The sequence below is a fragment of the Lichenostomus cassidix genome, chromosome 1Ab, assembly GCF_008360975.1.
Source record: "Lichenostomus cassidix isolate B80296 chromosome 1Ab, HeHo_3.0, whole genome shotgun sequence".
Classification (NCBI taxonomy): domain Eukaryota; kingdom Metazoa; phylum Chordata; class Aves; order Passeriformes; family Meliphagidae; genus Lichenostomus; species Lichenostomus cassidix.
In genome coordinates this window covers 3184042-3310114 of record NC_139481.1, presented here as the reverse complement: position 1 = coordinate 3310114, position 126073 = coordinate 3184042, and the positions used below count along the sequence as shown (strand labels likewise).

Here is a 126073-nt window from a genome sequence, read left to right as displayed (position 1 = left end):
ATCTATTAATCCACTGCTTCCAGCTGCGTTTAGCATCCTGTTGGCTACTTTTACATTCTGTTATCTACTTCTTTACAACACATTGTTCCCTCCTTTGGACAAGTAAGGCATCGTTATATTCCATTCCTTTTATCAGTGCTAGGCCTGTGCAGAAGGCTGGCCACCAAGGAGCTCCTGTGCTGCTGTGTTTCAAACAACAGTAGCCACTCTAGTGCTAGTGGGCAAGTAGAACAGGATGTGGCAGGAGCAGGGGGCTCAGGAGCCTTTCTGGAGGCCACTTCCCTCTTCTGGTCCATGGAGACTAGATAACACAAAAGACAGCACAAGTGCAGAGATGGGGTCAAGAAGCGGGCATGAGCTGTTGACCAAAGGATGGAAACCACCAAAGAACCTCCAAATCCCACAACCCATTTCTAGAGAGGTCCTACAGGGAGATCTAGATTGACTGGAGAGCTTTGGCAATCATCAACTACATGGAATACAAGAAGAGCAAGTGCTGGATTCATTGCCTGGGATAGGGTAATCCTAGTTATATGTGCAATTTGGGGACTGTAAGGAGTTAAAAAGCACAGTTGCCTGTTTGAAACACTGTTAGGGCTAGAGAAGGAACTTGCCATAATATAAACACAGACAGGAGGAATTTGCTCCAGGAAGGTACTAATTCCAGGCCTGGTGGAGGTTATATCTGGTTAGCACATCCTGCTTAATGCATCTGGACAAAAATTTCTGCTGTGGCAAGCGGTGTGCAAAGAAGCAACTACTCACACACATATCTCTGGTCAAAGATCACCCCAAACTGTGGGACAGGCAGCATTTGCAACCAATAACAACCACCGAAGCCCCTCAAAACCTTGGAGGAAGCATGGGCAGAAAGAGGACAAGCCCACCCTCATTTAGCATGCAATGAGCCCAGTCTCACTTCACATGTCAATTAGGAACACATCTCCTTCGATACTCAGAACTTGGACTGTATAGAGGTGGTACCACCAGAAGAACAGCCTGGGACCCCCATCACTGAGAAGCCCAGGGTGAGGAAGGATTTTATGTCTAAAGGATTTAAAAGCGCTTAATCATTCACTAATTTAACACTTAGAAAATTATTCAATAGCGTTTACTATGAGCAAAGTAACTTAACCATAAATCTAATTGGCAATATTCATACTGTACTTGCTCTAGGATATTTAAAGCCATTTAGACACTCAAACACACAGACACAAAGCAATATGTACAAAGGTACCTGTTAAAAATTCCACCCACACCAAGGTCAGTGAAATACTCACGTGGAATGTCTTTTCATCCCTCAGCAGGCTGAGCCTTGAAGAGTGGAGTTTCAACCAGACCCCACTGTCAGCTTTCAGTCATAGTCCTCCAAGGATCAGAGTAGGAGAGCTGGCAAGCTCTGAGAGGTGTCCCACTCGGAGTGACAGGCTGGGACACACAGTCCACTGAGGTCCAGCGGAGCTCCAAGGCTCTCACTTGAGACTGCTGCTTATAGGGTTGCAAAATGCTTGGCTTCAGTCATCTGTCAGTCTTCAGGGTGATTAAGGCAAGTAATGTTCCAAGACTGTCAGGGCAAGGCTGACTGTCTCTCGTCCTTTGTTAGGCAACAAAAACTTCTGCTAAGGACAGTGCCTTCCAGCCTTAGTCATGCATGAGTTGCTGATAAGATCAGCGAAACTTCATTGCCTGAGTCATTCCTCAAGGTTTAGTCCTAATGAGAATTCCTGAGATTGTAGGGCAGCCTGAGGAGAGGAGGAAATGCATCACCAAAGGGAGCAGTGGAGGAGGAGGAGTGCTGATCTCTCCCTAGTGAGCAGGGATAGGGAATGGAATGGAATGGAATGGAATGGAATGGAATTGAGCTGTGTGAGGGGAAGTTCAGACTGGACAGTAGGAAAAGGTTCTTCACTGAGAGGATGGCCAGTCAATGGAACAAGCTTCCCAAGGAATTGCTTGTGGCTGCAAGTCTGTCTGAATTCAAGGAAGAACATCTGAACAACACCCTTTGTCATGTGGTTTGGTTTTAGAAGTCCTGTGAGGAGAAGGGAGTTTGATGATCGTTATGAGTCCTTTCCAACTTGAGATATTCTATGATTCTGTGATCTTAGGATTTTTTTTCTGCAGAGTTGAATATCCTTCTCAACATGCCAAACGGGTTTCAAGAGCCTGGGCAAATGAGGAGTAAAAACTTGTTTCTGTATTAAGACAAGCTCAAATCACGCTACATTTCTAATAACTCTTGCACACATACTCACTCACAGGCACTTCACAACTTCCCATTACAGCAGAGATGATACCAGGACTCCGCAGCAGATGCACTTGGGGTGCTTATTGTGTGTTGGTTCACTTGTTGCCCAAGGCTTTATGGTTTCTTTGCCGGTCAGTGCTTAATCTTTTGAGGATCCTTGACCTTCGTCTTCTCCAGATTCCAAGCTATCAGAGCTATTCCACGCTATCCTGTGCAAGCAGGAGCTGCTACAGTAAGGTATGACCAGCACTCTTTGAATCAAGTTATCTGCCCCCCCAGGCTGAATTCTCTCACCTTTTGTGAACATAACTGGTGTCAAATACTTCAACAGTAGAAGTTGCATAATAAAGAACTTTGCTTGCCTTATCTGATAAGATTTACCCAAATCACTCAAGCATCGGTTAAGATTACATCCCCTAATAAATATACATTAGGCAGGCAGAGACTATTGATAGACTAGTGAATTTTACTAATAAAAGAGATTACTTTTTGCCCCTCGGTGTGCTTGATTTGTGGAAATCTCCACTTGAAACCCTGCAGGAATCAGGTGTACTGAGCCCTGGTGTGTGCCATGGCTAAACTGTGGACTGGAGAGCACTCTGAAAAACTGAGGGAGTCCATGAGACATAATTACCATAAATTAATTATTGGAAGGTGGTGTCAGCATGCTCTGCTTGAAGGCTGATGCAGTCCAGCAGTTATATCCATTACACTGCATTGGGCCAAATTGCCAAGGTAACAGTGTTGGAAACACCCGGTTGAGATAGAATGTCAGGAGTAGCAGAATTAAGGCCAATTAGAAAGAATTCATATGGGGAGTGTTGGGTTTTTTGGGAGGAATCTGGGCAGAGACCAGCAGGTGTGTGCAGAGACTGAAAACACCAAATGGGTAATTAGATATAATGTGAGGTAAAAAACAAAAAACGGTGGGATCTTTTGGCACGAGGACTGGGAGTGATTATCCATGGTGGCATTCGAAAATGGAGGTACTATGGACTAAACACTTCCTGGTTTCAATTTCCTTTCTCTCTTGAGTTCACACGCAGTTCATGGCATGTCCTGACATGTGTTTCAGCTCATCTAGATGCCCAGATTCTTCTTATAATTACTCTGCATTAGGTTGATTTTTTACAAGATTGAGTCTGAAACTGCTCAGGTTATTATCTTTTGTAGTCCACACAAGGTTAATTTAATTCCTGCCAAACCCCACCAGCAGTCACAGTATTGTTCCCTGCATCTTGAAACACAAAAAAAACATTACTGATCCATTGCACCAACTTCCCATAATTTCTCAGAATAATGAAGCTCCCAGACATACTCCCACACTTGTTATCTCTGTGATCTTCACTAAAAATAGGTGGAAAGTCTGTTTTCAGTGAAAGAAACCGTGTTTCACTTGTAATGAGGATGCTGTCACGCTGGATCCAATTTTTATTAATTAGGTCCACATCATGGCCCTACTTGGATCCTTGCTGAGACCTCCTGGGGCTGTGTCAGCCCAGCTTGGGGAAGGCATCCAGTTGAGGTTCAGCTCAGGGTTTGCCCACCTTCACTTCCACCCTCCTTCCTTTTTGACAGCAGATTATCGCCTCCACACAGTTACATGTCAAACAATTCAATGTTGCAGTAATTAAAAGCCAGGGTCACTGTGAGCTGATGGTTGTCAGCAGGCCAGGATGTTCACTTTGTGAACTGAGACTGAATCCTACCCCAAACCCTGTCCTTGACTCCTTGCCAGTATTCCAAGTCCTCCCCTTGCAGTGAATAACATGGCTGTCAAAGGGATACAAGCCAGCAGAATGTTTTCAGTCGTCTCCCCATTATAACTGTGCTGCAGTTACTCATTTTTCATAATGGTGTTTCATTGATTTTATATGACAGATGACCCGTCCTATTTATAGTCACAGCAGGACCTTCACCTTTGTCCTGAAAATTGTGTTCTGTCAACAATTTCAAACACACATGTACACACATTCAAAAGGGCACCTTCACTTCTATCATTCCTACTCTTATATTTTTCTATTTTATTTTGTATCTCTGACCACTGCTGATGCAACTCAGTTATCCAGGTTAAAATATCTCGCTCTGAAGGAGTTTCTAGTGAAGTGAAGGGCATAATGAACAGCATCTTCATTGCAGAAAAGGGCTTTGAAGAACTCAATCCCCAATGCCAATCAACTTGAGTTTCTTAAAACTGTCAAGATCAGGGAAAACTGGTACTTTCAGTTCTTCCCATTCTTGTCCACTGTCTTCTGTAATGCCTCTGTAACAGCTTGATGCACCATCCATGCAGTCAGGATGGCTGGAGGTCACCCAGCACTTGAAACATTTGCTTCATCCTCAGACCTTGCAGGCTGGTCATGGTCACTAAATCCTTGAAGCAAAGGGCTCCAGCTGAATCAGCAACTTGTGGAGTCACACATTTCCAGTTTCCAGTTTATTGTTTTCTTAATGTTCATGTGTCTGTTGGGCACTGATGTTTGCTGTTTCTGACTGTATCACATGCCTCAGGCTGGCAATCTCTCTAACAGGCATATCCACCATTCTGCCATTCTGTTTCCTAATCCTGTTTCTCTGATGAGCTTTCATGTCTGATCCACAAATGGTTCCTAGACTGATTCATCCATTTATCAATCTCTTTACATGGATCCTTATTGAAATAATCTCCCCATCTCCTGACTTTCACCACATTTCGGCTCAAGCAAATATCCAGAACCATAATCCCTGCTCACAATAATCTGAATCTCAAACCACTCATCCCTTTATCATTTCATGACCTATAAAATCACTGCTGGCCCTGCATACTGGGATTATCTGCCCAGAAGTTCATCCCCATGGGTGTTCACAGCTGCACATCCAATGCTCTTAACACTGAATTTCCAACAGTCAGCCACAGTTTGCTTGTGCTGAAATGATACATTCATGCTCCAAAGCCTTCTACCCACATGGAATTCTTTCACAGTGGTTGGGCACTCTTGCTTTGGTCCTTCATTACTAAGGGCATGGAACCGTAACCTGAACAGAATCAAATTTAAACTCACACCAGTAAGATGCCATAATTAGACAGATATTAAGGAAAAGCAGTTGAAAAATAAGGTGTTGTATGCACATATTGTATTGCCATTAACATTTAAAGTGAATTTTGAAGGTTGAATATGCTAAGATTATTAAAACTCTACACCCAGATGAAACTATCAGTATACAACATATTAAAGAACATCAAGTTACATCAGAGAAAACACAAGCCGTGCTATCAGGGCATGGTATCCTGGTAGATGTAAAACCCATGGAGGCACAAATGGAAGTGCTGTCAGGACACTGTATTTTGATGGTGCAGCCTTGAAATCCAAGTGTTGCCTTTGCTGGTGCAGAGGCAGGAGTTCTGTTCTTGCACTTCAGTTCTGTACTTCTTCAAGGCTGAAATTTGCCAACAGTTCCTCTGTCTGAGCCTGGTTTGGTCTGCAAGGGGCTTTGCATTTGTTTGTTTAGCTGTAACAGCAGTTGCCTAACAATCAGATTACATATAATATTATCTGACTGGCTTGGACATTAGCTAACTTTGTGCAGTTATATGCTATATTGTTACAGAAGTTTTTAATGTAACTATGGTTAGCACAAATAGGTCATTTTTCTGTGTCTGACCTAGAATTTCCTAGAAGAGTAGGAGTGCAGGATGAGAGCAGAGGCCTTGAAAGTCCAGGAGGCACAGGATGATAGCAGAGAGCCCAGGGTCATAAACAAATCACCTCAGTTACTGGTCACTAGAGGAATGCAGCCTTGGGAGCTAGATAAAACCAGTTTTAAGGAAAAACAAAAAAAAATAGAGAGAGAGAGAAGAAAAACAAGTATCTAACATCATATGAACTAAACCACAGACAGTGAATTTCGTTATAATAAGGAATGGTGAAACAATAAAGAAAGAGGAAGATGTGGTGCATATTACAAAATACATAAAAATAAATCCAAGCACAGACCCTAGAGTGAGGAAGTTTCTCCCATCAGCATCAAATTTCTCTCCTATTTCACTGTTGACATTTGGGGCCAGAGGGGTAGGGGTGGGTTGATTGTAACACCAGAGAACAGGGATAGGTACTAGGAAGTTTCCATACAGCTGTCTTAACTGCTAATTAATGTGGCTTTTTCTGTAATAATAATATTATTTAAACTATTAATGTTGGTACAATTGTCACCAGACTGACTGCAATGCTAGCCATTCTTTTAACCCTGTTTTGACTGTTTCTGCTGGTGCTTTCAGACACATTTTGTATTTGCCCTCCTCAGTGTTCCTACCACAAACCTCTGCATCAACAGACCTAGCTGCTATACAGAAATTGGCTTTTTTTTGCTCTGTCTAAATTATCAGTCACTGTGTGTGGTTCCTACCTTTCTTGCTTTTCCAGTGAATGGGTCTAACCACTCCCTTCCACAACGAAGAGGCAGTGGTGGAAAAATCCTTTCTTGCCTTCTCACTTTGGATTCTCTGCCAACTTACATGGCAGTTAATGAAACAAAATTCACATCAGGACCATACAGATGAGGAAAGTGATTTCTACTTAACTTCATCAATCAGCTGGCTGTTTGCTCCTATTTTCACCAGCACAAGTATCAGGATGTGTGTGTCCAGGTAATCTGGCCAGGACAGTTTGTGCACAACATGCTGGACAGGACATGCCAGTGCTGAATCCTCTCTCCACTCACCAAGTTCCTCTCCATTGCTCAAAACAAACTGCTTTTGGATAACCTTTGAGAGTCAACAGTTACTGTGATCTTGGTATCTGGTTTCATTGCACGTGTGTCTCAGACAACACTGCTGGGTCATTGTTTTGCTTTTGTTTTCCTTTTCCAGTTCCATTCTGGCTTCAGGCCAGTTCCTTTATCCTCCTGTCATCTTATCTTGTGGTTTCATTTTCTTGTTCTCAGGTTATTGAATGAGACCATTCACAGGTTGCACTGTGATCCAGGTGAACTGCTGACCTTAGATAACAATAGATGCCATTATCTTAGTTCTTGTTCTGCTGTTTCTTCTCATGTTTCCACTCGTCCAAGCACATTTCCACTCTCACTTCCAGAACAACCTGAGTGTTCATGATGCAAATGGCTGCATAAGTTCCAAATAAAAAATTTGGGGTTCATTTGCAGGTTAGGATTCCAAGTTGAATATCATCAATCAGTAACATAATGTATACAAGTCAAATTGCTATTTGTATTTATTGGTATTTGTCTATTGGGTCCCCACTCATCAAAACTTTATACTATTTACACATTTTAACAAACAAAGGCATTAGCATGAATTGGTTACAACTTACACAGCTTTTTCATTATTTAGCACTCAAAACCATATTTGCTAATTTGTTTCTCTCATTTCTCATGCTAATTAGTCCACACAGCCAGTTCTTCCCTCCATTTCACTTGGGGTTCCATTTTGAGGAGGTGGTCAGTGGGTCAGTGGTCACAACTCCCCTACCAGAATTACTCTTCTTTCCCCAGTTACTGCCCAGTGCTGCTGACTTCACTGCTGGTGGCTCTCATCCAGACAGCCCATTCATCTCGGGATTGTGCTCCCTTTTCCTTAAAACAAAGGATTAGCCAAGCGTACAGGTTTCTATAAGTTTCACAATGCAGCTGCTTAATCCTAACTGCCTAGATATAGCTACTGATTAACAACAAAAAAGCCTGCAAAGTGTGGTTCAGATTGTGAGGCTAGGTAGCTTTCTCCATGGTTAGCTCACAACTTTAAGGTAGAATATTAAGGTTAAAAAAGCCCCCAAACCAACAAATTCAGGAAGACACTGGAATCCTTTATATTAAAAAAAGAAACAATAAAAGAACACAAGGACTCTTTATTTCCTTTTTGTTTTTGAATACAGGTCATCTTTAACACATTACACAAAACATTAATATTAGAGCAGCTGCATCACTTTGTTATAACCTACCACGATTCTAAAATATTTGTAATAATTTGGCAATCGTCCTTTGTTACAACCTACCACAATTCTAAAATATTTGTAATAATTTGGCAATCGTCCTTGTCAAAGATTAATCACGTAATTATCCCTCTGACCTTTTTCACTGAAACCCATTGCAAGCTCATCTCTTATCAGGGACTCTCTTGATTCCCATGGTATTCAACATACCAAAACATCAAAACTATATTTTTAAGATATTCAAATGGGCTAGGAAACCATACTACTGTGCTGCGTGCCAGAATGGCATTTCAAAAACATTCCATGCAGGTTCATTTGTATTGTGGATGGAACAGGGATGGGAGTACATCACATCTGTAAAATGTTCATAGCAGTTCTAAACGTTCACATCCACACTTCTGATTCACTCTTTCAATGATACTTGTGGAAAACTGTCAGGATTCATAATTGCTGTGATTTGCCAGCCAAATTTCTCATGGAGGATGGACGAGGATGGTTGAGAAAAACATGAGCTAAGGCATGCTTATCTTGCACCTGGCTGGAGCAAAGCTCAACAAGAGAGCCCTGTGTGTGAGGAGGCAGAGCAGTTTGTGAAATGCTGTCTCAGTGAAGCACAGAACAACAGCAGTCTCTGTAGCAGCCTCACTCCCCCTCATCCATGGAGCCTTGTTCCAGCTCTGCTCCCTTCAGGAGATAAGGATGGAAAGACTCCCTGGTGAAGGTCAGATGGCTTTGGTGCTGTCTCAGCCGCAGGAGGAGGTGCTGAAGTGTCCTGGTGCTGTTTTGTCTTTGTTCTCTGTAAGTCACATCATTCCATCTCATCAAAGGTAACCAAAGACCCTCATTGTTTCTCGTTTGCGTATTAAAATTAATATTTGCATATTTAAAACAGGCAACTCCACCAGTATCAACATGAGAAAACTGCTTTTCCCCATTCCTGCATTTGCAGGACATGATATTTCTGAACTACTAAGCTTCTAAACTACTAAACTAAACTACACTAAACTACTAAACTAAATAGTCATAAATCACCTCAATTATTAGTCACTAAAGGAATGCAGCCTTGGGAGCTAGATTGACTACATTTTTCCAAAAGCATAAAATTTATATTTGAAATCCTCCACTTTCAGAGAACAAGAATATGACCCCACTCTGCAAAAATTCATATTTTAAATCCTCTGCTTTCCGAGAACAAAATTATGACCTCACTTTGCAGCCAAGATTGTGTGCTGGCTCCTCTGTCCTCCCCAAATCAGCAACACCTCTCTGTTAATATCTGCATCTCCACCAAACTGCATTGGAGTGAAGCTGGCAACACCTGTACATAGCACTATACACTTGTATTTTGTAGATCTGGTGCATTTATCACCAGTAATCTAACAGGAATCTCTAACCTGTTGCTTGAATAAACGACCCTCTTTGTTAATCTGTGATCATGGAAATTCTTATTAAACATGACCAGACCTTGAGTACCAAATTGGTTAAAATCAGAAATTAAACTCAGCCTCACCCACCCCCCTTTTTTCTCTCTTTTACAGCTGGAATGCAAGGTAGTTATTTTCTGCCCAATTTCATACACTTATCACAAAATCTGACATAGCCCAGTTTTGTATTACTTTAAATCTCTTTCAATGTGTTATCCCTTGCCGATTTCTTCTACACCACACAAAAACAGCACCCTCAGTCCTTTCTCTTTGTGGTTATCTGGATGAGGGAAATGTTCTGCTAATGGAACTGACCTGCTCTCAGCCTTGTGCTGCATCTTAATTCCTACCAAACAGGGCTGTGACCTGGATACTGAGTCACAAGGCAAAGGGAGGACAAATGCAGACAGCAAATTAAACACATATATTTTTACAATCAGGTCTGATGAAAATTGTGATAGGAGAGAATGTGACCCTGATGAAACAATTTTTTTTTTTATTTCTAATAATCATTATTTTGTTGAATGAATGCTTGCTACAGTGAAAAGCATGAAGGGCAAGGACATGATAGGCAGGCTGACAGCTGTGAGCACCCAGAGCTCAACCTGCAGCTTGCACACTGACCCCCCTGCACTCGGTCTATTCCTCAACATTCATGCTCTTGTAACTTAACAGTACAACATTTCTGGTAATTTCTAGACACAAAGCACTGTAACTGCAATGTGGTTTTGCACAAGACCAAACTAGGAAGTAGAGAAAGCAGAGTGTGAGCAAGTCTGTGGTTGGTTAAGAGTCATAAGACTAGACATTTCTAAAATGAGGTTTATTCAATCTATGTCCAAGGAGAAGTAGCCTTTTCCCATCGTTTTTTGTGGATAGTTTTTGTAAGCAACATTTAGTTCTTTATTTTTCCTTCTTTCTCCCTCGCCACCACCAAAGAGGAAGACACTTGAAAAAACTGTTTAAGTTGCATTATTTTGTAACTATGCAGTGAACAGGAAGTTTCTCCTTATTTAAGCTAAAAGAGGTTGGGTAGTTCTGACAGATCTTGCAGATGTCTAAGTAGCCAAAAGCATATATACAAACCACTTCCCCTTTTCCTCACCTGCCCATTACCTGTGATTTGGACCCACTGCCCCTGACTCACAGCTACCCTTTGAAGGGACAAAACCAGGACACAAGATCTGCCTTACCTGCCCATTACCTGTGATTTGGACCCACTGTCACTGACTCACAGCCACCCTTTGAAGGGACAAAAACAGGACACCAGATCTGCTCCCTTACAGATCAGCAAGTCCAGCTTCAGGTGACAAAGCCCACTGATCAGACACAAACTACACTGGCTAAGAACATGAGATGTTTTCCCAAGAAAATTACTATTCTTGTTAGCATGGAAAAAGCATCTTACAATCCATACAGGCTAGTGAGCCACAAAGCAGCAGCAGTTAGTGATGCTAGGCCAAGAAACCTTCTGGCATCAGAGATGAGGTACATGTTGTCATAAATGAAATCACAGAGTTGGCTTTCCAATAAAGGGTTATGAGGTTTTTGTTATGGTTATTTGTTAATATGTTATGTCGAATTTTTAAGTGTTATGGTTAAGAGAGAAGAGGGCTGGGCAAGCAGCCAATCCATCAGAAGAAGAATTGAGTGAATAAACTCTTTCAAAATTTAAGTAGTGAGGTGATGTTTCTCACAATGTTACACCCTTGAACAGTTTGTTCCTTGGGGTTCAGCAGTTTTATTGCTCTTAGTCATCCCCCTAGTTAGTCTCTAGGTATTCTTTGAACCCTTCCTCTATTGGTTTTCCTGTTCCTTTCACTACAAATGTTACATTCACAATCCATTCAGAGTAATTGCAATAGTCTTATTACAAATCTCAGTTGGGAAGTCAAAGCAATAAACTTCTACGTGTGTTTAGCTCCTCTAAGTTCATGTAAGTTGGAATATCTTTCAAAATCCACATGAACTGTCATTGTCTCAGTGGTAAGGTAAATTGTTCTAGCAGACTAATGCTATCTCTGTATAATTGTATATTGCAACAATAAAAAAGCAGGTACTTTTGGAAAGGACTTGTCATTTTCAGATTACCCTTTTTTCACTCTTCATACCATGTGATAACTGCAATAAACTATCCATGGAAGCATCATAAATGTTATTTTCAAAATAAACTTCTGCAGTGAGACCACTCTTGTTGACCTCAAAGAACATAACTGAACTTGTTACACTCACTGCATCACTCTGAAGAACTTGTGGTTTCATATGTGGTAATCCAAAAAAACCAGAACTTCCATGAGAAATTGAAAATTTCTTAACACTAGAAGGCTAAAAGGCTCTATGTAAGAAAAACAATGTAATATATAGATAGTTAGCAGTCACAAGATCTGTAGTATTAAAAAAATTGAAGTAATTCTGAAAGTTTCAAGCTGAGCATGATAGATGAATAAAATGTAATCTGAGGTATAATAAAAGTTGTAAATAAATAAACAATTGAAAATTACTTCAGGGTGTCTAAATGCCTCTTCTTGGCTAGGAGGCTATTTAGCCAGATGTCCTTATCTGTGTATCTTACTCCATTGACAGGACAAGATTTCATCCTTTACAATGAAGCATTCCAGGCACCCTTTGTATGTGATGCATTAACTATGTCTGAGAACTGCACTCTCCCACACAGGGATGTCTGTATGGATCCTTCATCATTCTGGGGCTCTGCAGCTGAGCTGGGCTGGCTAAAGCTTCCAAAGCCCCACACAATACCTGGGTTCAAAATCATGGAAAATGAAATCCTCACTGAGGGAATCCCATCATCTCTTGTGCCTGGAGAACCAAGCCATCACTGTGTAAATAAAAAAAAAAAAGCTGTCAAACAAGACAGAGTAGAACCTATAAAATTGTTTTACTGATATTTAAACTCTGTCAACCTTTTTTTTTTTTTTTTTTTTACAGCTCAGAGACCTCCTGGCTCCTTAAGCAGTAAACAGAGCTCTGAATTGCAAATGGAATAAGATTTATGATTACTCACTTCAGTATAGGTCCATCTGGTGTCAGAATCTGAAGGGAATCAAATACATTTAAGTAAAGCTGACACATCACTGTGACAGTAACACTGCCATGATTAAATGAATAGTAGTAACTGTAATGCAAAAGCTGTGTGTGTGTATATATACATAGTCTCTAAAAAATATTAAACCTTGGACAAGAATGTGTGCACAATCCATTCACTGATCCTAAACAAGAATATCTGTTATGCATAAATCCCATGTGCAAAGACTGTCAGGATGTCACACCTGGAAAACACTGCATGTCATTAGAAAACTGTATCTTGAAAGGTGTCTGAAAGAGAAAAGCACTGCCTGTTGGAATATCAGCCACTGAGTCACATAACTTTTGGACAAGACTTGTATAACAACCATTGGAAACAGCCTGATCTTTATGTTCCAAAATGAAGTAGTTATGTGTGTGCCATTGTTTCACAACCAGGTATGCAGAATCTTTCTGGCATCCTTTAATGCTTCCTTTACAAGTGCTATCTTGCTATCATGAAATAAAACAAACCACAAATGCCTGCATAGGATCAAATATCCAGCTCTTGAGGCCACCACCATCCCCTGGCTGACTCCCCCAGTTTTATTTGTTCAGCATGACTCCATACGGTGTGGAATATCCTCTGGGTCACTCAGGATCAGCTGTCCTGGCTCTGTCCTCTCCCACCTCCTTGTTTTCTATCCAGATGTCAGCACAGGCTGCCAGTCAGGTCAAATCATGATAATATTGCAATATACCTTTCCAGCTGTTTCAAGTTTTTAAATTACCATTCCAACCCTCATTCTGGTCCCTTTTTCCTTGCCACCATAATTCTCAGTCACGTTAATACTGAGCAATAACAAGATTTAGCACCATTTCTAACAAAATTTAATGACCAGAAAAATCTCCCTTGCTAAGCACAGCTAGAAGGGGCAGTGAACAGTCAGAGCAGCAGTTGTGCTCTAGATCTGATGCCTTCTGGGCTCATTGTCAAGGGACATCTAAGAAGCCTCTGGAAAGCTTGAGGTTGCCTAGTGCGGTTGGGAAGAGATAGCTAGAGGAGGCCATGACTTCTAGCATTGTCTAGCAGGGTCAGCTGTGTCAGTTCTCTGATTAAAGAGGCCCCTGAAGGTTTTGTTCCAGCTGACACTGATTAGGGAAGGTCTGATCCCCACCTCAGCCTGAGGGCTATATAAGAGCTGGGCATGAAATGCAAAAGTTTTTGGGGGTATTTGGTGTGGGTGTTGTGAAGGAGAGTGATTTCAAGCACGACTTAGGCAGAATTTAATGGTAAGTTTTAATCACAGAGATGCATGTTGGTGTTTGGGATTGCTGAACCAATGTGTGCTGCGCTAACAGGGCAGTCTGTGGGTACTCTCTGTAAGGGTTTGTTCTCACGGGAATGTGTGAAAGCCTAATGCTCTGAGCAAACCTCAGTGTGTGCCCTCTAGAACATTCAGTACTGTGCTGGAAGAGATGGATGGATTTGTTTGACTTGGAAGAATACTGTAAAGACGAGAGGAACAATGAGGCTATTGAGCCTCACCACAGAAGAATTCTGTACAGCAGTGGCTCCACCAGAGAGGACTGTCCTGGTCTGCAGCATTGCAAGAGACATGTAGGGCTAACATTTAAAAATACGTTTTTCTTTTAAGGATCTTGTGCTTTATTCCTTTTGAGATCCAACAGAACCACAACCTCACCATTCAAAGCAGCCATAGAAAAACTGAGGTCCTTAATGCCTTATTTGCCTTGGTCTTTATAGAACAGTTTGGGTGGAAAGGAACCTTTAAAGGTCATCTGGTGCAACATTTGTGCACATGTTTAACTAGATCAGGTTTCTATTGAGCTTGGTCAGGTTTCCATCCAGCCCAGTACAGACTGGATAATTATTTAGTGAGGTAGATTGGAAAGAGCTTCAACTTGTGAGTTGTAAGGATCAGCAGCACAAACACAAGCTGGAGACAAGTCCCTTGATTCAATACTGAGGTCATTGTCCTTAGCATCTTCCTTAATGACCTTGAAAATGGGACAAGCAAAGGGAATGCTTGCAAGTTTCCAGATGATTCAAAACTGGGAATAGTGACTGATGTTCCTGATTGTTACCAAAAATGGGTAAAAATAAAAAAAACCCCTTAACACCCATGCAGTATTGGAAGCAGGCATTCTTTATTCAATGCTAGATGCATGAGGGGGTATCTCCTCCAAAATATAGTGCATGCTGAATACAGAAAACCTCCTGTTTATATTTATATATTATACATATTTATATATGTATATTTTACATACATATCCGTTAATTTCCCCAGAATAGACATAAATATGATAACAATTTCCCCAAAATCATTAACATATTTCCCCTCCCCTTTCTGCAAGCATTATTCTTTCCTGGAGGTCTCTTTGGTAGTTCCTGGTGGCTCACCCCAAAGTGATACCTGACAGCCCAATGAACCAACCTCCAGGAAAGCCTGCCAAAGAAACCATGAGCTTGTAATTAACACATGACAATTAAAGTATTGACATAACAAAATACAGACTTTCAATTCAGTATAACAGAATAGCTAACAATGGGCAGGAAATTCAGTAAGCAAAACTGATAAAACAGGAAGACAAGCAGCTGGATATTGTGTATGCCTGACCCCTGTGCAGGGAAGAGATAAGGAAAACATGCTGGTTCTGCAGGAACAATACGTTAAAAATAAGCTGCTTGATGCAATATATACCTAGCTGATTGAATACTAACCAAAAAAGGAAATAAGGATGTAGTAAAAATGCTATATAAACCCGCTGAAATCTATGTGGAACAGAGAAGCATTTTGTAGAGCATGGGCTCTAATGCTTTCTCTCAGCTGTTTATAACAGACAAAATGCATTCATAATGCATTTTTAATAGACAAAAATTTGTTGTCTGTTGACCTTGGTTTCAATAACTGGCTCATGATGACTGAATAGCATTGCAAGGGTAAATATTTAATTATGTGCATGAGGTGTCCCAGCCAAGCTGGTCACATACAAGCAATTTTTCTTTAGGGGGTTTTAAAGCTTTCATCACTAGAGTATGATTCCAAGCATCCAATTACCTACTAATGCATATTTTTAATTCTCCAATCACAAAGTATATTTTGTAGGCCTTGCAGCATCATCATGCATCAGCATCCTTGTGGTTTGTTTGCTAATCCAGATGTTCCAGCTGTAGGCTTAAGAAAGTTATCAGGCATCAGCAGCAAGCTGTGTTTCTCTTAGATACAGATACTTCAGTTAATTTTGTAAAAACAGCCGTTTCCTTCTGTTAGACAATTGTTTGTTCTTTTTGACAGGTGATAGAGACAAATTCACAAGGCGGCTTTTTTAGGAATATAATATTGAACATTTATTAGGAGAACAAAGACTTATGGCCAGGTGGGAGTGGCTGGTTTGCCTTATTCTCATTCCCAGGCTTTATTCATTTGAATGTGTGCTTAAGTACTTTCTGTAACTGTTACATATTCATTAAGTCCAAAAGAATCTATTTACACTCCAATCATCCCTCCTTCTTCACTCTTTGCCCCTTTCTGCCAGGCCAGAGCCAATCTTGGTCTTCTGGTTTGTCTCAGGGCTGAAGGCTGAAGTCTTCTATACCCTAAATTCAATTTATGGTTGACACTCTTCTCAGAGAGGTGTGACTGTAAATAACAGATTTCCTGGGATGCATGAAGTTTATTTCTTTTTATTCCTTCAGGGCGTCTTGATCTCTGGCTTTGTGGCTTATCGGTTTAAAAGACATCTATCACCATATATTTCTTACCACATTCCTAGCATACTCCAACCATTAGATAGCTATAATTCACTCTAACTTTGTTTCTACTTCACTATATTTTATCTCAGTGCTACTTTACACAGTACCTCATCACTTATAAATGCTAAATTCATATCTGTGAAAGCCAACATTCAGTATCCACTCATTTACCACCCAGGGGTAGGTGGTGAGTCTTGGTGTGAAGATGATACAGTGTTTATTTGTTAACAACGCTGCGAACTTCTAACGATTGCATGGCTTCAATTTATATCAAACCATCTAGGCAGAAATGTGAAAAAGAAAGGAAAAAAACCCCAAAAAACAAACAAGATAAAATTAATTGCAGGATGAAAGGCCTGGCAGTCATGAGGCTGTTATCTGGAGATGGATAGCAGTAATAGGAAAAGAATCACAGTGCTGAGGGATGACACTGCTGAGGGAAGCAGGCAGGGAAAGGCCCTTTAAATAATAACAGTGCTGCTTGGCTGAAGGGTCACAACCACCCCTGCACTTCTTCCAGCCTTGGCAGGACACGCTCTCCTAACTCTGAACTCTGGAAATGGGGAGTTAGAGCTCAGTTTTCAGGCTGTTTAAGCGCGCTAGGCCGCGCCGGGAGGCAGCGGGACTACAACTCCCGTCATGCCCCGGGCGCCGCCGCCATCTCGGCCGCGGAGCCGCTGGGCTAGGCCGGGCCGCTGTCCCTCATTCCCCGCGTTCCCCGCTGCCTTCCTCGGCCCCGCCGCACTCCCGCTCCCCGCCATGAGCTGGGACGGCGCCGGCGAGGAAGTCCGGCTGCTCCTGGACCTGTGAGTGCCGCCCCGAGCCGCTGCCGGCTGGGAGGGGGACAGGGCCCGGCGGGGCTGGCCGAGGGGCTGGCAGGGAGCAGTGGCGTTCAGGAGAGCTGGCAGGGCTTGTTTGAGGTGCTACAGGGAGTGACAGCAGTGACAGCGGTGACGAGGTTTGGCAGGGAGGTAGCAGGATGATGCCTGACAGATCCGGCTGTGGAGGGACGGCTGAGCATCCCTGGCTTCACCTGGCTGCGGAAAATCGTGTTTTCCTTTGAGTTTTTCCTCGTGTTGATGCTGAAATGGCCTAGAGAGCAAATTTTCTAACAGGGTTTGAAATCTGGAAAGCAGGCATTTATTGCATAGCTGGACACATCTGGAGGATTTTTCCTCTAAGCAGTAATGTCACTATAAAACAAGGTGTTCATTCCATCATGTTCATGCATAGTCTTTAAAGTTTTCCTCCTGGCTAATATATAAACATTACTTTTTCTAGAACTAATTTCCATGCATCCACTGCTTACCTGAAGTCTTTTGGTGGTCCTAGAGGGTCTCTGGTGGTCACCAAGTGTCCCCAATGTTGCAAAAGATGACTTTGCCTTGAACTTCCCTTCGGGCACCTCTTGCTTCTTGCTACATAATTTTGGCACAAAAGCCACTATATTCCTCATCTGTTTATCCACTGGTTCCAGCTACATTTAGCTGTGTATCTACTTTTAAATTCTTTTATCTAATTTGCTAGTTAGTCTTTAAGCTCTATCTTGCAGCTCCAAGGGAAACTGAAAATTTCTGTTCTCTGCATTGTCTGTCAATGTCAAATTCCTTTGTGTTCAGGAGGAAGTTAGAAACAGCACAGGAATAAAATATTTCATTTGAAAGATAGAAGAAAAATAGCTAGCAAAGAGGACATTCTTAGACTGTTATTCGTACCTTAAACCACTGAAAATAAGGTTATAGTTGCCATTGTGTAGCCAGTAAATGTCTTACAGTTTCCTATAAAGTAGAATAACAGTGAAAAATTTATAATTTGAATGATTGATCAAACTGCAGATCAGTAATGTATTATGAGAATATCAACCAGCTTTTTGAAAAGAGCGTGATTAATCTTAATTATCATTCAAGCTAAATTTAATGTGCCATGGTAAGAGTTAAATGTAACTAGAAGACTTGGCGTAGCTCACATTGATTTCTATGTACCTGTGTTGGTTTTGGAGTATTTTCTGCAAATTCTAATGAAGTAGGTGGTCTGAAATAATTGACTGAGAGGCCCTTTTGGAAGCATGGCTGCATTAGTGAGACAATCCCCTGCTTTCTGCTCACCATTTAAGTTGCACAGATCCTGACTGTGGGGAAGTTCACATTTGTGGTCTTTGGAGATGGTAACAAATGGTGTGTTTATTATGTTTGATGAGTCTGGTTTTTAAGAGGTAAACAAATATTCTTAATTTCTGCCATCAAGTAAAGGAATGCTGGATGTGGATAAGCTGTTTAAACAGAGAATGTGGGTGGTGTAACCTGAATTTACTGAGACAGAGCTTGGTACAGACTGCTCTGGTGGTCAGTCAGCCCGAAGTTCATCCAGCAGTCACTGAGGCTCTGTGCAGCCATTGCATTCTTGCACATCTCTGCAGGAATGAGTTCTGTGTGATTGTGGTGTGTGCTGGGGTTTGTCATAGTCCCTGCAGGGTTAAACTGCCCAAATTCTGCTGGAAATCTGTCTGCTCCATGCAGTGTCGCTGCAGTGACTTGCTAGAGGTGCTTTTCCTGCACTGGGTGAACTTCAGTGGGATTTTCTTAATGTGCTTCCACGCTGGAGATCTTGCTTCTTTGCTTGCTCAAGTCTGTGCTACCCTTCAGATTATAAACATTAATATTTTGACCTCTCTAAAGTTCTTAATTGGTGTGAGTTTAATTTCCTGCAGTTTGCTGGCATTCTGGTGCCAGACAGAGCTTTTGTTGCAAAACCAGTTGCCTGTATGGGTCCAGAGCTGTGGTTATATGGTAAATCCAATTTGGCATAACCCCAGGCTGCTGCTGCCCCCTGCACTCAGCCACTCGTGCTGGCAGGGTTGTTTCTGTGTCCTCAGAGTCTCAGTCAAGGGGATTTTCCTTCACATCAGATTCTGAACAGCTCACACTGCAATTTCACTGAGAAATTCCAGAGACAGCATGAGGAAGGCACAGAAAAAAGTGGTTTGGAGCTGATTTTTGCCTTCAGCTGCTTGGGGAACACTTTCACAGTAGGATCAGCTGGTTGACCCCAAAGGGCAAGAGGTGAATCAGTGGTAGCACTGAACATCTGGAACTGATAAAGCAGCACAGCTGGATGCAGAAGATATTTTATGGCTTGCTTATTCTACTTCTAACATGTAATGCTTCTTTTTGACTGTACTGTAACTTTCCTCTATTTCAGATGCCTTCAGTGTCTGACAAAGAACCTTTCCAGATACTCTGCAGATATTAAGTCATTGCCACCCAACATAAAGGATAAACTGATTAAATTAATGAGTAGGCAAGGGCAAATAACTGATGCAAATATTGGTGAGGTAAGAACCCATTCAAAACTATGCTGTCTTGTTTCAGGAGGGGAAAATAGCCTCTCTTGCACACCACTCTGTTCCTGAGTGTAGTGTGTTTCAAGAACTCAGGAACATTTTATTTATTTATAAAGAAAGAAAGAAATTTATTTATTTGTAAAATAAATTATCATGCATAATTTATATAGATTATATAAAGGATCTCAGCAACTTGTTAGAATTCTGTTGGTATAGTTCTATTGACATTAAGCACACAATCTCCGCATAATTTAATTTTTACTTCTTTGAAATACAATGATGCCAGAGCTAGATTGTTCAAGTTCTCCCATCCCTCTTGCTTACTGATGTGTGTCAGGGTTTCAATATAACACCAGTTAATGGCTTTTCTTCAGCTGTAAATTCAGAGGCACCTCTGGTTTGGGATCTGTTTATTGTTATTTTGTTCAGCCTCAAAGGGAGGCGTGAGAATTAAGGAAAGCCAAAGGTTGGCCTTGGTGAAACAGAAAATTGACTCCCTGTGCGTTCCTGCTTTGTCCTGTAACTCAGAAGAGACAAATATTATCCATTTTTCAGGATAGTGAAGCCAAGACTAGAGGCAGAAGCACTGTGGAAAACTTACAGACAAAACAGTTTAGCTTTCGATAAAATGATTTTGTGCTTACACAAAAGAAGTCTTTGAGTAAAAATCAAAGCCTTATTCATTTATCTTATTTTGGAAAATTTGACTGGATAAAATCTGGTTTAGGCTATCTCTTCAGTAAGAAATAATTTCAGAATATCCTGAGAGATTATGTCATTAAAGCCATGGGATTGTGTGTGTATAATTGCACAAAATCCATTAGGATATTTTTAGTCTGGAAATAAACTAGAGAGCTTAATTTACAGGCTTTTCTGCTGTCTTTTTCTAAAGTCTCATCTGTATTTGTCTTCAGCAGTGGATCAGTGCTTCTCTTGGAGCTTATTTTCATGTGACACTGGGAAATTCTGCTCTGATTCTTTCTTCATGTGTTTTTCCTTTCTCTGTTCCTTCAATTTCCTGCAATTTTATCCTTAGTTGTCATCACTTTCCTTGGGCATATTATACCTTAGCTTTCTTTAAAGCTAGCAGTTTCCCACTTGTTTTATACATGTCCTTCATATTTCTTCTGATTTTTGGGTTTTTTTAAGGTTTTTGCTTGTAAAGTTAAATTTCAGTTGAAATTGTGTAAATCTAAACTTCTGTATAAACTTCTATTTAATCTCTTACCTCCCTATTTTTGTCCAAATTTGTGTTATCATGCATCTTTTCCCCCCTTACTTTGCATTTTACTTGGAACAGCTCTCCACATCCATGCCAAACTCCTTATTCTAAATCCCTTTTACCATAAACTTTTATAAAGCCATTCTGCATGTATCCGCAGGATATAAACCTTTATTTTTAAATGGGTTTTTTTTTTTTTGTGCTGCATCCAGACAAACCTTTTTCTATCTAAAAATCTTAATATATTTGCAAAACAGCCAGTTTTCCTTGTAGTATCTTTGCTGTACCTTGTTAGTAAAAAAGAGGAGGAATAGGCATTTAACAAGCCTGTCAGCTGTGCTGTTATCTCTGCTAGTTTGTAGAAATTTATGTTTTCATCCTTGGGAGTTAAGGAAGGGAGTGACAAGCTGAAGGGAGTTTCTGGCTGTTGTTACTAAAATCTGAGGCCTTCCACTGCTTTGGATCCAACTTTTATAAATGTTCTCTTGGGAAAGATTTCACAAAAATTCCAATCTAGGTCATGTGGGAGTGAAAGATGCTATTTAATGAGGATTTTGTATCTCCTCACAGTATGATAATGAGTGCTTGTTTATGAGCAAGAATGTGTATGGGGGTGAGAAAAATTATCTGGGAAAAATACCTTTCAAATGTCACTCTAACCTCTTATGCAGATTTAAGTTGCAAAGTTTTATGTGATGTCTAACACAAATATTTGATGTAAAAATGTGCATTTTTGATGGCATAACAGAGTTGGACTGAAATGTGGTTTTTCATGACAGATCTTGCACCCTGCTGTGGAGTCTCTGGACCTGCGAGACTGTGATATCTCAGATAATGCATTATTGCAGCTTTACAACTGCAAGCAGCTGAAGAAAATCAACCTAAATTCTTGCAAGGAAAACAGATTTGGAATCACTTCAGAAGGTGTGTTATCTGTGCACAGATAACTGGGATCTTATTTCTGGCTTATTTTTCTTGTTAGATAGGAATAAAATGCAGAAAAAAAAATCTAGGGTAAATATTGCTTTTAAAAAAACCCCAATGCTAATTAAAAGTCTTTTCAGTGGTGCAAATTACAGGCCTAGAGCACTAATTATCTTAGGAGAGAGCTATCAGGTTACTCTCCTGCTAGATTTCTGGTAAAACCGTGCTATGCTGATCATGTTTTCCACTTCATCTTAATTATTCCTTCCTCAAAACTTGTCCCAGAGCCTTTGGACTCACATGGTAGTTATGTTAAAGAATGAATAACTCTTCCAAATACTGTTTTTTTGGCAGGAGTCATTGCTCTGGCCTTATCCTGCCCTTACCTGCGTGAAGCATCCTTCAAAAGGTGCTGTGATATAACTGACAGTGGAGTTCTTGCTCTTGCACTCAACTGCCAGTTCCTGCAGATAGTGAATTTGGGCAGCTGCTCAGGCATCATGGATGCATCTCTGCAGGCTCTGGGACAAAACTGCAAATTTCTGCACAGCGTGGACTTCTCATCTACTCAGGTAGCTATGGTGGCAATTGACCTGTTGGCTTTTGTTTGTTTCTTTGTTGAGATTGTCGTGATAAAATTCAAAGGGGATGTTTTTAGCTCTGCTCCTGACAAGATTTAGGACCACAGTTTACTTCTAATGTCTCTTCTAAGGTATATTTTGCATATTGGTAACTGGAAAAAATACAGATTTTGCTATTACATCATGTATGGTGAACCAAAGATAAACTTCTGTTAGAATCTCCTAGGGGGTTTTTTTCAGTATCTTTTAGTGCAATCAGTTTCTTTAAGTTGTAAAGTAATTGAAAATATTCCATGTAAAAAAACTAGAATCTTGGACAGATTATTGCCTGCTTTCATGTGGGTAATATTTTTTATGTGGGTAATAATCTAGGATGTCAAACAACCCAAGCCCCTAGTAGAAGTAAACACTCTGTAATTAAATGATAGTTTAAGAGTGACTGTGCTTTCTGAAAGGCTTGTCAGAGTTATCTTACAGAGTCAACACTGAAACAATGATATTTTAAATGTCAGAAATGGCAGGGAAGAGGTTTTAACAACAGCATTTAGCATGAGAAAGGGGAAATGAGCTGCAAAAGCAATCCTGTAACATTTTTTATAATTACAGTGAGATAATGAAGCGAGGCAAAGGTTTTTTGCAGTAAGTGTAGCATTCAATTGATGCTAATGGTGGATAATTATGTTGAATGTGAGTCCAGTACTGAGCATTCACAATGAAGTGTCAGATCTGGAAAACATGTAGGAGGTTCTTCTTTTAGATGCTATTCTTCTTTTGATTCTTCCAGAAGTAGAGTATCAAAAGAGTCTTAATATTGCATTTGGTAACTTTTATTATTGTCATTTAAATCTATTTCTCTGAATTTACTTCATTGCCTTTTTATTTCCTTGCCTCCCTTTGTAGAGAATATCTGTTTCCCTGTGAGTATTTTAAGTGAGATAAAAACTCCTTAACAACTCGTTTACACATTTTTTTCTTATTTTTCTGCTATGATTACTTTTTTCCCCAACCCAAATTGGTCTAGGTAGAGCAGAAATGCTTTTTAAACCTAGAAATTAAAAGTGCTGTGCTCTGACCATATTAGTGTACTCACTGTTAAATGAGGCAAGGAAGCTGTAGAAATAGCAGTTGCACAGTTGGAAACATCCTTGCAGAAAGCCAGGCAGGAAAATGAAACAGTATTTAATAGAATGGAAAAAAAACCCACCATGGATAATTTTCTCTACAAGTTTACTTGGGAAGAAAATACTGTAGTGTTAAATGTATTCGTTGGCTGCAGGGAGGGAATAAATAAATAGGATTTTCCCACCCAAATAGCTGTGTTTGAAAAAATTGAGCTTTAATTCATTGGTTTTTTTCTCCAGGTAACAGATGATGGCGTTGTAGCACTAGTGAGTGGGACATGTTCAAAGAATTTAAAGGTAACTGACTTAACCTAACAACAAAGGGATGAACAAAAGAAAATACCTGCATTTTAAAATTATAATTATTATTATCAGCAGCATAACTTCTGAGGGAGGTTTTTATTGACTAACTTTCATTTAGTTTAGACTGTATAGAAAAGCTCTCTTATTTCTCCTTAGGGTATTTTTGTGGTCAGTGCTGGACCACATCTGGGGTCAATTCACAGAGGTCAGAATTCTTTCTGGCTGGGGATCTCTGAACTCTGGATGCTCTGTTGTCATTCCTGTTTTCCTGCCAGGAGATCCACATGGAGCGCTGTGTGCACCTGACAGATGTTGCAGTGGAAGCTGTCCTCACTTGTTGTCCCAAAATCCACATTTTTCTGTTCCACGGATGTCCACTGATAACAGGTAGGTCCAATCAACCTAGTCCAATCCACAGGGAGTAAGAAGAGAATTGCTTGCTGATTGTACCTTCTTGCTTTCTGCAAAAGCACAGTGTACTTCATAAGTAATCCCAAACAAATAATAACTTACTAGATAAAATAATCATCATACACTGAGGTTTTCAAAGCAAGGCAAGAATTTTGCTTTGAAATATGGCAGCCTTCCGAGAGGGGATTTTTTTGTTGTTTTGGAAATTGGATTTTTTTTAAAAAATTTTAACCCCTTCAACATGCTGATGAAGACCCAGACTTCTGGAAAATGTTAGCATCTTAAACCCCTACTGTATTCCAGAAGTGGGGAACAGAATCCATTCAAGAAACAGTGGAATGGAGTAGGACAGCCTATGGTTTTTTTAACTGCTGTTGGTTGGTGATGCTTTCCAGTTAAGTGATTAGAGAAAGAACCAAAGGCTTTTGGATTACTACAGGTACATCAGAAATGTGATATTGTAATATCAAGAGAAGCATAAATGCAGATACAGAATTCCTTTACCATGTTGTGTATCTAATTCCAAACACCACCTCTATATTCAGAATGAATAACAAGAAATTCCTTTGTTCTTTTTCAGATCGTTCCCGAGATGCCTTAGAGCAGCTCATCATATCCAACAAAATCAAGCAGCTGACATGGACTGTTTACTGATCACTTATCCTGGACATAGGAGTGTCAAGTTTACAGGTGGGAGAGCTCCTTCAGCAAACAAGCACCTTGGAGAGCTAGCTGGTGGCTTTTGTGCCACCAGATTGCATCCCTCCTGCTTCCCACTGGAGGTCTCCATTGCCATTCCAGTCCTTGCTGTGAGTCTGGGCTTCCCTTTGTCTCTGCTTGGAGCCCTGGCTGTCTTTGCATTGCTGACCATATTTCATTAGGAGGAAAGTTGAACTATAATTAATATTACACTGCTCAGTGTTCTCTAAGCGCTGGATTTGGCTGCTACTTAGCATCCTGTAGCAATTTAGCTCTGTATAAACCCAGTTTAAGTAAATCTGTAAATTCTGAGTTTGTATTCTGGGAGGCTACTTGCAATTCAAAGTGCTGAGCTTAAAAAGTACAAAGTACACTGACACACACAAGTGTCTGTCAAGTTGGGAGTTGAATCTGACAAAAATCAGCAGACAGAGCTGCTGAATGGAGGTGGCACTAACAGCAGTACAGATGTACTTGCAGTAGTAACAAACAATCTCCTTTCACCATGTACTTTTGCTAGGTCTGGAATGAAAAATGTAGGTACCTTTCTTCTGATGTGACTGATGCTGCAGGTTTTCTGGTTTTATCTACCATCAAATACTTGCTGGATTTTTACACATCCAAAACTACAATCTGTGAATGTGTAAACATAAACTTGCTTTGGGATTGTTACAGTGACTTTACAAATTTCAGAGTAGTAGCTATGACTGAGAAAACAATTTTATATATGGGCAGATACTTAATTTGCTCTGGCTTTTGCCTGTGTTTCTACATGAAAATCCTTTTATGGAACAAAACACTGGTACTCATAAGCATATCTGAGTGAAATAGGACCAAATGTGGTGTCTGAGCACGTAAATCTCAGGATGGTAGAGTATGTGTTCTGCTGTATGCATTTCATTATATATCCAGTGGTCCCCAGAGGCTGAAAACATTAATAAATGTACTGTTCAGTTATGGTCATATTAAAAAATAATCTTTGAGTTGTAGAATGAATTTATTATATGATGGAGCAGTGCTCTCATCACAATTACAAGTCATGTTCTTTGGCTTCCTTGAACCAGCATATCCTCCAGTGAGAATTCCATGATTTCTGCATTAAGCTCCTTAATGCCACCTATTTTAGCTTTTTAGGGCCATGGAGCACACTGGGTCCATACTCTGGATCTGGAAGTAAAAGGCTTTAGCTAGGGTGGTCTGACACGGATCTGATGACATTTGGAAACCTGAAGAGTTTAGGCAACCATAAGGAATATGTTTACAGTTTAACTCTTGTCATAGCCACACTTACATGTTGCAGAAATAAACCAGTCTTACATTAATCTATTTAAAGTTCAGGTCTAATTGCGTGGAAGGTGTTTTTTGTTGCCAATATTAAAGGATGTCTGACAATAATCTCTGTTCTTCTATTGCTTATATGGTTTATGAAAGTGTGAGTCTATTTAGAAAAGTTGTTCAAGTGTAAGTAAAAGCATATTTTTCCAGCAGCAGTGCCTAAATCCCTTACTCTTGCATGCAGTACCATGGCTCAGCCCAGTGTGTTCCTATGATCCTTGTGAGTGTAACTGCACAGTGCAAACCATTATTTGACAGAGCTGTCACTGGAGCAAATCTTTGCACAGATAGAGGCCTAAAAACCTAATCTACCAAGTTTTATTTCCTTTTTTTTTGGCTAAAGAGTAGTTGATTGTTATGCCCTGTGGAATCCCTGGGATCAATCAGGGCCCAGCATTTCTCTGAACTCTTGGACATGAGTTGGTAATAAATCTGGGTTGCACTATTTTTGATATCGAATCATATAGCTGATTAGGCAGCTCTGTGAAACAATACTGCTGCTAACCTCAGTAGCAAAGCTGCCCTTTTTCCCCTTGCTACTATAACCTTGGATTTGTCATGTTGAAGGCAAATGCAGCTTATACTTTGTCTCTAAGTGTGCCTGTAGATTTGCCATCTTCCCCTCCAGCCTCTTTTCAATGTGTAACTTAGTGGTCCATCCTCAGGTGGTGCTTAAAAAGCTGTACAACACTGCAACAAGTTAAAACTGTATTTTTAGGTTTGAAAGTTTAATGTAAGTTATTTTAAATATTTCGTTCATCACTAGCATAACTCTACTGGAATGTTTTTTGATTCAGGTTAAATCACTGTAATTTTCAACAAATGTTTACAGGCACTGGGTGAAGTGGGAGAACCTCATATATGTGCTTACCACATCATATTCTGTATTGTTTGGATATTGTTACTGTTGTGAGCCTTGCAGAATATTCACATGTTGTTCTGAAGATTAAAGTTTGGAAGTTGGCTGTTTGGATAGTTCTGAAAACTTGTTGGATTATGGAACCACATACATCTGACTGTGCTCCTAGAGCTCCTACTTCATGAATCCCATGGTTTTCTGAGTGAGTAGAACAGACTTTTTCACATTTGTAAGCTTTTACCACAGCACCTGGTATTGGGGTAGCTGTAGGTGCATTGTGTTCCATGGTGCAGTTATTAGTTCCCCATCACTGCTTGTTCAATAATTGACTGCTAAAGTTGACAGTTCCTGTAAGACTGGTCTGAAAACATTAGTTTCTTCTTTAAATGGCTACAGTTACAGCATCTTACCTAAAGATCAGATGTTTTTTTGACCCTGCTTGGCAGATCAAACTAGTTAATTGGCAGATAAAATTGAGAGTGATTCTGAAGTTTGTCTGAAGCATCTCCTCAAGAGAAACACAAAATAATTACATCTGATTTTATTCCCTGTTTTTATTTAGTTATCCTCTGTTTGTCACAGAAGTAAAGGCTTCTTCATCCCTCAGCAGCTTCCCAAGGTGACAGACTGCCAGGTTTACCCTTGCAAAGTAGGGAATGTAGATCACTTGACCCTACTCTTGAGAGGATGAAGTTACCCCATAGCTGGTACTATTTATTCACGTTCCATTTATTAAAACTTTTATACTGGCTGGCAGTCAAGAAGCAGAATTTAGATTTGTGTGCAACTCCTACATAATCACTCTGGCAATTTCAAGGAAGAGGAAATGTTTATTATAGAGGAAAAGGGGGAGATTCAAATTAGTTACTTTGACATTCAGAAGAAATACCCAGAAAAAGAGCAAGGCACTTTAAGTTGAGCATATTAGGAGCTAATATAGTGGAGAATTTGATGGACAGCAATAATTTTCTCTGTAAATAAGCTGCAAAAGCCTGTAGAAGCAGTGCAGTAGCTTTTAGCCACAGCCCTCTCCCCACAGCAGTATGGACATCCAAAACATTTCACAGTACTGTCAGAGAGCAAGACACAAACACACATGAGAAACATCAAGCATGCAAACTCCTACATGTAAGTTGTCTGTAGATCTGCACTTCAGTGCAGCCCCTTTGAGTACAGTTTGCATGTAGCTTTTACCTCACACTGAGCAAAAGCCTCAGTGAGTTTGACTGAAATTAGTCCAGTGAAGATACAGCAATCTGCTTTACATTAACAGATAATGTTCCCTGTTCAATTCCCATTTTCATTCTATATACCTGCAAACAGCCAACCAAGTGAGACAAAATCCCATACAAAGCCAGCTTCAAGAGTCTTCTAAGCTATTTGAGGGCTGATAACTCCAGACAATACTTGATGTTAGCCCATGGTTTTCTTGTCTTGTGTACTCAGGAAGTGAATATTCTATAACTTTGTGCAGCTGACTGTGAATGCTGTGGCTTAAAAACTGATGCCTGCCAGGGTCACCTATCAGCACTTGAGTCTGGTGTATCCTGATGCATTTCTGCAGCCAGTGATGCAGACCATCAGCAAGTTGTTCATCATAAAACATATCTCCTAGAACTATGAGGTCCCAGTTGCCAGCCTCTGAATTAATGATGTTCTTAATGGTGATGGGGAAGGGATTCAGGTGGTTCAGTTCGCAGTTCAAGATCATTGCCATTCCTGCAACTGAAGAAAAGTCAAAGGAAAATTAAAGTTATGTTTTAGGATTTTGTCATTCATCCCCCTTACATATTTCTGTGGCACATCTTCCAATTTCATCTCTTAAATATCTTTGTTCTTCTTATCTTAGGGGGATTCCACAGTTTTTATTATGGTTCAGTTATGGAAAGACAAAGTCTGGAGGGAAAAGGCAAAATCTAGGCCCTTACATGAGAGTACAGGGAAATTATGTGGTTCTACAGAGGAGCCAACTTGCTGCCTGTGCTTGGAGTTCTTATTCAAACCAGCTTGATGGTGTCCCAGCTCCTAATTCTGGCAAAATCCATTCCTCTTTTCAGCATTCTTAGGACTCTGTTTGGAACTTGAATTTCTCCCACATGGAGCAAAGAAAAGTCTGGGCTAAAGGTGCTTTAAAAATGAATAAGTATTTTTACACAGAAATTAAAAAAAAAAGGCCTTACTAGGGTCAATGTCATTGGCAAGGACTTGGGATGCACCACTCATCACAGCAGCTATTGCTGTTGCTCCACATCCACTTCCAAGATCCAAAACCGATCTCCCTTTAACAACCCGTGGATTATCTAAAATGTACCTGAAAAAGAAAAGCTGTTAAAACAGTGAACAAGGACTGGGGTGGGATCTCCACAGAAGTGCTGTTTCTCCTTCCTACGGGCTCTGCTTGGATTTGCCATGACTCTCCATTAGTAATTTGTGTCGGGCATGACGTGGCCTAATGCAATTGCCTTGTTTCCAGCTGAGTGGTTGGTGAGTTATGCTGCTGATAGTGACTCAGGACAGCTGGATCTGCTGTGTTCCCTGGCACAGTGCACACAGTGTCACATCTTGGGTTACAGCAAGAGGAGTATCTTGAAACGGGAGATTTCCTCGTGTTGTGGAAATGCCAGCTCTGAAAGGAGGACAGTTACGGAGGCAACCATATGTTTTCATGCTCCCTTTTTACTCTTCCAAGTTATGCAGCTAATTTCTGACATTTCTTAATGCATCAAACCAGTGCATAAACAGTAAGACAAAGTAGTGAAATGCCAGATAATTATTATTGCTACCCAAAGAGCATATGAATCATATGATAACAAAATTCAGAGATTAACTTATCTATTTTATTTAGCCCATGTTTAGGAGCCCTCTAGTTCATTTACACATCAGGCTAATCAACTCATAATTTAACAGTAAGACTCATCTTTTACCTGGTCAAAACTGCCTTCTTATTTATACTTTTCTTGCAGGAAAACAGTAACGCCCCAATTCAGATTCTTCCCTTTCATCTATGAGGGGACTCTCTGACAGCTTGTTCTTTGCTGTAAAAATTAAGATTTTTTTTTTTCCTGCTGTTTAAAGTGAGAAAATAAAAGAACTCTTAACTAGTTCTTGGGAATCAGGAACATTAAATATATTTTGACAGTCAGTGGCCAAAATAAAAATGTGGCTTTTGATGTGACTAAAAGCCACAGTAAGTCTCAACAATAAGGCTGCTGAATTCCTAAATGAGGAGACTGATTCAGGCTAACCAGCACTCCAAGTGCATCAGCATTAAGCTGCTTTTCTCAACAGACCAGAGGCACATACACACTCCTATCTGTCTCCAACAAAAAAATCCATTCATGTTATGATAAAAAAAATTGAAAAATTTGGAGTGATAGAATTAAACACCTTACTAGGTTTTGATGGCAGCTGCACAGCCCTTCCATGGATCCGCATTCAGTCCCATTGTCAGCACATGCATGGCCACTGAATATAACTAATTTCTACTTAAGAGACACAAGTTATTTTATCCAGCAGGAGCTGGAACTCACTGCCAACCAGCAGAGCTCACAGTGCTGTATAAGCAGAGAGGAGCATGGATAATGCAGCCATGAGAGGCAAACCCAATCACTAGGAATTGCTACAGAGCCAGCTCTGCCATCCTGGCACACTGCACTGATCACTGAGGTGAGTTGTGTACCTGGAGAGGGCTTGGCCTCCTGGCCAGTAGATAGCCCAGAAGGGATCCCCATAGGGCCACAGGTCAGGTTTTTCTCTCCAGAACCTGCAGCGCGGGGTGAGGAGGCGCAGGCGGATCTCTGGCGTGAGGTGGCCGCTGTTGGTGACCTCGGTGTTCTCCTCCAAAAACGCTCTCACCTCGGGGTCCAGGGACTTGCCTGCGCTCCAGTGGCAGCAGCGCTTCCAGCGCAGGGAGGGAGCTCCCCTCCTGCTCCTCCACACCCTGGCGAGGCTGCTCTGCCTGCCCAAGAGGAGGAGCCACTTCCAGCCCCGGAAGGCCATGTTACCCCAAGGACACAAACCTTCCCCAGGAGAGCTCAGAGCACAGCTTGTCTGGAGCAAGTGATGAGGCAGAAGGCTTGAATTGAACTCACGGGATGTTTTGCATAGCGATGGATTGATAATTCCTGCAAGGTGAAAAATGCTATGTCAGTGATGTCTCTTCAGTGACTTCAAGGCTTTGTACCACCAGGGACTTGAAGAAGAGGAGGTCCCTGTGCTATTGTACCTATGAACTTGAGCCTTGCCCCTGCCCAGTCTTAAGTCTGAAAGAGTTGTTATTCAAGGATGAAGCTATCAAGAGACCCATTCAGGAGAATATTCTAAACTTATCCAGTGAGAAGCTACCAGTTAGTGGGATAGCTGATAGAGCTAAAAATTAAATGTGCAACCTTTTAACATCTTTATCCCTCTGCCCCAAAGAGATACACACAGCAATCTACTCCCATGTAAGGTTCTTCCACTGAATCTTCAGATTTTGCAGGGCATTGCAGGGCCTGTGGACATAGCAATGGTTATCAGTAGGTTGTTTGAGAGATCCTATTAATTACAATAGTGATGTGACAAGTCTTTTAAAAAGCATCTTTTTAAAGGCAAGCAATTAAAGGATTTTCTCTCTCTCCCTGAGATTTATCAATCTGGCAGTGCCAAAATAGACAAAAATAGAAAAAAAACAGAGTGGTCCCAATTTGTTGCATTTCAGTCTGTATTAGGAGGAGCCTCTCAGCACTTTATCCCCAAACTTTCCTCACACTGGGCCTTTGCTATGCTGATGCTGCAAGTACAGCACGAAAAAGTGATCAGAAGGGAGAGGAAATGTTTTCAAGCCTTCCTGCTTAGATCTTCACCCATCCTTTAATATTTCCTGATCTTCTTTCCTTCCTCACCTTGCTAATTTCAATAACTCAGACTTCCTTGCTTCAGGGCACAACTTTTGAACCTCCCCTGAAACTGATGACCACAGAAGCATTTCAGGCCTGTGCTTCCACAACAGCAAGACTGCAAGTACAAACAGACACAAGAGAAACTGCACTCATTGTTTGGCAGTTGTTTCCTCTCTTCTGCAGTGGCTTTCACAAAGCAGCAGAATGATGCATGAAGAAAAACAACTTTTATCCCATCCCTGACAATTCTTCACAATAGAAGAATCATGGACAACCTCACCATCTAGAGCTGTGCAGATTGTCCTTAAAACTAGACAAAGAGACAATATACCAATGACACATTCTTAACACTTTGTATTTCATCAGATCAGTTTTTCTTTATTTGTCTGTATCTTTAGTAAAAATTCACATGTGTTTAGTGGATTTTTGTTGTGTGCTGGCCTCTGCTTTAAGTACTAGCTGTAGTTTGATCACTTACTAAAACGTTAAGCTGTGAATGTAACATTTTGTTATTTAGGCTGATTCTCCCACTAAATCTTTGTTTAAATCATTGGCTAAAGGCTTTATGTTTCTATTACAAATAAATACACACCATCAAACATTTTGCATTTTTCCACACTGGAGAATGCCATTCAGCAGAGCCCATGTAATTAATGAATGCAATTAGCAAATGCCTTCCTTCTTGAAGGCAGAGCTCTATAATCCTCATCTGCCTAAGGGGAGCATGATGTTAACTGCAATCAATCGGAGAGATAAATCTTGTCAGCAAATGCTGTTTGCTGGCTTTTCTCCACGAATTGCTGCAAATTAGCAGGGCTGAGATTCCGTGGCGTTTATTTTGCATGGCCTGTCACGATGGTTACCCTCCTGAAATTAATCCTCGGTAGAGAAACACCTGCCAAGAGCTCTGTGCTCAAAATGCTAAACTGAGCTTAAGCGCTTAGCGAGGGAAGGCATCAGGATGGATCTCCCTGTGTCTGATACTCTTGGCCTGTCCATCTTGCAGGGAATAAAATCAGAATGGATAGTAGGATGGATATCCCTGTGTCTGATACTCTTGGCCTGTCCATCTTGCAGGGAATAAAATCAGAATGGATAGTAGGATGGATATCCCTGTGTCTGACACTCTTGGCCTGTCCATCTTACTGGGAATAAAATCAGGATGGATAGCTGGATGGATATTCCTGCATTTGACAGTCCTGGCCTGTCCATCTTGCAGGGAATAAAATCAGGATGGATAGCTGGGTGGATATCCCTGTGTCTGACATTCCTGGCCTGCCCCTTTTACTAGGAATAAAATCAGGATGGATAGCAGGATGGATATCCCTGTGTCTGACATTCCTGGCCTGTCCATCTTGCAGGGAATAAAATCAGGATGGATGGCAGGATGGATATCCCTGCATTCTGACATTCCTAGCCTGCCTCTCTTACTATAAACCATAGTATCAGTGGGCAAGTAGAATTTGCATAAGACAAAACCTAGCAAAACCCACGAGAAAAACCCTACCTCCCAAAAAACCCCGAACGCCCAAACCAAACCGCAATTTCTATGCAATTTAAGTCCTTTTTTTACGGCAGCAAGAGCCTTCCAAGCCCTAACCACACCTTCCCCTCGGGATGACAGACCTCCCCACGGCCGCTCAGGGGAGCGATCCGCCGCCATCGCCGCTCGCCCTGCTGAGCTCCCGCAGCCCGGGGGGACACGGGCAGCTCTCTGCCGGCTCGGGGGGACAGGCGGGCCCGCCGTGAGCCCGCAGCCCCACCAGACCCGGGCACACGTACCTGCTGCCGCCGCCGCTCCGCCGGGGCCGGGCCGGGCCGCGCTGCCTGCTTCCCGCCCGCCCTTAAAGCGGCAGCGCCGCCGCGCCCGCCATGGCCGCGCAGGCCTCTGCTGCCTGCCCTGCCCGGGCCGGGCTGCTTCTGCTTCCCCTCCCTCAGCTCCGAGCCCAGAACCCTGCCTGTGCTTGCTCCGCTCCTGATGCGCTCTTTTCTAGAATACTTGCGGAGCCTTGCTCGGTGCCGTGTGTTCGCCCCGCTCCTAAAGCGTTTGAAAGGCTTTTCTGGCAGACCGGCGTCAGGGTGAACTAGCCCTGTGGTTACAAATGTTGATAAAAATGCACGCGGGGAAAGGAGTGATACCGCACGTCCGAATCGGACAGCAGGGAGAATGAGGGGTTTTATCCCTTTGGACATCATATGGAGGGTGCTGTCAGTTCGGCGCGGCCCAGGGGAAGCTCTCCTCGGGCAAGCGGGGCCTCTGCCTTCTCCTCCGAATGGCTGGCTGGATGGAAATCCATCCCGGCCGTGTTTCTGCTGCTCCAAAGATCCCTTCGCTGCTCTCCCCAGGCTCTCTCCGCTGTGGGGAGGAAGGAGAGAGCTTCCCTCGCAGCCCCGTGTTGCTGCTGTCCCTCAGGAGGGCACAGACAGGCTAACACCTCCCAACGCTGCTGTTTCCCCCGAGGCCTCGAAGAGACCCCATTTTCACAGTGACTGTGATTCATCGGTGCTGGACAAGGAACCAAACCCACCCGCATATCCCTAATGCCCCAGCTTCACAGAGAGATTCTCCCAATTCCCCAGCCTCACAGAGAGATCCCCAAACGCTCTCCATCCCTCCGAAACACCTGCGGCTCTCCAACAGCTCCCACCTCAACCTCTGCCCCATCTCCAGTCCCACCTGCTGGGATTTCGGGAGTACAAGCAGCTCCTAACAGGAGTGACAAATGTGGGGTTCTCCAGCTTCCCTATGGGCCAAAACGTCCCGAATTTCCCACGCTGCGTTTTGAAAAGGCTGCCGTGCATTGCCCGAGGCGATGGCTCTGCAGCACTCGCAGCTCCGGGGGTTTAAACCCGGCGATTCCTCAGCCCGAGCCTGCCTCTGCCCAAATCTCTGAGGCTACGAGGCCATCTAGTGATGTGCAAGCTTGTTACAATTCAAATGTGCCCTCCAGCGTGGGAAGGATGCTTGTAAAGCAGGATCTCTTTAAATGCGGGTGATGCGCATTTAACCGAGAGAAAGTGACCAGGAATCAGAGATAAGCTGATGTTCTCCTGCCTCGTGAATGAGCCTGAAATTCACAGAGGTGTTAAACTACTTGCATGCTTTTTACTCGTCTGAAGCAGGACCCACACTCTGTCTTTTTAGAAATGATCCCTCACGTTGTATGAAGGTGGACCTTTGTGGTTCAAACTCAAGGAAAGGCATTATTTCTTGGAGCCCTTAGGGGAACTCTGAAGGTCTTTCGAAGGTCTTTGAACTTCGAAGGTCTTTCAGCATCTCTTGCTGGTCCTCTCCAAGGAGGGAGTCATTGAAAACACTCATAACCCCAAAATTGTGAATAAAACATGCAATTCAGGGCATGGGGGTTGATGCCCTCTAGATACTCACCACCATGCTTGGAATAAAGAACTCAGTAATGTACAGAGTAACAGAACTGAGTAATGTACAAAGATACAGCTCTACCTTGCACATTTTATTTTATCCCTGACAAGGTTCTCAGGGAAGCTTTCTCACTTGGATCTCCAGCCTCTTTGATTGATATTTTAACACGTATCTTCTCAGATCTAGCTTTTCTGAACTCTGGGATATGATTTTACTCAGTAGCTGTTTGAACCTCAGATAAGTCACTGCTGTCTAATATAGACCAACATCACAGTTTAAAAAGGCAGTCAAAAAGATAGAATCATAAAATCACTGAGTGGCTTGTGTTGGAAGGGACCTTAAGGATCATGTAGTTCCAGCCTCTCAAAGATGTTGTCAGGCTGCTCCCAGCTGAGGGGATTTCTTAGGTGAAAAAGGAAGGGTAAAGTCCTTACTTCCCAGTAACGCTGGCAGGGATGTTAAAACCAGAAATCCACTTTTTCTTATTTTACTACAAATAATTAGCATGACATAAGAAAGCTCCAACAGCAGTGATAGCTGCCATGCCTCTTGTGAAAGTTTAGGTGAACCATTTAGGCTTTCAGGACAAGCTTTGTGCTGATTATTTCAGTGAAGTACCAAAGCCTGTTGTCTGTGAGAAAAAGAATTTAATTTCCAAAGGCTTTTTGCTTCAGAAGGTGACATCTTGAGAATTTCTGCAACAATTTCTGATATCCTGTGCAAACTACCAGAAGTGTGCTGGAATTTGCTCTGAGGACAAGGACGTCTTTGATCACAACACAACATCGATTTGGTGTTTCGTGGAGGAGTGCAACACTTGCAAAACGCAGTTGTAGAGTAGCACACTAGGGACTCCTGCGTGTCCAAGGGAATTAGGGGATTACTGGCTGATGATACAACTGCCCAAGTGTCTGGGGAAATCTTGTTCAAGCCAATTAATAACAAAGAAATGGAGCTGCCCAAGGACAGAGAGGAGGGCAAGGCAGAGAGGGGCTACCTTCACATTAGCGAGCCCACAACTCAGGAATCTTCACAGATACAAAGGTTAAACTCAAAGGAAGGCAGGCCAGAGGTTCAGCAGCCAAGTGATCTCCCCAGGTCACTCTTCCAGCTGGTACAGGTGACAAAGCCAGTTTGCTGTGCTGAAAGGACCTCGGTGGAAATTCACCAAGGGGAAGATGGATGGATTCAGAATGCTGTTGATTTGTAAAAAGCATTCCAACAAGTCAATATGAACAGTCAGGGTTTTTGCACATCAGGATCAATTTGTGGCTGCCCAGAGGCTGTGGAAGCGAGTCATTATTATCAAAAATGTGGTTGGTGCACTAGCTAGCAGCTAAGGTAAAATTGAAGCTGAGAGCTCTGGCTAGGTAAGGAAGAGGCAATGCAGTTATTCTGGCATGCCTTCAGCTACAATCCAATTTCAGAATAACAGTACATCTTTTGCAGTTGAAGAATAGACATCTTAACATAACAACAATCACATTACCTGTGATGTGTCTTGAAAGCACTACATGTGCTTTTTATAGGATTACCTTTCCCCACTGCCTTGCCAGCTGCATTAGGTTAGGAGCAGGAAGGAGCAGCAGCTGGCAGAGGAACTTCTAGCAGTGGAATTTGAAAGGTTCAGCTGTTTTTCAGGCCAGAGGTGGAATGTTGAAGTGAGGAGACACTGCATTAATCTGACCCTTGTGCTGCTGTAAATTCAGGTTTTTTGGCACAGAAAATCTCTCTGTGAGAGCCTTGATGATGAGACTGAGAAGTTGAAAACTACTATCTCCGAGCTCATTCTTGATTTTGTCTTTTGCCCATGACTGGGATTACATTATCCTCGGCCTTAGCAGCCTGGATTTATTCATGCACAGTCAGATGTGAGAGTATTTTTACAGCATGAATGAAGATTGGAAAGATGCACAGAGTCAGGTGGTTTGTGCTTCTCCTTGGTGTGTTTTTGAGTACCTGTTTTTCTCTTAAAACTAGCCATCCCCATGCCCCTGGCCTTCCCAAGGTTGTGTTTCTGGCTTCCTTCACTGTCACCCATGGGCTGACATCAGAGCTGGAGCAGCCAGACCCTCTGACAGTGCCTGGCACCAAAAGTAACTGCTGATCTCTTGCCTTCATCCCTGCCTGGCAGTGTTGAGCACCAGGAGGCCAATCGCTCTGATTTAGCTGGGAAATTACTTTTTCCTGGGTTTTCCCAGTAATAGCTGAATTTCAGCCTGGAGGGAGGTGCTGAGCTAGCCCATTGCCACATTAGACAGTGTCAAATGCTCCCACCCCCAAAGGATGTGCTTGATGGGAGCTGCTGGAATTGCTCAGCATGGATCCGGGCTTAAATCAGTTGTGACTGTTGCTTTGCAAGGAAGTCACTAAGAAACACGATCTTCAAGGAGAAGCAAACTGCTTTGATCTCTGTCCTTCTGGTTGAGCTCCTCTGTGTGAGCTCGGAGCAGATTTCCAGCCAGCACAGAAAAGCTGCAGTGTAGCTGCTGTCAGTAGTGAGTCTAAGCAGCAAGGACTCTGAGATCTGCTGTTCTTGGGCATGAGGAATGGGTGGTAGAGAGATATGGCTGAAGCTGTGGATGTAAGTGTTTAGATTTTTGCTGAAAGCACTGGAAGGGAAATTGAAACAGACCCTTGATTAGTATGAATTGCTTCTACATTCATAACATCACTGCAATGATGTGAACACACAGCACAGAGCAAAGGCAGTCCTTGCTAAATGACATAACAGTTCACAATGCATATTCATTGCAGGAAATACTTTCCATCCGTCCTTGATTGCGTGTTGTATATTGGCTATGGATTCGATGGCTTCGGCTCTCTTTAGCATGCCCTTGGGCTTTCAAGTGTGCTGGGATGCATTGTAATGTAGATGCAGGGTGTCTGGCACTTCTGACTGAATGAGGCTTCAAAGGGAAGTTGAAATCAGACTCTAATTACATTTGTAATAAGGCCAAAGGCACTTTGACAAAGAGATTACCTGCTGTTCATGGACAGATTTTGTCCAGGGTGCTTGAAACTGTGGGGTTGGTTCACACTCCCACTGATACTGGCAGACATGGGACTCCCTGATTTTTGGAAACTGAGATAAAGGCAGGCAGTATTTGTGACTAGGCTTTGAATACGATGCTATTACTCAGGTAGATGTGACAGCTTGAATGCATCTTCTCTGGAAGCTTTCCCAGCACCAGAGAGCATCTGACTGGCAGCACAGACCACTGACACAGCTGTGCCTGAACCCCTGCCACTGCAGACAATATTGCTGTGGGCATGTGGTCCAAGCAGCTTGCCAGGATCCCCTCGTGCCTTTCTCCTTGCCACAATATGTGCCTTTGAAGCTCTGGTGCTTTAAAAAGGCCACAGCCCTTTCCTCATGCTTTACACGAACAGGTATATTACATTCTCAGGTAAGGGAGTATTCTGCATTCCCAAGCAGTTTGTAAGGGACTGGGGTCCTGGAGCACTGAAAACAGAGGAATTGCAGTTTAGAGGCAGAGAGACAAACACCTTCAGCAGAGAGCAGAAATTAATTCAAAATGAAGAACAGAGGTTTGCTGTCCTCACCGAATGCCCACCTCATCTCAGGCTTGGGGACGCGTGGGCTGGAGAGGTTCATCTGGTGACACGCCATCGGGGCTGGCCTGGGGAACAATAGAGCTTTGTGCCTGGCAGATGTTCAGGCAGCGTTTGCTTTCTTTCCCCGAGGGCAGTTGAAACGCAGGGAGTGCACTGACCTGATTTGCAGGAGGGTGTCTGGTGCTTCTGCAAGCCAGGTCACAATAAATTTGGCCAAGGTCATGCAGCGAGTGAGTGATGCTGTCAGGAGTAGATGGAAATCTCTGCGTGGGTGCTTTAGCTTGATGGTTCCAGCACAACACCTCCATTAGTGCATGACACGCTGGTGATTTATCCAAGCAGTGTACTTTGCTGATTAGGTTTTATCTCAGTAGCAGTGGGAACAGTCTGTATGTCTTCTGCATCCAAAGAGCAGAAAGTGTACCTTACTCTGAGCAAAATGTGGTCTTTGACCCCAGGCTCTTGGCACTGAACCACACAAAAAATGGTTACATATGATCCCTCTCATTACTTCATGGAGTGAGGGGCTGGAGCAAACCCTCACCTAAAGGGTTGCTTGGCAGGAGGAGGTGCATCTCACAAGCTCAGTACAGAATCACAGGCAGAAGTGGAGGAAAATGGCAGGAATCACCACAGAGTTTTGCCACTCTATTCCACTGAATGGACACAAACCTCCAGAAACCAGGCGTGGCAACCACAGGACTTGCCTAGGAGCTGTTTCTGAGGCAATGTTTGAAATCTGAAGTCTGTGTGCCCAATCTGCCTGCAGAAAATTTCCATTTTCCCCCCTCCAAAACCCTTGAGAAGGCTGATTCAGGCTGGGAGGAGGTTTGAAAGGCCAGAGAGGAAGCCAGCCCTGAAGCAGAGGTGCCTCCTCAGCAGAGGGATGAGCTGCATGCTGAGAAGCCTGGCTTGCAGCATGATGATGATGATGTGAATGCAAAAGGACAACACAGCTCCATCCCTGCCTGTGGTTTGGGATCTGCTTGCTGATGGTGAACTGGGTCCACTCAGGAGAGCAGTCAAGGCTGCAGATTTGTTTGGGAAGGAAGCGGGAACATAGATCCAGTCCCAGGAAGGAGGGGGAAGAAAGTGCAATAAACTGTTGCATAATTTCAGTTGCCTCATGAAACCTCTTCCTCAAGGATCCTCTCAGAAAGCAGATAAGAGTGGAATGCATCTATATGTGTTTGCAATGCAAGGGCATGTGTATGGTGAATGTGCATAAAATTTTAAAAATGCAATGGGCTACAATAGGGAATTAGAGATTTAAAACCTTCACATTTTAAGTCACCGAAGGTTCAGAGGTCCTGAGGCAGAGATGCTGGAGAGTAATCATCTTTTACTTTATCTGTAAGTCTGCTGTATGAATAATAATTACATAACGAGGCAGAGGAAAGCCATGTTTTATTCAAGGTTTATCTTTATAGATATGAGGCAGGTATAGAAGGTGAGCTACTTGCTTTAATGGTATTATGATTTGATTAGATATTAGAATATGTTCCTGCAGTATCTGCTTTCTAAGCAACGATGGATTGGGCTGGAGGAAGTGTTCTTTGCTTTATGCCTTATGGGTAGTGAGCTGGTTTATTGGGGTTTAGACCCTAAGGCAGCCAACACCTTTCCCATGCTCTAAGCAGTCTTCTTGCATAAGCTTAGAGAATGAAAATTGCTTTCTTTTTGAACCTCTCTATAATTATAATCTTGTGCTGTTGTTGTTTTTCCAACTTCTGCTATAGACTCTTCTGCATTTTGTGCCAGAAAAACTTGGATTTTGGTGTTACAGTCCATCCTTAACCCATCCTTATCCCATTTTTCAGGTGACTATTCACATCCAGCTCCTCATGAAGCAGCTGACACCACCATGAACTGCTCAACTGAAAGCCAAACAAGAGTTGAAATGTTCTGAGCATTACAAACATCCGTGTTGCATCTCAGTGGTTTTCCTCCCTTCCATCCTACCAGATCTCGTGACCCCATAGATACTAGACCAAAACAGGAGAGGCTTTCAGTGGAAAATCAATGTGGCTTGGCAGCTTGTGAAAGATTTTCTAGAGGGGACTGTGGAGCTGAGTGGAAGACTGAGCAATCCATCATAACAGCATGATTTTCAATCCATTGAAGAACCATGAAGGAAATAGAAAGTGAAGCAACAGTGTCACTGCAAGGAGAAGAGATGTAACCTTTAAATAGCAGGTTTTTCCACCTCTCTGAAGCATTGGGCATTGGCTTCTTGCAGAAGTAGGACAGAGAGCTTGATGGTCTGATCCTTTCTGGCAGATCCTACGGGCAGGGGGAGCTGACACGCTTGTTAGCATTTGATCCAGTTCAAACTAACAGGTCCTGGGGAACAAAGACTCCCAGAGAGGTTAAGGAGAGGGAAACCTGAGCCAAATTGACATTGAGAGAAATATTCGTGGCAACTAGAGATAGAAGTACCTAAGGAAGAAGAACAACTCTGCCAAGCCGAAAACCTTCCCTTGCTATTTTGTAGCAGTGGGAATCCAGCTGGTGAAGGAACAAAGCTGCTGCCATGGGAGAGCAGATCAAAGTGAAAGGTCCCAGGCAGTTCTGGTCTATCCCAGTTAGTTGGAGGGAAAGACAGGAACAATTTAGAGGGGTTTAGATGAGAAAAATCCAGACCCAGAGACATAACGTGATTTACCAGAGCCCAGGCAAGCTGGGTCTGCTGGTACTGCTTGGCAAAAGACCTAGGTGGCCTCATTAGAATGTCTTTTGTACCCAGAAGATCAGTTGTCTTAGGAGAAATCACAACCCCCACAAAATAATAGAGTCTTTAGGAACTCAGCCTCACAGCTAACCCAGGAAAAATGAGTTTATTAGTCCTTATACCTCCAATCCCATGTGTTGTGCTTTGTCCTGTTGTTTAGTGTGATATGCACTACTATTGAGATTATATTGATTTTATTGAGATTGAGGTGTCTGTGCACTGGACTTTATTCAAGCAAAAAATGCTATCCTGTAGAGAAGAGAGCTAAACCAATCTGGAACCAACTGCTACTTCAGGCAAAAAGGTCAGAACCATTGTGTTAATTTTCAGGTTATTTTTAGAAGTGGTCTTAACTCATACATCCTTTAGAGAGGCTGATGAAGCCTCTGTCCTGGATTTCCTGGAGACACCCAGGCCATTGGGCCTCAAAAAACAGAGACAATAAGGGCTCTTGGTTTTGAATGAGAGTCAAAGACTGACTTGTCAAGCTCTTATCATCTGACCTGAAGCTGAATAAGCAAATCCATACAAGTTAATAAACAAACCAAACTAAACAAAACAGCCCAGCTCTGGTGCAAAGTCGAGAGAATTACTGGTCTCACGGAAAATTTCTCTGTTGCTCTAGCAAGGTTCAGGTTGTTACTGAGTGCTGCAATTAGAGGAACCAGGATTGAGAGAAAGGACTCATCTTTTTTTTTTTTTCCTTGTTTTTTATAATTTTTAAAAAATTGGATGTTGGCTTTATTGAGACATGAGAAAATTTGTTTAGCTTTTGTCTGCTTTCATTAGAACACTACAGGAAGCTAAGAACTAAAAGAGCATAAAACTTGTTGATTGGAAGGGATGAAGAGACAGAGAGCTGCTGACCTAGGTGGCTCCAGGTAGGAACAGTTACTCCATACACCTCCATAAAATGACACATGCTGGATGAAATATCAGCTATTGTAGGCATTTCCTTATCAAAGAAACATGTTGAACAAGGAGAAATGTAAACCATAAAAAGAAAAGATGTAATTCACACTGCTAAGAGGTGAATTAAAGGGGTCACAGGAGTCCACAGCAAGCAAAGGACGAGACCATAATTATTACAGATGGCATGGACCAAGACTAGTAAATAGATAAAACACAGAAGGATAAAAGTGAAAATATTGAATTCTGCCAACAACCTCCTTACGATGGCCAGATGTCAGAATTATTGACATACGCGGGGATCTCATCACTTTGGAGACGAAAAAATTAGAACTTCAAAAGAATCATCTTTGCCATCCCGTGATCCTAATGAGGATTCTAGCCACGGGGGTAAAACAATGCTGTTTCCTTCCCGGACGCGGCAGAATGTCTACTAAATCTTCAGTAAACCGGGAACGAAGCAACGTTTTAGGTTTTTGTTTGAAACGGAGCGCGGCTAGCAAAGCAACAGCTCCCCCTTAACGCGATGCGGGCGGAGCGGGGATGGAGAACACACAAAAGCCATCCGCGGCGGGTGGTGCCTGCCGCTTCCACATTCAAGGGGGAGGAGAGGAATGAAAAGAAGCCGTTTCCCCGGCAGGATTCCCGCAGGAAGCGCTGAGCGCAGCCCGGGCGCGGCTCGGCCCGTTCCGGCAGCGGGAGCTCCATCCTGAGCCGGGGAACACACCATTCCCGAGAGGAAGCAGCGCGTCTGCTGCTTTATCTGAATAAAGCCAACCTCTCCGCTCCCACCCGGGCTGTGCTGGGGAGCGTTAAGCTTCAACCCCACATCGCGGATACAAAGGGTGACCGAGCCAGCCGGCAATGCCCACCCGAGCGGCGGGGCGGGGGCGGCCGGGCAGGGTTTAAATGCCCCGCGGGGGCGGTCCGGCGGCTCGGCGCGTCCCGCCCGCTCCCGCCCCGCTCAGCTGACAGCGGGGAGCCTCCAGCAGCACCAGCACCATCACCAGCAGCACGGCTCCGTGCCCGCCTGCGCGGCCCCGCCGGGGAGGATGAAGGGCGGCGCGCCGTGAGCGGCCCGAGCCGCCGGAGCCGCCGGAGCCGCCGGGGAGCGGATGAGTCCATCCCGCCGCGATGAGCGGCAGCGCCAACGCCGGGCCCGGAGCGGCGCCCTGCCGCTTCGCGCACTACTTCGTGCTGTGCGGCATCGACGCGGAGAGCGGGCTGGAGCCCGACGAGCTGGCAGGTGAGGAGGCCTCGCCAGCACGGCTGCCGGGGATGCGCTGCCGCAACATGTCTGCGAGCCGGCAGGAGGAGGGCGATGGGAGGGAGGGAGCGAGCTGGAGGGATAAAGCATCCTCCGGAGGGCTGGCGGAGCATCCCCCCTTTGGCTATGGGATGCGCGCTCCCGCAGGGCCGGGTACCGATGCTGGCATCCCCCGGTGAGGTGTTGGGAGAAGGATAGCTGAGGGTTATGGAGCTGGAGAGAGCCGAATGACCGAGCTGGCTGTCGGGGCAGATGCGTTTTCTTCAGTATCGCTGAAGAGGAGGGGGAGGGATCTGGGAAGAACGGAATAAATTAATGGAATGGCATCTTTATTATAGTGGTTTATTCGCATCTTATGTCTGTTCAGAAATAGCCTTCCTTTCGCCTCCACCCCAAAAGCGTTACAGAATAAAGGAGCAAAACTATTGCTATAGGATCTAACGCATTTTCTGAGATGTTTATTTTTTGTGAGTTCATGACTGGATAGGAGCTGATTACATTGGCATAGGGCAGCAGTTCTTCCTCAATGTCACTTTTGTTTATGTAAAGGAAGCTATTTAAGTCAGGTTTTTACATATAAAATTCGATCAACTTCAGACTTAATAACAGGGCTTAATTGCATGGACGCTAAGCGTTTCCTCATGGAGTTTGGAAGTGTTTAAGTGGCAATGTTTGCCCATTCGCGTGCATTTGCACTGCAGGGGAATGAGCTGTGTGTGGCTGAAATTGAAGGCAGCTGTAGCTGTCACCTCTGCTGGCACTGGGATCCCGGCGAGGTCTCCGCAGCTATTGCATCAGGGAGCACCTTGCCTTCTGGTTGTGTAAGAGAGAGAGACACGATGATCTGTGTCACCGATCAATGTACACTGGTTGAAGTTCATGTTTTTGTCACCTGTAAAAGGGTGGATGTATCTTTCCGAGGAGCCTTATCTTCAAGCAGGGTGGCTGAGTCTCTACCCTTGGCAGTGAACACACCCTGGAGGTAGCTCTGGGATCTCCAAGCTGAAGCATTAGCCAATTCTACTTTCATTTCTTTGTTTTTCCACACGTACTTGTGACAGCAGCTGTGTGTTTTCAGCTTTGGTGCTTTTAGCAGAAAACTCCTGACTCGTGAGCCACCTCCCAGCTGATGGTGTGCAGGCTTTGATTTGCATGATGTGACCTATTGGGGTTTCAGCTGCCTCAACTTTGAGTCATCTCAAACTCTTCTATCTCAGAAGAAACTATTTTTAAAGCTGTGTTGCCTGGTAGGCTTTGCCTTGCCTGCTGCACCCAGATTTTCAGGCTTGGCTTTTGCTGGTTTTTGGGCTGTTTGCCAGTGAGGTGCCCAGGTGTGTTTTTGGGGAGCACTGCTCAAGCTTTGTGCATTTTAGTGCATTTTAGTGCCTCCACCACAGGGCTCATCTTCTGTGGCTAATTCAGTAGGTTTAGCTGAATTGCTGCAGCAACACTAAGCAGATTTCAAAGCTGTAGGAATCTCCCTCTTCATTTTTCAGTAAAGAAAGTCATTTTGGCACATCTAGGATATACCCATTTATAAAATACAATGCAGCCATGAATAATTTCAAAGAGAAATTACCAAAAGCAGTAATTTCTGAAGCAATGTCTTTGTAAGATGTTTAAACTAGGCAAGGTCCAGCAGTATGGTTTGGGCATAAAACATTTTTGGCAATGCCAGTTTGGGAGGTGTTTTTAATACCTTAGGAGGGCTGGGATGTGATAGAGGAAGAAGTGGAGTAACAGAAATATGATGGGACTTCATATTGCCACTGAGCAATGTTATATTTTTAGGGACTTGTGACAGGAGCTTTCTGCTATCAGCTGGGAGCTCAGCAGTGGGAAATGCTGGGGAGGAACAGGGAGTGCTGTGAGCCACAAATATAGTGCAGCCATGGAAAAATTAACTCTGGTTTGAAATGGAGCTGAGAAAACTTTTCTGTTAAAGCTTGGGGAGTCCTAATGCTGCTGTAGGCAGGCAGTAGAGAGAACTCATCTAGAAATCTGTCACAGGTTTCAAAAACCAAGCTACTAGGATTGGATTCATTGCCAGCATGGGTGGGGAGAAAGATGCTTGAGGGAACAGAAAGTCTGTTGTATCACAGGAAACCCACAAATGGCTGTTCTTTCTAAAACCATTCTTAAAACTCTTTGTAGGAATAAATAATCCTGTTCTTTCAGTGTTGAGTTCTGTAGCTGTTATGAGCTTGTTGAGGTAAGTCACAAGGCATCAGTGAAAAGTTGGTGTGATTTAAGCTGTGCAGACCATCCCCAGTTCAGCAAAAAAAAATAAAAATCAAGAACCTGCTGATCTCCAAACCCACAAACCCCTTGGCAAGCAGTGTTGACAAAACACCTTGCTCAGCCCAGCTCTGGCTGATGGAGCTGCTTGGGGCAGCAGAGGGACAGCAGCAGGGACAGCTTTCCTTGCCCATGGCTTAAGCCCAGAATCTCTTCCCATAAAAAGTCTCTTCAATTATAAACAACAATAAAAAAAAGACACCAAAAATCCTCATCTACTGCATCAGGCATGAAGTGAAATGTTTCAGTGCTACTCCTGAAAGCAGGGCAAAGAGCTGCTTTTCTAATTCTTCTTGTAGTGCTGATAGGTCTGCTCAGAAAATGAAATAAAATCAATGTTTATAGTTGTGTAACATTTTGATGTGCTTTTAGGGAAGAGTATCTTGCTTTATAGTTCTTGTTCCATTGTATGGATGCTCAGGGCTTAGAGTAAGTTTAGTAGATGAAAGTTTTCCACCAAGCAAATGGTTCATTTTGCTTAATTGTTTGGGGGTTTTTTTGTTTCTTTTTTTTTTTTTTTTTTCCATGTACAATGTTTTCTGGTACAGTTTTGGTGGGTTTTTTGCTCCACAGCTGGCTTTTCAGGTGGCTGATTTGGGGTTTTTCAAGTGACCTAATTTGGACCAGTTAAAAGCTGTTTACCTATTGCTCAACTTGCTGGTGTGTCTGAGCACACAACAAATATTGCTTGTAGATTATGATGTTGTCAAAACACTTATTGCTCTTATCACAAAGCTCTTGCTCAAGGATGGAGGGAAAAAAAATCTACTCTTTCTAGGGACTTGAAGGAGGAAAGGAAACTGTCTAAGGATTCCTTGGCAGTTAATAGTTGGAGAGGTCATAAAGGAATAACTGAGTATTTGATGAGAAATATCTTGAAAAGCATGTAAATTCCAGTGTTGGTTTCAGTGCCCTGTTGAACTCCACTAAAATAGGATGGAGAGAGCTTTTCTGTCATGGTCAGGGCAAATGTAAAATAGATTTCAGTTCTTTCTCCTCTTCATGCCTGCTTCTTTCAGGTAAAGCCATTTTGAAACGTTCAACTGTGGAATTGCATGTGCTTAAGTGAATTTGCTGTCATAAATATTTAACGTTGCTTTTAATGGAAAGACCTAATTGTTCATTAAATTGTTTATTAAATTGTTTCTGTCTGCCATACTGTATGAACTTCATGTTCATATGAATTATGAACTATATGTGCAGGGCACAAGGTTTTCTGGCTGTAGCAGCTTTTCCCGTTTGCTTAGGGAGCATGTTCAATTTTGTAGTGTCTTGTTAGACTGTCACAAATGACAATATAGAAAAATCAAAGAGAAAATTAACTCAAAGAGAAAATTTGACTCAAAGAGAAGGTGAAATATATTTTATTGGGGAAGTAATTTAGTGCTCTGGAGGAAAGGAGGGAGAAAATTAGGGATGGGTGTTTTGTTCTGGAGTGGAACATCCATTGAGGGTGCAATTTGGAGAAGGTGCAGTAAGCCAGGATGGGAACTGAGCTTGAAGTGCCATGTTAGATGATGCTTTCTCTACCTAGAACATGAATATTGGTGCAGTTGTGGTAGCTGTTTGCTGTGTGAACAGATTTATAGGGTTTTTATAGGGTTTTTTCCACGCATGAACTGTAAATATCACCTCAAGATTGTGCTTATGACTAGAGAGACACTCTAGTTATGGTGTCTTGTCTAGCAAACATATTTTACACTGCCTAGTTTGGGCCATTGTGTAAAGATTCAATGTCTTGCTGTCCCATTCAGTGTGTGCTTAAAACTGTAGAGAGCTTCATTATTCTCCTTTTAAGATCAAATCCTTTATTTTAACAGCCAGCAAAGCAGAGAGTGAATACTGGTGATGCTCACTGAAAATGCTGAATGTCTCGGGGAAAATGCACATTTCTGCTCCCTAGAAATACCCAGCTATTGGTAATAATGAAATGTTGAAATCCAAGCAGGGCATGCTGCAGTCTGGCTAACCGTGCTCCTTATCTAGCAGGCTCTTATTTTTAGAAAGCCAGAAGACTTTTTTGTCCTTGTGTGTGCTCGGCAGCTGCGCCTTGCAGAGCCTCCCCATCGCCTTCCCCGTGCCAAAGCTGAGCTCCAACTGCACTGCCAGAAAACCTGCTGGCATTACTACAACTCCTTGGGAGTGTGGCTCTTCTGAAAAGAGGCAATTGGATTTTTTTCCCTGGTTTGCTGGAAATAGGTTGAGAAGTTTTCCCTCTCCTGAGGAATATCTGAGCAGCTGAGATTCCTGTTCATGATTTACTCGACTGACGCAAGTGAAAATCAGGCTGCAGAAGTTAGTTTTTTTTTTTTTTTGCTTTTAAGTACAGTGCAGATTTGCACAAAGTGTTTTTGGAGGGATTGCCCAGGTAAAGTAATCTGGATGTGGATGAGAGTGGTGCAAGAAGAGGCAGAGATGGCTTGTGCTGTCCAATTTAACAAAATTTAACTTTTTCCTCAGGAGCCGTTGAGATAGATTGCTTAGGATTTCTCATCTTTGTAGGAGGGATGGAATTCAAGCATTTTTCCAGCCCCTCTTAAGAAGTGATGCTCAAATGCAGCACTAAATCTTCTGACATTATAGCTGGCAAAAACCAAATCTCATGGATTAGGGATTGGATGGAGTAGCTGGCTTATTGAAGTAGCTGTCATTTTTGGTGAACTGTCATAATAACAGGGAAATGCTGCATATTCATTTAGGAAACTCTCTTGGTAAAAATGTAAGCTGGGTTAATATTTTGTTCCTGTGAAACCAAATCTTGTTCTGCATAAATAAAGTGTTGCTTTTCTAGTTAGAGGAGTATGGAGATAGTCCCTGCTTTTTGGGAAACCTTGACTGGGTGCTGAAACAGAAATAATGTTTCTGCTCTCTTCTACATCTTTAAAGGTTTTGGCTTGGATAGTTGCTGTAATGCTGTATTCTTCAACTTTTTTTTTCCTTGTTATTGGGGAAAACCAGAATTCCATGGTAATACCACAAAGACTTTTATTTTATTTTTAGAAAAATCTGAATTATGCATTAAAGACTTAGTTCCTCCAGGAGGATTTCGGCAGCCAAAGGAAACAGTGCTTTTTATAAAGAGCTGTCAATATTATTGACAAGTATGATCTCCAGTTACAATAACCTTTCATAAGGAGCAACTCTCTTGCTCTCTTGGATCACAGACCATTGTGGAATTGCTGATGGCTGTGATGTATTGCTGAGTTTAGTAACATCACTTTCATTCTCTATCTGTATATATGCCAGAGAAATGCTGGATTTAAATGCTCACCCAGCCCTGGTGTGATTGTTATACATTCTCCTTCATCCAAGTTTTTTATACTGCATCCCTTTGAAAACAAGGTACCGATTGGGTTGGAAAAACATCATTATTCCTATCAATAGCACTGACTCACTAATGCTAAACCAAAGAGAATTTCTTGTACTTTGCTTGCCAGATAAGCTGCTGTTTTGATTTCCACTTAGCAAGACTAAAGCCGAGGCTGCTTGGCTGCCAGTGGCTGCTGCAGCAGGAGAAGAAGGTGTGATGACGTACAGGAGGGACTTTTTCAGTGCCAATCCCAGGAAATATTGCAGGAGCAGCCTTCCTCCTCCCCACAGTGCCAACTGCAGCAGTAATCAAAGCCCTGCCGGGCAGCAGGGCTGAGCTGCTCTCCTTTATAAGAACGACCTAAATCCAGCCCTAATCTTGTTCTGCGCATCAGCCTGAAGTCACTGCTGGCCCCGGCCTGGCAGCTTAGTGTGCACTGGGCTGGAGGGATGGGGGCACTGAGGGACACACGTGGCACATCCCAGGAGGGTGGCAGTGCCACACTGAGCTTGGCATGGCTGTGTGTCCATGGGCAGGGTGTGGACACTGCCAGGGAGATGCTCCTGTCCACCTCCTGCAGGTCCCCAGGCTGCTGGAGGATGGTGGCACTGGGGGAAGGCAAAACCCACCGTGCTGAGAAAGGACGAGCAGGACCCATAAATATGTCAGAAGTGCTCAGGGCAGTGTGTGACTGTAGCATTGATCTCTCTGCTCAGCTGTTTGCCCCTGTCCTCGCCAGAGCCATTTCCCAGTGCTGCAGGAGCTGTGCCAGCGCCCTGCCAGCCTTCCCACAGCTCCTCCCTGCCAATGCAGAGCTCCACGTAGGAAAAACTCCAAAATCAGCCTCTTCAGGAGAGGCTAAGCCAGCATGGCAAGGGTGTCAGGGCTGTCTTGCACTAATCAAGTTGTCCTTAATGCCAGCTCGTCCCTAAAACATGCTGGCAAGTGTACAGCCTGCAAAGGCTCTGCGTGGGCTGGCTGGGTACGTGGCTGGCACGCTGCTCCTGCTGCAGTTTGCTCTGTTGCAACGAGGGCTGGAGTCAAGGAGAAATGTGAATGAAGGGGAAAAAAAACAAACAGAGCGTGCAGTGTGGTGATGGTAGTGCTGTGGTGTTTGGCTGGTGCTGTTTGAGATCATGCAGGACCACTTGGATGTATGAAAAGAACATAACAAATGGCTTGTTTAGCCACCTTTGGTGTGCATGGAGAGGAACTGGATGGAATATGTGAATCTACATGTAGTTCATGTGTGTAAATAGTCCACAATTTCTCTTCCTTCTCTTAATTTTTTTTCATTATCTACCTCTTAACCAGCAAATAGCAAAAATACATACAGTAGGAAAAATCGCATTGAGGCAAAACAAATTTCGTCAGGAAACAGTAAACCTTCACTGGGGTGTTTTGATCACGTTAGCCATGTTGATAATCCCCAAAGTAATTAGGGAAGAAGTGGTGATGGGTCATCCTAGCCAAAGGAGCATGCTGGGGAGATGACTAATGTGTGACAGACTGCTGAGGTGTCACACACAGGCAGGGCTGGAAGAAACTGCTGTTGCATTACTGCTATGAAAATATAAACAGCTCCATTTGTGTTTCTTGCTTGGAGTCACAGATGATTTTTACTCAGCTGTTTGATCATTGTGGTTCTCATTAGCATCTCCTGGGCTTGCTGGAGGTACCTGGCTGAAAATGTGGAAATATTCTTTTTGAGGTCTGAGGTTTTGCTTCTACCTCCATACCTCCCCAATCCATGAAAAATAACATCAAAACATCCAAGCAGATGCTTAAAGAGTGAAATGAGAAGAATATTTCCATGCTAATGCATCCTCTGTGGTTTGAAGGACTTTGCCAAAATTCAGCGACCTGCTTCAAGTGATTGTTTAAAAATTAACTCTTAATACAATACAATATTGGAGGGAGGGATCTGGTTTTGGTGGGTCTGTAAAGAAAACTCCTTCTCTCACTGGAGAACAACTTCACAATTTCATACCAACATGTCAGCAGTTCTTGGTTTGTTTCAGAGGCAATGTTTAAATATGTCAGTCTTGTAGAGTGAGCACTCCCCTCACCCTGGAGTGTGAATTTGACTTTGCTTTGCAGTCATTTTAATCATCAAACTGCAATAATAATTCTGGGATCTGGTAGCACTTAAAAAAAAACCCAGCAAGCTTAATATCAAGCTTTGTATGGAGTCAAATCATGCTTTGAAGCTGTGTGAGTGGTAAGTTGCACGGCATGAAAGCCAGAAGAATCCTCTGTCCACCCCTTCTTGCTATTCCCTTGTCATGTTAAAGACCAACATGTGGAAGGGTAAGGGGGCTTAATCTGAAACACCATTCTGTGTAAACAATGACAGGATTAAACAAAAAAAAAAAAAGCAAAAAAAAGCCAAGCTCAACTGTCATGGGTGTGTAGTGGCTGCTGCTTTTCACGGATGACTGGAATTATTTGTATAAATTTGCATTTTCCCCTCAGCACGTCTCTAAAGCCTGCTATCTCCATGCAGAGCTATTGTCACATCCAGGCAGGCTGGCATGCGGTGGCACGCGGTGCAATGTCACCTGTGGCGGCAGAAACTCGAGTCACAGGGGGAAAATCCACCATCATCACCACGTTTGCTCCCCCTGTCAGAGGTGCCTCGAGTCCCTTGGGGCTGAAAGACAAGAGGGTTGAGCTCTTTGTAATGAAGTGATGAAACCCAGCAGTCACTTATCTGGTCATTCCTCCATGAAATATTGATCAGATGGACCAAGCAGCCTGCTTTGGGATGTCCAATGTTTGGGATGCAGCTGGGAGAGGATGCTGCTGGCATGGTCCAAATAGGGATTGCTTACCTGAATTCAGGTGCCTGACAGGTTCTGTGTTCTCACTGCCTGGAGGGTCCAAATTGATTGTTTCAGAGCCCTCCTCTCCTGCTTTTTCTCCAGATTGCTGCGGAGATTAATCTGTGCAAATACCTTCTGCTTGGCCCTCTGGTCTCCCCTGAGATGCTCAGGGAAGAGAATTGAGATTTGTTGTTTTAAATTCAAATTATGAAGTATTTGAGCGAAGAATGCAATGTGCAATTGAATAAATATTTGGCTTTTCATTGTTGAGGGAGGGGAGGATTTGCTGATGAGTTAGTTATTCGCACAATCCTATTTTTCCATCAGCATTCCCACTTGGTATTCTTGTTTGTTTTATGCTGTGCAACACTGACGTGAATTTAAAATGAAGAACAATTTAATGCTTTAAAACAAAACACAGACCTTCTCTCAGCTGTGGTGCTGGCTGGTGTGGGAGAGATAAAGAGCTGCTGCACTGTTTCTAGAATGGGATTTTTTTGTAATTTAGATTTCGTGCTTTCTCACTTTGTTTATTCTTCCAATAGAACTAGATGAAAATACACAGCACTAGCTATTTGAGGGAGAATCTCCACTTTTTGTTTAACAAAACCAAAAGGATCCAAACAAAACCAACGAAAACGCTGAAAACACCCAACCCCCCTAAATTTTTTTGAGGATATGAAGATTAAATGCTGCTCATGGCTCAGAGTGCTTGCCAACTGCCAGGTGCTTTGTGAAATGACTGATGGTGGATGTGTGCAGAGCTGAATTCTGCTGTACACTGTGCCTGGTGAACTACAGGGATATCAATGCCAGCAAGAATGCAATTGCAGTGTCTTTAATGCACCTTTTTTTGGGTTGTCAGCCTTTGTAACTACCATTGCCATGACTCCATGAAGGGAGAACATTTATCTCTGGAAATTGGGATAGCAGCCATTCAGCATGGCTGGATGGGGTGTTCAGCCTTTTCCCAAGATGATGCTGCTCAAGATAGGTTTCCCTTACAGCATATTTGCAAATATGTTGACTCTTTCTGGCTTTAGCAAGCACCATAGCAGATGTTGTTTGACTCTCCTAATTCAAGCAGGGATGTGTAGTCTGGAGTTTCTATCTCAAATTGGGGAATGACTAAGAATTAAAGAATCCTAGTGTAGGGAATGCTGTTAAGTCATCTTTTTTTTTCCTGTATGAATATGAACATCTGCTTAGGGTGAGGCAGCTGTAGCCATGCTGTGCTGTTGCACTTAGCAAAGGGGAATGGTGATGGGAGATGTTAACTTCCACAGCAGCAGTTCTGGGTGATAATTTAGTGCCATTTCTGTGCCCATGGCTTAGTTTTCTCCCTGCTTGGAGGTGCTGGAGTTGAGTGGGGAAAGAGAAAGCCCTGTTGAAAATTGTTGAAAACTGTTAAAAAACCCCAAAAAACCACAACCAAAAAAAAATCCTCCTGGCTTAATGTAGGCTGAACTTCCCATGAAAAGTGTGCCTTAATGAGCTGAGAGCCCTGAGCCCTGCTTTGTCCCTGCCAGCAGGTGAGAAGGAGCTGAGGTCCCTGGCTGGGGTGCCCTGGCTGTGACCCAGGAGCTCGGGGCACCGATTAGTTCAGCTCTTGTGCTTTCAGAGGGAATAAGAATGACAAAACATCCTCTCTGGGGGTCTGCATGTATTCATCCCCTCTCCTGCAGGTCTGTGCTAGAGCTGGAAGAGCTATTTGTCCAGGAGGCAGGGAAAAAATGGGAAAAATTTCAGTCTGTGCCAAAGCTGAGAGTGAATTTCTCAGAGCAGACATCACAGTGAATGTCCCAAGATCTAGATCCTATATGATGGAAACTATTTGCAATTCAAAATCGTGCTGGGTTTCAGTTACTGGTTAATATTTTGTCAGCACTTTGTGACAATGACTTCTGGCCGTGTTGCTTGTGATGAGCTGAATAACTCCAGAGGGAAGCTGACGCCAGGCAGGAGACCATCTGTGTTGTTAATAGTGTGGTGTTATCACACTCAAAACTCAGCTTGTGTGATGGATAACGTGATCACACTGGGCTTGTTTCCTCTTTATTTAAAAAAAAAAAATAATTCCAACCCCCCCAAACCAATCTCATCCTCCCCCCAAACCAATCTTATCCTTATCTACCAACTTCTGAGCACGCAGGTCAATTTAATTTTGTCAGAGTTGGAAAAGAAAGGGGATTTTTTTTTTTTTTTTTGTGAAGTCCCTGCAGCTAGAGCAGAGATCCTAATTAACCTTCCAGTAGTACAAAGGCTGCAGGAGAAGGAGCAGCACTTTTTAAATCAAGAAAGGCCCCTCCATGTGGGTATCCTGGCAGGGTAATTGGCAGCCCCAGAGCTGGGATGTGAGCAGAGATGTGAGCAGAACATGCACTGCCTGCTGCCCATCTGGTGGTTTGGGCAGTGCAGGTAACTCTGGTACTGAGAGGGAAGGGAGGAAGGAAAATCAGAGCTAACAGGGCTGTGTGAGCAAAAGGAGCTCATGGAGAGCATGATTTCTGGCCTGGCATCCTGTTGCATAATTCCTAGTGCTATTCACCCATGGCTGTGAAACCCTCCAGCTGTGGGAATGCCATCATTCTCAGTCTTCCCTGCTCACTCTCAGCTCCTGCAATGTGATAACAGGCAGTGGGAACAAAGCTGGGTTTGGCAATAAATAGCAATTCTGAGGTGGTTGCAGGGTCCAGGTCCTTCCTGGAGCTCAGTGAAAGGATGTAGGAGCTTGACTGTTGCTGTTATTGCATCCAGAAACGGATGGAAAAACTATTCTGTGTTTTTTCAAAGTGCACTGAATGGGAGTTACAGAAGCAGAATATGCTGGCGAAGAGAGTTCTTTACTATCTTTTTCTTAATCATCCCCCTTCCCACGTGTAAGAACAAACCAGCTCATGCTTTATTGTTTTAAAAAGCTATTCTGACCTTTGTGATGATATTGTTAGGAACCAAAATCTGTAGTCTGATGTATTAAAAGTGCTGATGGTGCGTTAGGAGTCATAAAACTGAATTAAGTACATTAAATTTTGAGTAACTCCAGCGAAAGGCGCTGCAAGGGATGGCTAATCACTTCACATTTATGAGTTGTCTTGGAAGTAAATGACAATATCCAGCTGAATCTGCCTGCTGAAATAGCCTAGAAGGCGATGGCATTGCTTGCAGAGGGCTGGCAATCCATACTTGATTAATCTGCTCACACCAGAGTGGCATCACTCCCTGCTTGCAGCAAGTTTGTCATGGATGAATGCATGAATGAGCCCCTGGGAAACCGAGACAGCCTGGGGGATATGGGGAAGGATAAACTTTGCTGACTCAGTTTCTTATAGTGCATATTTTTCCAAACTCTCCTTAAGCAATTCCACGTTGAAGTGAGAGTATTAAAGTGCTTTTCTGCATAACTAACAGTAGCAGAGCTGTTGGTGTGGGTTTGACTGGCTGGGTTACTTATGCCTTTTTGTTTCCCTGAATTTCCTTCACCTGAAAAATGTTATGATCTGCAGATGTGAAAGACTGGCTGACTCTTGGTTAGCTGCTGCTGGACCATGCTGAGTTTTTGTATGTTAGAGAGAGGCTGAGATCAAACCTCCCTGGGGGCCAGATAAGTGATCCACTGAGCCATGGTCATCTTTTGTGTGTATTCAATTAAATGGTTGGTGAAAGTGTGGAGAGACCTCTGAAGGCTGGTGGCAATTTGTGGTCCAGAAAGTTTGGAAATTATTCTAGCTTTAAGAGAAACAGTGTCAGGAGGCTACTTGGCTTTTGCAGGCTTGATCAGCTTTTGTTTTCACATCAGAATAGGTTTAATGAGAAAGGAATTGCAGTTGAATTTAAGCAAACTTTTGCATTCAGGAATTAAATTTCTGATTTTCTCCCTTGTAGTGGCTTACTGACAATCGTCTTGCTAATGCATTTAAATTCCACTCCTTAAAAATGCATTAACTGCTTTATTTGTAGGAGGTCATCAGTTCCACAATATTGTACAAAACTGAAACCAAACCCTCCTGTCTGCAGCTGCAGCGTTAAATAGAGCATCATTGTCATGTGGTGAGCATGGCTGTCAAAACACTTCGGTCAGCGTGGGTAACATGAACAGCTCTCCTCTATTAAATATTTACAGAAGAAAATGCAAACTCAGAGGGCTGCCAGCAGCCAGACACACTGCTCAAATGCATTGTTGTGGTGCTCAGGGCACGAATCTTTGCTCTGCAGCTTCAGGAAGAAGCCTGCAGCCTGTTTCTCCTTGCTCACTGTGCTTTTCCTGCATGTATATGGAAAGGAACTGGAAATTTAACCCTTCAGTGGGAAAACAATAGCTCTGCACAAGCGATTTGCCTGCCAGCATCCCCCAAAATGCTCTGTGCTGCCACAGCAGAGCACAGCACAAGCCTTTCTTGCGTGCCTCTCTTTATTTCAGGTCCTCTGGTGCAAACAGGTGGTGAACTACAAGTGGCGAGATGCTGGGGAGCAAACCATGTAATTAAATCTGGCACTGTAGCACGATAAATCTCCCTTGTATTCTTCAGCTTCCTAGACGCCTTTGGAGAGACACACAATGGCTGTGATTAATGGCTGTTGTATTGTCTTCAATAATAAGCTCGAGCCTTTGGATAGGTGACATAATTTAGCCGTAATGAGCGTCAGCTTGGTGTGTTTGATCTCCGCGCTTTGAATTTCGGCGTCGGCGTTGCCATGTCCTTGAGAGATTGTTTCATGCTGAAGAAAGCCAGTGAAGGAGGAAGGAGGGGGGTGGGAAGCAATTTCTGTGAGGGTGTGAAGAATCCAACCAAACTGTTGCTCTGAGGATGCTGACTGTCTTGTTGTCTCTTGTTTTTAGAGATGTGAGATGAAAGCGACTTGAGTCGTTCCTAAACTGGACCCGCTGCTATTGAGAGAGATTATTTTGCTTTGATAAAAGTATTCCTTGGGGAGAGGTGTCTGCTGTCAGCTCCAGGGATGGGTGTTTCCTTTTGTGTGTCAAGAGGCACCAAATAGCCATAGCAGGGAAAAAGGCTTTTCCATCCTTTCCACACCATCGCCTCGTCCATCATCACCTCAGCAGGCTTCTCTCTTGTTTTCTCCCTTGACTGAAAGCAGCAGCTCTTTGATAGGAGCTCCTATCCCTTCACATTGTCTGGGTTCAGCTGACAGATGAGAAAAAATATTCCCTTCTCTGCAATACCTGTGAAGAGCTTTCCCCCTTTTCTGTGCTGTGCCTCTGTAGAGCTGGAGAGGGAGGGCTGAGAAACTACAGAGCACATCAGAGCTAATTATTCAGCCAGCAGAAGGGCCTTTCTTTGCTGCTCAGGATATTCCCTTTGGCCTGTGTGGGTAGTTTGACTGACACACTGTGCTGATCCCAAAGCCATAGAAATGCCCCAACCCCAAATCCATCCTCCTTGGGGCAGCCTGGCCCAAGCTGGTCAGTGGAGGGTCAACCCAGCCTCTCCCCTTTGTCATTATTTTTGTGGGGATGCTGGGGAAAGGGATTTAAACTCTCTCACCCTTTCCTATTAAGTCTGACTCATTTTGTCTGGTGTAGCGTGGTGGTGGAAAGAAACATAATGGATTTGTTAGGGTCAGTGCTTCACAATGGGACGGTTGACTTTGATGGGCAGTAGGACCTAGTTTGGCACTCCACACAAAGGATTTGTAGGTCTTGCAGGCTGCCATCTGTTTCCAAAAGCAAGTTTTTTTGTGGAGAAGTGATGCGGCTTGCATGCTGAAAAAGTCAGGGTCTTTTTCTTGAGAGCTGCTGTGCCTTTATAGTTGAGCTTGCGATTTCAAAACTGAATGCAGTTTATTAATAGCAGGACTCTGTTTTGCCCTCCCTCAGGCAAGCTGAGCATCCAAACATCAGTGATGTGTTGAGGTATTCTAAAGTAATTGTATTTTAGGATGCACACGCTGATCCCCAGAGTGGGTTCTGTTCTTTTCTTCTGCTCCCACCCAAACTCTCTGAAATGCAACATCTGCCTGCATTCAGGTTGTTTGCCTTTATTCTGCTGTATAAACATATAAAACACAGATTGGAGAAGAAATAATGTTCAGCACTGATTTGATTTTTCACTTGTGCTGAAGTTTTGTCTTGTCCTCTCTTTAAAACAACAGAAAAACAGTTGCTCACACTCTGCCTCTGTAATCCAGCCTAGAAATTCCTGCTTTCCTGCCCTGAGTGTGCTGCAGAGTCTCTTAAATCAAGTGGCCAGCTGACCTGCAGGGCTTAGACATGCTGACAAGTTATTTATGTGCTGTGAGTTAACCTGGCTGTTAATGGATTGTTTCTATCTATAACTACTGGAGGAAACACAGAGCTGCACAATCCAGGTCTGGAGGGCAGGAAGACATCCTGCTGCAGGACTTAGGAGAAATAACAAGTAAAGCCTCTGCAGTTTTTTTCTTTTTTATTGAGGAGATTGGCTGGTGTGGCTGCTGTAGCTGTGCAGGTACACAGGAGCATCACCAAAAATAGGGCTGAAAGTGTCCTGTTGGGACAAGTGGGTTAATATAACTGGCACCTTCCCCTTGCCCCCAAACACAGCAGCCACCCTGAACAGCTTTTTTTTTTTTTTTTTGAGGAAATTAAAGGAATGAAAGTACTTTCTTTGATGTGGTGGCCTGGTTCTGTACCGAGCTTTCTGATAGCCTGTTCCTCTGCCAAATTTTCCTCTGAAGGCTGGAAAATGCTGCTGATAAATTCCTGAGGCCCAGAAAAGTGGCATTCCTGGCGAATAGGATTAATTTAAATGAGGGGGTACCCAGCTTTTATAGGAAGATGAGAGCTGATAGATAGTAGGAGCCCAAATCCAGCTGCTTCTACTGCTCCAGGCTCCCAGCTGCTCCACCTGGCCACGTTGTGGAATTTAATTTCAATAGTTTGCCAAGGAAGGGCTGGTCAGGTCTGGCCATGTAATCCAGACAGCTCTGGACAGCTGGTGATGGTGATTTTATCTGGAGACATGATGATGGTTCAACCATCACATGTATGTCCCAGCAGTGAGCCCATCCAGCTACCTCTGAACTCCTTTCAAGCAGCAGAAAAGCTTTTTTTGTCTCATTTTGGGTGCAGCAATGCCCTGGTGTCAAGTCCTAACACCTATGTGTGACCCTTGGAAATATGCTGGAGGAAGCCCTTTGTTTTCATGCAGTTCATTCCAAATTTCCAAAGCTGAGACTTTCTTGCTTCTCTTTCACTAAAATACAGGGTGGCACAACAAGCTTCACAGAAGTGCAGGCATTAGCTTAAGAGGATCAGATAAAAATTGGAAGGGTTTTGTTGAAGAAAAACTTGCATCAAGTACTTCTAGGTAGCTGTGTTACCATTATATCTAAACTGAGTATTGACTTTGGGAAGCCAATGTGTTCTTTATGGTCCATTTGTGGAGTCCAGATTTTTGGCAATGTGTATATACTGCACCTTTGGAGCTTATTGAAGTTTATTGAAGTGTTAGATGCATGACCTTCAGTATCTTTTTTGTGTAGTCTTTGTGTTTTCTACACCTTAAAAATAAAATAAAAAATGGGCAGAGTGGCAGGGGATAAACTTCTGAAGAGGGAGGACAAAAAGGGTGGAATTGTCATTTGTAGAAACAGCAGTTGGTTTAGTCAGTTTAGCCAAAGAATCTTTGGCTCTATCAGAGGAGAGCTTTTTTCTGCTCTACTTAATTGAATTTGCCAAGCTGGAACAAGCCCTGGCATAGCAGTTTCAACCCCTGCCTTTGCTAGTCAGCAGCATTCAGAGCTGCAGAGGAGTGATGAAAAACGCTGAGCAAATGCTGTGTGAACTGGAAAGTCACTCCTGAAATGCCTTCTTGACCTGCTGGTGATGGTGGGTCGTTTCCTCCTTCTGAGTCAATTTGGGACGTTTGGCACATGTCCAGCACACAAAAATGAATTGTGCTCCACAGGGATTTTCTTTGCAGAGGTCTGTGTGAGCACTCAGTGCCTGAGCAAGCTGTGCTCTGGAGAATGCAGCTGGTCTGATCTGATCTGATCCAGCCTCTGCAGAGAAGGAAAGCTCAGATCAGTTGGGAGCTACAAGGAAAAAGCAGGAGTTTTTACATATCATTACATGGGAGCATGATTTTGTCTGGAAGTATAAGGGTTATTATAGTAGAGGAGCCTAAATCCCAAAATTAAGTCCTGATGTGTCACTGACTGTAGGTCCTGAGGAGCTTTATGTTCTGTCATTCCTGCAGCCTGCTGGAAAAAAAAATGTGTTATTTGCAGAGGCAATGAAAGCAGTGGTTTTGAACACTGCAGTCATTTCCACACCCAGCTGGATGGTTCTGAACCAGCTCTTGCTGAGAATTCTCAGCCTGCCCAGTGAGATACTGGGGAGTTAACATCCTACCAAATCAGTTCTTATTGAAATTGGGAAGGAGAGGAGTGGTGTGCAAATGAATGCCTTCCATTTGGGTTCATTTGGATGTAGGAGCTGCTGTTTTTGTTTGATAAACTTGATAAACCTCATCTGCTCCAACAGGGATTTCAATTGGAGGAAGATAAATTGAGGTGGAGAAGGAAATTGGAGGGCACAGGCTCAAGCCTGAGCAGGAAAGTTGTTTTAATAACCGTGTCAAATGCACGTTGCTTTGGTTCAGATTGAATGCCAATTCTTCAAAGTTCTTAAGGTAAAACAGGCAGAGACCTCAGTTGTTCAGGTATATTTGAATATAATATTTGAATAGATTTGAGATGCTTCTGAAAAACAAGCCCAGAGCCAGGCTGTGTCACTTCCTTGAGAAAACTGGCAGCCTCCCTGCTGGGTTTGTGTTCTCATCCAAAATGCTGATTTAGTAAGATGTCCTGACAAAAAAAAAAAGGAATTTAATGCAGTAAGAGGAAGAGTGATGTAGGAGGAAGAGTGATATAGATTATCTGTGGTCATGGGTGTGCTCCTGTGGGTGTGTGAGATTCCTGCCTGGATTAAAGGCAATTTTGTGTGCTTCTCTTGGACTAAGAGGAAGTGACTTTGAATAGTGTTGGGTGTGTGTGAAGAATAGAGGGCAATGAACAGAAGTTTATTCCATCTTAAGGTAAGTTTCATTTTTATTTGATTCACTATAAAATAGCCCCAATATAAAGCTCAAAATGCACACTAAAGCTGGAATACAGATTACTGCTTGGAAAAGCTAAATTGCAGAAATTTGTCGAGAATAAGAAGTCTGCAGCCTAAAAAATAAGCAAAACCAATAAGAGACCTGATAGCTTTTCTGGGTTATCAGGCAAGAAAGATGATTATCAAACAGGAGTGATGAGTTAGGGATGCTGAAAGTCAAAGCAAAGATGCAAAATGTCTGAAATTTGATGGCTTCTTGTGTGCATTTTTTTTTCTGCACCAGATAGGGAACTGTAGTCATCTTTTCCATAAGGTGTCCAGTCAGAGATCTGAGTAGAGCAGCCTACCTTTGGTGCCAGAGCTCTTGCAGATGGACAACGTGGAGTGGCATTTCTATTTATTTTTTTCATGCCAGATGACAACCCATTCTAATGCTTGTTGAAGAGCCTCATTGGTCCCACAAGTCCTAACATTCAAAATCTCTCCAAACTTTTCACTTATGCCAACAGGAGAAATTTTGACATCTCGTTGCCTCACTGTCCCTCAGCTCACTAACAGAAAGTTGTGAAAGTGTGAAACAAGAAATCAATATTTCCTTTTTTTGTGTGTGTGTGTGTGTCCATGATAAGTCAAGATAATGTTCTTAGCTTTCTCGAGGCTCTGAATGTGAAATCCACATTTCAAAATCCATGAGGTAAGAGGTAAAGAGACATAAGTGGAAGTGCTTTTGATAAATTCTAAGAGGATTTGTTGAGATAGATGACATATATATAGATGAGGTAATCCCTATATGTCTATATGTACTACAAGATGCACTAATGTTAAACCTCTGACAGACAAAATCTCAGTATTTCTCCAATGGGCACAGCATTTACATTTTTCTGATGATATGACTCTATGTGGAGTTATTTCCCCAAGCTTATCCAGAAAGCTGTGGAAGCATGAGCTCAGTTCCATCCACGTTCACTAAAATGTTCAGTGAAATTAAAAGCAGCTCCTGGCTGTCAGCAGTGTTTTTTCCTTTCCCTTTGAAGCTTCCAAGCAGGTACCATGTTGTCAGCCAAGGTGGTGATTTTTGGGACTGCATCATCTCTGTCCCTACACTGCAGACACCCCGTGGTTCTGTAAGATGACAAATTCTAGTGACTTGGTTGTGACTGTCCTGTCTGGTGACACTTAACTGCACTAAAGGCTTAGCCAAATTATCATGCTGAAAATCCCATGGGGAGCATGGAACAGATTTTGACAATTTTCAAAATCTTTATGTCCATTTGCTGGTGTCTGAAATTCTTTCAAAAAAACCAATTTTCCAGAGAAATTTTCTTATCCCCCCAACCTTACCAAAGTAATGGACTCATCAATATGGATTTCATTCATTTCCAAATGACTCCATCAATACTTTGATGAATTCATTTTATCCAGTTCATTTGCTACACAGCTTTTCTCCCCAGACAGTCTCAATCCTTCACAGGGAGCAGCTTGGTAGGGCAAAACTTAGTTTTTATCAGTGTTTTTTTGCAGGTCTGCCAATGAAGTATACATGTAAACAACGTGTGGTTGTTTACAGACCTCAGGTTTGGGCTTGCCTGGAGAAAATTCCTCATACTGCAGTTTCTGGCTGAAAAAAAGGCTTTTGCAGCTTGTATAAAGTATTTGCTAGGGCATGGCACAAGGTTATGCAGCACATCGTGAAAAATTAATGCAGAACTTAAAATCTTGCTTTAAAAACTTGTTAAACTTTAATTACAACAAACGTGGCTGAGCTGAGAAGGTTAGAACTTGATGTTCAACGTGGGAGTTCAAGCAGGGGAAGATCATCCTGAAATATGCATGTGGACAGGATTTCCCCTGCCCAAGAAGCTTCAGAAAGTGAAGTGTGACATCAGCAGTGCCAGTTGGAGGGACATGCAGGGATTTAAGCTATGGATTTAAGGCTCATATCTTTATATAAATACAAATAAGATATATAAATATAATTTTAATATTTATTTAATTATAATATAAATAATATGTTTATAATTTATATTATCTTTATATAATATTATATAATATAAATATAATATTATATATTATATTTATTTATAATAGAAATAATATATATAAATATAAATTTTATATATATATATATATATAAGAGCCCCTAGGAGGTAAAAAGCAATTGTTCATCACCTTCTCCTTAATGAGGCTCAAAAATCTCTGTGAGCTCAGGAAAGCTGCAGAGCTCAAGAGGAACCTTAATTCTGCAATGGAGTTACAGGTTCAACATGAGATTGCAGTCCCTGTCCACACCACACCCCCAGGATTTGTCCCCATGTTTTATATTATTTTATTTAGCTGAGGATTTCACCTGGCAGTGCTGAGCTCATCCCAGTAGTGTCACCAGGGAATGTGGAGTTACAGTCACCTTTCAGGTCTTGTAAAATGTCCCATTTTACACCTTTCTGCCTTAGCCAGGCATGATGTTTTCCCTTTACCAAAGTGTTGTCATTGTCATGAGCATGTCGTCAGTGGCATCATTGGAAGCCCTGCAGAATCCATAATAGTTACAATTATTATAATTATAATCCATAATCCATTCGTTCTTGGTTGCAGCAATTATTCAATAATGAATAATTTTTTTTAAAAAAATAAGGAAAAGTCCCTAGTTTTTCACAGGAATTGGCTGTTCTCAAGCAGCCTCAGGCTCTTTAGGTGATGTTTTCTCTCACTAGTAACTCCCTTGGTGTAAATTCTGGTGGGGAGAGTGGGAGGAAGGGGAGGAATTAGCACTATCCCTCTGAATGGAATTGCTGGCTACACATTTGGAAAACCCCACAATTCCTCCTTCACAAGCCAGCTTTGGGTGAGGTAGCTATGGGAACCTGCTTTCAAAAAGAGGTAATTAAGTATTTTTCATCATCCCACATTTCAGGTTGGTTTGCACTTATTTCATTCTTACCTTCCTTTCCTTCGTGTCCTAGCAGTTTTCTTTTGAAAGTTTGGGGCCTCAAGGACTAGAGAGCACATCTGTCTTTTGTTTTCATTTTTGTGAATCAATGCACATTGAAATCCTTTTCCCTTTAAATAAAAATCTCTGCTCTTGAGAAATTTAAAACTTTTTTTTTTTTTTGCCTGTGAAACTAGTTTCCCTGAACTGTTTAAAGCTGGTGTTGCTTGTTTTCTTCAAATCCTCCTCATCCTCCAGGTGTCTTTTTAACAGAAGAGGTTGAAAACACCTCTGAGGCATCACCAGCCTACCATGGAACCCACTGGAGCTTGTGGGGAATTTTATATCCTAATTAACCTGCAGATGTTTAACATGAAAATTTGATCTGTGGGTCTGAACACACCATCATTTACCATCAGTAAATAAAACAGGGACAGGGCTTTGCAATATAAAATGAGATTTTAATCAAAAAAAGAAGTGAAAGCCTGGAAGAGATTTGTCTGAGATTTTTTTTTTGTGGCACTCGTAGAGAAGTGAATGGACCCAGCTGCACAGGTGTTCAGAGCAAGGACACAGGAAATAGAAAACTTTGATTTCTCTCTTAGAGCCAGAATTAACAACAAGCACAGCTTGTGGTGCCTTTTTATAGCAAATAGAAACCTTCTTGGTAGAACACCTGTAGTCTCCTGACAACAGTCCAGCCAGTAAAAGCTGCTGGCTCTGGGTTGGATGTGAAGAACTCCCAGGAGCCTAGATTTTTTTTCTCTAATTATTTATTCTCTAATGCTACAAAGACCACAGTTCTTCAGATCTGATTAGAGATGACCAATAGTAAACAAGAGAACAGAAAAGTACTGGTTTTTTTCATGTTATTTACCGCATTGGTAAATGTAAATTTAAAAAATTCGGTAAATGTAAATTAAAAAAAAAAAAGTAATTTTCAGGGATCCACGAGGTCCCAAACACTGCTAAAAAATCTGATTGCTGCAGGCAGAGCAGAGAGTGGCCTGTGGGGACAAAGCCTCAGCCTGAGCTCAAAGTGAATGTGTTCAAGGCAGACTGAAGAGTGTTTGAGCAGCAGCAATGGACAGAAAATTGTAAACAAGCCAGTGGAATGGTAATGAGTACAGCATGAGGAGGAGAATCTGGATGTGTCTGATCCTTGCTAAACACTTGACAAGAGATGCTAAGGCAGCCCTGAGAACAGAATATTCATCTCTTCCTCTCCCCCAGCCAGAGCAGAGCAGGGATGAGAAGTTAAAAAATTAAGCAGGAGATTGCAGCCACTTTAAGGGCAGCAAATCCTGTTGCCTAAAATGAAGTTTTATAACCTCTACATGCATTTTAAATTCTGTTGCATTTCTCCTGGGGTCTCACAGAGATCCTGTAATTTTTGTTGAGGCAGCAAATTAATACAGCAAAGTGCCAGAAGATTATTTGCTTTTTCTTTAGATCATGGACATAATAATCAATTAAAAGTTGCTGTATTTACTAATCTATAAAAAATGGACATTGTGTTTTCCCATAATGTACAGGGCTGGTCCTTGTAGTGAATACACCATGAACATGTTCCCATCTGGTTTTCTGTTCAGCTGTTTATTGTAATGCAGTGTTTTAAACAGCTGCTGCTGAATAATTGAATGTGTTTCCAGCTCTGTTTTCAGATGAGTCTTACTGCTAAAGTGTGACAAGTAACAGATACTTTAGGGTTCTGGCTATCTGAAGTTCCTTAGGAAAAAGGTGTGAGAGCACAGCTAGCAGGTGCCTAGGTAGACCTTTTTGATTTATAATTTATTTTACCTGATTTCCCTTATTTGTGTTCCATTTAACATCCCTGTGTCCTTGGGCTATGCGTTTGGTTGGCTTGGTTCCTGTGGCTTTCTTTCATATAGCTGACTTGTGGTTTTTTCATTTTTACTTTGAAAGGTTAGGTAAAATTTAGACTATTGAATTCCCATGTTTGGGTGAATGTTGCAGTGAAGTTGTTGTGTCACTAAGGACTGTTGTGCATCCACTTGTCTTGCTCTACACCAAAAACTAGCCCCAGGAAACATATGGTGTCAGTTCTAGTGTGTTAAACAATCCATGATTTGTATTCCTAACCTGTTCATTGAGCCTGATTTTTAGTAACCTCCATCAGCAGGGTTGGTTTGTTCTGTTTATTGGTGGGGCACTGTGTCTGTTTACAACACAGATGTCTGTCTCCTGCAATAGAAAATGAGATTTTTTTTTGTTTAGAGCCATTGAAATGGTTTTAATATTCAAGCCCACTGCAGTCTTATAACTTAACCCACCAGCTGAAGGCTTTCAAATGAGACTCTTCACTGCTGTTCCTATGGTTACACTGGAACAGAAACCTGCTAAACAGGAGCCAGAAGGGCAGAGATCTTCTAGTAGCAGTTGCTGTCATTATTACAAGTTCATAATTTCCAATTTATTTCATTTTCTGCGCAGTGTTTCCTTTTTAAGTGGGAGTGTTTCTTTCTGAGGATTAGTGGCTGGAAAACAGGAGCTAGGAGGTGATGGAGACACACCCCTGGAAACAGGGTTTTGTTCTGCTTGCAGGGGGATTTATATTTTCCCCCTCTATCAGCTAAATTAAATTTCAAAACACTCTTAGGGTGCAGTTCTAGGAGACAATTCCTGTTTTATCATTAGCTGATTGCATGGGAAACATGGATCAGCATCCATAGCCACCTTCCTGTCAGATGCTGGGAGTAATAAGGGTTGTGTTAACTGCTCTTGGGTGGAAATAATATACATTTAGAGCAAACAACCATGGGTTCCTGGAGTGCTGGCACAGATGGAGCTCAGCTCTCCGTGGGTTTGCCTTGAGCATGATTGATTTTTGCCATCTCAGAATGAGCACAGGCATTTCCTCACAGCTGGGTGGTTTGTGGGGTTTCCCTTGGGTTTTCCTGGGGGAAAGCACAGAGATGAGAACCATGATATCCTCCTCCCTCTCTCATCCCCACCCCACACCACCTTTGGGCTGCTGCAGTGTCACTTGCTGTCCAAATTTCACTTTCTGCCCAAGAGCTTTGTCCTTGTGGAAACATCCCCAAGCCCTGTGGCATGAGTGGAGGCCAAAGTCAGCTTTGGTATTGCAAAAAAACCCAAAGTAATTGGACATCCATGTAAATAAGCTGATGCCTGAGTTCACCTTGCTTTTTGCATTATTGTAAAGGGTGGATTGAAGATCACTGCAAACAAGGAGCAAAGAAAATGATTCCAATTTTCTGTCTCTTGCTGCTGCTCAAACACTCTTCAGTCTGCCTTGAACACATTCACTTTGAGCTCAGGCTGAGGCTTTGTCCCCACAGGCCACTCTCTGCTCTGCCTGCAGCAGATTTTTTAGGAGTGTTTGGGACTCCGTGAATCCCTGCAAAATGTGCAAATTTTTTTTTTTTTTAATTTACATTTACCAGATTTTTAAATTTACATTTGCCAATGTGATACATAACACAAAAAAACTCCCAGTACTTTTGTGCTCTCTTGTATAATACTGGTCATTTCTACTCAGAGCTGCAGAACTGTGAGCTTTGTAGCATTAGAGAATAAATAATAATTAGAGGAAAAAAATCTAGGCTCATATACATGTGAATACCTGACTTTGCCTTGCTTTTTACATTATTGTAAAGGGTGGATAGAAGATCACTGCAAACAAGGAGCAAAGAAAATTATTATAATCACATCATGCAAGTTTCCTGCTCTCTTGTAATGCTGTTCCTGACTCAGGTCATGTGTGAGCAAAGAAATATGGAGATGATTGTTTAGGAAGGACTGAAGGGAAAGCAGCAGGATTACAAATTGAGAATTGGGGCTCTGCTTCCCAAAAAAGTTCTGAATCATTTCAGGCTGTATCACATCGTGTGGTGCCTGCTGAGGCAATCCTGGCTTTTTTAGCAGTGGGAATGTGCCAGGAGCACCTGGGGCTGTGGGGTTAGGAATGACAGCTAGTGCTGGGGTGTTGGGAGGGAATGCAGCAGAGCAACAGACGGGAGAATATAGACCTTTTGGGGAATTGTACACCTATTTTGGCAATGTACACCTATTTTGGGAATTTTGGGAATATGCACCTATTTTGGGAATGTACACCTATTTTGGCAATGTACACCTTTCTGGGAATGTACACCTTTCTGGGAATGTACACCTATTTTGGGAATATACACCTTTTTGGGAATGTACATCTTTTTTGGCAATATACACTTATTTTGGGAATATACACCTTTCTGGGAATACACATCTATTTTGGGAACGTACACCTTTCTGGGAATGTACACCTATTTTGGGAATATACACCTATTTTGGCAGTACACACCTATTTTGGCATCACCCATCTCTGAGGGATGATGGCTCTGAGTGCACTGCTTGTCCTGTGCTGAATCTGAGACTTCTGCTGAGCTCCATCTCTAATAAATAATGTTGTAGCAGACTTGCCTTCCCAGCACAGTGCAGTAAATAACTCTGCCATGGTGAATTTACTGAGCTGTTTGGCAGTTTCTGACTGCTGAGGGACCTTTCTGCCCTGTCTGCTGCTTTCAGGGAAGTGAAACTATTGTTCCAGAGACTGGTGGTTCACTGGTGCTCATCTTGAGATGCTCAGAGTCTTCTTCAGCCCTTGGTGTGGTTTTATGGTTATGTAGACACAGCAGGTCTGGGAGGTGAAATGGGGAACTGCAGAAAGACTGTGAACTGCATGAATAAATTCTGAATTTAAAATTAGTAGCACTTCTGGCTTGTCAATCTGCAGACATTTAAAAGTTGGCTTTGTACCTCCCCTCCCCTTCTGTGTGCCTTTTTGTCTTTTAAGGAAGTTTCTTCTTTAACTTTTCAGTGCCATCAGTAAGACTGGCTTTTGCTTTTCCCTCTGTGTAAAAGCTGTCTATTGATCAGCTAACAAGGAAAAAAGTTATTTAGATTGTGACTTGAGGCTGCTTTCTGCACAGCCAGGTCCTTCTGCAGAGTTCCCCAAATGGCTTTAAATGCAAAATTGCTTTGTTCTGCACCACTTTTGATTTATTTTTGTTTGTTTTTTGGTTTTTTGGGGGTTTTTTTTCTGTTTGTTTTTGGTTTTTTGTTTTGTTTGTTTGTTTTGCTTTGGGTTTTTGTGTTGTCTTTTTTGTTTGTTTGTTTGTGGGTTTTTTTTAATAAAATATGGCCTATTGCTCTTCTGGAGCATTTTAGGCGACATATGAAGTAATCCTAAAATGAGGAATATCTTCCTTTAGGTGCCTGTGGTTGCTGGGATCTCCCTTGCTGGCTACACACATCACTTGAGAAATACCACACAGAGCCTCCTGTTATTTAAGGGCTGCTTAGGAGGATCCTAGAGCATGGGAAAACCCCAAATATATTCATGGACTGACTGAAAATACAGCTGGGTAATGGTTGGGATTCTTCTTCCATGTCTTTTTTCAGGGTACATTTAAATGTACATTTAAATGGTGCATTTCTTTTGTTGTGCGGCAAAACTTTTTTGGTTTCTATCTCCTCTTTTGGGAAGCAGGAGAGGGAAATCCAGATGCAGCCTCTCCTCACTCCAGCCAGCAAGAAATTGAACACATTTTTCACGCCTGAAGGCAAATTTTCTACCTTTTCCACTGTGTTAGAGCAGCTCTTGCTATTCCCTTAGAAATAAGATTGTCATGGTTTAGCCCCAGCCAGCACCTCAGCTGCTCTCTCACTTTTCTCCAGTGGGGAGCAAATGGGAAGAGCAGGAATGAGAAAATGTGGGTTGAGATGGTTTAATGGGCAAACTGAAAACAGCCTGTGCAAGCAATGCCAAAAAAAGAAAAAAGGGAAATTATTCTGTTCTTCCCATGGGCAGGCAGGTGTTCAGCCATGCCCAGGCCAGCAGGGCTCCAGCACACAAAACTGGGACTGGGAAGGCAAATCCAAGCCATAGCTCGCTGCTGGGAAGAAAATGAACTCAACCCCAGCCAAAACAGGCAGGAAGCTGTAGCTGCATTTTGTGGGGATGCCTGTAAAACACCTGAAGCTGGTTTGCTTGCTGGATTTCCCCATGAGGGGCTGGGGACAGGGAAAGTGATGCTGAACTGTCACTGACACGGGCAGACTTGTTTGCTGTGGCTGAGGAGGGAAATGGGATAGGAAGGAGAATCCTGCAGAGCTGAGGGGTTCAGTCTGAAGGAGGAGTTGCTTCACAAATCCATCAACCCCAATCAGTGAGCAGCCAGCCCTGCAATGCCAAAAGCCAGGCTTTTCTCAGATAGAGCAGGAAAATCCTATGGCACTGCTTCCACTTTTGGATGTGGGTTTAAAGACTTTCCAAAGGCCAGAAAGCTCAGCAGTGTTACTTTCCCAGTAAATCCATTTTCTAAAAGCCTGGGTAATGCCAGCCTTGCTGACAGTAAGGCTGTGCAAGCAGTTCACATGCAGCTTTTGCCTCTGTGCAGGTGTTAAATTCTGTAATTCATGGCAGGAGATCTCTGAGTGGTTCTGCAAACTGAGATACTCCAGATCAAATCAATAGATCCCTTCTGGGTATGAAATCTTCCTAGCAGGATAGCCCTCTGCATTTTAAATGGGGATTGGGTGGTTTATGAAGGCTGGAAGAAAAAGAGATGGGGAAAAAAACTCTCCAAGTATGCACTGACTGTCTGTCTGGCTCTGAAAAAAATCTGGGGGCATTCTGTTTGTAATCTTCCCTACAAAATACTTTTTTTTAAAAACTATTTTAAAACTTTTTTAACCCAAAGCTTACAACACAAAGCCCTGTGGCTTCTTTGAGCCTGCCCAGGCTCCATCTCACACCTTCAGAGCCAGGTTGGCATCGCTGGCTTTCAGGATTTGTCCTTCTGTCTCACGCTGGGCTAATTTAGCCTCGTCTTGGTAAACAAGAAAAAGGGTCCTTATTCAACAGATTTGAACTGGAGTGACTGCAGCTGTCGTCTGGTCTGTGCACAAACCAATTTTGTTCATTCCCTCGGCTGGCAGGAAGCCTGAACCAGAATTGTGTCGGGAATAATCAGCATTAGAGCAAAGGCAGAGGGGCTGCAGCAGGCTGCTCTGTGGCAACAGGAGCAGCAGGGCTCTTGGGGAGGGATTAGCCTAAGTCCTGCTTGGGATGCAGCTGTGCTGGGAAAGGCTCTGAAGCTGTGCAGAGGGTCTTCCTTGGGTCTGGTTGTGAAAGCAGCCAGCTGCCAAAAAAAGTGGCTTCACAGGGAGGAATCAGCTTGATTTGCTGTGTGTGACCAGAGATGACAAAGGCAGGAGAAGGTGCAGTGTCCATGGAGAGACAAATGCTGGGCTTTCCTCTCCTGGAGAGGTGACAATGAGATGAGCTCAGTGTTGTCTCCAGCCAGGAGATGTGTTAGTGATGCTGCTGCTGTTGTTGTGTTTTACCATAAATAATGTGTTAGTGCTAAACAACGTGAAGACTGGGAGGTGGAAATAGTTTGAAGAGAAGACCAGAGGCTTGGCAAAGGCTGATTCATAGCTCCAGTGCCTCCCAGGCTCTGTTTTCCTGCCTGGCATTTACCTTGCATGTTCACAGGTGCCTCCTGGTTTGCACTGCAAGCATTAAATCAGAGAGGACCTGCCTTACACTGTTTGCTCTGAAGATGCTGAAATATTGATGTCTTACTTTGCTCTCCCCTCCTTACAGCTATTGAATTGTCTTTACAGTTTTTAGGCTCAAAATTTATATTTTTTCTTGCTCCTGAGCACTGTGATTTGGCTTTGAAGTCACTCTGCTTTGAACAGGGGATCCTTTTTCACCTGATTTTTCTGATCCACTCAATCCCAATCCCCCTGCTTTTGCAGGTACATATTTTGGATGATTCTACACCTGAAATTCTTCATCTTCCTCTGTCTGTGTGTGTGCTCAGCATCAGTCATCCCTTCTCTGACTGCAGCTGTGAGAGCTTTTTGGGTTAATTTTTGGGTTAATTAATTAGGAAAGTGTAGAAAGCAAGCAGGAATGGTGAAAGTGTTATCCACAGGAGGCACAGCCATGCTCTCAATGCCTCCTGAACCTCTGCTCAACATCACTGCCTAAATTTACATGGCAGAACTGTTTTCTCAGCCCAAATGAACTTTTGAACCACATCCCTGCCACATGCTAAGCGTGTTTCTGTTGTTTGGGAAGCTCATTTAGGGGGAGCAAGCAGACCTTCTGCTCCCCAATTAATTATAATCTACGCAACAGAAGAAATCCTCCTTCTTAAGGAAAAACCTTCAGCACAAACCTGTCTGAGATGAGTGAACTGAGACAGCAGAGCAGCCTTCTGAATGCTTTCATCACTAGAAAACTCCTTCTCAGTGAAGAAAAAGGGACCAAAGGCTCAGCCTTGCCTTGTGCTTACTGATATTTGAGATGGTCTCTGAGCTGGAGCATTTAGTGGGTGTGAGATTATTCATTAGGCAGAGGAGTGTTAGCTACCAGCAGTGCCTTCTGGAGCACCATTGTCCTAGAGGGAGGTGAAGGGGTTTGGGGCAAACTCTTAAGCAGGAGTAAAAGGTTTAAAAAACCCCAACTAAACAAAAGGACCAGTGATTTTCTGAAATCTGCTTTCCAGCTGGGTACTTACAGAGCTGGATGGGCTGTCAAAGGAGCCTCCAATGCATATCCTCACATAGTCACTGAAATGGTTGGAAAATATGTATGAACCTCTCCAGCTCTGGTAGTGATTTTTTAAATTAATAGATTCTTTTTGCCAGTCCTGGCTGAGGACATCCTGGCTGGGCTGTTTAAATGAGGGAGAGCCAGGAACAGAAATCAGATTTGCTGTAACCCAAAGCCCCTTTTATCTTCTGTCCCTCAAGACTGGTATTCTTTCCTAAACAAGTTAGCACTTGGAGTTCCAGATTTTCCCTGTCAGTCTCTGGATATTCAGAAATTGCTTTCCCCAATGCAGTTGTTGCACTTAGATTCTGGGGATCTATTTTTCACACTCAGTTACAGGCATTATATATGCATATATATTATATTAGCATTATATATATGCTCTCTGGTGGCCAGTGGCTTCAGGCTGTTATCCTGAAATTGCCACCTCTTGCCATTTTCAATGCAAAAGGTGTTTTTATTTTTAAATGCAAGCCATTTGACAGGTTTGGCCCCCTCCCTGTGGAGGCACAGATGGCAGCTAAAGGGATGCTGGAACCATTTCACTCCTGCCTTGGTGATGACAAACTGGGTTTCAGGACTCAAGAAATCTGGCAAGACTCTGGAAATCTGTTGGAGCACATCCTGTGCCCCTGACAAACGTGGAGGGGATTTGATGCTCCCTGAGATGACCAGTGCTGGGATCTGAGGTCCTGCTTGTTTATCTCCATTTTCCTAATTAATCATCATGTCCAGGGCTCCCCTCCTGTCCAGATTGCAGTTTCTTGCTTTCTGCCTCAGGGCATCCCGTGAGAAGTGCAGAGCTCTTCTTCTAGTCTGGGAATTAATTATTCATCTGCAAGCAGAAAATTCACAGAATGATGGGCTGGTTTGGAAAGGAACTTACAGATCATCTCATTCCAGCTCCTGCACTTTTCTCCATCTTAAAGAGCATGTGTGGTCTCAGATTTTGGATGTGCTCAGCTTGCACAGAGCAGGGATTTGGAGAAGGGGACAGTTTGGACTTGAAGCGTCTGGAGGTGCAGCAGTTTCCAAGTTAATGATCAGACTTGGGATGTTTGTTTTCTGTTGAGGACCTTTGCAAAGCTTTCTGTTAATTTTTTTTTTTGGAGTACACTCTACTGTAGTTTCCTTACTGAACTATGATCTTTCTTAAAAGAGTAAAATTTCCAAAATATCGAGTAAAAAAAAAAGTTAAGGAGAAAACTGATCTTGGGTCAGAACAGAAGCCAATTCTTTTGCTTAACACAAGATTGCAATTAAATTCCTCTTCAAAGCAGAAATGAAAAAGCAGGATGGAAGCATCAATTCTTTTAAACAATGTTGATTTCATGGTTTCTTTGACTTGCCCTGACAGCTCAGGGAGATGAAGCAGAGTTGTTTTTTGTCTAAGAAAGTGCAGATCTCTGTCAGAGTTCACCTGGATGGCTTGCAGAGTCTGGTGAGTCTGTGTGTTATCATTTGGGCAGGGTGATTGCACTGGGATCCAACCTGGAGAAGGAGCTGCACCTCTGTTTAAACCTCAAGTTTTAATTAATTGCCATTAATTCACCTGCTCAGGATCTACCCCTGCAGGCTGCAGGGAAATCCATCATCCCTTCAGGCATGGAGAAAGCAGGGGAGGGTGGGAAGATGATGTAGGTTAGTGCCTTTGGTGCAAGATTGTCACATCTTCCCCTTCACTGTAAAACCAAAGTGTTCCTGAATGAGCTCAGTGCTTCACCTGCAGCCTAAATTAGCTTTGTGAGGAAGCACCAGTGGGAGAAAGGAAGCAGGAAAGGTGAGGAGGATCCCTGGATAAATACACTGAATTATTTGGATCTCTGGGATGGGTGGCAGAAGGATGTTTCTTCAGGGAGGCAATAATTTGGGAAGGAGTTACCCAGAAGCATCTCCAGAGCAGACAGCTCCTCAGGCTGCTTAGAAAGTGGATGCTCTGATGCTACAAAATACAGATTCGGGTTGAAGTTCCATATTTCTGCATTAAAATTAGTCACATCCAGGCTGTCATATCAGCACAAACAAACTTTGTTGAATTCAAAGCCTGGGGTGAAGTCCTACTTTAGCAAGCAGCCTTTTTCAGAGGCAAGAGTGTTCTGAAAGCTTTGTTGTTTTGGCTCATAAATAAGTTTAGCTAGAAGTTTGGATGTTTTGGAATTCTTTCATGACTCTTGCATTTGCAGCTGTAGGAGGTATGTGAGTGCTCAGACTGCTTTAATCTCATACATACACAGTGGTTTTGATTTTGGAGGGGAATTCTGTTCCCCACAGGCACTGCCTGTTCCTGTGATATTTTGGAGTCCAGTTGGACTGATTGGCTGGATACACATGAAGCCTTTGAAATATTCATTATTCTCTGTGGTAATCTGATACTAGTGAATCACCTTACAGAGCCCTTCATAAGAAAGTGTTTTTTCATCCTGATAGTAAAACTACAGGATAAAAATTTATTTTAGCAAATATCCAGTAATACTTTTGCTTAGCTATCCTCTGCCTAGCTTATTGCTAACTGCTGAAAACTGCATCATTTGTTGTCACAAATATTTCCTGGTTTGGGTCTTTCCTCTTGGGTTTTCTTCCTATTTAAGCATTGAAGAAAAAACTAAAATTGCTTCCTTGATGTAAATATCTCATCCAATGCACACAGACCTGTTCCCCTTCCCACTGAGCAGGAATCCATCAGGGATGCTCTGAGTGTTTTTGCAGGTTGCAGAATAAATCACCACCAACCTGTCAAACCCTGAAGAGGTATGCAAATGCCTCTCTTTCATCTGACACGTGTGTCTCTGCCTGATTGGAGATGGGAATTTCACCCCCACGGGAGCAAAGCAGGAACTCCTGATGCAGAGTGAGCAGCCAGCTGGTGGCCAGGTTTGAGTTTGGGCTCTGCTGTTGCCATTTTGGGAAGAGCCCCAGGTGCTTGGGGAGCTTTTATCCTGGAGCAGAGAGTTGTGCCAGTGTCCTGTCTTTGGGAGAGAGGACAGTGGCCATGGCTGTGGCTGTGAATATATTCTAGTGTGTAATAATCATCTTGGTGGGTTTATGTTTTATAGGGAATGTTACCTGGGGATTATCAAAACTCATCCTTAAGCACCCAAAATTACTCTCTCCTGCCTCGATTCGAAGGAATAATGACTTTTTCATTGCAAAATGACAATTTTCTTGGGATTTTTTGCTCCAGGATGCTCAGATTTAGCTGTCCCACATGGTCACACCAAGACAGCACAGTTTCCAGTTGTGTTGCTACATCCACACATTTTGTTAATTCTCTTTCCTTGCATTATTAGACCTTTGTACACTCACAGCCACCAAAGTGTGTTCAGCTGTGGTCTGTGCCTAATCCAGCCTTGATCTGCTCAGTGTGAAATGCTCCATTTTTAATGTTTAATGCTGTGACAACAACCAAGCCTCCAAAACAGCGTGGGGTGCTTTGCCTGGCTAGGTGAAGCATTTTATTTAACCCCATAAAATCCCACTTTACACCAAAGGAAAGTGTAAAATGCCATAAAAATATATCATGGAGAAGTAACAGGAGTTGTGTGCAATGGCCAGGAGAGCTCTGGTGGCTCTAAAAAGCTTTGTTTTTCAAGTGGATCTGTAGCTGGTGACAGCTCATGCTTATGTAAAAATTAGAGCAGCAATTACATGCCTTCTACCTCAGTATTTTTAGCATGCCAATCAACCTGGGATCCAGGCACCAAAAGATTAGTGGATTAGGAAAGAGGAAACATTTGCTTAAATGGGAAGTAATTCTAGGGTTGTTTAGATCCCTGTTCTCTGCTGCTGTCATCTCTACTAGCAGGTCGCTGGATAATAGTTGGGACATCATTTGGAAATGCTGAGTTTTTTCCAAGTGTAATTCGTTTGTGGCAATAATAATATTCCATTATATTGTGTAAAGAATTTGGCTGTACAGCACAGGAGTGTCCATAGCTCAGTATTTGTATTAATGTTGTCAATTGGGTTTATTTTGCAGGAGTTTTTACATCATTTCTGTGAGTATTTAGCCATGGGATTGATGCTGATAAATGGTCAAAGTACCATTTATTGGCATCAAGAGCAGAACCTGTGCTGTGCAGCTGGTTATGCATCACTCCACCAGTTGCTCCTTTCTGCTCTTCCTGTTGCAGAGGTGTGGCTAACCCTGTGGGAGCTCAGTGCCAAATTGCCTCTGAATTCAAATTTTTGGGGAGAGCTGGAAGGACAGCCTGGCAGAGAGATTTGTGAAGGTAGTGTGGATATGATCCATGAGCAAGAGGTGCCTCTAGCTCTGAAAATTGTTTTGTTTCCTTCAGTTTGATACTTATGCAGCTTTTTGGTTCAAACAGCTGAAAATTAGAATGAAATAAAATAAGACCCATGGGGTGGAAAACATCATCCTGCAGGTCTGAACGTGGGCTGTCTTCAGGGACCTCCTAAAAAATAGAGAAAATTAGCCTAAAATACAAATTCACATCTAAAAACCTCTGTTGGAGGAACTCCTGTGCCCTCTGCTGAGGGCTGCCTTCCCAAAAAATCTGCCCTTGGCAGAACCATGTGGATCCTCCAAACTGCTGCCTGGATTAACAGCTCGAGGAGGAGGTTGTAGCAGGAATACTCTGAATTTACACCCAGAGGGTGAATCACCAGAGAGGTCACTGCTCTTGCAGCTTTGACCCAGCTCTGTAAAAAGAGATTTAACTTGAGGAGGATTGTGCAATGCCTTTGTGGAGTGTGTGAATGTGATTTTTTTTTGACGAAGAAATGCCATGGCATCTGTGGAAATATTTTTATTTGTCTGTAGGAGATGAGCAAAGCAGTTGGAAGAAGCCTCAGTTAGACATGCTAGCAGGAATTTTCTCTTTTAGAAGTGGTAGCTGTTGCTGGAAGACATTGAAATTGTTCATCCAAGTCCTAAACATAGCTTATTTATTCCAATTTTAGTCTAAAACCACCCAGCTACGAGACAGAAATGATGAACAGAGCTATTAGGTGACTTCAGTAAGTCCTGAAAATGGCATGCAATTCAGGATTGAAGGTGTAACAACACAGCTAACAGAATTATACTAAATAAAACCACTTGGGTTTAATTCAACACTAGTTGAAGGACTGATGTTATTTTCCCCCTGAGTTTCTCAGGCTCTGGAAGGACTCAATCTGTGAACAAAGATGTCTTTCATAATAGGGAAGCTGTAAAGCAGCGTGTTGTTTGAAGTGCTGAGAATGTAATCTTGTTGCTAATTTTGACAAGTATTTCCACCACGTCTGTCATTGCATTCAACACCTCTACAATAATGCAGCCAGGGAAGGTTTTATTTATGGGGTGGATTTACCCTTTGCCAATATGGGGGAAGAGACATTGCAAGGGGGAGTATTTAAAATCTGCTTCACAGTTGGTTTTTTTTTTTCCCTTCCCCAGTACATTTATATGTCTTTTCATTTTTTTTTCATACTTGCTTTGTTTTGTTTTTTTTTTTATTTCTGTTTGTTGTGTTGTGTAGTCTTGTACCAATGGCTACAAGCAGATCTCCATGGCAAGAGCTCAGACACTGCAGGCAAAAGCTCAGGTAAAGAGGGGTGAAGCATCAAACAATCATCAGGACCTCTCTATTCCTTGATTTTCAACCTTCCAACTCCTCTTGAATCGAATCACAAATCAGAGCTCAAAATCACAACCCTCGGATTTTTTTTCATTCTTTTACCTAATTTCAATCACTATTTGGTAAATTTTGTTCTGTTTCTCCAAGCTGTCTTGGCAAATGTTGTTCTCCCACAAAATCCCACCAAAACCAGAATATTGGTGGAGAGAAGGCTGTGTTCCATCTCTCTGTGCTCAACAGAGTGAACAATTCACAGCTTGCTTGCGCCCCAGCCAAACCCTGTTATTCCTGTTCCCCACATTGTTTTCCCATCACACATTGTGCATTATTTGCTTCTCGTGCTAGGTCATCCTATTATTTAATATTTAATATTATTTTTTTTTTGTTTTTTTTTTTTTTTTGTTTTTTTTTTTTTTTATTAAATAGTTTACATGTTATTCATTAATATTATTTATTATTTATTAATATTTTTAACATTAAATATTCTTTAACATTTTACCAAAATTCCACCTGCAGGGAGGGAGCCTGGCTGGGTGTGCTGAGCACTTTTTAATTAGATGGAACTGTCACAGGGGTGTCACCATGAGCTCTGGGCACAGTTGTGCTCCCAGGACGTTCCTCTAAAGGAATAAAAGATATTTTTGTTTCTGCAGTCACAAGCATTGCTGTCTGCATTCCAGGAAGGAGTGACAGATATCTCACATTCCCTGGACCAGAGGGTGTGGGTGGAGGATGCCTCTGCTTATTTGGTGCATGGATTTGTGTGCCTCTGTAGCTGGGATAATTAATTAGATTATTAATTGAATAATAATTCAATTAATTCTATTATTTAAAAATATTCTTTGTTTAAGATCTTCTTAAACCTTAAGATCACTAAATTTTTGATACAGGATCACTCTTTAAAAACTCATTATGATTAACAACTTCCCAACTGTAACTCCATTTCCCTAGTAATTGTATCCTTCATGCAAAACACAGATCAGGCTTATTTGCTAATTGTGAGAAATCTTTTCATTTTGAAATGAAATTGGCACAGTTTTTCTTGATCTAGCTTGTGTTACTTCACCGTTTGCTTTTAATTTGAAGTTAAATGTCTCTTTAAAATCCAGCTCCTCAGAGGGAAGGCACAGGTTGTTTAAGAGTATCATTAACAGGGTGTAGGATGTAACATTTCATCCAAATGAAATGGAAGTTGAGTCCAACACGTTTTCCACAATTTTGAAAATACTTGAATATTTTTTTAAAAATATCCTGAAAGCAAAAGGATTCCGTTTAAATTTTTAATTTGCCTCTGAGAGGCAGCTTTCTGTGTAAGTTTGCTGTTTGCATGGGCAGCACTTGTCAAACACAATATTTTTGTCTGTATTTTCACTATTGTTACCTGGCCATTCGTATTTTAGAAAAGATTCAATTCACATTTGTCACTTGGCTCTTTTTTAATGTTGCTAATCCTGCTGGGGGAGTTAGCAAAGAAGCACTTAAAAGCACCCAGGAGATGGAATGAAAACTCACCTTTTGTCTAGAATTACAGCCAAGGAAATTCTCTTTACCACGTGTGCCTCAGCAGTTCAGAACCACCAAGGCTGAGAGCTGATAGCCCCATGAAAATTGGGATTTTTCCTGCTAGTTTGGGCAAATTATGACATTTCACCCTCACACAGAGGCTGCTCCTGCCATATCCTTGCCCTGTTTCTTTCCTGAATTCCACATCTCCTCTAAAAGCTCTGTATGGAGGGTGCAGTGCCCTGTCCTGGAGAGCTAATGACAAATTGATTTATTCCAGTGGGGTGTCTTGGCTCTTCTTTTCTCTCATCACCCCTGATTGAGAGAATTGTGTTTTCTCTATGTGTGTTTCACCTTCAGTTTGTGTTTTTTGAAATCACTGCAGTGTTAAAATGTAAATACTGCAGAGGCTCTGCAAAGGTAAGTTGTTTGTGCAATTTGATTTTCTGGATAAAATGAATTTTCTGGATAAAATGAATCCATGTTGTCAGCCTATGAGGACATTGTACCTGCTGGTTTTGGGAAGATGGATTTCTTAAAGCAATTCTTACGCTTGATAACCAAAACTGGGGGTTTTTTTGGTTTTTTGGGGTTTTTTTTGTCATGAGAAAGGAAACCTTTAAAGAGATTTAAACTTCAGCAATCACTTGCTGTTAAGTGGTGGAGAACTTCATGAAGTCATCCAGATATTCTCTTCTAACTTCTAGTAGAAGCAACCAAATAAATTTAGCATCAAATGCCTTCCTGTCTGGTAATTCACAGTTGTGAGGTAAACTCTGTCAGAGGTGAGAATGAATGAGGATCTCATTGGGAAATAACCTCATTCATATTTGTTTGATTATGCAAGCATGTTAATTACTGTTTCATTCTAAGAGCAAAAAATGTTGCTGAATACAAACCTGGAGAGAGAATTTCTGCTGGCTTTGCTTGTTGTGATCTTCATTTTATGAAATTTTAGGGATTGGTAATGATATTATATATTTAATGCCTGGAAAAAACCTGTAGGCTCACTGAATCCAACTTTACCCAGAACTGCCAAACCCACCACTAAACCATGTCCCTAAATGCCACATCTTTTAAATATTTCCAGGGATGGTGACTCAACCACTTCCCTGGGCAGCCTGATCCAGTGCTTGACAACTCTTTCTGTGAATAAATTTTCCCAAATATTCAGTATAAACCTCCCCTGGTGCAATGTGAGGCCATTTCCTCTGGTCCTGTCACTGTCACCACCTTGCTACACCTCCTTGCAGGAGCTGCAGAGGGTGAGAAGATCTCCATTAACAATTTCCCTGTGAAATTCAGGATTTGTGTGCTGATAACTGGATGCATTTCTGCTTGAAGTCTAATTTCAATCTCCCTCTTTGCACTTGCTGGATTCTTTGAGAGGAACAAGTCCGTCCTTGAAATTTGATGTGGAAAAAAAATAAATGTTTAATTTTCACGCGGGGCTTATAATGTAAAAAAAGATCATCTGTAATGAATCCTTGAATAATTTACAATAGCCAAGAGGTGCTCATATTTTTTATTGACCTTAAAGACAGCTCCTGACAAACTTGATGGAAAGTGGTAAAGCCATCTCTAAATACTCAAGCTGTAGGGGAAGGTCAAGAATCCAGTTGATTGCAATGTCTTTTTCTTTAAGATTTCAGCAGTGATTTTTCTCTTGACAATATATTTCTGTTCTGTAAATACTAAGCTGGAAGGTGGGTTGTAACTGTGGTGAGATTTTGTGGCAAGGAGGGTTAAGGTCAGGCTGAATGGGAATCTTTTCTGTTTCTCTTTTAAAAGTAGTGTTTGTGTTGAGAGTGAAAATGTCCATCAGATTTCACCAAAAAAAAAAAAAATTAAAAAAGAAAACCCAATCCAGCTCTGTCTGAAGCCTCACTGCTGTGGCAAATCCTCACAATTTCTTCATTTGTTGCAGGAGAGAATTTTGACCAGAGTCCCCTGAGAAGAACCTTCAAGTCCAAAGTTTTGGCTCATTATCCTCAGAACATTGAGTGGAACCCCTTTGACCAGGATGCTGTCAACATGGTAAGTAGAAAAACGTCTCTCAAATTGTTACCTGACCCTGTCAGCTCTCGAGAGGTTCCTGGGTTAATTAAAGGATATTTCCAAAATTGCCAAAGCACTTGTTAAGAATATAACCTGACAAAGACAACATTACTGGTATTTGAGCTTCCCAGTACAGAAAATGCCGTTTTTAAATGTAATTTAACAGTAACTAATTGTTGTAATAATAACATTAAACAAATGCCTAATATCCATGAAGTGTGATCATGGTATCAGACAGAAATGGAATGCTAAAACCAGCAAGAGACCTATTAAAATAATTGAACTGAGCTGCATTTAGCTAAAATCAAATATCTGAAAAACACATCTTTCATTTGCAATGTGTCTTGGAGAAAAAAAAAAAAGAGCATTTACTAACAGCAGCAGTATTTAATGATCTTTTAAATTATCTTTTGGAAAACGTCTTTATTGTTTTGATCTGAAACATCATTTCAAGTCATACCCACCTCCACAGACTCCCCTGAGGCAATTATTGGCCTTTCTGATCTTGCCTTGCTGTATTAGTTCTGCCTATGTGTTTGCTTTTTGTGAGCTTCCAGAAGCAATTTTCCTCAGAGGAGAAAATGCATAAATCCTTGAAGGTTAACTTGTGAGAAACTCTGGCTTTGCTGGATGCCTAAGGAATTTCAATTGCCTTCTGGAGCCATCATGTTGCTTTACAAACAGCCCCCTGAAGTCCCAAGCAATCAAACTGCCAAAAAGTCATGTTTTCTCTCTGTTCCAAGGGATGTGTCAAAGTACAGAGTTCTCTTTAATGGGGAGTTGTGTCTAATTGTGGTTATCCCTGCCTAACCTCACATGCTATCTTCTGTGGCCATTCTGCAAGTAAGTGTTGTACCAAACTGAAGTTCCCAGCAGAGAGAAACAGAAATTTTTAGGAAATTATCTCCTGTTTTAGCCCTCTGATTCATCAGCATGTGTAAATCTTTGCCTGTATTTCTGAAGTTCGAGGAAGCATTGTCTGTTTAACATCTCCTGTACTGAAATAAAAGAATTAAAGGTTCCCTGGTGGAATTGGCAGGAGTAGCCTTTCTATCCTGGTGCAGCTTCCTTTTGTTTCTACAAACCATCTTGATTCTAAGCCTTATTGCAAATACAGTCTAATCCCACATTTTTCTGCTGTTGGATACGTTTAAATATAAATAGCAAAGAGCTCTGGTGACCAAAATCCTGTGCTTTGATCAGCATTCCTGGGCAGTTTTCAGTGCTTAGGCAGAGATGCAGTGCAGGTAGACTGGCTGTGTTCACACAGGCTGAGATTTCACTCCCTTAGCACATCCCAGGCTGCTCTCCCTCATCCCAGCCCTCTCCTGTGGCATGTGTGACACAGCTGAGATGGGAAGTGATTGATGTCCCAGGCCCTGAGATGAAAGTTTTCATGCATTAACCGCAAATTCAAAGCTTTCTGTGTTGCTGGGAAATGAGTACAGATTCTTCCTTTTGATCTTAGCTTCTTAAGTGACTCCTGGTCATTCCTCCTGCCTTAGTTCTTCCCATTTTAATTTTTTTTTTCTCTGCTTTTTCCCAAATCTTCTTGTGGTTTTAAAAACAGCAGTCTCTGGGCCAGGGTCTTTAAAGGTCAATATTCTGCATGTGTCAAGTTGTGGCTGAAATTCAATAGATGGGCATAGAATAGAATAGAATAGAATAGAATAGAATAGAATAGAATAGAATAGAATAGAATAGAATAGAATAGGAGTGTGTGCTTAGCCAGGAAAAAAAGGATGAGGGAAGAATAATTAAAGCTTGGAGGAAATTTATTTAAACAGCCTTCTGAAGCTGTCTCAGCTGATCTGAATTTCCCTGATGCTTATCTGTTCCTGGTTGTAATAGTATATCTAATTTACTTATCCAGGTATTTTTGTGTAAAATGAAGGGAATATAATCTCTGATAGCATTGAGATTTAAACCTGTGATTTCAGCCTGGTTGGCTTTGATAAGGTTTAAAGCCACCACTGAAAGCCTACATTCTAGATATAAATTTTTATTGAGCAAGCCTGCCAAAAAAATGAGGTTAAGAGAGATATTTATTGTGCAGAATAAATTCAAATAAAGTGTGAAACAAGGATTTTTACTACTCCTTTATTGGAGAAGCCTTAACCATGGCACTGCTGTTAATGCCTCAATAAAAACCATAAAGCTTTTGAATAAAAAACGTGGCTGCTGTTCAGAAATGGTTCAAGCTGCAATTTCATGGTTTGTGTCAGCAAAGCCCATCAATTGAATTAAATTCTTCTGCCAACTCCAGGCTACTTATTTCCCTCTACATTACCTTTTTGAGCAATACCTGAGAGCTGTCCAAGATAATTTAAGGGTCTGATAGCCTGTTGGGAAGTGAGTCTGGACAACTTGCCTAATTCCCAACTTCATCAGGCTGTTCAATGGTCTCTGCAAGGTGCACTGCTGGAGTTCAGGGTAGGATGCATCTGAAAATATATCATTATTTCTCCTGACCTCTACCAGCATCAGAAGAATTTACTCCTGGTCAAGGTGAGGCATTAGGGGATTCACTCAGTCATGCATAATTTCACACCCCACGGTCAAGCTGCCTCCTGCTGTTGCCTTTTTGAAAAGGAGGAACACTTTGAAGGCTCTCCCTCTCTTCTTCCCTTTTATTTCTTCAATTGGTGCAAATAAAGCCTTATTTCTTAATTTATAAACATACTGATTTAGCCAGAACACGAGGAGTTTCCTGCTGATGCACATTCAGAAAAGTTCCTCTGGGTGTTTGTTATTTTGTATTAGATGGTTGATAGCATTCCCAAAGAATGTCTGGAAAAATGCCTTGATATTTCACTAGGGCCATCCTTCAGAGAAACACCCAGAGTGGTAGAATCACTGCAAGGGATTTTGCTGAGTGGTGAATCAAAAACCTAGGCTTTCATAGATTTTGGGTGTTTCCCTCCCTGCCCTGCCTTTTTTCCAGTCTAAGCTCTTTGGTAGCACTTAGAGAAGAAAGCAGATGTTAATAGCTGCCAGTCAGTTGGGGTTTGGTTTGTTTGTTGGGGTTTTTATCCCCCAGAAAATCAGGGAAGATCAAAGAATTCCAAGAAGCCTGAGCAATTTAAATTCAGCAGTATAAGGTGCTTCCTTGGCTCTCTGATTTTAGAGCACTGTGGGCACGGTCCATGCAAATGAGAGCAAAACTGGCTGTTTTCATGTGATGCTTAAGTAAATGACACAAAGACCATTCAGCAGAGAAAACAGTTCCAGCGAGTGATGAGAAGGAGTCGTAATGACTTAATGGATGGGTTCTTTTGGAGGGTGCTTTCCTTCTTCACTCATGTCGAGCATCATCCCTTTTAGACTGTTTGTTCTTGGATAATTTTTAGGCTGTTCTTGGATAATTTTTAGGCTGTTCTTGGATAATTTTTAGGCTGCTTGTTCCTGGATGAATTTTAGGCTGTGTGTTCTTGGATGATTTTTACGTTTGGTGCTAAACGGCTGGTTGTGATGCAGCGGATAAACACAACCTGCCTGTACAGCAAAAATAACCCAATAAAATAGTGTTTTAGGTAACCCTGTTTGTTTTTTTTTGTTATTTCCCAGCTCTGCATGCCCAAAGGGCTCTCCTTCAGGACGCAGGCAGACAACAGAGACCCCCAGCTCCACTCGTTCATCATCACCAGGGAGGACGGCTCTCGCACCTACGGCTTCGTGCTCACCTTCTTCGAGGAGGTGACGAGCAAGCAGATCTGCACAGCCATGCAGACTCTGTACCAAATGCACAACGCCGAGCAGTACAGCAGCGTCTGTGCCTCCTCCTCGTGCAGCATGGACTCCCTGGCCAGCAGCATCGACGAGGGAGATGCCACATCGCTGGCCAAGCTGCAGCGCTACAACTCCTACGACATCAGCAGGGACACGCTCTACGTCTCCAAGTGCATCTGCCTCATCACCCCTCTGCCCTTCATGCAGGCTTGCAAGAAGTTCCTGGTGCAGCTCTACAAGGCTGTGACCTCCCAGCAGCCACCACCTCTGCCCCTGGAGAGTTACATCCACAACATCCTCTACGAGGTGCCCCTGCCACCCCCGGGCAGGTCGCTCAAGTTTTATGGGGTTTACGAGCCCATAGTTTGCCAGAGACCTGGTCCCAACGAGCTGCCACTCTCTGATTATCCTCTCAGGGAGGTCTTCGAGCTGCTGGGCCTGGAGAACCTGGTGCAGGTGTTCACCTGTGTCCTTCTGGAGATGCAGATCCTTCTGTACTCCCAAGGTGGGCATTCATCCAGCCATATGTATTTCCAGCAGGCATTTCCAGCCACAGTGGAGCTCATAGAATTTAATGTTACATGAAGCTGGTGTTGGTTTTTTGAAATGTGGGAATGCATTGAGAAAAACATGGGAGAAATGAGTGTGTCCTAATGAAAGAGCAGTTCCAGCCACATGGAGCCACATTGGAGCTCATAGAATTTAATGTTACGTGAAGCTGATGTTGGTTTTTGAAATATGGGAATGCAGTGAAAAAATGGGATAGAAACGAGTGTTTCCTAATGAAAGCACTAAATAATTGTTTCCTCCAGGCAGTCTAGGTGCTGCTTGTTTAATTATGCATTGTATTTATCACTTGTGGCAGCTAGCAATAGAACACATTTGATTATTATCCTCACGCTGCCCTTGATCATGCAAGACAGCATGAAATTAATCCTCTCTTCCTCAAAAAATACCAGCAGAAAGTAATACATCTTGCAGAAGACACTCTTGCTGCTTTGTTTTTCAAATTTCAGCAGCATATCGAAAATCAGTGAAATTCCCTGCCTCCTATATGATGGATATATTCTTGTTAAAACACTTGAGGGTTTTTTAGCACTTGGAGGCTAAAGATTTAATGCTGGATTGAAATTCAGTGGAGGTACAATCCATTCCTTTTTAGTCCTGCTTGAGGTATTTGGGAATTTTGCTGACAAGGGTGCTGGTCCTTCGTTTTGAGTTAGAATATTAAACTACAGAAATTATAAGTAGGTAAGCTAACAGTATAAAAATATATATAGAAAGTACAAAAATTTTTAAAAGGCTGTATAAAAAAGAAAAGGCAAAAATCATCAGGCATCACTGTAGTAGTGCAACAGTCTGCTGCAGGTTTGGGGAATCCTAACTTAGCAGTGGGCATGCTCTGGCAATTTCTGGGATTTTACATCCCTGTTCCTTTTATCTGTATGATGTTGGTTCCTGTAAGTCTGGCCCTGGTGATGTTCAAATGCCCAACATGTCAAATTCAAGTTTTCCTGCTGACTTTCAAGGGGATATTCAGGCTTTTTGGGTGTCCCTCTAAGTCTCACTGGAAGCTTGTCTATGTTATTTGGGGTCTCAAACAGCATCTGTGATTCTGACCCTAAATTAGGAAAATGTGCACCAGGGAAAAAATTTTGGGAGTGGTTTATATCAGAGCAGAATGAAAAACCTGGAGCCAGGTTATATAAACCACTCCCAAAAACTTCACAGACTTTTTAGTGAAAAGAGGAAAAAATGCTGAATCCCTGGATTTCTCAGGAGAATTGGTTCAAGCAGCTTGAACTGGAGAGGGGAGAGAGGATGGGAAATGGTCTAAAATGAGTGTGGATAATGAACCTTCAGGCTCCAGAAGGAATCACTTGGGTTTGTCACATAAAAGCAAAGGTCAGGAAGTGTGTAATGGCAATGCTAATAACTAAATGGCTGAGAATGGGGAAAAAAATGTTCAGGGAGGTGGAGAGAGGGTAGTTCTGCTGCAAATGGCTGAATTCAAAGGCTTGGGAGTTCTTTGCAGAGCTCTTCTCCACATGGACTCCAGGGCTTTGCTTTCAAGAGCTGGAAATGAAAGGTTTTATCTGCTCTCGGTTTGAAGTGTGAGCAGAAATCCTGCTGTTAGTTTGGATTAGGCTGCTTTTCCGCTCCCTGCTGCCTCTGTGGGTTGTGTGCACTTTATCCCCTTTCTTCCTCGGTTTGAATCCTGCTGCCTTTGCCACTGTGCTCTGGGGTTTGATATGAAACAGCAGCACCGCTGAAATGCCTCTCACCCATCCCTGCTCATCAATCCCACCCTGCTTAGGGACTCCCTGAGAACTTTTTTTCTTTTTTTTTCTTTATTTCCCTTTTTTTTTCCCTTTTTTTTTTCCTTCCCCCCCCCCCCCTTTTTTCCTGTTTTTGCCCCCTTTTTTCCTTTTTTTCCCTCTTTTTTCCCCTTTTTTCCCCTCCTTCTTCCTTTTTTCCCCTCCTTCTTCCTTTTTTCCCCTCCCGCTTCCTTTTTTCCCCTCCCGCTTCCTTTTTTCCCCTCCTTCTTTCTTTTTTCCCCTTCTTCCTTCTTTCCCCTCCTTCTTCCTTCTTTCCCCTTTTTGTCCCTTTTCCTTTTTTTTCCTCACCGAAAGTTAGCAGCATTAGGGGAAATGTGCTTGTCAGGTTACATTTCAGTAATATTTTCTGCGTGTGGAGAGCAACCTGTGTATGAATTACCTTTGTAGTAGTCACTGAGGCAGATAAAAAATATCCACTAAATGATTTTTACTCAGCCTTCAAGTCCACCACAAATTAGATAAATAAGTGTTGTACTTCCAATTACTGGTTATAGTTTAAGGGTTTCCTTTTTTTTGTTTGGTTTCATTGTGTGGAGGTCTTTTTAAAGAAAAATGAGACAGTGAGAAGTAATCCCTTCCACCCTTCAAATTTCAGAATTTTCTCCTCCCTCTCTCCTATTTGTGAATCCAGGGGTGTCCTTGACATGACCTTTATTCCCTGTAAATAGACACAATTTGATGGTGCAAGGGGGAAATATATATCTGTATTAGGGAAATTCTGTGATTATGTAAATAGCATAATGCTGGTTCCCAGAGGAGAGGGATGTGGAGTGGAGGGTAAGTGCAAAGCCTCACTTTTGGCATTCCCTGCTAGCTGAGGGATTGGCTAATTCTGCACTGAGGCTTTGTTTAAATGTCAGACTTGCAATTCCTGAAAAAGGAAATCGGCAGCTGTTTTTCTGTTTGAGATCCAACCAGCCTGGATAGAACTGAAATCTGCTCTCTCCAGCTTTGAGATCCATCAGGGAGAAACACTTTGTCAAGTTCTTTCAAGGCAAAAGATGAAAAGGGTTTGGCTGACTTATCTCTTGTTCCAAAATAACAAATGAAAGAGATTTTGCAAGTTCATCCTTCCTTCCCTTGCTGCTTTAAAGAGGATGTTCTCTCTGGACTGTGTTTCCAGGGCTTGCTGCAACCTTCCCAAAATCAGCTAGAGATTAGCAGAAGATCCACTGGTTGCAGTTTCAAGCAGGACAGCATTACTTACACAAAATCACAATTCGCCGGCTTAATCCTGTAATACTCCAGAAATCAGAGCTGGACCAAAACCTGCCTCAGTTCACTAAACTATTTCAGTGAGTTGCCATTAACCTGGATGGGAAATGTAAGCTGACTTTTTTGTGGTTCTCCTAGATCTGTTGGAAGGAAGCTTTTCATTCAACCTTGCCAAAATTTTTCTTCTTCTCCTATAGAATAAAGGCTTCTTCTGGGAAGTTGAGTGAAAATAGAAATTTTTGCACAACCTTGACCATAGAATGAGCTTAGCTGGTGATAACAGCAGTGAAGAGCTGCAGGAAAGTTGCACAGACTGCAGTGACTTTTCTGGAGTGATTTTTCTCAAGGGAACTGGGAGTTGAGGATGAAAAAGTTTATTTTTAACCCTGTAGCTGAGGGATAATGTTTCCATCAGCCTGAACAAAGGCACCTAGGTCAATGGAGAGGTGAGGGTGTTGGTTAGGCTGTTGGGTGACTTTACCCAGCTTGCCCTGGATGGTCACACCTTTCTGCATACAGAATATTTTTAAGATTAAATAGGGCCAGTTTTAACGCTGGGGCTTTGAAAAGGGGATGGATTAGATATGTTTTCCCTGCAATTCTTCAAGGTGCAGCATTTGCAGTGCTCTTTTAATTGCCCTTTATTCAGAGCACAGCTCTCCGTGCAGATGAGAGGTTTTGTTTGTGTCCACTCTGCAAAAGCTGCCACAATTCCCAAAGGATAAGGAACAAAACCCCACTGGTGTGAGATTCCTGCTGGAGAGAGATGAATTAAACCGTGGAAACCTCAGCAATCCATTTGGTATGTGTGCCTTTCCAGGGATTTGGGCATGAGAGGGAACGTGTGGATGAGACAGAGATAAACTTCTTAGAGCTTAGGCTGCTTCTGCTCATTATAATTTTGAGCGTTTTCCAAGTTGTTTTTCCAAGGGCTTGAGTGATTGCTCCTCCAAGATTGCAATATTCTTTGCATTATTTTTCTTTTTTGATCTAGGGAATTATAATACAAATGCCTGTGCATGTGTAAAGCCATTGCCTAGAAAATGCTGCGTCTGGAAGATCTTTCTTGTGAAGTCTGTTTTGGGGGAGATTTAAAAAAACTAATACATGCATGATGTGTTTGCCTTTTAAAGCATTTTTACACCAAATGGTTGCATAGAAAACCTTTGCTCTTCTGCTCATTATTGAAATAGTTGCTCTCCACACTAGTATTCATCCAAATCAGTGGGAAGTTGTTGCAGAGAACAATTTATATGGAAACTGCTTTTAACACTATTCACACACACACCACAACCTCTCCACTTTCTAAAATTGGATCTCATTGGTTGCCATGCTGAAAACCATGCTGAAAACCATGCTGAAAACCATGCTCACCTTCTAAAAATTAGGGGAAAAAAGTTAAAATAGGCATTTCCATTGCAGTTGGGGCAAATGGCAGATAAATAACATGGCAACCTAAGGTTTTCTTGAGGAAACTGAGTTCTCCCCATCACCTGGTCACATCTTTGCTCTGTTTTCAGAGACTTAACCATGCTGGTAATGGCAGCTAATTCTTGAGGTGGCTCTTAATCATTAATTAATTTGTGCTGAGCCACTGATGGCAGGCTGTGACACAGTTAAATTACATAAATGGAAATTTATTGAAGCAGAAGCTTTTCGCATTAAGCATTGGCCAACAAGGAAAAAGGGTAAGAATTGGGATGTTTCCCTTGGGGCAGAGCTGACCCCCAGTTTGGGAGGCTAATTCTCACTTCAGGCAATTAGATTCAGGCTTGTCTTGACCCTTCTGTTTGAGCAAATAGATATTTTCATATTTCCATGAATCACCACTGTGTTTTCTCGTGTAACTCCGTGCTGTGTCACTGGCTGGGCAATCCAGCAGGGATGCTGTTGAGGTGCCAGAGGTCATTTCCCTGGGACAATCTGCTGTCTCAGCCCCATGGCACTGGCCTGTCCTTGTCCCTGAATGCAGCACTGCCACAAGGTGATTTCTAGAGTGAATAAACACTTGATAAACACTTTTTTGTGTGTTTAATCTGAGCATCTCTTGGAAGTCACCTGGACTGGCTTGTCAGTCGTTGCAGCAGACAAAAAAAGGGTTTGAAGTTTCCAGGGTGCTTTGATGTCTGCAGCCCTTCTGTGTGCTGTGCCTGTGGAGCTCTTGAGTTGAAAACCTTTTGCTTTCGTAAACAATTCTTGTCTCCAATGTGAATTTCAGATTGGGTTTTTCATCTGCAGTGTGCTATTTATAAACATGCCAGATCTGAAGGTGCCCAGGCACAAGGCAGGTCTGCTTATGCTCCTGACTCATTCTCAGAGCTCAAAGCAAAATATTTTTATTTTCCAGTTTTTCCAATATCCCTGACTCATCTAATTCATGTCTTGTTACATAAAAATAAAGTAGTTGAACAACAATTGCTTATAATACTTTGACTGAAGAGGTAGCATGTGGAAAAATTATTGGTTACAAGAATGTTTTAAAGCCTTTTCAGGTGTTTCCCTCTAAATAATAAACCTTATTCATTAAGGTTTATTGGTGGGGTTTTTTTTCCTCTGTTGTTGGTTTGGTTTATTTTATTTAAAGACAATTGTTTTGTTCATATTGATATGAATGATGTCTTAGCTGGTTTGGGCAGGGGGAACACTGATGTTTCTTTCTCAGAGGGTCTTGGTTTTACTTTGCTGCAGCATGGGAAGGATTTTGAGATCTCAGAACTCCTCTGTGGCATGAAAAGTAATTTTTATGTTGAGCTTTGTGATTTGCTTAACATCTCAGAGCTTCTATACCCAGCATGTGAAATGAAAAGAAGATTATTTCGTTTTGTTTTCTCAGTCATTGTCTGTGATTGAACTTCAAGCTCTCTGGGGTAGATATTTCTGATTGGTTATTGTCCTGTTATTGTGTTATGGAGAATCAACATCAAGACAAAAAATTTTCAAATTGTCCAATTTAGTCTTCTTTCAGAAAAACATTTCTAGGGAATTGACTCAACCCCTTCCCTGGACAGCCTGCTGCAATTCTCAGCAACTCCTGCAGTGAAGAAATTTGTCCCAATATCCAATCTAAACCTCCTCAGGCACAACTGGAGTTTCCATTTCCTCAATCCCTTGTTTCCAGGTTGTCCTCAGTAACCATGGAAGATTCCCTCAAATGCTGATTGGTACAAGAATCTCTCCATCAAAAATTATTTCAGGCCTTACATGATAGGTGTCTAACCTTGTACAGGCTTGAAAGTGCATTAAAGAAAAAATTCTAGTTACTTTTTAACAGATAACAAGAAAACCATTGACAGATTTTTTTAATATTTTTAAATTTTTTTTTTCAATATTATTTTTCTGGAGAGAGCTGGAACTTCCCTCTCTTCACTCAAAAATGCTGGCTAGATAAATGTATTTTATTTTTGCTAACAAGCATTGCTGGATGGTGACAGTGTAACAATTTAGTCATCACAAGTTGGGTTTTTTTTAAAAAAACAGCTTTTCTCATTAAATTTGAATGCCCTCATCCGAAAAGGTCCTTTTGCTGCCAAGACCTGTTTCTCCATGTGGCTGTATAGATCAGAACAGACTTTGAAGTTGTCTCACATACTAAGCCATGCTACTTTTCCTATTTGATTTTTTTGTTTTAATCTTTAAAGCTCTCAGAGTTACCAAATGTCATGAGACTCCTGAACATCACCAGTAGGTATTACAAAGACAAGGAATGCACATCTATAATTGCAGCCATGGCATGGGCAGGGATCCAGCAGTGACTGATCTGACTGATTCAGAGGTGCAACCTTGACTTGTGTGCCTGAAAATAATTCTGAGTGCTGCCTGAATAGCTGTTAGTGAGACAAGATGAGAAATGTTTCTGCCCTGCCAGCTGACCTTGTGCAGATGGAGGCTGCATTTCCACAGAGAGGTGCTAGCAAGGAGAATGGCTTCTGCAATTTGTTGTTGTAATTTGCATTTTGATTCAGGAGCATCTTCCCAGTGACCTGCTAATAGCTGAGCAGTGTCAGATGACAGCACTTGTGCTGCTGTTGGTTCTGCCAAGGGCTGGGGTGGAAATGGGAAGGGTCAGGCTGGGCTCCTCTCCAGGCAAAAACAGGCAGTGGGGCTGTAGGAAAGCCTTGCTGTAAGGATGAGCATCTCTTTAATACCAATCTGTGATTTATTTATTTATTTACTATTTAAAAAAATCGTTCTCAATTTATCCCCTCATTTACAGTAATAAATAGCTCGCAGTGTTGCATCATGCCAGCTGGGTGTTTGGTAAATAATTTGCTCTTAGCCAAGTGCTGAAACATCCAGCTCAGCTAGACCAAAATAAATTTTAATTTAAAAAAATAATGTGCAATGTGCTTACCAGAATTGAAATATTTTGAAGCAATGAAGCAGTGGATTAAATGCAAATCTGGCAAAGCAATGTAATATAAATATATTAGCTACACAGAATATATTTGAGAACTAAATTTTTATTAGGCTTCTGTTTGGATTTAACTTAAAAGCAGTGCTTTTAAATACTTAGGGACTGTAAACTTCTGCTGGTGTGTGGCCAAGACAAGTCTTCTGGAAAGTACACTCAGCCTTGGAAATAGCAGCAAGTGGAGCAGAAGCAGGCAGGCAGGAGCAAGCAAGAAACCACAATGTTTCCTTGAAGTTCACTTCTTTTTCTTCTTCTTCCCTTGTAAAAATACATCCTTTTTATGGAATTAGAGTATTATTATCCTGTACTATAGATACAGATAGAGAAGATATAGATATAGATACAGATAGCTATAGATATAGAACTTCTGGTATCCTTTTAATAAATTAATTAAATGACAGAACAGATCTAGATAGGATAAGAATATCTCTGCTCAGCAGTTTCTTTATGGGAGTAATGAGTTTTAAAATCAGCAAAATTAAATAATGTTTCAGGTTTTTAAGCACTGCCTTATTTTCCAAGCAACATCTTATCATATAAATATGATTTCTGCCTTGTTCTGTCCCTGATATCCTTGCCAAACAGATCTCCAAAGCAAAACCAGGGAGATAATTCAATATTTCTCTCTCTCTCTCTCTCCATGCCCAGATTACCAGCGCCTGATGACGGTGGCAGAGGGCATCACCACGCTGCTGTTCCCCTTCCAGTGGCAGCACGTTTATGTCCCCATCCTGCCTGCCTCCCTGCTGCATTTCCTGGATGCTCCTGTGCCCTACCTGATGGGGCTGCAGTCCAAGGAAGGCACTGACCGCTCCAAGCTGGAGCTGCCCCAGGAGGTCAGTGCCACTTTGGGGTGATATCCTGAGATGTCTCGTTAATGTTTGTGTGGCTTCCTGCTGGAAAATGCTGTTCTGGGGTTAGGAGGGTTTTCTGGCACTGTGGAGAGTGATTGCCAGCTGGAGGGAGATAGCAGGGAAATCTCCTTCTTGGGGGATTTCTGAATTTGGGGAGTGTTGTGGAGCAGAAAGGCTTTGCAAAGTGAGGGCATTGCTGCCCTTGTGAAATCCTTGCTCTCTTCTGTTAATTTAACTAACTAGGAAAGCATTCTGGGAATGACTCAGCTAAACTAGAGGTGAAAAATATACATAATACATTACTGTAAAACAATTATTAGACCAAATCAGTGCTCACAGTGGGGCTGTGGTTGGTCACACCTGATGCTGTTCCTATCTGGTCTGTGGTGTTGATTTAGCACATTTGTTGTGCCTCACAAGGATGGAAACTCAGAACAAACTAACAGTTTAAGAACCCTGGATTTTTATAAAGGTCTGTTTTAAGTATTGTGTGAAAGTGGCTGAATCAGCCTCCTGCAAATCAAGTTTTACCTCATGGATAGAATGACCAAAGCTCATGAAATCTGCTCTGGCAGGGAAGCAAAGCTGCTATCTAGCTGTGCTCCTCAGTAAAACCATGGTAATATTACATAATTGCTGTGATTTTTTTTTAAATTATTTGTCACATGCTTTTGGTTAGCAGATTAAGCTGTCATTTTCCTTCAATTAAAATTTCAATGTGACAGTATTTAATACTGCAGAGTTGATGGAATAACAAATATCACGAGGGAGAGAAGAGCAATAGTAGGGTGTAATCTGCCCCCTCCATGATTAGCAAAAAATATCAGCATTTGTGAACTCCAGAGGTGCAGCAGCTCTGGGAGAGGGAAAGAAAGGAGGGAAGATCTTGAATCTCAAATCCCTCTAGAGAATAAAAAATAAAAACTCTCTCAGCATGCACTCAGTGATGAAGCACTGTTGGCTTTAACATTCCTTTATTGTTCAGGCCAGGGGCTAGCTTGTCAAGCTCGTGCTCTAAATATAAACCATTTGTTTGTTAGAGATAAAAATTCTAACAACTGGCCATCATGCTGTCTTAAGGTTACTAATCTCCTGGCATTAACTTTAATCATCAGATGTTTTTTGAAGGGAGAAGTGAGACCAATTCCCCAAGGGTTTTCTGAATCCAAATCTCATTTTTCAAATTTTGTAAATGATATGCAGAGCTGAAATTAAAAAGCCTTTGAAATGAAATATTGATAGATAAGAAGGCAGTCCCTGAGCTAAAGAACCATACTGGTGCATACCACAACACTGTAATAGCTGCATAGCTAAATAAAGCAAATCGTTTTGTACAAAGAAATGCTTTTTTTTAAAGACTAAATTTAATATGAAAAAGCTGAAAGGGACACTTCTGCTTTCCCAAATGAATCCTAATGCCCTCTAAAGTATCTATGTGAAAGGTGATTAATGTGAATAAACATGTCACTGAAATATCCAATATATTATAAACATGTTTGCTGTGGAATGCATTGCCCTGCTGAAAATTAACCTTTTCAGAAAAGAAGGAAAATAAATCCTTTATCTTCACATAATCTGAAGGTTAGTCTAGGAAGTAAAGAACACTAGAAGTGCCCTGGAGAAGGCAGAGGAGCTGAGCTAATGGCCAGGTCAGGCTAAAAAAGAATTTTGTGAGTTTACTGCATCTCCTGCTCTGCAGTTTTATCCAGGGTAAAACCCCTCAGAGCTCAGCACCTTGGGAATCCAACCTGGTTTAAGATTTTACTCAGCACGGTGCACTCAGACAGTGAATTTCAGATGTAAGCCCCCATTCAGAAGATCAATTACTGTTTCTCATTCTGCTGTTATTCCCGAGGGTGCATTTGCAATGTAATTAATTTTTATGTGGGGTTCTTCCATCCATCCCTCCATCGACACTTTCCTAGTAAAAGTATCTGCTCTGCTAGATTAATGCCTTCACTTAGCTTTAATCTCACAGGCTGAGATCCATCTCTGTTCAGAGCAGAGCTAGGAGCTCTCTCATCAAACCTCAGGCAGAGGAATTGCCAGTATTAAAAACCTCCAAGAAAACAGGGGTTCAGGGAGTGGGAAAATAGGGTTTGGCCTCTAATGGACAAGCTGTGCTCAGACATGATCCCAAAGGATTTCCATGGGACTTTTTTATGTCATTTTTCCTGAAGCAGTGTCACCTTTCCCACTGAACATCTCATCCCTTGGAGGCACAGCTGCAGAGGCTTCTTGGCAGTTGGTGAAATAAATGCGTAAAATAAAATAAATAAACATGAGATGCACTAATTCACACAGAGGGTATTTACATGGGCTGAGTGGTGCTGCACACACCCACTACACCACAGAGGAGCCAGCTCAGTGCTGAGTGTCCATTTGGTGACTTTTCCTTCCATTCCAGGCAAACCTGTGCTTCGTGGACATCGACAACCACTTCATCGAGCTGCCCGAGGAGTTCCCCCAGTTCCCCAACAAGCTGGAGTTCATCCAGGAAATCTCAGAGGTCCTCCTGCAGTTCGGCATCCCCCCAGAGGGCAACCTGCACTGCAGTGACAGTGCCACCAAACTCAAGAACTTGGTCCTCAGCGACCTGGTGAACGACAAGAAGAACGGCAACATCCCCAGCAACGCCCTCAACGTGTACGAGCTGCTGAAAGGCAACGAGACCATCGCCCGCCTGCACGCCCTGGCCAAGAGGACAGGAGTGACCATGGAGAAGATGACCATCAGCAGCCCCCTGGGCGAGGAGAAGGAGGGGAAGCTGTCCTGCGAGGAGCTGGAGCTGAGGGACTACAAGCTGAACGTGCAGCTCCGCGAGGTTTTCGCCAACCGCTTCACGCAGATGTTCGCCGACTACGAGGCTTTTGTCATCCAGGCTGCCCCTGACATGGAGTCGTGGCTGACAAACAGGGAGCAAATGCAGAACTTTGACAAAGTAAAGATAGCTAGCTGTGTGTTTGTGTCTCTGCCCAAAAGGGGGAGGGAGTATGGCTGGGTTGGTGTGGATAGCCTAGGTCGTCTTTAATCTGCCGTTCTTCATCTGCCTCACGGAGAGAATTGTCTGTTTGCATTACTCAGGGCCAGATCTGCTGCCAGAGTGGGTCAGAGCACATCCTCTGAGCTGTTCAGAGCCATCCTGGCTTGTACAGACCAAGCTGGCAGGCTTCTGCCCAGCTCGTGGGGCTGCTCCTGTTGGCTTGGTGCAAGGGGAGCAATGCAAAATTGCTTCCTTTTTTTTTTTTTATTTGTTGAGAGGAGAGGTGCACACGTGAGACAGTAAAAATCTAGTCCTTCGTGTTTCCTAATCTCACAGCAGAGGTTTTTGGTAATGAGTAGTGTTGTTCTGAAGAAGATTGTCACTTTGTTATGGCACAAGGGTGCTGCTGTGACTACATTACAAGAGGGAGAAGGAATCCCTTGAGATTAGGAACAGGGGTATAAAGAGGAGAGCAAAAGGAGTGAGAAATACTGGGAAGCTTGCACAGCTGCTGGGTGACCCTGCAAAGTAGATGGTGCTCTCAGCCATCAGCTTTTTTAGATACAAATCCTTCTGTAGCAAAAAGGTTAGAAGGATAAACAGTGAGGAACAGACTTAATACTGATCTGAGTTGGGTTTTGATAAAAAAGAGTAAATTCTGCCATGCCTTTTATTGGTTTGTTTGTAATCAGGCATTAAACAGTGCAGCATTTCAAAAGGATTGCTAGTGCTTCTGCAATAAAATGGGCTGTTAAGTTTAGGGTTTTCAAAGCTCAGTTAGAGACTCACGCTGTCAATTCTAATGGGAAATTCCTGATGAATTGCCCTGTGTAACATCACGGCAGAGCATGAGCTGAAGAGCACTGTACACATGTGTGACACCTCAATAAATGGTCCCAAGCAGGGATGCCCAGAGCAGAGCTCCCAGGTGGGCACATGTGGTGCTCTGCCTTGCATTGCACAGGGTTTGTTCTGCTTGAGAATGTAGGCAGAATGAGCACTGCTTCAGGAATTCCATATTCCTTTGTTTTCCAGCTGCCACAAAGATGCTTATTTCTTACAGCTGTGAACCAAACCCCTTTGCAGATGCATTCACACCTCTCTGAGGGGTGTTTTTGCCTTGCCCAAGCCTTCCTGCTGGCTGCTGGGTCAGCTCTCTGCCCCAGGATGGCTGAACGTGGCAGTGCTGGGTGGGAATGTGACACTGATGATCTGTTCTGCATTCCAGGCTTCCTTCCTTTCGGATCAACCCGAGCCTTACCTCCCATTCCTTTCCCACTTCATCGAAACCCAGATGTTTGCCACCTTCATAGACAATAAGATAATCTCCCAGTGGGAAGAGAAGGACCCTTTGCTACGAGTTTTTGACTCCAGAATTGAGAAAATAAGGCTCTATAACGGCAGGGCTCCTGCTCTGCGGACATCCAACTACCAGAAGTGCAGCACTTTGAAAGAAGCAGGTATGTTCAGACTGGCTGGTAAAATAGTCAGAAGTACAATGTCAGCCACAAAGAAATATAGGTGCTCAGTGATCTGAGTGTTGCAGTTGATGAGGAAGTTCTAGATGGACCTGAGAGGACTCAGCAGTGGCTTTATCTCATCTAAGCAAAAATTATTCCATGCTGTTGTGAAAGTATTTATTTCATTTCTAAGTAATGCTGGGAAATTATACTTTTAAATTTGTTGGGACAGATTCTAGTAAGCTAGGGCAAACACTTTTCTCATGGTTTTTTTTTTTTTGGTGTAACTCCTGCAGCGTTTTACTTGTTATAAAAATGGCAGAAATAGAAATCTGTGTCAACTTAACTTTTTCTGTCTAAAACCCAATTCTAATTTGCAGGTCAACTGTCTATTCAGCGTCTAGTTTTGGCAGATATTGTGGCACCAGAACCTCATTTTCTGTCTTGTGAAAAGCAGCAAACTGATAGTAATACCAATTTTCCTTCATATTTACCATTCACAGTATATGTGACCCCAGCACTGATCCAGCACTTGTTTGTTTAACTATTTTTGGAACCCTTCAAACCCTCTGACCCCACACCACCCCCTCCTTTGCTCCAAAATGGAACCATACAAAGTGATTTTTATTTTTTTTTTTAGAGGGAGAAAAAAAAACTTGCAGAGTTTCTAATGATAATATATGTAAATCTTGTGACAGTTTCTTTCCCATCACAGTTTTATAAAATAGGAAATGAGTTCTGTGTTGTTCTTGATGAATGAAAAATGGATTTAGCTTCCACATTTTGCAGATCTATTTACTAGTTGGGATATGCTAAAAGAACAGGCCTGCCCATAAATAGATGGGTTACAGAGAGTTAAATATTAAAGTTATTAATTAAATGCTTTCTTCCCCCATACACCTCCTTTCTCCAGCTCTTCACAAGTTAAGAGGGTGACAGGTTTTATTTTCATCCTGCTGGAGATTGGAGACTGAAACCCTCAAATCCCTGAAGCAGAGGATTGCACTGCTTTAGTCTCAGTGGAGCTGAGATTCCTGGGGAGTTCTCCCACTTTTCCAAAGGCTTCCCTGTTTCCAAAAACCTGTTCATCATCCTGAAGCTGCTGCAGTTAGCTGTGTTTTTGAATGCCTGTCATGCAGTAATGGAATATCTATTTCAGAAGGAGGAGAATTATAAATATTTGCAAAACTCAGGTGTCCCCAGGCCATGAATGTGCTCAGGGCAAAACAAGGTGTCCAACCCCACAGCTGGCCTTGGAGGTCTCTGTTCTGCTGGAAAAGCCTTAAAACCAATCATGGAATTGCAGGGAAGGATGACACTGCTCCTGCCAGCTCCTAATGCACCTCGTAGGCTCCTGAAATAAATCCCTGCTTGCTTCCCAGCTAACCTGCTTGCACCCATGCTCATCGTGTTGGGCAGAGAAACTAAAAGCAGAATTAAAAACCAACAGCACAGGCGTGTCCTCCCCTCTGTGAGTGGTGGCTTGCTGTGTCTGAGGTCACTGTTTAACCTCCTGGTGGGTTTGCAGGGCTGTGAGCATGAGGTGTGTTGGTGGTGTGGGTGTTCACCTGTGACTGTCCCCTGCAGCCCAGTCCATCGAGCAGAGGCTGATGAAGATTGACCACACAGCCATCCACCCTCACCTGCTGGACATGAAGATTGGACAGGGGAAATATGAGCAGGGATTCTTCCCAAAGCTGCAGTCAGATGTCTTGGCAACAGGACCCACCAATAACAAGTAAGAGCGGGGTTTTTTTTGTGGATTTAACAGCAGGTTTGTCATGCAAATGGTTCACATTGCTGGAGAGGAGTTCTAATTTTGGATGGGATATAACCAATTTCATGAATCCAGCAACTCTTTCCATTTCTGGTTTATATGAGCTACAAATTTTGAAAATATAACCATAGTTTGGTTTATGTCAGCAGCAGTGTGAGAAAGCTCTGCCTGCTGCAAGTTGCTGAAATCTTCTGGCTCTATTGCAGAATCTCAGAGAATCTATCAATAGGCATCACTTTAAAATAGTTTTCCTTATGACTTTTGAGATTTGCTTCTGTTGATTGGTACCTGTTCTAAAATGTGACTGTAACTCCTGGAGTGATAATTTTGATGTAGGTTGCAGCGTGTTTCAGAATTTGTAAGAACCAAAATCCCATTACTTACCGCAAAGCGATGTCAAAGTGACAAATGCTTGGAATTCCTCCAGCTGTAGATTGCCAAAAAGGTTGGTAATTGGAAAATCTCAAGACCATCTGTTTATATCTTTCTTCTTCCTGGTTTTCATGTGAGCAGCTGAGAAGACTTTCTCTCCCATTAAAGACATGTAATTTTGCTGATTTTACACCCATGTAGGGAACAGCTTTTCCATGCTTTCTGCAAATACAGCATGACTCCTCTGACCACAAAATCAATTGAAGTACAGCCTTGCATTAATTTGAATTTCCCTGGGTATGATTCTTGGAGATACATTTTCCTGACAGGACTGGACCCTTGGGTGTGGAGATGGGGTGAGAGAACATTCCAGCTACATTTCCAGACTCTTCAGATGTAGCTGTTGTGTGTTTATATTATACAATGAATGCAAAGGATATTGCTGTGTAGATCAGAATTATTTTTGCCTGCTTCAGTGTTACATAGCAATTTTTGTCCTGAATTTTGTATGGAAGTCCATTTGTGGGAAAGGGGAAATAATTCCCACGTTGCAGTCAATTGTTGCTGGACAGTAGTGAATAAACCAGTTCAGAGCTGTTTTAATGAAAACATGTCCTCAGTGGCCATCAGTCAGGGATTTATTGCTTCCCTTTCTGGGCTGATAAACTAACAAATACACAGCCAGAGCTCATAATGTTATCTAGCTGTCCTTTCTTGTAAGCAGGAGGAGCTCTAAAGATACCTCTGGCAGTTACTGGGGTGATACATGAATAATATGTTATATCTAAATCACAAATATAATGCAGACAACAAACACTTTTGGTTCCAATTCTACATCCTAGATGTGATTTAACCAATTCAAACTAAACCCAAATTAAACCCAGCTGTGTCCTCCTTCCCACCAGGCAGCAGAATCCCACCTGAGGGACTCCCTTTGATAAATCCCCCACATCATGGGAAAACCTTCTGAACCCACAGAGAGCAGCTGCAGCTTCCTCTGCCTACCAAAGCATCCTCTCCATGCTGCTCTAACCCTCTAAAACACTAATTTTTGCAGAAATCCTCCTAGAAAGCATCCCAGGAGAAAACAGGCTGCAGTCCCTCGGGCAATTTGTGTATTATTTTGGAAAAAAAAGCTGTGGTTTCCAGAGCCCTCATTTCCTTTCTCAAAACCCAGCACCACGCTGTGGTTTCCATGTGTTTCCTCCTTCCCTGGGTGCATTTTTCTGCCAGGCTTTAAAATTATAGCTGGGGCTCCTCTGGCTGATTCATCTGCAGTGATCCAGGAGTGGAATTTGAATGACAAAAAGCCAAGCTACATAAACACTTCATGGCTTTTGATTAGCTAATTGTTAAATTAGGGGGGGGGAATATGCTTACAGTGCAAAACTGAAACAATGAAACAAGCTGTGTTTTCAATCTAATTGATTACCTTGTAACTTAATTTGTACTAAGAAGCTTGATAAATGAGATTAAACATCGCAGAGGAAAACAGTGATTCCCCAGCATGGGAATAGATTTGCATTCTGGCAATTTGTATTGAATGCTTGCAAAGAACAACTGAACTGAATTTTTTCTCCCTTCTTGTGTTCAAGCTTGGGGTTTCCCTTCTTCCACTGCAGACCCATTGGATGTCCTCCAGCTTGATGCCTTAATAATTTTGGAGGGTTTTATTTCCTTCATGTATCTGTGACTTGGTGCAGTTCTGTGCTCTTACAGAATGCTGGAAACATCTGTTCCCAACCCATTTAACCAAAACAAAGCTCTCTGGATAGAGATTCAAGGAAATTTGTTACCCTAGGGTCGGAAATATGTAAACAATGGTGGAAAGAGGAAGCAGAGCTTGGGGTGATCAATATCATAGGTGAAGGTGTGGTTGGAGAATTAGGGACCAATATACTAACAAAATAAAACTTAAAAAGGTGAAGAGCTCCTGACCCACAGTCCATTTTGGGTGTCCCCAAGGGGGACTTTGCTTGCCCAAATGTACCTTGAATAAATCTGTCCTCTTTTTATACCCCTGATTGTTTTGCCCTCTGTTTTCAGGTAGCCTGTTCCAGGCACCAAGCTGCTCCCCCAGGCTTTCCCTGCTGGTTTCCTGCAGCTCTGACCTGTCTCTTTTCTCTCTCCCCAGCCGCTGGGCCAGCCGCAGCAGCAGCACGCAGCGCAGGAAGGACCGGCTGCGGCAGCACTCGGAGCACATCGGGCTGGACAACGACATGAGGGAGGTGGGTGACATCCTCTGAGCTCTGAGCCACCAGCTTGAGGTTTGGACAACCATGTGGTTGTACTTCTGTGGCTGCTGGAAGGTTGGGTTGGTCTCTGTGGCTGGTTGGATGGTGATCTGCTTGTTGGAGATGGTGTACGACTTCAAAGCACACAAAGTAAAGTGGGTTTGTTGTTTTGGAGCCTCACTGCCATCAGGAAAATGGCTTATTTGCTGATTTAGAGCCTGGCCATGTTCCTGCACACTGCCAAGCTCTGGCCAGCTCTGGCAGTCAAGTCCTTGAATAAATGTCAGCCCTGTAGAAGTGAATGAGGCAGGATTCTTCCCTTTTTTTAAAGGCACTTCTTTCCTTTCCCTTACATAGATTTCTGACATGAGTGTGCCTATTTGAAAGGTTAAGACTTTGGGGCCTTTTTGTGCCTGCAGCTTGGAAACTCCCATGCATCTTGTAAATGTCAGTCCCACACATGCATTTCTTCCCCATGTTCTCAGTTCCTCATCCTTCATTAAGTATTTTCTGCCACATTTTTCCATCGATGTCCATATGCTCCTTTTGTGTGTCACTAGCAAAAATAAAGCACTCGTGCTGTTTTGTGGTTAAAACTCGCTGAATGATGTTGGTCAGTGTTGGAGTTTGCCCTCCAAAAAAACCTGAGTGGATGAGAGGACTCTTCAACCATAGCCTCGAGTGATGTTTCCTGGAAACACAGCAAAACAGCACTCATCCATATTTGTTGCTATTTTTGCTAACATGGCTTTGCAAGTATATTTCAAACAGTGCCTCGTGTGTGTAAATCTCAGCAGAGCCTTTTCAGTACTTTGTCATGTATTTACTTTCTTCTTTTTTGTTTTGTTTTGGCTGTGGATCATATGCATGCTTCTTTTGCTTTGTCTCCTCTCTTCCTTCTGGCTGTTCTGCCATCGGGGCATCTGCCTCCTCTTAGCCCTCGGAGGAGCTTTTGCTTCGTCAGAACTCAATGGCCTTCTGGGAGTGGGATCAGGGACCACCCCCTCCTGCACGGCCTCCTAAAAAATCCTTCTCTGAATGCTGCCTGGTATGTTGTGGTTTTTCTCCTCGAAAGCTGCTTTTGAGCTGTAGTTAGCATGAGGAACCTCTGTGGTGGCTGCGTGTCGAGCCTTCCCCCTTTCTTGTAGAGCAGCAAATCCCTGTAGTGCTGGGAAGTGTGGTTATGATCTGAAAGGTAGCTGGGGAGGAACTTCCACACCTGGAAAACACGATGGCTTCAACACTAAAAGATAAGAATTTTGTTTTGCTTTGGGTTTTTTTTTTCCCATGTTGCTCACCTGGTCAAATCCCAAAAGCATTGCCTTCTCACTGCTGGATGTTTGCATCCCAGTGGGGAAGAGGATGAGTGGATGCTGATGAACAGGCAAAGGGCAATCAACTGATTCTCTCAGCCCAACCTTATTCTTCTCTGGAATTTAACACAGTTCTCTCTTTTTTTTTTTTTAAATTAAATTTTAATATAATAAGGCATACAATGAATAAAGTAAGGTTATCTATGCTTTGCACCCTTCAGATTATAACCACACTTTTTATCCCTTCACATTTAAAAAGAAATATTAGTTTTTCTAGTTATATATTCCCTGTATTGCTATATCACTGGTTTTGCTGTTGGTTTTTGCACTGAGATGGAAGTCACTTGTGAGGTTGCTTGCTGAACAACACACTTTCATTGTTTGTAATGTTTTTCTTTTATTCCCAGCTACAGTTTTGGAACTGTTTAAAAATCCTTACAGTGTTGTTGAATCTCTAGTTACCTAACAGAGAACTTCAGTGGAGCACACAGCTTTCCATGGCAGAACCCTGCATTCTTGTCTGACCTGTTGGGTGATGCTCAGTGGTTCTTGTCCAGATTTCTGGGTTGAGAAATTCCAATTGTGTCAGAAAAACTGCAGTCCCAATTAAAAAAAAAAGAAAAAAAAAAAAAATTAGCTATTTCAATTAACTTCAATGTCTTAAGATTTTGGTTTTGCTTTTCCTGTCTACTGGAAGGTGTCCATAAACTATCAAGATGAAAAGTAATGGATGAAATCTCTCCCCTTCACTAAGTGTATTTCTGCTTCTTATCATTTATTTTCAAAGGATTTCTTTTTCTTTTTGTGTATAATCTGGTCATAAACTAGACACTTTTTAATTTTTTTTTTTTAAGTGATAATCAACAGTGGAAAGAAACTTTTCTTGGTGTTTTGACTTTATTGCTGGCTGGTGGTGTTACACTTTGTGCACTTTCTGTGCCTAACGTCATGCTAGTGACTAACAGCACAGCTCACTGGCTGATATTGACTGATTCTGTACCACTCAGGAAAACATCCTGCTTTTTCTGTTCTCAAAAGGGATCATTCCACTTCTCCAGCCTGACACCTAACCACCAGACAAATCAAGATTTTGTTTCTAGACTAACATTAGCTCATTTTTTTTCCCACCACGTTGCTTGCCTAGGGTTAGGATGAGGAGAATCCCTCTGCCCTGTAATACCTAAAATCATTCTCTTTCTTTTCAGAAATACATGCAGGAGGCGAGGAGTTTGGGAAAAAACCTCAGGCAGCCCAAACTGTCAGACCTCTCTCCAGCTGTGATTGCACAGACCAACTGGAAATTCGTGGAAGGATTGCTCAAGGAATGTCGCATGAAGGTAAATCACCCCCTGGCTGCTCTGCCTGGATTGAAATGAGTTTAAATAGCATCTGCAGGTGTTCTCCTGGCTCACAGCTGGAATGGCATTTTGTTCTGCTGGAATACCTGCTGATTGCAGGGTGGAGATCCCTGTAGCATTAGGTTTTGCAGCAGCTGGAAGAGAAAGGAAGGTGGTGTTGCTCTTGTGTTCATGCAGTTGAATTTGATGGAAAGAGTAGAAAGGACAGGAAGGAGAATCAGACATCTTCTGGAGGATTTCCTTCAATTGTTCATATTTACATGTAGCCTAAACAGAACGGCCTGGAGACCCTTGGTCAAAAGGGAAGAATTCAGCATGTGTGGCTTGTTCACGTTGTTTATGCAAAACAAATTAAGTATAACAGTTATTCTTGGTAATTTGCAATCTCTGCAAAGAGATATGAAGTTTCTCTGGTCAGGCTATTAACAATTAGCTTAATCTCTAGATTAAGCATATTTAAATAAACTCATCTGTAAATTCTGTCCCTTCTTGGATAACATTCTTAGACTCCTTTGAAATTTTATTTTTTTTTTAATAGACTAAACGCATGTTGGTAGAGAAGATGGGCCATGAAGCAGTTGAGCTGGGCCATGGAGAAGCCAATATAACAGGTCTGGAGGAAAATACACTGATTGCCAGTCTGTGTGATCTGCTGGAAAGGATCTGGAGCCATGGTCTGCAGGTCAAGCAGGTGGGTAGCTGGAAATTTGGGATTCAATGGCAAATACTGAATGCCATCTCTGCTTTTTAAGCTGCTACTCAGTGGTGTAAATCCAGGATAAAGCAGGAGGTGTCTTTGGGCTCAGAGTCCCTAGTTTATATCTGGTGAGGGTTTGAGGAGTTTGGGGTGTTTGGAGGTTTTTAGGGAGGGATTGTTTTGGGGTTTTCCACTCTGGAATTGCAGTGATGATGATGATGTTTGGTTTATTCCCTTTCAACCAAGGGAAACCCAGAGGGAGGACAGAGAAACAAGGTGGGGGGTGTGACTGCTGGGTCAGTGGGATGGTTCTCTCCTCTTCCTGAGGTTTCATGGCCCAGGAGAGAAGGACTGCTTGTCATTGCTGAACATTTTACCCTTTTAAATGCCATTCCATTATTCTGCCATTACTGGTTATTTGTTTGCCTGGTTTGTTTAAAGCTACACACCACATATTCCATTTTCAGGGGAAATCTGCTTTGTGGTCCCACTTGCTTCAGTACCAGGAGAGAGAGGAGAAGCAAGAGCACAGTGCAGAGTCCCCAGGTGAGTTCTGGACAGGTAACTCCAGGAGAATTCAATCCCAGCAAATTCACTTGGCCATGGCAGGAACCACATGAAACCCAGGCAGGATTATCAGTGTATTTGCTTGCTAATATCCCATTCACATTTTGGGATTTCTCATAATATTGTGGGGATGTCTTGATATCTGGACAGAATAGATTGGAATCACTGGAGGCAGAGGAACATAATTTCGATCCTTGTCTGGAAAATCACTTGATCTATGAGCACTAAATTCCCTTTGAATGAGCACTGAGTGAGGTAGGAGAAGCTGTGCTTCCACAAGAGATGATTTCTGAAGAAGCTGCAAGTGTGGAGCTGGAAATAAGACAGCTGACATTTTTCTTTCAGTGAGCATAATCTGTCTCTCAAATTCCAACAGGAATAGCTCCATGTTCAGTAAGTCTTTATACTGGTGGGTGGTACAGTTCAGAAATTGTGTAATTAATCTCTGTCCATCAGTCTAGGTGCTCAGTTTATGCTTTGGCTTGGCCCCTTGCAATCACCGAATTATTTCTGTGTTACAAAAGAAGTTTTCTGATAACCTTGAGATCCCCCTGGGGTGTTGCAGTAAAAATCTCTGAACTTCAGTGGGTCATTTCCCAAGAACTCTGCAGCTCAAATCCTGCAGATGGGAACTTGTAGGATCAGTCCTCAAAGAGGCATTTATGGACTAACTGGTCTCTCCCATGAAAGGACTTTTTAATAAGCTTCAATGAGTAATGCACTAAACAATCTGGCTGGCAGGCACAAATTCCTGAGAGCAAAATGTGTCACCACAAAGTGGTTTGAGCAGAGCAGAGCACAGAAATGCATGGCATTCTTAGCATTGAACGTGTTTCTGTAGCTTGATTTTATTTGAGTTGAAATAACTCAAAGCTCAGTTGTGAGCTTTCCATTGAAACTCCATAATAATAAAAAAACTCATTGCTGTACAGATATATGTTCATGGATTTCACATACAAAAAAAAAAAAGAAGCTCAATCTCTGAGTTCAGTGCTGGATTAAGGAAGGAATAGGTAATGTATTCAGCATTTTTCATCTAGTTTATTTCTACATTTCCAGGATAGAGTTAATGGCAATGCACAGAAACACTGCAGTTACTAACCACTTCAGGTTGTTTTCAGCTATATGTAAAACAAATGCTTTGCAGACAATTACTGTAGTGTTGTATTAACTTTGTGTATTTTCTCCCCTGCAGTCGGTGGTGGAACAGAAAGGAGAAAGTCTGACACAGGAATTACTCTGCCCACACTGAGGGTTTCCCTGATACAGGATATGAGGTATGCAAATTGCTTCTAAAGCATAAATTGGGGGTTTAATTGTAAATTAAAGCAGAAGGTAAAGATCCTCATTGGCTTTGGGTGTGTAGAGGCTAAAGGGAATTAAACCTTCCCTTCAGCCCGTTTTGAAATCTAAATTATGTGCCTTTCTATTTTGAAAAACTTTTTTGTGTCTTCACTTGATCTATTTTAGCTAACAGAGAATAAAAACCACACAGATGTTACTGGGATTTCTGTTTCCCCAGGGGATTTCTTCAAATAATAAAGCCAACCTCTACAAATAGCAGCAGATATGTTGAATTCCTTGGTATTTTCAGTTTGTTTCTTTTTGTTCCTTTTCAATTACTGACCGAGCAAGTACAGTTGACAGGCAGAGCAAAAGGACATAAATGCTCACAATGCCTGAGCAATATCCTTTCTTTTCAACCAGCATTTTATGGCAAACAGTAATAAATGTACAGAGGGTATAGAATAAATGTAGATATTGAATCAGCCTGGAATTTGGGTGAGTTTAAAGCCATGATATGAAGTTAGGACAGATTCTCTGCAGTAGATCACAGCCTGGCTCTGAGCACCTTTTCAAGCAGTGATTTTTTTGGAACCAGAAGGATTAGAGAGTAAGAAGAGGTGGAGATTGGTGTGGCAGCAGCAGGCAGAAGTTTTTCAGGGCTTCTCCTTGATCAATCCACTGCCAGCTCAGGCCACTGGTTTGTCTTGCCAGGGCTGAGGGTTGCAGTGGGATAAACATGCCATGAAAAGAGAGGAGGAGTAATGCAGTAATGCTCATCTGTACAGAGCTGAGGGTAATTGCTGGCAATTTGATGTGTGAGACAACATGAGTATTGTTTCTTGTAATGCAGTGTCCTTCTTACACCTAAAAATATGGCAAAAAAATCTTATGGCAGAAAAATCTTATGGCAAAAACATGATGAATTGTAGTTAGTTCACAAACCCCTGATTACAGTGATGTGATTTTTACTATGTGTGTTGCTACAGAAATATTTTTTTTTCAGATGTGAGATCACACAGATTAGTCAGATTTTTCTGAAAAAAAAAAACCAAAAAACCTCACCATACTTCCCACCTGCAGCGTGCAACCTTTTAGTTTGATGCCATGCATTTTGAGCCTTTTTGTTCAGATTTTGAACAACACAACATTGCCAGGTAGGGATCAAAAACTACAGAAAAAAAAGGAGAGAGAATCCAGGATGTAATTAGGAGTTTAGTGCCAGGAGGTCATTTTGAACATGTGTCTGCCATGGCAGCATCCCTCCCGTGGGATGTGGCAGCTCTCTCCTTCACTCAGTGCTGGGAGGCTGACAGGCAAGGAGAGGGTCAGTGTGAGGAAGGATGGAGGATCTGGAGCGGAAACTCCGTGCTGGGAGGGATTGCTGACAGAGGAGGCTGTGTGTGCTCAGTGCTGCATGCAGGGCTTCTGCTGCAGTGAGGGAAGCTCTGCACCGAGCTGAGCTCTTGTTTCCATCACAAAAGTCTTTCTCAGTTCTCTTCAGAGAAAAAGTACAGCAGCAGAACATTGCCCTTTGTAATATCTTATCCACAAACCTGTCTGGTCACACAAAATGCTGGGCAAGAGGCTGAGTTGAATTTGTCCTCTGAAATCTCGTGGCACACTTTCTCCTGCTTGGAAGGAATGCTGCCCAATATCTGTTTGCCCACACAGAGCCAGGCTGGAGTGGAGGGATGGGTAATTGTTAAATTGCAGGGCTTGTGCTGCTAACCGAGCTGATGGAGAGAGGATTAAGCATTGCCTTGAGCAGGGCTCGGTTCTGATGGCTCATGCTGGGTTATGTAAACAACTTAAAAGCAGGGCTGAGTCACAGGCATGCCCTAAGTGTGCCACAGGTGTGTCCTGAGCCTCGCCCACACAGCCAGGCAGCACAGATGTGGTCAGCGAGATGCTCAGGGTGTTTATTTTGGTCCTGTGAGTGGAATCTCAGTGGCACAAGCCAGCCTGGGGGTGTTCCCTCCAGCCTTTCCCCTGGCAAGGATCTGCATCGGACAGGGTAAATAGATTTTTCTTCATTGCTAATGGGATTGAAAGCAAGTGCAAAGCAGGGGAGTTGCATTGAAATGGCTGTTCAGTGCTCTGACAAGAAGAATTTGCTGTGCAGTGGTGAGCATACAGAGCTTACACTTAGGTCACTGATAAAAATAGAGCTGTTCTGACTCTCCCAACTGACAGGGAAATAAATTTGGGTTCCTGCATGCTCTGTTTTGTTACACTCTGCTTTTGCTGACACCAAGACTGATTACTGAATCTTTTTAATATGTCTGGCAAGCTGCATGCTTGCAGATCCTTATTTTTCCCCAATGCACAATTAATGCTAATCTAGTCTGCACCAGAAACAGGTAATGAAGAGGCACAGAGCGTGCATGGAATAAACCTGAGTCCATCTATGCTTGAATCCTCTCACAGCCAAATAACATATTCTGCTCAGTGTTTCATATTAGATGTAATTCAAGCTGAGCACTGGGGGGGAAGGGGAGGGAGATGATAGTCTGGGCTTTGATCTTCCATCTCAAAAGGCTGGGAATGTCTGAGCAGAGTGTCTCAGCATGATGTAGTTGAGTGGAGGATGCATCTCAAGGACTGCAGGAGAAACTGAGAGCCAGGAAGGGCTTTCCCATGCCAGGAGTAAAATTTCAGCCTTGCAGGTCATGCTGGCAGAGAGCAGAGCTGCTGGGCTGTGTGTCCTCTTGGTTTGTGCAGAGCAAACTCCTATTGCTGGGCAGAAATAAATTGTTTGCCAAATCTGCCCTGAAGGTCCTGGACCTGCTCCTTTAGAGGCTCTATAAACAAGAGAGTGGCTTTCTCAAATAATGCAGGGGCTAAATATAACCCAAAGCACACACTTGGGTGGAACAGATGGGGAGAGCACGAGACACTGAGACTGTGGTAGTCGATGTAAAAAGCATCAGTCACAGCATGACTTTGGTGGGTTTCCTTTGGAGTAAATATTGCCACATTCCTCAACACCCAGCAGTGCGTGGAGGGCTGTCAGGGAAGGTGCAGGAATTGGACAGCAAATTGCAACTTTTTGCTCTTGGGATCGGTTCAGAATTTAGCTGATGGTACTTGGGGCTTTCCATGGAGATCTGGAGAGCTGAATTGCACTTAAAACACAGACTGCACGAAAATTAAGAAATTGCAGCCTTTTCTTTCCCCTTCTAGAAACTGTTACTCATTTTTCTTTTTTATTTAACCAAGTGGGGGCTTTTTGGAAGCAGCTTCGCCCTGCCACGGCAGTCCTCTTCCTCTTCTAAAACTCCCTGTGCTTCAAAACTAGAGCTTCTGGCATTCTCCAGACTGAAATTTGGAAAGTTTAAAAAGAAAAAAAAGAAAATCCCCTATGGAACAGTTCTGCTTTTCTACAGATGAAACATATGGAGGGCTGAGGGCTGTTCAAATTATCACTTACAGGAAAGCCTCTTCTATCCCTAAAAATGATCCTGCTTGCAGCACATCCTCATTGCCACAGTGCAGGGATCTGGGGACCCTGATGGGGATCTTTCTAGAAATCAAGCCAGGAGCCATTTTCCAGCTCACCTGCTGCACCATCACCCTGAATGTTGCCTCTTGAAGCATGTAGAATTTTCACGGTTCATCTCTTTATTTTCCTCCTCCCTCGTTTCAGGCACGTTCAGAACATGAGTGAGATCAAGACTGACGTGGGGCGAGCCAGAGCCTGGATCAGACTTTCTCTGGAGAAGAAGCTTTTGTCTCAGCACCTGAAGCAGCTGCTTTCCAACCAGGCCCTTGCAAAGTGAGTGCCTTTTCATTTTAAATTTCACTTCCACGTCATGAAATTGGTGTTTCATGCCCTCTGTGGATTCCTAGCAGCTTCTATTATTGGGGAATCATCCCTCCTGTTAAAACCCACTCTTCAGTTGGTGCTTTGAGATTCAAACACCTTTTAAAATCCAGCAGCAGCCACAGAAATGCCATGTGCTTGTTTCTCCCAGGAAGCTCTACAAGCGTTACGCTTTCCTGCGCTGTGAGGAGGAGAGGGAACAGTTCCTCTATCACCTGCTCTCCCTCAATGCTGTGGATTATTTCTGCTTCACGAGCGTCTTCACCACAATCAGTGAGTTGGAGAATCAATCTTCTTCCCCCTGACTAAGAATCAGTTGCTGTCATGGTTGGTAAGAGGTGAGGCTGGTGGTGTCTGAGTAGCTGAGCCATTTTCTGGAAGTCTTGGTGGGTTTGAGGCTCCTGGGTGCTCTGGGAAACCAGCAGGAGAGCCAAGGTTGTGTGGGAAGGCTCTGGAGAAGAGCAGTGCACAAGGGAGGGCAATCAGCACACAGTGCTGCTCTCTTTATGGTCATTCTTCTTTCATCTTCCCTCCCAGACTAGTCCTCTACTTCCTAATTCTTCTTTCTAGCCTTCCTTAACTGTGCATCCTAACTCTCCTCATCCTGCTCTCCTCAGGCAGGAGAGGAGATGGAAGGTTGGAGGATGAAATACAAGGTGTTTTGTGCTCCCCTGTTGTTTTAAATCTATTTTTGTCTCTTCTTAAGTGTCAGGAAGATTCCCTTTCTCACCCTCCCTTGTAAGGAGGAGAGCAGAGATTGGATTGATACCTGAAAATGAATCTTTGTCTGTCCAGCACTGGACAATGCAGAAAAAGCAGGATCCCATGAGATGACCTAATTATTTGGATTCACCTGAGCATCCCTTATTTTAAATTTCCCTGCCTGTTCAGAGTGAAGTGAAGCAAGTTTTACCTGGCTGTCAAAACAGGCACTCATTCTATTTTTTCTCCTCTTAAAGCAATAAATCCCCTCAGAACCAGCACAGCATAAAGAGATTTATTCATCCTTGATAACCTTATTTCTGTGAGGCATCCAGCTCCACAGCTTTCTCCTGTAGGACAGGTGCTTGGAATTCAAGGATATTTTTTTGAGTGCAGTTTTTGGATGGCACACAAAAATAAAAGAGGCTGGCTTGGCTTCCCCAGTCAAAAAAGCAGCTTGTGAGGCAGAAGGGGAGAGAGTCTTGCAGTGCTAGAGGTGCAGAATTGCAGCCAAATCCAAACTGGGGTGGGTGGCAGTCCTTGTCTTGAGAATTTTTGGGTGGTACAGGTTTAAAAGCAAAAGAATAAGAGAATAAGAACAGGAATAGGATGAAGAATAAAGAGGAAGATGTCCAGAGAGACACAGCAGAGTTTGGCTGAGGTGTTAGCAGCCATGCCAGCATTTCCCATTGCAGCCTTTCAGTACTTGTAGGGCACCTGTAGAAAAGATGGGGACAAAGATTTTATCATTTACCTGTTGCAGCAGGACAAGAAGTAATGGTTCTGAACTAAAAGAGGGTCAGTTTAGGTTAGACATAAGGAAGAAGTTTTATACATCGGGGTAGCAACCCTGGTTGCACGAGTTGCCCAGAGAAGCTGTGGATGCCCTGGGAGTGGTCAAGATCAGGCTGGACAGGGCTGTGAGCAGTCTGGTGACTAGATGGCCTCCTAATGTCCCTTCCCAAGCAGACTGTGGCTCTCCTATCCCCCTAAGCTGCCGTGTGCCCCACTGTCCCCTCGCTGTGTCCCCTTCCCTGCTCCCATCCCGGCTGTGCCGCAGGGCTGCAGCTCCACCGTGCGGCTCTGTTGCCCTTCTCCCCTCCCTCAGCCAGGGAAATCTCCTGTTTGCTCCTCAGACAGGCAGAGAGAGCTTCCCTTCCAGCCACAGCTGTGGTTTGCCCCAGAAATTGCGTTTACTGTAAGGAGGGGAAAAATAAAATCCCGACTAACGTGCTTCCCTCTGTGCCTGTTCTCAGTGATCCCTTACAGGTCAGTGATAATTCCCATCAAAAAACTCAGCAATGCAATAACCACATCCAACCCATGGATATGTGTGTCAGGGGAGCTGGGAGATACTGGAGTCATGCAGATTCCTAAAAACCACCTAGAGATGACGTTTGAGGTGAGTGTGTGCTCTTCACGTTTTCCTTTCCGTTTGAAAGCTGCTGCCAAATAAATATTAATTTGTTGAGGAGGTGATTGAGAGCACAGTATTTCAGATTCTGTCCTGGTTTTCAAAGTAGGTTCAAATATATACAGGAAAATAGTGCTGCCTGCCCCTCCTGTGTGAGATGAAGGTTTTTTTCCTCACCTCACCAATCTGTTTCCATATCTCATTCCCTTCCATGCCTCCTTCCCTAATTTTCCCCTTCCAGCTCTCATTTCCAGCTCCTCACCTTCCTTCCAAGTTTATTTTTCATTCTTTCACTCTGTTCATCCACTAACCACCACCCAGGTCCCTTTTTGACCTCTGACCATCCCAAATTTCTTCTCAGCATCACTCTTCCCCATCCCAGCCTCAGGTGCAGACAGGGAGCTGCCATCCCCACCAGGATCTCTCCTCCACACTTGCTGGGTTTTTTCTCTTTGCTTTCCCCTCTGCTTTCCCACCCAGCAATCCCAGGCTGGCTCAGTGCCATGCCAAAGCAGCTGGTGACAGGAATTGTAGAGAAAGTCCCATCCAGCTCCTCTAGCTCCAGGCTGTGCTGTGTCCATTAAGGAGTGATTTTGTAGGAAAATCTGCTGCTGAAATTAAGGTTGCATCCAGTGAGCATATGCAGCCTGATCTTCAGCAACAATAGCCAAAAAAAGCCTCTTGCCAAATATAGGTCGATTTTGACACAGAGAGGATATTTTTGTGATAAATGCCCACATCTCCTTCAGATATCACTATTTTGTAGAAAAGATCTCCAGGCTTCTGACAGGCAAAATGACATATTTAGATATTCCTAAGGACCGTATAAATGCTGTTCTGGATTATTCCTTGGGCTGAAACTTTCCTAAAATACCGATTTGGGTAGCCACCCACTGCAGAAAATGTCATAGTGGGGAATGTGTAGTTCTGCTTGTTTGGCAGCACCAGGAGCAGTGAAAACCAAGGTCTTTCAAGGGAAATGTTGAGGTGACGTTAGCAGATGTTGCTGCCAGCCCCACCTACAATTACATATTGCACTGGAATTCAGTCCCTTGTTTTCCTCCTTCTGTGCCTTTGTGATGTGCTGAGTCTCACAGCAGTGATTTGTTGTTTGGCCCAACAATAAGCAGATCATCTTTGAAAATAAGAAAGGATTTAAGCACTGCTTCATAGTGAGTCAGCTGAAGGTCAGCATGCTCCAAATGCGTTTTTGAGAAGCTTTTTATCACCTTAGCTCAGAAGTGTGTAATTAATACTTCTCAGAAATACTCAGAGTGAGTGCTCACAACAAAGAATGTAATCTCTTCACAAGCTTTTAATGGTTTTATTGCTTTTCTCCTGTCTTAAAAAATAATTATGCTGCTTTGGAAAATGCTCTACATGTTTGGTCAAAAACTCTTGTTCTATAAATCACAGAAAGTTGGAAAACTGAATAAAAGCCTGAATATTTGAGACCATATTGTGTGTGTTTGGTGGGGGTGTGTGTTGTCTGTTCTTTTTGAAACGAAGTAAAAACTGTTACTCCTTTCAGTGCCAGAATTTGGGGAAGCTGACGACGGTTCAGATTGGTCATGACAACTCAGGGCTGCTGGCCAAGTGGCTGGTTGATTGTGTCATGGTCAGGAATGAAATTACAGGACACACGTACAAGTAAGCAACAAGTTTTCATTTTTCTTGCCTGAAATTCTTGTTAAATTTAGAGAAATAAGAATGTATTCATTTTCTCCTTGCTGGTGCAGCAGTGTGAGCTGATTTGGGTTCCTGATGGGGTTGGGTTGGTCTCCACCACCCCCAGTTCTCTCATTTCAGGAGCCCTAGCTGAAATCAGATAATCTGATAAATGTTGAATGAGATTTGAGTGCAGGATTTTCTTTGCATCTTTCTGAGCCAGGGCAGACAGTATGGATACTTTGGAAGTGATTCATGTTTGTGTCTAATAATTAGATTTAAAGTAGTGTGGTAAAATTGTGCACAAATTAACTCTCTAAATCCCAAGAGCTGAAATGATGGTCTGGGGGAAATATTAAGAAAATAAAAGGTTTTGATGATTTCTTAATCTTCTATTGAGCACATACATAATCTTCTATTGAGCACATGTCAAAATTATCTCCTAACTCATCACTGGTTTTACAAAATGTGGCCAGGCAGACTTAAATTTAAAAAAAATATGAACTTGGAAAACTAATTCAGAGAGGTGAGCTCCAGATCTCAGAGCTGGTGAGAGTTATCAGGGAAAGTAGGACATGGGACACAATGACTGGGGGTATGGACATGAGCATGGATTTCTTTAGGGCTGTGTGGGACCCAGGAGTAATAAAATGCGGGGTGAGGTCTGGGTGGGAGGAGATGTCACAGCCTCAGCTGGGTGGGAACTGTGGGGATTTATTTAATCATCACAAAGCTCTTCAAGGCTGAATATCAGTTGTGGCTGCAAGTGAAAAATAGAAAACAAGATGTGGACTGTGGAATATGTGTGTGAGGCAAGCTTTGCCCATTTCCCTGGTTCTGAGGATGATCAGTGGTGGTGCAGAGGCTGCTGCCTGCAGAGCTCTGCATTGTTAGAATTTTTTGGGAACCAAATATTCCCTGCCTGTTAGCAATGTTTGGCACCAGCCTGCCCTGTGTGTGGAGCTGAGCTGAGCCTGTCCTGCTGTGCTGCAGGTTCCCCTGTGGGCGCTGGCTGGGCAAAGGGGTGGATGATGGCAGTTTGGAGAGGATCCTGATCGGGGAGCTGCTGTCCTGCGCGGCTGACGAGGAGCTGGGCAAGCAGTGCCGCACGCCGCCCCAGCAGAAATCCCCCACGGTCACCAGGCGCCTCAGCATCACCTCCCTCACCGGGAAAAACACCAGTAAGTCCTTGGAACAACACCAGGAAGTTCTTGCCTTCCCCCCCGGGGTCACAGAGAATTGGGCAGCAGCTTCTCTGAGCAGGAGAGGTCATCCTGAGGCAAGGTTTGGTGCAGAGCAGCCTTGAGCTGCAAGCTGATGAGCTTTTCCTGCCCTACCTGGTTGGTGTTTGCTCTGTGATGTTGCCTCTCAATGTCTCAAGAGATAATAATCTCTTTCTTTGGAGCATGGAGATGTGAGGGAGGGATATGCAGCAGAATTTGCAGGAGTGATGCCGCTCAGCCTCCCAGCTCAGTGTGCAGTCAGTGGGAAGGCAGTTCTCTCTGAGGGCAGCTCAGAGCTGGATGTGGATGCTGTGAGCTGGGCAGACATCCATTCACATCCCTAAAATTAGCTTTTATGGGTAACTGCACTTGGCTACAGCAGGGCACTGTGAGGGGAACAGGAGGCATTGTCTGCTAAAGCACAGAGGTGGGGCAGTGCAGATCCTGCTCATGCATCTGTCCAGCTCCTGTCAAATTAGAGGACATTACTTATTTAAGGCAAGGGAAGATTAGCCTGCAAGAGTAATAAATACAGCATTTAAAACCCACCACTTCAGCTGCTCTGCTCTCCACCATTTCACAGAACCCAATGCAGGACAAATCCAGGAGGGAATTGGGGAAGCTGTGAACAACATTGTGAAACACTTCCACAAGCCAGAGAAAGAGGTAATTCCTGCTTTTCACTACTTGCCTGCATGTTTTTACAAACAGAAATACCACTGAAGTACCAGTGGATGTACTACCTTTAGATTTGAGGTTTCTGGCATCCCAAAAAGGTGAGTTGTACTTACCTACTCTCCCTTTCCACAGAGAGGGAGCCTCACCATTCTGCTGTGTGGAGAAAACGGGCTGGTTGCAGCCCTGGAGCATGTCTTCCACCATGGATTCAAATCAGCTCGCATTTTTCATAAGAATGTCTTCATCTGGGACTTCATAGGTGAGCTGGTGCAGGATTTGGAGGAGAAAGTTTAGGGCAGGATGATTCCTCACAGGCAGAGCTTGGACTCTCATCAGGTTGGATTCTCAACCTGCTCCAGGTTGCTTAAAGTCAGCGAGAAACAGGATGGAAGATGAGAGGAACTAAGAAAAGTGTGAATCTGTGCAGAAATTTAAGAGTTTATAGTTCAAAGAGCTGCTTTTGTGAGAGAAAGGAGGTTGGGGGGGAGGGACAACCAGTGTTAGGGGGAGAGCTGGGAAAGGGCAGGGAGTGAAAATTTAGATTTTTGATTGTTCATGAGAACTCTTCTGGTCATTGCACTGATCTTCAGGTAATCCTTACCTGCAGGCCTGTAATTTAAGTGGTAATTTAAGATGTATTTCCTCCCTCAGAGCAGGCTTGCAGGCTGGGATGCTCAGCCTGAGCTAAGTGCTCACTCAGAAAAAGTGACAAACCAAGGCAGATGGTATCACAGTGAACCCATTGCTGGGCCCTGGAGCTGCTCCTTGGTGTCACCCAAGTGTGTTAGACACCAACTGACCACTGCTGTGCCATGGCCAAGGGGGAGATGACCACCAGCCTGTGGTCATCAGAGCCAGGAATCCATCTGTAAACCATGCCATAGCTCCCAGCAGGTTGGCTTTTAAAATCCTTAAATTTAAGGATTTAAGCCAATCTGTGATTCTGTCTTCTGACCTCACAATGAAGTGCTTCTCCTCACTGGGTTCTGGTTTCCTCCCTGCCACAGAGAAAGCTGTTGCTTATTTTGAAACCAGTGATCAGATTGGGGACAACGAGGAGACCCTCCTGCTGCAGAGATCTTCGTGCAAAACCTTCTGTCACTACGTGAGTGCCATCAACACAGCTCCCAGGAACATTGGGAAAGATGGCAAATTCCAGATCCTGGTTTGCCTGGGGACAAGGTACTGAACTGCTCTTCATCTTTGTGCTCTTCTCTTTCTCTGGCATAGAATAATTTTTAAAATAATTAAATTTTTTTATTAAAAAAAAAGAATATTTTTCCACCATTGTTATTACCTTTAGTTTTCCATTTTAAGACATCTCATGCCTATCTATTACCCAGTGCCTATTTTAAGCAGCTTTAATACTACGTCAAAAATGGGAGCAAAGAAGCACTAATAATACATCACTAGAGTGTCTCAACTGCTAAAAACGTTTTGAGTTTTTTTTTTACTGTTAGCTTGACAGTCTTGTGTGTGAAATCTGCCTTGAAATGCTATTTTTGATGAAGTACTGGCTTTGGGAATGCAGAGCTCCTTTTCAGGAGTTGGTGAATTCCTAAATCCTCACTCAGTTGCCTGTGAAAATGGGATGTCTGTTATAATTTTGACAAATCTATTCTAGATGAACTTTTCTTTCCTAATAGGGTACTTTCTGTCTTGAACGTGGGGAGGGGCAGGAGGTGGGACTTGGTTGTATTTTGGAGGGTGGGAATTGGTATGTCTAGAAATAAATATCATTTTCGTCTTGTCTGTCTGGTTACTTGGAAAACCAGTTGGAAAAAAGATTTTCCTCCAGCTTTACTCTCCCTGTTGCTGATCTGAAAATATTGCTGAATTCTTACAAATTCAACTCTAATTCTGCTAATATCTTTCCATTTTCATCCCTGCAGTAGGCAGGAATGAAACCTACTAACCAAATCAAAGGTTGTGATTATACACTCACCTGAAGGGGGTGCAGGTTTTGGGTTGTGCTGCTGGAGAAGAACTCCAGTGTGAGGCTTCTGTTGTCCTTGATTCAATTCTAATTAAATTCTAATTCAATTCAATTCTAATTCTGCTAATATCTTTCCATTTTCATTTCTACACTAGATAGTATTTTGCTAACCAAATCCAGGGTTGTGATTACACACCTAAAGGGGCTGCACCTTTTGGGTTGTGCTGTTGGGGAATAATTCCAGTGTGAGAATTCTGTTGTCCTTGATTCAATTCTAATTCAACTACAATTCTGCTAATATTCAATTCAATTCTAATTCTGCTAATATCTTTCCATTTTCATCCCTACAGTAAGCAATATTTTACTAACCAAATCAAGGTTTGAGATTTCACACCTAAAGGGGCTGCAGGTTTTGGGTTGTGCTGCTGGGGAATAACTTCAGTGTGTGAATTCTATTGTCCTTGATTCAATTCTAATTCTGCTAATATTCAATTCTAATTCAACTCTAATTCTGCTGACACCTTTCCATTTTCATCCCTACAGTAGGCAATACTTTACTAACCAAATCAAGGTTTGAGATTTCACACCTAAAGGGGCTGTACCTTTTGGGTTGTGCTGCTGGAGAAGAACTCCAGTGTGACAATTCTGTTGTCCTTGATTCCATTCTAATCCTGCTAATATTCAATTCTAATTCAATTCAACTCTAATTCTACTAATATCTTTCCATTTTAATTTCTACAGTAGATAGTATTTTACTAACCAAATCCAGGGTTGTGATTACAAAATTACACATCTAAAGGGGGTGCAGGTTTTGGGTTGTGCTGCTGGAGAAGAACTCCAGTATGAGAATTCTGTTCTCCTTGATTCAGTTCTAATTCTGCTAATATTCAATTCCAGTTCTGCTAACATCTTTCCATTTCATCCCTACAGTAGGCAGGAATGAAACCTACTAACCAAATCCAGGGTTGCAATTACACACCTAAAGGGGGTGCACATTTTGGGTTGTGCTGCTGGAGAATAACTCCAGTGTGATAATTCTGTTGTCCTCGATGCTAAACCCATTCCTGTCCTGCCTTTTGCAGGGACCACTTGCTGTCCCAGTGGATCCCACTGCTGGCAGAGTGCCCTCCCATCACCAGGATGTACGAGGAGAACGCTCTCCTCCGGGACCGCATGACTGTCAACTCCCTGATCCGAGTGCTGCAGACCCTGCAGGACTTCAACATCATCCTGGAGGGATCACTCATTAAAGGAGTGGATGTTTAGCATGGCTCTGCTGAGAACTTCATTTCTCCTTTTCCCAAACCACGGTTGGAAAGCTGTCAGGACTGGAATGCCATGGTTGTGCACCGCTGTAAGGCAGGATTGGGAAGCCCAGTTTGTGCCCCATGGGGACTGGCCATGAATGCAGTATTGTAGTTTATTTGAAACAGAAATTTAGTACAAAAAGGAAAAAAAAAAATAGAGTATTTTCATGTGTTAGATGTGTGTAAATACGCTATCTTCTTCGAGAAATTATATTACTCTAAGAAATTTTTCTTAGACTGAATGTTCTTGTTCTGACTGTGAGTAGCTTAAACCCAGGGGAAGGACTTGGGGGAGGGAGGGAAGGACCAAGGTGGGAAGGGAGGGAAGGACCAAGGTGGGAAGGGATGCTACTTGCTCGTGAGGAAGAAGCCAATCCACATGTAAATACAGTGCAAACCCAGCAGGGCTTTTTTCAGGTATTGCAAATCAATACAGCAAATATCCTTCTGTAGCCCTTGTGATTGTGTCATTCTAGGAAATGTTGTAATCATTTGCTGGTTTAACCCACTGTACATGGTTTACCTCTTCTTTGTTTGTTTGGAGACTCACCTTCCCGTGCAGGGAAGTTGTGAATTGTCTTTTTTTTCCCTGTAAGGTCTTTTATGTCACTCCTGTTGATCTCCAAAAGGGGAAACGAGTGTTGGGATGTTGAAACACTGGAGAGGAGGACTGCTGTCAGAGCCTGAGAGTGTCAGACACCTTTGAAGCCTTGCTGCTGCAGCCTGAGATGGGGAATTGAGGCTTGCTTGGCTCACTCAGTGTCTCCTTCCCTGTCTAGATGTTCTCATGATTCAGTCTGTGTTGTGGATGACCTTTTTTTCCTTTTTCCCGTGTTGAGGGGTTTGGTTTAAACCAAATTCTTGCTGTACTTGAGAAGAATCACTGCTGTAGAGCCACAAACACTGCTGTTGCTGTGCTACTGAACTGGCTTGGAAATGCTGACAGGTTATGAGTCTTCCTTTATCCTGCAGAATTGAGTGTTCCTAGGGGACTGCAAAATCTTGGATTGCCTTTTTTTTTTTAATTACCCAGCTGTGAAAAGAAAAAAAAATTAAGCAAAAGGAGGAAAAAGAATAATCTCACGTTGGTATGTTGAGGCTTCCCTCCTGCACCCTTTCCAGTTGTGTTCCTAATACAGTGCAAATACAGAGATCCAGCTCTCAGTGAGGAGCTGGGAGCAGCTGAAATACTGTATAATACAAATTTACCAATAGATTATATGCCAATCACCTCGTGAATACCATGCAGCAAACACAGAGTGTGCTTTCCATTATCGTGGATGGGAGTTGGGAGTTGGGAGGATCTGAGGACAGAGTTAGCTTCACCTGCTGTCAATTTTTGGAAGTTCGTTTCAATACAGGGTTTTGTTTTCGTTTGTTTATTCCTGACCATCTTGGGCGTTTTATCAGTGGATTTTTTTGGATGTCTGAGTGTCAGCAGTGGCTTGGGAAAGGCTCCTGGCTGGCTCTGTGTCTTGCCTTGCACTGTGCTCTCAATGGCATTAGGAGGGACTTGGGAATGGTGGGCAATGCAGGTCTTGGCATGTGGTGGAAAGAGGGGTGGGAGATAAGGAGAAAAGGGTGAGATTGAGGGTTTGCTTTCTCACCTGCCTTTTGTCAAGCCTCTCTGCTTTCCTGTGGTCCTCCAGCTGCCTGGTTCTCACAACAGAGCTCACTTCTGTGTCAGAGCTTCACATCATCCTCCCAGCCAGAAGAAAACTCCTGGTGTAACTTCATTTCTCTGGAGAGTTTTATGTTATACAAGTAGTTTTGTTTCTGAGAAAGAAGTAAAATAACCCAGTCAATGAGCCTTCTGCTTTAATGAGGGTTCCAGCTCTTAATAACCATTCTTTCCTCCAGGGCTTGTCCTTCCTTGAACTGACAAATCTCATCCCAAACACTGTAGGCAGCACTGCCATGTCCCTGCTGTGGGTGAGGAGCTGATGGAAAGGCTGTGAATGGTGTCCTGAGTTAGCAGGCAGAGCCCACAGCTGGGTGACATCTCTCCCACATTTCCAGCAATGTGAAATTTGGGGTGTTGGGATCTTCTGTGTGGCCAGGAGGTTCTACTTGAAGTGAGCAGGTGATGCCTGACAAGCCTTCAGCAGCAATTGGAAATGTGTCCCTGTGCTTAAACTCTATTAATGAATTATACATTCAGCACCAGAAACCATGTGGCAGCATTATTTGGTAATGACTGCTTAGGATGTTTTGATTTCTATTACAACTCAGGCCTTTTATGTCTAATGACTGCTATACAGGATTTTTTTTCACGCCCAACCCAGTCTGAGTGATTTTTCATTCTGCTGAAATAACCACCTCTTCAGTCCTTGGATTTCTTCACAGCATCATCTGGCTGGGTGATTCCCAAAGTACAGTGCTGCAGATTCCTCCAAAGGCTGTGTAAGGCTGGAGCAGTCAGAAATTCATCTGACATGACAAGGGTTAAGTGCAGGGAGGGTAAAGCAGAAATTTGGGCAACTCTAGAGGTCATTTATTTAACTGGATAAACCACACAAGGAGAAAAAAGGCAATAACTGCATTAAGTCTCTCTTAAGTTAAAAGACATCAAAACCTGAGAATTTTTAAAATTCAAATCAGGGCCTTTCCCCCATTTCAAGCTACATCAAGAAACCTTCAGCACTTCACCTCAGCTTTTTCAGCAAGCGTTGACTTGTTTGGTTTTGTCAGGTTTCACATCATATTAATAATAATACAATAAAAATTATGTATGTCTCATGTTTCCTTGTAGGCAATAAACCAACCCAAGATGTGTTGAAAGAGGCACAGCTGAGTGCCTCAGCTTCCTAGAGGAGTAGTTATTTGACAACCTTGGGAGAACAGCTCTTCATAGGGAATTTTTGTTCTACCATGTATGATTTTTTGGATTTTTTTTTTTAATTCACTACTTTTGTTTATTGGAAGCTGTGAGGTTTTTTTTTTCTGTAAGGTTTACAGAAATCATTCTCCCCACTGGAATGGTGAGAAAACCCAATCAGGATTCTTCTAAGCTAACACAGTTTTTACTTCAGTGTTAAAGCACCTTCTTTGGTTGAGAAAGGGAATCTTGACAAAGACCAAAGCTCTCTGGTATCTGCTTTTTTTAAAAAAAAATAAAAATTCCTATCCAGTGCCCATCTGCAGATGTCTGAGTTTGCATAGTCCTGTTGAATCAACATCCAGCATGGTAACTTGAGGGAGTCAGAGAATCAAATGCCTCACTCTGTACAAAATGTGTATTTATAATTCTCTGAAATAAATGAAAACTGTACCGTTTAGTGAAGAACCTACTCATGTTTATTCCAGGTTGGTTTGTGTAACGAGCTATCATTGTTCAAAAATGTGGGTTTTTAGGCTAGTTGCTATATTATTTGAGAAAAATTCCTTCTTCCAATCAAACAAAGGTGCAAATGTGCAAATGATCCCTCAGTGTCTCCATCCAGTATATTTTGTCTCTCCATTACTACTAACAGAATAAGAACTGGATTATTTTCAATACGACATTAGTAAAAGTATTGTTCTATCAAGCACTTTAACACACACACACACACTGCAAACCGACGTGGGTTTTTCAGGTTTTGAAGTACATTGAAATACAGCTTTTCATGCTATGTCCTTTCCAAATAAAACTGTGAGAATAAGGCTTGGTGTCACTTTTTCCTCCTCGCAGAGGAACTGAGAAATTCGGGTCTCGAGCTGAGGAGCCTGGAAGGGAGCAGCCTGAGCAGAATGATGCAGCTGGTGGTGATTTTGGGGAATTTTCTGGAGCAAAATTGGGGAGAAGGGGACAAAAAGTGGGGGCAGAGACAGTGCTGAGCCTGAGCAGCTCTTAATTCTTTATTAATTCTTTATTCTTTAATGCTTAGGTGGCTGATGAAAGGGAAGAAATGGGATCTCAGTGAAGCTGAGCTCTTAGCAGGGTGGTGTTTGCCTGGCAACCTGGTTTGCTTTGCCCTGAGTGTGTGGGGAGGAGGAGAGGATGGGATTAACCTGCAGCAAAGGGGTTTTTCCTCTCTTGACATGAGTTGCTCTGATGGTTGAACTCGGGGTTAAAATGCTGGAATGAAGTTCATGCTCTCCAGTCTGTCAGGGAGCTTGTTGTGGAAGAAGAAAGGTTGGTGGACAAGAGAGAGTTGGATGCCTGCAACAAAAAAGGTGAAAAAAACAAAAAAAAAAAAAGTTAAATTCCCTCTTTTCTAAGATGGACTGGATTTTCAGGAATTTCCCCCATGTCTATCCCAGCTTTAGATTTGTTGGAATTGACAAAAACAGGAGAATTTTTGGAAACTTTGATAGTGTGAAATGCAGAGCCCTGGATGTGTGTGTGTGTGTGTGTGAGGCAGAGTACTTCTGCTCATTTTAACTTTGTTTTGAAAAGGCAGAGAATCTCAGGAGAGCACTGAAAGTCCTAGAGCTTGGGATTGCATAGGTGGGAATCCTGAAATACATTGTTTGATGGTGTTATCAACACTACAGAACCCCATAAATGTGAATAAAATCCATGGAGCTGCTTGTCATCAATGGCAGTGGGTGGAGTGGCCATACCTACACACCTCCTCACTAAATTAAATTCGTGTGTGAATTAGTGAGGTCTGACACCTTAAAGGCACTCAGTGCTTGGAGTAGAGCAGAACTGAG

General features: G+C 42.6%; 3 protein-coding genes across 14 annotated transcripts; 2 read left to right on the top strand and 1 right to left on the bottom strand.

Annotated features, from left to right (window-relative positions):
- Positions 1-13777: 13777 nt before the first annotated feature.
- On the top strand, positions 13778-43136 carry AMN1 (antagonist of mitotic exit network 1 homolog). Of its 3 annotated transcripts, XM_085049474.1 has the most exons (9): positions 13778-13910; positions 14072-14238; positions 19594-19726; positions 21737-21881; positions 22236-22453; positions 23824-23880; positions 24162-24273; positions 24878-24987; positions 40852-43136. In XM_085049474.1, the coding sequence occupies exons 1-8, from the start codon at positions 13908-13910 to the stop codon at positions 24949-24951; spliced, it is 909 nt and encodes a 302-aa protein (XP_084905600.1). In that variant the 5' UTR covers positions 13778-13907; the 3' UTR covers positions 24952-24987; positions 40852-43136. The 3 variants fall into 3 exon arrangements, with proteins under 3 accessions (XP_084905600.1, XP_084905599.1, XP_084905601.1); XM_085049473.1 differs by lacking the exon at positions 40852-43136 and having other exon boundaries at positions 24878-26483; XM_085049475.1 differs by lacking the exons at positions 13778-13910; positions 14072-14238; positions 40852-43136 and adding an exon at positions 17031-17201 and having other exon boundaries at positions 24878-26483.
- ETFBKMT (electron transfer flavoprotein subunit beta lysine methyltransferase) lies at positions 28001-34566 on the bottom strand. 4 transcript variants are annotated; one of them, XM_085049470.1, is made up of 5 exons: positions 33853-34566; positions 32074-32185; positions 30870-31314; positions 29371-29501; positions 28001-28915 (listed from the first exon to the last, which is right to left on the bottom strand). In XM_085049470.1, exons 3-5 carry the CDS (start codon positions 31187-31189, stop codon positions 28551-28553), a joined length of 816 nt encoding a protein of 271 aa, XP_084905596.1. In that variant the 5' UTR covers positions 31190-31314; positions 32074-32185; positions 33853-34566; the 3' UTR covers positions 28001-28550. The 4 variants fall into 4 exon arrangements, with proteins under 4 accessions (XP_084905596.1, XP_084905597.1, XP_084905598.1 ...); XM_085049471.1 differs by lacking the exon at positions 33853-34566 and adding an exon at positions 33697-33824; XM_085049472.1 differs by lacking the exon at positions 32074-32185 and having other exon boundaries at positions 33853-34048.
- Positions 43137-43292: 156 nt separating the features above from the next.
- Positions 43293-121677, top strand: DENND5B (DENN domain containing 5B). Of its 7 annotated transcripts, XM_085049461.1 has the most exons (24): positions 43293-43917; positions 78429-78494; positions 81958-82067; positions 85656-86322; positions 94431-94618; positions 97044-97577; positions 98848-99079; positions 99460-99546; positions 100667-100817; positions 103363-103456; positions 104400-104510; positions 105981-106112; positions 106672-106824; positions 107298-107376; positions 108593-108674; positions 112331-112459; positions 112659-112780; positions 114466-114611; positions 116155-116273; positions 117285-117472; positions 118098-118180; positions 118325-118451; positions 119200-119374; positions 121211-121677. In XM_085049461.1, the coding sequence occupies exons 1-24, from the start codon at positions 43806-43808 to the stop codon at positions 121392-121394; spliced, it is 4071 nt and encodes a 1356-aa protein (XP_084905587.1). In that variant the 5' UTR covers positions 43293-43805; the 3' UTR covers positions 121395-121677. The 7 variants fall into 7 exon arrangements, with proteins under 7 accessions (XP_084905587.1, XP_084905589.1, XP_084905590.1 ...); XM_085049463.1 differs by lacking the exon at positions 78429-78494; XM_085049464.1 differs by lacking the exon at positions 99460-99546.
- Positions 121678-126073: the final 4396 nt, after the last annotated feature.

What these genes read in the sequence shown, in the direction of transcription:
- AMN1 (XM_085049474.1), top strand. An exon ending in CTGATGCAAATATTGGTGAG is followed by an intron (nt 19,727 to 21,736) that starts GTAAGAACCCAT and finishes TTTTCATGACAG; the next exon opens with ATCTTGCACCCTGCTGTGGA. An exon ending in CGGATGTCCACTGATAACAG is followed by an intron (nt 24,274 to 24,877) that starts GTAGGTCCAATC and finishes GTTCTTTTTCAG; the next exon opens with ATCGTTCCCGAGATGCCTTA.
- ETFBKMT (XM_085049469.1), bottom strand. Translation starts at nt 33,733, where the DNA reads ATGGCGGCGGATCGCTCCCCTGAGCGGCCGTGGGGAG. An exon ending in CCCTGAGCGGCCGTGGGGAG is followed by an intron (nt 31,315 to 33,696) that starts GTCTGTCATCCC and finishes TTCACCTTGCAG; the next exon opens with GAATTATCAATCCATCGCTA. An exon ending in GGAGGCCAAGCCCTCTCCAG is followed by an intron (nt 29,502 to 30,869) that starts GTACACAACTCA and finishes TTTCTTTTTCAG; the next exon opens with GTACATTTTAGATAATCCAC.
- DENND5B (XM_085049461.1), top strand. Translation starts at nt 43,806, where the DNA reads ATGAGCGGCAGCGCCAACGCCGGGCCCGGAGCGGCGCCCTGCCGCTTC. An exon ending in ACCAGGATGCTGTCAACATG is followed by an intron (nt 82,068 to 85,655) that starts GTAAGTAGAAAA and finishes GTTATTTCCCAG; the next exon opens with CTCTGCATGCCCAAAGGGCT. An exon ending in CCTTCTCTGAATGCTGCCTG is followed by an intron (nt 104,511 to 105,980) that starts GTATGTTGTGGT and finishes CTTTCTTTTCAG; the next exon opens with AAATACATGCAGGAGGCGAG.